Genomic DNA, 144179 nt, shown 5'->3' on the forward strand with positions numbered 1-144179 from the left:
CAGATAAAATCAAGATAAGAAGATAGGAACTTGACCTGCTTGATCAGCACCTCCACAGACAACACTGGTAGCTTTTATTGGACTGGAAAGTCCACACCTTATTGAAGCTAAAAGCGATAGGCCTTAGTGATGAGATAGACAGACCTCCTGCATTGAGCTATCTGCCTGAGCCAAGCTGAGCCTTAGAACTGTTTACTGTAGCTGGATCTACAATGCGCTACACAGTAAGATGCTGGCACAGTGTTCACAGTCTGGTATGAACACTAGGAAGCCATAGCGATATTGGTCAGTTCTTCATAACTTCATTTCCCAAATGTTCATAATTAAACAGTTTTTATTTAAGTAATCAGCATGAAATCCTTAGCTTTGTTTTTGCAACCGGTATTGTGTTTATGGAGCCAAATATTGAAAACTTTGATACTGAATACCTTGTATGTGTTAATTTTGGCAACCTTTAAAGATTCTGTAGATGCCTTGCTATGTTACCACCACCCACTCTTCAACCCCCCTGGCCATCAGTCCCTCCAAACCACTGAGACATGTTTCTCTTTTAATACTTTCTTACAGTATTTCTCATGAAAATCACAGGGAATCGTGTGTGATTTCAGCAGAGTGAAACTTGATCTCAAAGTGTCTGTAGGACCAGAAGTTTTTAAAGAAAACATTTCTTAAATCTTGTGTTCACTGCTGCTTCAGCAGGCCAATTAGACTTGATGGGAATTCTAGAAAGCTGTCGCCAGGCATTGCAGCAGGAATAGCAAACAAGGCCCAAAGCAAATAAACGAATGGGTAAAGTGTGGCCATCCTCAGAACCTCCTTGCTGATGACCTTCTTGTCTTTGCAAAGGGATGGTGGAGGTACTGGATGAAGGGACTCCAGGTTAATTAGGTTTGACATTAGTTAACAGCAGCAATTACTAGAGAGTAATTAATCAGGGAAAGTCTCCAAACAGAAGGAGAATAAATAAACGGGCAGTAACATTCTGATCCATTTACCCTCTGAGATAAGGACATGCCCCAGGTGTCAGGCTGAGGTGGGACTAATCTGTCTTGCTCAGTTTCTCCCTGGAACTTGGGTGACTCTTCACACATCCATCTTCCTTCACATGGAGACAAACAAGCATTCGCTAAACCATTAACAGCGCAGTTCCTATAAAAAGTCAGGATAAAAAAGACTTTAAAATTCCTCTGGCCTCCCCACCCCTTTTCCTCAATCCCCCCTTTTTTTAAAGAGCTCTTCAACAAAGTTTTACTAATGCAATGAAATCACCTTTCTGTTTTCATTAAGCTAGAAAAATTTCCATATTCTAGTAGTAGCGGTTTCTGCATCCACAGCCAGCAGTTTTTCATTGCAGCCAATACGAAAGAGCTTCATCTACCTAATCTGTGAATAGCAAGTTCCCTGTTTTTTCTTTCCATGTGGGCCAACGGGAGTAGGTCATGTGGCATGTCCTGAAAAACTACAGTGAGCACCACCAACTAATTTAGAAATCAACCATGGCTTTACCACCAGCACAGGGCATGATGCAGCAGGCGGTTGCATTGCCACAGGGGCAGCCCACTAGACTGTGACTCAGTTGTAATGCGGTCCCTGCTCCCCCTGCACTGATCAGCAAGAGTCCTGTACCCGGCACAAGTTGTTTCCACTCCCATGTGCCAGCTCAGTTATTCCAGCTGGTACAGCATGGGGATCAGATCCAAAGTTGAGACTGGTCCCACCTACATTGACCAGTATTAGCACTACAGAGGGTGCTCTCCCCGACACAGCCAGCTAATAGATATGAATACTCCTTGCAAGAGAGAATTTCCAAGCCCTTTCTGCCTTAGGTGGGTATGACTGAATTCCAGCCCCACTCTTTTTGAGTTTATAAGGGTGTTTTTGCCCCCAGCATATTTTTGAATGTAAAAGGACTGAATAGAGAAGAATAATGCTCATAAAATATTAAAGGCATAACATTTGGAGTCATATTCCATTCAGTTACTTTATTCAATAAAGCAGATTTTCTCCAGGTAGAATATTGTTAATGATGTTGGGCTTTTTCCATGCAGATGTCTACATCTTCACCATAAAAAAAAAAAAATCCCTGAAATACTGAAACAGAACAAAAATGCTGATATAGAAGTCTAATATTATGGGCTGTACAACTTTGATGTAATTCTGTACAGTGCATATTCTGTTCAATATAGCTGGGTTTAAATAACCTAACCCAATAACCCCCCTAAATAACTACAGAAAATCACAATTAAATAAATACCACTTGATAATTTAGCTTTTACTTAGCTGCCAACATGTTTGTGGGGAAGGAGCAAGTAAAATTTTAATTGCAAAAGTATGGTTGTTTCCAAATAGTTTACTGAAAGAAGGTAAGTTAATAAAACTCTGCAGAAGTTGCTAAAGCCACTATGGAAAAGAAAAAATGAAGAAATGAAGAAAGAACTTAGCTAAAAATAAACATAACAGTCCAAGTTATGAAAATGAAGAGTAATATTTCTAAGTCACTGCACTGTAATTTGCAATTAGTTTTTGAGCATACTTAATTAATTAAATTAAATTAATTAAATTAAATTAAAAATAAGCAATGTAGACTTTTGGAAAATGAGAACATACTGCATAAAATGTCTGAGGGTGAAAATCCAGTCCCACTGGAGCCAAAGGCAAAATTCCCATTGACTGTAGCAGTGCCGGAGTTTCCTCTATACATGCAAACTCCCATTGACCTGGAGTACAGAAGCTAGCCCATAATCCCTTTTATCTTTCATGTTTTTTCTTTTATAATGTTTGTCATCATCAAAAACCTAGATTGTATGGTGAATAGTAACTTAGACAAGGCATATCAAACCAGTATGCAACACATGAAGATTCATTCAACAGATGACTAGTATGCATTGAGTTTATGCAATCTCCTGCCAAGGACTGCAATAGGGCAACTCAAGGTTTACTCATGTTTTGAACAATACAGGATTTAATTTGTATGCTGACACATCTTTATAACCTGGCAGACGCAAAGAAAAGGAGTGCTAATCTGAAGATTGTGCAAGGTATTTGAAGCATTTAATTCATCCTGAAATACTATTTAAATTATTTAGGCGTTGCTATTCACTAAGTCAATGGAAGGAAATGGGGGTTTGAGTTAGATGTTTCAAGTTACCTAAGGTGACTACATCTGCCCTGGACTTTCTCTGTGACCACAGGTCCAGCACTTAACCTTTCTGTGCCTCAATTCCTCATTTGTAATAGCATTCTCTGCCTAAAGGGGAAGTCGGGTTAATGTAAATGCAGCAAAATATGTGAGATTTTCAGAAGCCACAGTAATAAAGACTGTAAAAATACAATAGATGATAGCTCATTATAGATGCAAAAGAGTTCTGTGCATATTGGTGGAGATGTGGAAGAGTGCAATGTAGTGACAGCCCTACTGGTTTGCAGAGCAAATCATTGCATTTATGCAGCGCTTCATTGAGAGAAAAAGGTCTCAAACAACTTCAAAGAGGCTTGGTCACAGCAAGGCATGAACATGGCTGTCCTCTTTTTGGATTTCTGTCAATGTATCAGCAGGATGCTGATGCACAGAGAGACTTTACTGACTTCCATTTCCATGAGCATAGGCATATTTGCTCCACTTCACTGCAAATGTTGACATGCCCTTAGGTTTAAGGAATGAGTGATCAGAGATTTTAGGTGTAAAGCACTGTGAAAGAGAGGGCTTGGAGAATTCTTTGGGGTACTTAAAAATACTGTAAGATGATTTTTTATATTATTTTTAAGTGTACAGTAACAAAAGAAAAATCAACTTTCCTTTTCCTACAGCAGTACAAGTTGACACTAGGCACAAATACAAAGCTTGGTTTGTTGTTATTTAAACTTCTTTAATCCTGACTACTGGTGCTTGTGGAGAAGGGAGGCATAGTTGGAGAGAAGCCATAATTTTTCAAATGTATTAAAAACACCTTTTGAACAATAAATAACTTTAGTGGGCTGACCTCTAAATCAAATGATACTGCAACGTTCTGCAGTATAAAATAAGATTCCTTTTCCCAGCATTTTTGAATGTTGGCTTGTCAAGTATTCTTTTTGACAAGCTTCCGGCTTACAGATCTGTTATTTACTTCTTGTCAAACAAATATGCTTCCAGTAGACTTTACAGGTTGAAAATATTCAAGAGAAACCAGCATATCTTTGCTCAGTGTGAGTAACTTCGGTGCTGTTTGATCACATATAGATAACACTGGAGAAATTGCTGGCATTGTTTCATGTCATCTGATAAAACAAGGCAATAAATTTTACTGCAAGTTGGCAGCAGGAAGAGCTGTTGCAGGTCAGGTCTGAGGTGAGCACTACTTTTGTAAGTACACAGTGAAAATTAGACAAATTGCAGGAGCTATAGTAAGCAGAGAGCATAAAGCCAAGAGGTTTGGACCCAGCTTTTTTTTTTTGCCCTGCAGAACTGGCTTCTAAACTTGCAGTCAAAATGAGATGGCATTTTTCTTGATTTGGCTCCATAACTGGTGCCATCCACATTCAATCCACAACATCTGTCAGTCACCATTACAAAAAACAGCTCAGAAAATCTCAAAAAAGTAAACAAGGTAGCAAGAAAGTAACATACACAAACAAGGAAAAAGGCATCCAATATACAGACACATTAGTTTACCCTATGAAAGAATCTCACTCTGCAGGGATCTCACTTGCTTGAAAAGCTTGGCTGCCTAAATGAGGAGTCTACAAATGAAAAATATTGATATTTTCACAAATGTCACCAGGCTGCAAGTGCTTACTTACTGTTAACCCAGCTGTCTACCCAGCTCTGCTTGCTCCTTCTTTTTTTTTTAGCTATATAAAAGTTCTCCTCAGAAAAAAAAATTGATGTTATTTCCCCTCCGTCCTAATATATCAAGTTTCTAATCTTTTTCCTCAAGGCCTGAGAGGACAGGGTAGCTCAGCTCTTCTCCAGCAAAAAAGTTTGCTGAAGCCTTTGTGTTTCTCTTTAGATACTCCTTTAGCAAACAGTCTCCATCACCAGATCTGTTGCAATTTAGGGTGAGGACCTCGTATGGTTTTTTTTATGAGTTTCAAATTGTATATGAAATCGTCAGTAACAAGCTAAGTGTTGAGTTCAGCGCAACCTACTGTCTCTCAGCTATAGATGAAAACATTGGAGCTGCAAATGTCTTCCATGGGTTACCAGGTTCCACTGCAGTTTACAAAGAAAACACAAACATCATTAAAGCAAAGCATTTTCTTCAAAACTGTTTATTCAAGCTCCCAAGAGTCCTTTTCAAGACATGACAGAGAATCTAAATTTCAAAGACTAAGCATATGAATTCTAACCTAAGCACTCAAGTACTGCAATAGGCCCATTGCTTCTTGTAATAAATACTATTTCACAGAAATTGGAGAGTTTATTTGGCCTTTTAAATAGACATAACACTTACTAAAAGTCAGTCAGAAACTTAAATTTTGTATCAACTTTTGTCTGTGTGACATGAAGCAGTAATGAATCATTAAGTCCAGAATGCTTAAGAGCTAATTCATTATGTTGCAAGTTGTATCTTCATACCTTGCAGTGAAAGACAGCCTTTACAGAGAAAAAGTAACTAAAAAGGAAGTATATCTGTAATTATTACAAACCTTGTCTGCATACATCTTTTCCTAGTACCAGAGAATATGTAACCCCAAGCAAATGTGATGCATCTTGGAGCAGAAGAAAATGGGGCAAATCCATGTCATCCTTTTATTTACCCCTCATAACGTTGGCACTGCACCTTTTGGATCCTCAACATAAACACAACCTTCTCTAAAGTTATAATCTGTATCTTCTGACCTATGATCCAACGTGTCTTATAGGCAGCTGGAGCACTCGTGATAGACACTCTGAAATCTGTTTAATTGCACTACAGCAAATTTCCAGCAGAACAGAAATAACAGTTACAAAAAGGTAAGATTTTATACTACCATAGCAATTTTTTGTGAAAAAGTGACTATTCCAGAAGGTTTAAAACCCACCATGGTCTCCCACGATTGTGTCTAGCATTACGTAGGCTTTGTATCTGGCCACTTTACAGAATGCAAAAAATCAAGATTCTGGAAGCTCAGGCGTACGGTTTATTACACTGGGTATGTCACTACACAAGAACAGTCTTCTGAAAGCTCTTTACACCTACCTTAGATTTTGCATTATGAAAAGAAAGAAAAAAAAAAAAAAGGATAAGTTCTTAATAATTTTTTTTTTCATGCAAAGCTCTCAAAAAAAAAAAAAAGAGAGTAACTTCTTTTTCAATATTATGATTTTAGGTGCATTCTCAGTTCTCTTTAAAGGTGTACAATAATAATCCCCAAAAGTGAAATTCTTGTGAGAATGTTTTGAGTTTTAATCTGTTTATTTTTTGTCAAAATAGCAAAGTTCAATGAAAAATAGGAATATTTTTTCTTTTTTATTTTTTCTAAATTAAAACATTTCAGACCTTATCTCTAGAAAGTTTGTGTTTTGAAAGAGATTCTGTCTCTGTAAAAACATGGTATCTACTTCTGTCTGAACACTTGCAAAGCTAGTCAAGCTCTGACATTCTGGGAAACTAAAAATTGAACTCCAATAAAAAGAGATTCCTTTTAGAAAAATGTCATATAAATCACTGTTATTTCAACCGGATTTAATCTTCACCTTCTTGAGCTAGAAAGCATTTCATCCTGTTTCATAGTACAGGCAAGGCCATTCCTTGAGCCATGACTCAGATGTATTAACATTAGACTAAAACAAGTTTACTATAGCACTTGTAGAAGCAACTCACTTTTCTTTATTCTTCAGTGCTAATTTGAGGTGGCTCTAATTTGAATGTGAAAAAAATAATCATTTCAATAACTACAGAGGGAATTCACATCCATCTGTATTTGTGTTGTCATCTACCAGACCTGCTAACTAGAAGTAAACAAATTTATTAAGAGAAGTGGATTTGTCCACTTTTCCATTCTCAAACTGTGACTCAACCACTTTAAAAAAGGAGAATCAGACTTTTTCTGTGGTTAGTTTTAACGACTGGAGGTTGTTTGTGTAACCCTTGAGAAACTCACACTTTGAGGGTGATCAATCTATTGTTTGGTGACCCTGTGGCGAAGCGTTAGCCCAAGGTCAGTGAGGACCAGGAGGGCTGCCAAAAGCTCAACCATTTTCTGTGAGCTGTGGGAAACATCCAGAGAGGCAGCCCTGCTTCTCAGGAACAGAAACAGTATAGTTTCCATCTCTGCTTCAGTGTTACTTTAATATTAGCAACAGCTAGGAAAAGGGGGTTGCTTCAGTCTTTGGGGTCTTCAATATTCAGTTCAGCTCAGTTTTCATATCTCCAGAAGCAACAGGCCCAAATTCTAAATTACTTTTAGGAACCTGATGAGATAGTAGATTTTTTTCACATACTTTTGAAAAATTTGCTTTTTAAGCTCTGTCTGCTGAAAGGTTTTTCTAGATGACCCAGTGATGCTCTGTATGATACATGTGACACTATTTCTAACTGATATATAAGCTCAAACTGTGCCATTTTAAGATGGTAAAACTGACCTTCTCTAGGTTGGATACAGTTTAACCTGCATAAAAGTACTTGTACTGAAACATTTATTATCAGTATAAGAACTTTTCCATGGTAAAACTGTAGTTGTAGTGATGGATAGTTTTGGTTTTTAAGGATACCACAAAAAAACCTGCTCAAATAGCTCAAAGTCCCTATCTAACTTCACCATTTCTCGAATATCAATAGCATGGATATCATAAGTAATGGTAGTCAGAAACAAGATTTACTTTCTTACTAGAAAGAAAGAAAGAAAGGTCCTTAAAATTAGCTTCCTACGAAATTAAATTCCCTGTGAAATTTTATTCTAGAGCAGTTAAGTGTGTCTTCCAAAGAATAATTTTAAATAGACTTTATAATTCAAAATAAAGTTTAAAATAAGTAGCATTTAAAGAAAATGAAATTATTCATTTGGGAAATAACAAAATTAGTAGATTTGATCTTACCACAAAAGTTCTGTATTTTTCCTTTAAAAACAACTTCACTAAAAACGGTTTCCTTCTGTAAAACAAGTTGATTTTGGTGAATCAGCAATTTTCCAGTGCAAAAACTTTCTGTGGGAAAATTTCCAAAAAGCTCTAGCTGTGAATATTATCAGTATTGAGGTACTTGAACAAAATAGCAAGCAGTAGGTGAGAGTATACGTATAAACCTAAGAAATATACGACTTATTTCTATTGCTTTAACCAGGACTTTGAGGGGAAACAAGTACTTTGCTCATTTTTTTCCAATAGAATATTTGCTTAAATCATGTACATTATGTTCTGTTGTCTAACAATATTTTTTACAGACACCTTTTTTTTTAAGAAAAATTATTGATGCATTTCTGGAATCTGCAGGCTCCTACATGTTTATAAAAGTGTTAGCAAAATATTTGTCCATGTTTCCTGTGTTATGAGGTTGACTCCTCTGTTCTCACAGGCACACACACATGCACAATCATGAGTTCAGTAGCAAACCTCTGACAGCAAGTATATAATGAGCACTCTTTGGAAAACACACCAAGATCTACTTAAGCAAAGTATTATGTGAGGGCTAGTAGGCATCATGATAATGTTGGTCAAAATCAATAGCTCACAACAAAATTAAATTGGTTGAAATGTATTTGCATGACAAACTTTTTTTTAAAGTAGTATCTTAACCCAAACAAAAGAAGCAATGCATCAAATAACATTTTTTTCCAAAAAAAATTGATTGGCCAGCTGCAACAAACACCACTATGTTTCTTTTCAAAGGCCATTGCATGCATTGCACAGAGCAGCTAACAACTTCTGATCACTACCAAACTGGAAGTACCTGAACTTGCTCCCTCCCATACCTCCAGTCCCATGAACTTCCTCGTGTCTTTATTTTCTCCATTTTGTAAATCCTTTAAACATAAAAATAGAAATGAGGAAACAAGCCTAAAGATGTGAGGACAACACTGGGGGAAGGAAGGGGTTTTAACAGGTTTTTGAGCCAGGCACATGTTACCACATGGTTCACATTACAGGCCAGTGTATTAAGAGTAGACCACCACAACACACAGGTGGAAGTGTGAGTCTGGAAGCCATTGAAGTTTGAACACTGAGAATTTTCCCAGTGTATCACAATTACAGAAACATCTGTGCTAAATAACTTTGGGTCTATCTGCTGTGAAAATTTGGTATTCGGCAGCCCTCAACATTTCTAATTTCTTACTTGTTGTGGGGTGGTCTCATGTGACACATTGTGATCACTGGTTTCAGAGCCATGAAACGGTTTCTTTTTCACACCTTCCTTTTATGTGTGCGCTTAGCAATTCAGAACACTTCCTGTTTTCATATATAGCATGGTCTATATTTAAAAGAAAGTGAAAATTAGTTAGAAAAAAAAAAATCTATGCAAGGGAAAGATCTTGTGCTGGATTAAACGTATTTACACCAGCTGAAACTATTAGTTCCAGGGTTAGAAGCAAAAACATAGTTCTCAACCAATCTACCACTGGCTAAGGGAGTGAATGTGAGAACAAAGATAAAAACTAGCAGGTTTTTAAAGATAATATTCCTTAAGTTATAAAATATCATAAAGTGACCTCTGCTTTATAGCTATGAGGAAATTAAAGTGTTTGTAAGTGATGGTTACCACTCCCACCCAGGAATATCACAGCACAGGACTGTGCCAACTAGGGTACTTTCAGGTATACAATAAAAGCACTAACTGGACACCCCAGACTTCAGCAATTTCCACCTGGAATGAGGGAGAAACAAGAAGAAAGTTTCTGTAAGACTCAGTATTCACAGAAGTTATTCCTAGGTGTGTGAAGCATATACAGCTTCCTCACCTCTCCCGTCCAAGGAACAATTCTGTTAAATAGTATAGCCAAGTCCTGTTATTATCGTCATTGAAAAAGGGACATTTAATAAACTGATGAATTCGAGCAATAGGTTACACGTGACTATTGCTTATGGTAGAGAAATTGCTCTGGGATTTGTCTCACCTGACTTTAGCAGTTTAAGAGTTAGGTGCCTGCAGTGATGCATGAAGATCTCTCCAGATCTCATGGAATGAGAAAAGCACCTTCAGAGGACAGTTTATCCTCTATCACTGCCATCACCTAAAAGCTAGGATGCATCACCATCCAAAACGACTGGTATTTATTTCTCCACTGACTACAGAATTAAACTCAGTAACTAGTTTAAACTAGATGCCTAACTTTTGAATGATTAAAATCAGGTGTAAAGTATTTCACTGTCAATAATATTGATGGTTCAGAATTCATAGCAGTTACAGGTTTCTCTGAGGCACTGGTCAGCTTCTCTTCCAAATCTCTTCTTAACTGTGCTAGTCCTTAGCTGATTGGTGATTAGTAAAGCCCACAATCTACTTTTGGGATTAATTCTGCTCTTTTCTTTCTACAGACAAGAAGTACAATTTTGCTTAATGGTAGAAGCATGAAGACAGGAACAGCTCTTCTAAAATAATTGATGCTGAGAATGTATCTGGGGCAAAATCCAACCGTTTGGCTTGCTTGCTTACATTCCTTTCAAAAGGAGGATCTGATTATTTGTGCTGTATTTACAACTATATATTCAGTCAAATTGAACCCAGATGTCAATAAATGCCCAGATGTAGAGTAAAGCAGAAAAAGGTAGCAGAAATGGAAAATTCTACTAGTGGTGGTGAGTAAAATGTATTATGACCTTACATAATGAACTATCAGCCAAAAGAACGCTGAGATTTCATGTGGATCTTGTCTCAAAAGTAGTGTTTGGGATTCAGATAGGTACCAAGTCAAAATTGTTGCAATTTATATCTATTAGTATAAAAAAAAAAACATTAAATCAAGATTTAAGCTAAATTTCTGTTCTTAGTTTAGAGTATGTACAAAATCCCTGCAGTAATTAAACTCTGAAAGAAGATCTAGAACATGACTCACTGACATGCAGCCATCCGTTCTTTTCAGAGATGTTTTTAGTGATGTTGGATACTTCAGGTGCCAAAGCCTTGCTTAGCTTATGAGTTTTGTGAATGCAAAACTTTAGTTTAACCCACACAAATTTCCAAAATGTTTCTCACTCACTGCACAGTTAGATTACCTGTTCACTGAGTGACAGCTCATAGCTACAAACAAGAGATCTACTCCATGTGAACAGAGCCTAGTTTCCAAAAGTTCACATTCTGGTCAAAACACAGCCAATATGTACCAAATCACTTCCTCTCAAAAGAGGTTATTTCCATGGCAAGTTATGTGCCAAATTTCCTGCATGTGACAATGACCACAAGTCCCGTTTTTCCTATCAACATTTTCCCATTTATACCAACAAAGTATTTGGCTCTTTATCCTCCTCCTGAAGATATTTTAATGAAAGCTGTTCATAAAAGTTAGACTTTTTTAGTTTTTCTTTTTATGGGAAAAATAATGGTTTTGTGGGATTGTTTTGAGTTTTGTTTTGTTTTTTTTCTGTAGTTTTGTTATTCTCAAGAATTGCTGGAACATTTTTTACATAGATTTCCACAAGAAAAATCACTTTCAGGCAGAAACTATGAATACAAATGTTGGGAATGGATAGTGATCAATTAAGAAAACTATGGGAGAATTAAAGAGGATAGAATGGAAGAGTTATGCAACTTTAATTATATTTGCCATTGCTCTTTCAGCTATCAGCATCACTAAGGAAAAGTGAATTACGAATCTTTTTTAACATTAATTTGCATGGTTGCTTCACATTATTCTTGTTTGGCTCAATGAAATAAAAGATAAATACATAAGAAACAGTTTGTATTTGAAATATTGGTTATTTCAAACCAGCATATTACTAACCCAAGAATATCCAGCCAATAGGGAAATTAATTTGATATTTAGGGTCATTAGCTTCACAATATCCATTTTGGCTAACAAACAATCTGGAAATGTTCTAAAGGGATTGTTAGGACACATTATACAAAAAGGGACATAATAGCAGATTAAATGAATGGTGGTAGAAAAATGCACAAGAGAATAAATGAAATCTAACTATGTTTTAGGCCTAACTTTTCATTACTTTGTGTCTTACATACTAATTTGTAGGATTAACGTGAAGAAAAAAATCAGCATGAAATGCATATTCTGATATGCAAATTCTGGAAAAAGTATGAGAACAGCAAAATTATTTAAGAAACATGGAAGTAAAAAAAAAAAAAGTTATCAAGAAGAGGGAAAAAAACGAGGTTTTCTTATCCCTCCCCTAAATGGGATTGTGTGGGGTTTTTTCCATAGTTTCAAGGACAACCAGCAGTCTGACTTATGAAGAGTACTGCGAGGTTTTCCCTCACTTTCCTCAGTGTAAGCAAAGAGGCAATGGAACTGCTGTGGGGTAAAAACCCAATCTCACATTGATGAGAAATAACCCAAAGCTGCAGAGAGAATCACTCATGCAGCCTTCATTGCAGAACGAGAGCCTAAAACAATAGTAATCTAAGCTGTTGCTAGGGAAAAAAAAAAAAGAAAAAAAAAGAAAAAAGAAAAAAAAAAGCAGATACTGTGATTGCATCTCCTGAAGTAAGTAACACAGGCCAGGACCCAGTCTCTTGCTGTGGGCCAAAGGACGTGGCATGACTCACACCCTCACCACATCAGGGGCGCTGCAGCCAGATCACTCAGGCAGTTCCCCAAACCTTGCCAGGCATTGTGCAGGAGTCTGCTCGCTGGCCGGGGCCAAAACCATGCCAGGGACCATGCTAACAATTTAACAGCAATTGCATGCAAGTGCCCTGGCCTGTGCCCTGGCCCTGATTCATTCACGAGAGCTGACACCGTCACGGGGAACTGATTTGAGGAGCAGTAGTGGAGAAAGGCTTGTGCAGAGCAAACCAGTGCTGTGGCTGTAAGGGGAACTTTTGTCTGCAAGCTTTTGTTATTCAGCTGAAAGGCCTACTTCCAGGGCAAAGCTGTACATATTTCAATAGAAGATCAAGTCTCACAAAGGGTTGCCCAAGTTCTTACTGTCTAATAAAGAGTCAGCAAATTTATGTTGTAGTAAAAACAATTGGGAGTAAAATTCCTTTAAAAAAAAAATACTCCATTCATCTGACTACAAAGTGAGTTGCAATAAATACAGTATTGAGAAACAGAGCAGCCTAGCAGGGTTTTAAGTAGTCTCTGCATTCTCACTAGTGCTCCCACACATGCACACACACACAGACTGCCACACACTCTTCATCGTGCTGCTAAAAGCAAACAGTGGATATGACGGACAAACATTGTAAGCACAGATGTGTCCATTATAACCAGCATGAACTATGCTCATGAGGAGCGCTGTCACTTCTGAAAATCCAAGTGTCTCCGGCTGCGAAAAAGCAGTGGGGTGTGAGAACAAAAGAAAGAGATGTTGTGATTAAGGCAGGGCTAATGGTTCATTAACAATATCCAAGGCCTGGCTCTCCAGCTTAGAAGTTAAGGATTTATTTCAAAATTACCTTTTGGCTTTTTTGTTGTTGTTGTTGTTGCTGTTCATTTCTTTTCTCTGCCTTTTGAAAAGGATTTGTAGCTTCCTCTCTTGCCCTTTTGTCTGATGGCTCCTAAAATATGAAGCAAATGAAAACACGGATCTAGTGAAAACAATCTTTTTTTCCTTCCTCATCTCTTTTTTCAACTCTCTCTCTGATGTGGGAGTCTAAGGTGAGGACAGAGGGGAGAGGCAGCATTCCTTGCTTCGAGGATGTCCCCACCCTGGCTTTTGGGGTCTAGCTTGGCAATCTGAGGGCAGCCTTCAGAGCAGGTACAGTAGTCACCTGAGCCAAAAGCACCACGGCGACCTTTCCAAAAATTTGTTACATGGTAGAGTTTCAGTCCCCTTTTTGGCACTGGTTGATTTACTATAGAGACATGATGTTAGCTTGTGTCTACACTGCTAAATGAAGAAGGCCAATGAGTGAATTTAGGTGCAGTAGGGGCTGCTGTCAGCTCACACTCCCCAAATGGTGCCCAGGGACAGTTCACAAATTAGCTTGTGCCAAAAAATTTTTCCAGCTGGCACTGAGAATAACATTGCATGAGATTTGGCTCCTTCTGCTCTCTGGCATTGTTCAGCATTGTCCTCAAATACCACCATCGGCCCTCACTCATACCTCGGGCATGCAGCACATACTTTTAGTTTGATGCTGCAAAAGCACTTTGCTGATGGGCTGCAGCATGGCCCTAAAATTGTTTCAGTCTGAACTAGGAAAAAACAAAGAGACACACAATCATAATTACATTGTAAGGCCAAGGGATTGTGCATGATGCCTGGAGGAGCCACAAGGTCAAGTGTGATATGCTGGGAGGTCAGTTAGTCTGCTGCAGAGGGAGCCAGTCCCAGAGAGGCAGTGCACAAGTGGGTGTCTGGGTGAGGCATGGCTCCCTGCTGCAGTAAGCAGTACAGGCAGTTGTTGATACTGGCTCTGCAGCTCCCAGAGCAGTCCCAGAGCATCCACTGGTGCCTCCTAGCAATTCTCAAGGTTTCCTTGATTTGCATGACTCTAAGATGTGCTTTAGTGTGTTGGAAGGGAGGAACCTTCCTGTCCTTCCTCAGCCACTGGCCCAGAAATGCCTTCAGATATTTCCAGGTCTCCTCATTCCTGTCTTCCCAGCCAAAGGCATGTCGCATGTGACTGGCCTGACCCTTAGCTCTTCCTAATTGTGCCTATAGTAGAGAGAGACGTAGACAGGCAAGTACAGAAGTACTGAAGAGCATTTCAGACATGATTTCAGACTTCTCTCAGCAACAGTGAATTTGGTGAGGTCATCTGCAAGCTTCAGTCTCATGTGGAAATCACTACTGTGCCCCCTTGCTGGTACATGAATCTGCTGTAGGTCAGAGGGGAACCAAGCAGTAGATGTTATTACCATGAGGAGTTCACAGCCTTCAGTTAAGCACTCCCATTTTCTGTATGATATCTGGTCTTCAGCAAGAGCTAACAGGTGGAGCAGAGAAATCCTAAACAGCAGCACATTTGACCTGGAAATTGCTTAAGCTGGTTAGAGGGAAGCATAATACACAAGGGCATATCTTAAATCTCGTGTTTTATTGTAATTCATCAGGATGTTCCATTACATCCTCTTCTCTGACTATTGCCACCTATACATTTGCTATCAGAAGTGCAGTGAGGGTGATTCCTTTGAACTACAGCTAGAATTAGAAGAGTGAGATTTACCACAGAGGTTCAGATACCTGCTGGAATGACTTCTGGTGGATTAATCCTTTAGTTTACACATTAACCCCTTACAAAGGTACAGGCTGGTCACTGCCTGGCTGGGAAGCAGCTCTGCTGAAAAGACCCTGGGGTCCTGGTGGGCACAAGCTGGTCGTGATCCAGCAGTGCATCCTGGCAGCACCCTGGGCTGCATGAACAGGAGCACAGCCAAGAGATCAATGAAAGTGACTTTCCCCTTTACTCAGCACTTATTAGACCACATGTAGATATTGTGTCCAGTTTTGGACTCCCCACTACAAGAAAGTTATCAATAAACAAGTGAGTTCATCAAAGAGCAACCAAAATGATTGGAGGACTTACCCTCTAAGAAGTTGGGGGAGCTGACCCTGTTCCGCCTAGAGAAGAGACAGCTTCCAGAGGACCTAATAGCAGCCTGCCAGTGCCTACAAAGAGATTACCAGAAAGATGGAGGCACGTTTTCCATGGTGGCACATGGCACAGGATGCCATACTGACAAATTACATATATTGAAACAGAAGAGGTTCTGACTTAATATAGGGGAAAACCTTTTCACTATTAGGACAGGTAGGTTTTGGAACAGGTTGCCCAGAGAAGTTGTGCAGTCTCCATTCTTGGAGGTTTTCCAGACCTGACTGGATAAAGCCCTGAGCAGCCTGGTCTGACCTCATATCTTACCCTGCTGTGAGGAGGCTGCACCAGAGACTTCCTGAGATACCCTCTGATCTGAATTATCCCATGATCTGGAAGTTGGACGTGTTGAGCCTGTGTCATTGCAGGCTCTCCTCTTAGTGGAGAAAAACAAACACCTCTAAAGAGCTATTCATTTGACCTAACTCAAACGTCAAGCTAGAGCTGAGGTGGCTTGCCTGTGAAAGTTCTTGTTTCAATCCATAAACAGAACCTAGGGTAAGTAATTTAAACTTAGTCGCCTAACATATAAATCACTAAAATTTGGTGGAAAGTATCTCAGTCTGGTACCCTATCCTTTCTTTTGTTGCTGAGATTCAAACTTTCCTCTCTAGTGATAATGTCCTAGGATGCTCCTGGAGGCCAAGGGACATCCACAGGATACCTTGTGCAGAGAGTTGTTGTAAGATATATGGGCAATGTCTGTATTAGCAAATAAAATGGGGAGAAGGTGCTAGCTAAAGCAGTGAACAACAATTGCTTGTGCTCTTGAACTGTTAATACCCTCTCTGTCACGGCTGTAGCTCCTGCCAGATGCCACTCTCAGACACAAATCTTGGCAACGTTTGGGGACTACCTTATTTGGGAGAAGACAGAAAGCCAAGCTGTGTGGTTGCAAGCCATGCTGTCCCAGGTCAGGAACAATCCCTAGCCCTGTAGTAGGCAGTCTTGCTGCCCTAACTGTAGCCAGTGGACAGTCCTGAGCAAAACTGGTAGGAGTGTAATCCTTTCATGATCACCAAACTTCAGTTTATAAAACCTGTTTTATTTTCCTAATAACTAAATGACCTTCCTGTGCTAGCTTCATGACTGGAGATTAATATGCTCTGGGATCACTGCCCAGTCACTTCTGCCAACACAGGAGCCATTCCAGGAGACATGTTCCTCTGACTCCCTGGTTAGTTTTCAGTATATTTCAATTTTCCATTTGTAGATTATAATTTTTTCCAGCCCATGGTGTTCTGGTAACGCACTAGATCTATTGGAAAGTAGAATCAGCAGCACTTTCCCATGCTAATTCATCTGCCACAGTGGCAGTATCTAAATGTCCACTTGAAATCTCTCTGGATAAATAAATCTTCCCCTATTGCAGTGAACTATGCAGAAGTTTGCTCTTTGCATCATCCTGCTTTAGATGTTTAGCATTAAGGCTGATTGTTAGAGAAAAATTCTGTAGTAAAACTGTGCCCTACAGTATTCTGCATCAAAAAACTGATCACAAATGTGAACAACGCATTACTCTGAATCTGATCCTACCCAATCTTTCATGTATTTTCAACTTGAAGTTCCTGTGGGAATGCCTACAAGTTATTTTAAGACGCTCCTCCAGAACAAATTAATTGCAGATACAGGCAGCAAATCTACAGGCACTTCCCAGGCATGACTGGAGGCCACCCTCTCAACTAAGCAGATCCCTTTAAGCTGTGGAGATGATACCACTCAGTTTAAAGCAAGAAAACCACTAAGTGGTGTAATGGATTAGAAAATCTCTAGACTTGCCTGGACATGAGGTAGGTGGCTTTCTCAGCATACTTCCCCACCCCACTTCTATTCCAGATGCCTTTTTACCAAATATATGGGTATACTGCATAACATCAGTGGAGTATCAGACAAGTCTGGAGTGCTAGTGGTATAGAAATCTTGCAAAATCAGGATCTTAGCCAACACCTCAGAGACAATTCATTTTAATAGCAGTGGTGATGCTAATTGTAACTAAACTATTCATGCAAGAAGTTCATAAATCACAATATGTGGACCTTTAAAACTGTTTTGCCAGTGCTAGTACCCAGTTCTTCCAATGTGTAATGTCTTATAAGGATAGCGTTATAAGTACCTCACAGATCCTATGATAAAGTGTAAGCCTGCAGAGTGGGGAGCTATGACTGCTACTGCCTTGCACGTAAACAAAACTGCAGCTGACTCTGAAGCTGCTGGCACTAATGTACCATTTTGAAGTCTGTGAGAACTGCTCTTCTCAGAGCAACATTACTGCAGGTGCACGGCAGAATAAGGCGAGGTACCTGGGACAGGTACAGTACCGCTGGCCTGTACACCAGAAGGGTGTTAGCATCCTAGGCCAGTTTGTCATGATAGGTGCATAGAGATAAATGAAGGAATATATATGGGCTAGAGACTTAAACAGGCTTGACAGAAAGATCAGCTGGGTGAGGGGCATGGGACTGGAGTCCTCGTTTGGGGAACGTAAAGAGGACATGGAGGTCAGAAGCCAGGAGACCAGGAGCTGCTGCTATGCTGCTTCTGAGGGCAATCCTCAAACAAACTCAGTTTGAGAAACCCCTGCTTTATTTCACAGGCTTCCTCCCACCATTGTACGCAGACCAGAGCACCAATCCTGTGTATGCTCAGCTACAAATCTAGGAGAGGTCTTGCTGCAAGCATGAGGACTGACATGAGTGACATTAAACATGTGCATACAGTTTGGGCGCTACTGTGATATACATAATAAATAATAACAAGTATAAAAACAGACCTACCTTTTAGCAGCCATAGCTCATCTATATTTGTAGATCCACAGCCATAAACGTTATAAATATAGTTGAAACCGTCCAATATGTATTGAATGCAGATATTCCAGGATGCCCATAAAACACATTGAAAAATGTGAATTGATTACACAAGCAGCTTTTTAATGAATAAGGTCTATAGATTTTATAGTATTCCTCTCTCTCAAATCTTGTAAAATACATGGAAGTCTTAATTATAGCTGAAGATATCTGAACTATGTTGGCCTTTGATTTTATAATACAATATGTAATTCCTGCTGGCATAATAAACCAATAACTTCAGTATTTGTTATAAATGAGTTTAAATTTATAAGTCTATCAAAATACCTCCTGGTTCCTGTTAATGTTTAGGAAACATTTCAGAAATGTTTCAGGTTCCTGGCTGAAAGAATTGCCTCACTCTTTGCTGAGCTTCCGTTGATCCAACGTCTTGAAGTAATCAACAGTTATATGTACTGTACGAGTAACACACACGCAAATGTTGCATACATAGGTAAGAGAGGTACGGAAGGAATGGAAGGGAAATAGAAGTAGTAGTTTATGTGTAAGTACTTCCTCCAGTAAGATGTTTAGATCTAAGAGGCCCATCCTAAGGCAGTTGTAAATCACATCTTACTTTAGAAGTTATGAAATAGATGGGCTGCCTTTCAAATAGCACCCTCAAATCCCTTCAGGTCCTGGCCAGGGACATTCAGTTTGCTAGTAGACAGCCAGCTGGTGAAATTCATACGGTACCACTGTCACATGCTTGACTTTGCAGCTTTGTGCTCAGACTTCAACTCTTGCTTTTCAGTCACGTTCATATCAGTGCTCATGTAAAATGAGTTTCACTTCTCACCCTGGAGTTAATTAATATCTGGGTCCCAACAAAAGGTGCCGAGTCAGGTGTTGTAGCTGAAGATGGTTAAAAAATGTTCCCTCTCATTCTATGAGTTGGTGCCCCTTAACATGGCTCCTGAAGCTGCAAACAACCAAACCCATAGCAGGAAGGGAGGACAGTAAAAGGAGATGAGACTTGTTTGCTGATATTATCAGGCTAAATATGTAAAATGAAGAAGCATCTGATTCTACTTTTAAAACTCGAATTTAAAGTGTGTACTAGCATCATCTGGTAATGTTTTGTGACAGAAAACCAATAAAATTTTCTTGTCAAAATACTAAATACCACATAAAGGAGTTACAGATGCTGTATTTAGGTAGATTAGCTAAAGCATGGCATAAACTGTAGTTTCTTGAAATTCTATCCCTGAGGCAAAATTAAAATGTTCAATGGTTGGGTTTTTGTTGTTGTTGTTTCTCAACAAAAAGCAGCTTTAAAAATATGATGCATATAAAGTGTTATACTTTCTAAATTATGCTGACTTTTGGCTAGGTACATGTTTTCTATTGAAGTTCACACCATGATCTGAGACATGTTAATTTAGGGTAGGCGTCTACTCAGTCAGCTGTTCAGTAGAAGGTATAGACATACCCATTCAAGTCCTTTCGTTCCCTGGAAGCCAGAGGAACATTTTGGATATTGCCTTTCAGCACTAAAACTGGTCAGCTTATGGTAGCATTTTCTCATTTCAGTTTCTGCAGGTCCAAACCACAACGATCCACAAGGGGATTAAAGTATATATTAATGAGCTTTTTAGCCCCTGTAGGTTTCTCCTTCTAATTTGCCAGAATTTTATGTACCCCTTTTCTGACCTTAGAATCGATATTTTCTTCCATCTGGAATGATTGTTTCATGTTAATATGTTGGTTTGAATATAAAACATAGGAATGTTGGTTAGCACAAAACCTAATGAAGGCTCTGGGGTTTTTAGCTTTTTTGGCTTTATTTATTTTTTTCCTTAAAGAAGCATTACTCATTTGTTCAGGCCAAGAATGTAAGGTTTCAGATGTTACTCATGCAAATTTAATGTAAAACACAAACATTAGGCAGTAAATCCATATTTAGGCACCTAAATAAGCAGCCTGATTCGACGCATTAGCATTCTGGTAAAAGCCTATGTTTTATTTCCTGACCCCTGTCATCTGAATTCAGTCAGACTTATTAAGAACTGAAACCCCATCTTATAAGAGGGACCTGTGTCTACTAACTACTGTAACTACCATTATGACAATTACACTGGAATAAGATCCCAGGGAAAGTTAGACCTGGTCAAACAGAGGACATTTTATTTAGGTCTTTTGTCTTGGACTGCAGCTTCCATCTGAAATAGCCATTGTAAAATGGAACCGTACCTCCCACTGGATGAAAATCCAGCTTGTGCAGTTACCCATGCAACTTCCCTCATAAAGGCTCTGGTAGCTGAGTACATTTTTGAGGGCAGAATTTGGTTGCAATGTTCTCTCATTGAAAATTTCCATTTGTTCGATTTTTTTTCTTTATTCCATGTGTTATACTTACTCTAAAGTAAAAGTGTGTGTTTTCTCTTGAGTTAATGAAAACACAACAATCATTAGGCCCACTGAATTTTTAACTAAGCAGTTCTGCAAGAATGAAAAGGAAAAAAATACACACATGGTAAACACGAAAGTGCTTAAGTAGATACCCATATATGGTAATACGTATGGGTTAAATACTAACATATTTGGCAGAAATGCATGACAAGAATCCCTGTCCAGAGCCAAAGCCTCATAGACAAAGGGCATAATTCACCACAAGCTTCCCTATCTCAGCTGCACGCAAAGCACGTTTCTTTTTTGGATGCATCTGGACCATCATCCATTATGCATTCCATATGACATATATCTCAATAGGGTTTACTTCACCTGCTTTCATGAAATGAACCTTATTCTTCTTGCTCTCATATAATAAGAACGTTTGCTACTGAGTATTAAAATGTGTGCAACATGTGGCAGACATCTGTGGTGTGCTGCCATTGCACTTGACTCACAGAACAAAGTGAGCCATCTCACCTTCCAAAATCAATCCTGACTCTCTTCAAAATACATTTTATTTCAGAAACGCAGGTGCAAAGCAACACACCTCAGCAAACACTGAACACATAAGGAGCTTCAAAGAGGTTTTGTTCCACTGTATTTTGCTTAGACGTGTCATGGAACAGCACATATGTAGGAATCAGTTTCACTTGGTCTGGTCCAGGAGTTTTCAGTCAGTTGGGCTTTGGCTTTTCTTTTGTTTTGTTTTCACTTATTCTTTTTCACCAAAATTTAAAATTATTCTTAAGAGTGCAGGTCACTGTTAGTGGAAGGCAGTTTCATGGTTCCAATACACAGTGCACCACACAAAACCACTCTCTGCCCATCAGCCAAGACCTAATGACTGGATTCTTTAAACTCTGTGGTGATTGTGACATAAAATGCATTACCTTCATTAACAGTAACAGTGGTTTAAATTAATACATCTTACTTCACATTTGCAATATCTTAAGTGCATGCACAAGCTGAAACTTTGGTAGCTTGTGTTCTTTTGGGAAGCAAAGTAAAATAAGTATAATTGAGCTCCTTTCCTTTTGAATGGGTTCCTGAAGCCTTTTAATTATCCTTAACTAATCCACTTTAACAGCTAATTCACACTGCCTCTCCTGAGCATCCTTGTGTCATCAAGTTCTGGCTTGCAGGTATGGCAAGTGGAACATTTTCTGCTGCTTTCAAACTGCACCCACAGAAGATGTACGTGTAAATGTCAAGCCTCTCATGCCTAAACGTCGGCATGTGCTGCCTCTGCTCACATAGCTCTGGAGTAATCATTTACACCTGCACTATATGAGTTCAAATCTCAGGGATTTCACTCTTATTTACTGTCTGGCAATGTCAAGGACTTGAAATTACATTTTCTTTAAGATCATTCTAATATACCAGGTAGTATAAAAACATATTAAAGTAAGGAAGGTCTCTCTCTCTCTCATGCATCACCTACCATAGCAGTGCACACTTACACTTGCTTTGTACTTGCCTAGTCACCGACTTGAAGTGCAAAAACCTGGAAAATTAGACCCATTTTGTGCAGAAGCTGAACATTTGTCTTGTGTTACTTTCTTATGTTGTATTCCATCAGAAATGCTTCCTATGATCAGATATTAATACATAAATCAAAATGTATTCAAAATTAATTCGTCCTGCATGAGAATGAAAAAGATCATTAAAGGAATTCAAAACAGACTGAGGATTTTTAGAATAAGTCTTTTAAAAGGAAAATAAGTATACTCCAACACACAAGGAATTTCTAGAAGCAGGTAATGGGTCATTCATATCTGTTATCTGCGGTGGATAACTTAGACAAGCAGGCTGCTCCAGGATAGCTGCAGCTGTACTACTATCACCTTACTGTAACCCTATGTAACCTCTGTTACTGCAAGAAGAGGTGATGCTCTGACTATTCACAGACAGGAATAGGAGCCACCTGTGTGAGTATTGCCTGCCACAAGGTCTGTTTCAATATGGAAAACTGACGCACATAGACACATATGCAGAAATATACGTACCCTTTGAAAAACTACCGAAGGAATTTCTGGCATTCATCACTATACCTGGCTCTGCAAGGATTACAACTGTGAGCCATGTCATAGGTGTTGCAGGCATGGAACATTTGCAATGTATCAAGAGAGCATAATGCCATTATTACATGAATGCAGTGATTCAAAGCAATTTTGACTGAAAAGGCCTCATTTTAATTTACAGTTAGGGCTCTCCCACCACCTCTGCAGTATAAAAATGCCTTCAAATGGATATAAGTAATCCTAATCAATCCCACTCTAAGACACGTTTATGCTGCTTTAGGGCAAAAATGAAAGTTCAGGCTATCAAGAATTATGTGTGTAAAGCACTTATTGAATTGGATCCATTGTTATCTTTTCTTTGATGGCAACACTTTAGGGCAAAGTACAGAACCATAGCACCATCATATCAAACTCTACATAAAAATAGTGTGTAGAAAAATTATAAATTAATGAAGGATATATACAGCCAGATCCAGACTCTGGCTACAGTAAAGAATTTCTAAAACCACCTTAAAAGCATGGTAGGAATCAGAACAAATAGGGAAAAAAATCACTCAGAAATATTAGTCTAGTCTAAGAAAACATCATACACTTACTTTAAAATAATCTGATGCTTTATGATATCTGATATCACAGTATCGTATTTATAATAATTTGATTGCATGAGGGAACTACTCCCTGAAGGCTTGAGCACGTGACTTCAGGCAACTCTGCATTGTGTTTTCAGGTGAATCCTAAATTATTCCTTTCCCAAAGTGCTGTAAACTTCTGTACACTTTCTGCTTGCCACAGCGTAAGCATGAGAAACCAGTGCTTGGCTATTATTTCCCTGTAAACCTGCACTGCACTTTGCAGTAGCCAGGTAGGCAGGATGGACACATTGTGCTGGTTGGGAGAGCTTGCCTTGGTGGCCGTGAGTTGTGCCGCTTGGCCGCAGGGCTGCAGGCCAGCCCCTACATCGGTATTAGATGTCTGTAGTTGGATGGGCAGCAATTGGGCTGTAGTACACAACAGATGTGATGCGACTTCCCTTGGAGCAAGCTACCTTGCACAGAGGCACACACCTCTCACAGGCAACATCAACAGAGGCATGGGGGAGCTAGTACAGCGCAAATTCAAACCCCAATGTACCACACATTAATCTGCTGCTTTAGGCAAACCCTTATTCCTCCTTGTCTATTGGGATGATGAACTCTTCAAGGTTGAGACTTTTACTGGATGTCCATTCACCACCTAAAGTTATTTGAGCCAGCTGTGTTTGAGAGCCGATGTCCGTAAGCGATGAGTAAGACCGAACTTGTGTTTCCATCCACAGTGAAATCCCTGCTATGGACACCTACTCAGAAGAATGAAACAACAACCCAAACACTGAATTAAGGAAGGAGGATGAGTCAGTGGTCAGGGCAGTGGTCCCTGTTGTTGGCGTGCCTGGGAGTAAGCCTTTGTCCTCCTACAGTCTCTGGGTGTGACACATTGCTTCATCTCCATTCACAGAAATGGAGATAAGAATATTCCCTACCCCCTTCAGGGGTGTGAATGTTAAATCCAATAAAGAGGTCACTATAAATGTGAATATGGGTATCTAAGAGGAGGCATGATGTAGACAGGGAACCTCTATAAGTCCTTGTACCGCCACACACGGCAGAGCCCAGCAAGACATGGCAAGGCTTTGCAGGGAAAATTGTGTGGATATTGGAAGCAGCAGACCCATGTTAGCACATTGCTGCACCTGAACTAATAATACTGGCACCTGAACTAACAGTGCCATGCTGAGGTGATCACATACTGAAGCGGGCAGAGTTAGCTCAGTAACTCTACGTTACACTTTGTAGTGTATTTGTGCCCCAGGCTGTCCTTCCTCAGAAAAGTCATCATAACATGTCCAGATACAAGCTTAAAGCAGGATACTTTTTTATTTGACTAAGCAAGGAAGATGCCATCTGTCTGTGTTGAAGGCACCGCTGTAGACAGTGTTACCCATAGCAGAATAAATGAGGAATGGCTTCCTTGAAGACATAGAGTCAGACTGACAGAGAAATAGGGGAAGTGAGATGTGAATTCAGCAAAAGAGTTCAGTTTCATTCATTTTTTTCCTGTCCCAACTGATGTGTGCAGAGAGTGAATGATCCTTGGCAGCAGACCAGGATGAAGGATATTGAGATCAAAAGAGTACCAGTACACCACTGCACTTCACAGAATAGTGTTTATTTGGCACAGAAACACCTCTGATAAGCATTAAAAATACCTTTTTAATGGATATTTTATTCTCTTGACAGCGGCTATTTAAGATTTGAAAGTGACACAAAAGTAATTTATCCTCGTATGTAAAAATGCACTCTCCAGATAGAGATATAACATTAATTTTACTCATTCATGTAACACTCTGAAAGCTAATCTTAGGTTCCTCCCTCAACACTGTGAAAAGCAAAAATTAATTAACTTGGGTACAAGAAAAGGAGTAAATCTGCACTTGCTTTACTTTAAGATTCTGCTTTCAAAGTAGCAAACCTAGGTCATCTGCAAACAATTGTTTGCAATTACAAATTCTGCTTCATGATGTGTTTAATATGTCATTTGCTCAGTAGCATGTTTGTTCATTAATTTCTATTTAACAGCACACTCTACGGTCCATCATGTTTTTAATTTCTCCGGTCATCCAACATACAGTACATAATGTGGTCATAGTTGGATGAGAATGATTTTATATTTATACACTATCTTTCAAGCAGAAGAATCCCAGAGCAGGTTCACAAACTATCATCTGTGAATAGGTTTATAAACAACGGTTTAGGGCAAATGTAATTATGGATCTGTTATACCTTTGTATACATATTTCCAACTGTTTTTTTTTTTTTTTACTGGACATGTATTGCAGATCTGTCATAATACTGGCCATTTAATCCTTATGTTTCTTGCTAATCAGGAAGTTTCTTCTCCTCTACTTTGAACTTTCTCTTGGTTACTCCTGGTGTTCTTATCATGATTCTGAGGCATGGAAAAATTTAGCAAGAAATTGCAAAATAAGAAAAACTGACAAGTGAAGACTACAAGAGAGAACATTGTGTGCTTTCTTTGCAAGACTTCATTGCACCAAAACCAAATGGAGGCCTGTCTTTGGAAACAGGAGACTCCTTGAAGGAAGTAAATTGCAGTTCAGAGATAAAAAAGACAGAAGGGTATTAGAGTTACATATCTCCCATGGATCAAATTTCAAGAGCTATTTACACAGCACTATGAGTTACCTAAGTCTCATGGAGCAGAATGAGGAGACTCTAAAATGTATTCCCTAGCCTTAAAGACAGTCAGACCCAGATCATAAAACAGTATATTTTTGTGAGCTCCAGAAGGACAGTTCTATCATGTGAAGAAACTTTGCTTAGAAGTGAGATTAGCAACTCCAGCTCAGTGTTAGGTTTGTCTATATATAAAGCAATTGAGATAAGTACATTCCTCATATTTTTGTACAGGCATGTTTAAACATGGGACAGCTTTTTCAGGGAGAAGATCATAGAAAATATGTTCTCCCTGAAGTGAACAGAAAAATATTTCATGGAAAGAATTTCTCTTGGAAAATATTAATGAAAACAAAAATTTTTAATCTAATTTGTCAAAGGAAATCAAGTAGTTAGAAAAAAAAAAAAAGAAATTTTAGGAAAAAATTACCTCTGAAATGCTTTTTGGGGACTCAAAAACCTGCAGTCCTGATGCCACCTGCCTCCCCCTTCCTCAGGTTCCAGGACTGGGCTACATTTTTCATTATAGCCCCTCATTTCCTCTTCTCACTGAGCTGCTGTGTTGCAGTAGCGGAGTCTATGGTCACTGTGTTTTTAAATGATAATGCCTTCATGAGTAATCTAGCTCCTAGAGAAGAATAAAGACTTGAGACTCCTAAGCTCCCAGAAATACCCCAGCAACATTTAACAATATTTTTCTCTGTTTCCTGAGCTACTCTTTAAACAAAAAGCCATCATTTTATAGGAAAAGCCAACACTTTCTCTTACAGGGCTACATTTAGAGACTAATGTCTTGAAAGTATTATTCTGGGATATTTTTGATGAACCATGCAGGTTGGTGAAGTTCATCAGAACTAATCAAGTCTTTCTCTACTTAACTTTGGACCTTGTTCTCTGAGACAGTTAGTCATCCTGCAGCTGGTCAGCTGGAGACAAGTCACATGCCCATCCTTTCCTTTACTAGTTTCACTACTGGTATATAGGCTGGATAGATTAAAGTCCTTGTCCTTGAACTTCATCTGCATTCCTGATAAAACAGGGCCAGGTACAGGAGCAAGTGCTGTCCTGTGATTGTCCCCGCCATTGAATTGCTAGGATGCTCCAAAGCATAGCTTTGGATGCAATGGCTCGCAGTGCCAGAATACAGCTTGGAAACAGCACAAACCAAGCAAAGGTCCCAACCAGCAGCCTAGACACAGCCACCCTCTTTAGGGAACAAGCCAGGTTCGACACATGGACAGGAATCATGCTCTGCCACTTAGCTTCAAGGCCAGACAAGCAACCCTGGCTTATTTTATTTAAGAATATGGATGTAGTCATAGTGGTTAAATGATTGACCCCACACTTCACGTGCTTTTCTGTTCAGATGCTAAGGACACTCTTCAGCAAACACACAGAGAGTATGCTGAATTGACAGCCAAATGACCAACTGTATTTTATGATTTCCCCCAAGTTTTCACATCACAGCTCAGAATAATTGCACTGTGAGTCTAATTGATAGATTTTTAGGTGGCAGTTTTTCTTTCTGCAAGATAGACTACATGTCTCCATGGTACATATCTTGTTGCTGGATCTGAGTCTATTATTAACACATGCTAGAAAGTTTAGGCTCTTTACTTCCTATTTTTAGCTCTGGAGGTTCTCACTTTAATCCACAGTGCATCAGGTAATATCACAGCTGTCACATTAGTATATTAATCTTCAACTGCTGATCTTACATCACTGCTAATTGGTGAGATGGAGTGTCCCTGCTCTCTAATCTTACAAGGATATGATTTCTCGATAAGCAGGTTATGAAATATTCATATGCATATGCATGCTCTAGATAAAATGATCACAAAATGTTATTTAATGACACTGTTACTTGCCTGAAGTTATTTGGCTGTGTAAAATTAGTCACTTGTAAATGATTTCATTGCGTATGAAAGTATCCTTTCTATGCCAAAATGCCCTGAAACAGAATAAAGGCTTATGGGCAGGGTAAGGTTAGATGAGGTTCATTGTGCGTGCATTGAACTTCATAACATACATATAAGGCTCACTGTCTTCCACGCTATTTCAATGAGACTTGGACCATTGCTTCAAGTCAAACTTGTGCTGAAATGTTTTTCTGAGCAAAAATGGACTTATGTACATCCCTCATTGGTCTGCTGAACCAGCAATTCTAACTCTAATTAGTATCAGCATTAAAACCCCCACCAAGACATGACACTGAAATTCAGCAAAGGCTGGATAAAATTGCAGCTTGCATTCTTTAAATATTTATACAGTACATCAAAACAAATGAAACTGGAGATTCCATTTCCAGCATGAGCTGCAACGTTGCTAGAATGGGGTCTACTGTGTCATGCCACTTATTTTCATTTCTTTGATTTTTTTTTTAATGATATTTCTGCTGAATTAGTAATCAGGGACAAGGGACAGAGTCATACTGTTTTAAATCTTCAGTATTCCTAAGAGTAAACAGATATCCAGTGAAGCGAGTTAGAGAGACCTTTAACTCTGTGAATTATTTTGAGAGCATGAAAGTCACTTTCACAGATCAAGTTCATCACAGCACTGAAAAAATGTAAGTATTTGTATTAAAATTTGTATACTTCAAAGAAAAACACCTAAAAAAAATCTGTCCTTTTAATACAAATTCCTCATTTAGTTAATCAGATCTGAGTGTCTCAGGTCTGAGATGCACAGATTCTCATGGAAGTTAATATTATCTCTACAGAAAAAAAAATTACTGTAGAGTTTGATAGCAAGAACTATTTGTTTATTACTTTTTTCTCTGTTTTGGTGCAACATGAATGCAAGAGTAGATCAGCTGTAATATCAATGACGTCCAAGTGACCATGACATTTACCAAATATTTGGTGAAGTATTTAAATAAAATGGAGAATAATAAAGACTACTCCTGCCACTCTGCTCTTTCACAAGCTCCTGAACACTGTGGTTACACAGACCCCTGGAATCCAACCCAAAGCTGTGGTCCGCATGGATGAAGCACTGCACACACACAAGTCTGCTATTGTTATAACTTTTAATATAGATTTTTTTTTTTTTATCACTTACATGACATACATTTTCTTTTACTAAAGATTGAATGGAGTAACCAGAGCAAGGTCTGATCCCAAATGTGAACTAAGACTTAGTATACAAAACAAAAGGCTGGAAGAAGGACACAGAATCATAGAATCGTTTAGGCATAATAACATATAAAAGACTGCAGCAAAGAAAATGGGAAAAATGCACTTCTTTTGAGGCTGAACAAACCAAAAAATGGTATGATGAAACTGAAACATGGAAGAGTCATGTTGGACCTTAGGAAATCGTATTCTAAGGGAAGTAGAATACCTCAGGAAGTTGTAAACTCTCCATCATTGAAGGTCTCTAAAATAGATTAGAACTACTTCTGTCAGAAATGACAGAAATACAGCACTTCAGGCAGGAGAAATGTAGACAATTTCTTGAGTTCCTTCCCAGCTCTGTGATTCTGTAAGCAGTTAATGTGTTGGTGCTTGGAGGGGGAAATGGGGTGCTCTGAGTTTCCCTCTTACAATGGTGTCTGTAAAGTTTGTCTAGTTGCATACTGGAGAAAATGTCATTGTTTTTCATTAAAGAAAGCAGCAATGTTTTGGCCAAGATTTTTTTTTTTCAGTTCCCTGAAAGTGTAGGAGCAGAGCATTGTCATCCAGCATTTTGAATAGTGATGCTTTCTACACAAGAACAACCACAGTACCAAGTCAACCAAATAGCCAGCTAGTTCAGTAAATGGACTCCAGTACTGCTCAGTAGGGAGATGCCCATAGAAGCAAAGGGAGAGCACAGTGAACAGTCATTCTTTATTCACTTTTTCCTTGCTTCACAAGACTTTACAGACCTTTCCCGGTCCATTTAGTTTCTTTCACAGTAGTGCACCGTACTGCTCCACGTTGAAATCCGTTTTGGGCAAGATGAACAGGTGAGAAATGATGGCCCAGCTCTCTCATCCTTTTTGGTAGGAATTGAACACTTTCAATGACAGTAAGACAGTTAACTGTAGTGAGCTAACATCCCTTATTAAATGTTTGAAACCTTTTACACTGAGACCCTGCGGCCCTGGCTCTCATTATTTCCTTGCACGGGGAAGGAAGCCTTAGGTTCTGTCTTAATTCAACAGTTCATCTTCTAAAAGAAAGTCTAGAATTTGGGATATGCAGTGGAGGAGGACTGTTACCTATGTTACAAATCCCATAAATAAGATGCCATATTTCAGGCCTATATTAAAGAAGATTACATTTGTAGTAGCTTATGGCTGTGAAAGCAAATAGTTTCTTGTAATTTTGTTGGTACAGTTACAGTTCACACACAAACTATCCAGACTTACGCTGAGCTGGAAATAAAATTTCAAAATCACCTCCCACATCAACTCTATTTTCCCAACAAGAGTGTCTCGTTTAGATCTGATCTCAGTGAACTGAAACTAAAAGCTCTGAACTCCCTGGGCTGAACTCAACTCCAGTGTAAATCCAGTCAAAATGTGTTTGTGCCATTCCAACAATTCATAAACTTGCACAGAGTTTCTGCGAGCCCTTGTTAGTTTAGCCATTTATAGGCCTGAGTTTCAAAGAATTTCAACATCCAGAAGCCTCCTGCTGCAAACTCAGAGCTAAACCAAATCCACCAGCTGAATCTCATTTGTTTATGTGTTTATTTATGTATGTGTTTCATTGATTTATTTATTGATCCTAGAACAGAAGGGGTATGAAATCCCCTGCCTGCTACTGGGTTTTGTTAAACACCGTCTGCTTGAGCCAGGCTTACTGAAAGAATTGCTAAGGTTCATGTTCTATCTGATGAACGTTCCTCAGTTCATTACAGTGATGGCCAAAGGCCATTTCTTTCTTTTCTCCATTTTCTCCCCCCAGCCTTATAACAGTACATTACAGCGAACTTGTAGTGTCTCCCTCTGCCCATGATCTGTGCATGCTCATGAATTTTTCAGCTCTCAAGTTCCTAAAGAAAATCCTGATTTGGCACAGCCTCAAGTTCTTCTTTTAAACACAAACACTATCTTCCTTGCTTTGGCACTCTCCTTGTTTTTTCTGTCAGCCTTTTCCCCTCCCTTCTTCCTAGCTATGTCTACCTTCCCTCTATCTCTCACTCAATTCCTCAGTGAAGAAAGCTAACACTCTTAGAAAAATCCATGTTTATATGGTGATTGTCTTAGCTTAGAGCAACGCTACTGGGCAACATCATAAATAAAACACTTTTCTGGGGTATTGTTAGATAATTTCTGTCACCTTGCACTTTCCAAAACTTTCACATGCTTCACTCATTTGGAAAGTTGTTTTACTTCATGTCAACACGCCCATCTGTTCTAATTTTTTAGGTTTGTAATAATGATGCTGCTTAAGGCTTTGCCTCGCTTTTGCATTGACTTTAGGGAAACTTTAGAACTTGAGCCTGAAAGCTGCAATCTCCAGCAAGAAGAAAGCACTTTGAAATGACCTAAATCCTTCTGTGGCAACTAGATGCTCAGAAGAAACATCTTATCAACATCAGGAACATCAGCACAGACAGACCAGGAGCTCCTGAATGATACTTTAGGCAGCCCCACTCCTAACTGGGAGCATTCTACAGTATGTGCCAAATCTCCTGGAGGAACTCTGAATATAGCTCTTGCATCTTCAAGGCTCTGGATATAATGAAGATGAACAAAGGATGTAAGTGAACTTTGCCAACTTGTTACACAAAGGTCATGACAGAAGGAGGCTATTTTGTACTTTCCCAGTCTTTCCTATGTGTACACAGCCATGCATAATGACCTCTCACTTATTGAAAAAGAAATATTGAAGTCCTTACACACAGGAATTTTGCCTGGTAAAAATAAAGCTGGGAGAAAATGCTGCTCTGCTGATTTCCATGGTAATTTTGCAATTGATCTCAACAGCATGGGGATTTTCCTCTTTGGTTAAGATAAATGAGGCCTGCAGAAAGTTCTCGGAAGGTAACAGGCATTTTATGGACAAAATAGAACTTGCAGACCATATTTGATCTTTTCAGTTATTTTTCTAACATGCATATCCATTTACTAGATTAAACTGCATTAAAAATAGATCTGCCCATGCATATTAATGTTAATTTTTAAATAGTGTATTTCCATATATTAAATCACAAATATATCCTTCTTGTGTTTTTTTTTCCTTAGGTGTTACATCAACTACTTATGATGGTTTCTTTAGAGTTTTCAGCCTTTCATCTACATTTGTATTTAGTGACTTTCATAGGAGCAACTGATTGCTGCATTCATAGTGATTTATGTGGAAAGGGAAGCATATTCATATTAAGCATATAACGAGAGCCCTGGAATATTAGTTTACATTTTGCTGGCAATCACAGTGGCTTTGGCAATAGATTTCAGATGACCTTCACATTCGCGTCTAAAACATATGTGATAACTAGCCTCAGCCTTCACCCTACCATTGATCTTTTAAAACAGTGAACATAAGATAAAGATCTGTTGCGGTTCTTTTCTCAGCTCTCCATAACATTTGATAAATAGGTCAGGTTTAGCATGTTTATATAAATTGATTCCCCTTCGGGGAATTCTGGGCTGTGATAAACAGTTCTTTCCAATTAGTTTGTTTTTTTTAAAATAGTTGGGGATTATTATTACAGCTAAAAATATTTTAAATATAAGTATCTTCTAAGTCAAGAAAATGTTTTCTGTCTCTTACTGACAGATGAACTGCAAATGCCCACTCCTGTTCCCTTTAAAATCAATATCTCAGTCTCTACTCATGTGGTCTTCTCTTTGATAATACACAGCAAAATGAAGATCTAGTCCTGCAACACAGTGCCCACTACCACCAGTCTTTTTAACCATAAGGAAGGAATGATTGAGGCCAATGAGACTCCTTTGGTTCGTAATCCCTGCACTTAACAAACATCTACAGGATGAAATCTGTTTTGCAATACTTGCTTTAGAAGTCATTCTGTTGGCTTACAGATTTGTACATTCCTAGAGGCCTGCTGTCCTTTTAATTCTCATTAATAATCCATTTTATTTGATTTTGTTGTCAGATCCATTTCTAGAAACAATTTGCATGGTAAGTCAGGTCAACTGGTAAATCAGTTGCCCAGTAGCCTCCCTCAGCAACGAGTAGCACTAGATGCAGCAGCAGCAGATGTAAGAAATTATAAGAAATCATTATGCAGAACAGAGTGGACTTTTAGTTTATGACCATTATTGCTCATCTTGACGATCACATCTTTCTTCAGAATACTTAACAGAATGATGGTGACAAGTCTTGTGCCTTGACTCCCACTTTTTCATATCATTGCAGCTTTAGGGGAGAGACCGAGTGAGCCTAGCTCTGCTGCTTACTTTGTGGTAGGTTAGAACTGACAGCAGATGGAATCCCTGAGGCATGTCGATTTAATTTTAGATTATGCGTGTAATGCACATGTTGCCAATTACAGTGGTGTATGGTGCCTTTCTAGGAAGGAGGTCTCTCTCTCTCTCCCACTGGGTGAACATGCTAAGGATAAATTTTGCAAAAGTTATTAAACCTTGCCTCAGTCATGTCTTAACAGCCTTCATGAGAAGGGGACCACCTTTCAAAGATTATTTCTGACTCTCTAGAAACAAGAGATTCCCCTCCTACTACTCTCTTAGCAGTAATGCATTCAGACTCCCAGGGAACAAAGCAAAAGCTCCAGGTTTCAGAGGGACTTCAGTGCTGATGTGGTTATACAGGTCCACTCGAGCAAGGGACTTCAGATTTTTTTCACTAGAGCCCTATGACCACAGTTCTGAGGAAACAGGGAAACCCCAAAACAGGCTCTCAAACAAGTGTTCAGATGGATACATTTATGGCATCAGCTACCTAGCTCCTCAGTAGAGAAAAATACAGAAAAGCCAGGTAGCTTAGTGTCCGAGTTGATCTAAAAGCACTGTTAGATGCAGGACAGCTTCAGACAGAAAAGCCTTTTCCAGATAATCTGTGGTGTATTTAATTGCTGGGTGATTTGTTCTTTGAGAGGATGGCGTATATATTGCTTGGTTTATGTTCTCTGTTCTAAAAAGACTTTCCTTGTTTTCCTCTATCCAATCACTTCTGGAAGCCTCCACTCCAGAGTACTGCATTGGCCTAGCTCCACAACCCCAACCAGGTCATCACAGATGAGATTTCCAAATGAAATTTCCACCAGGCTTCCTTTTAGCATGAGGCCATAGAAGTCAAGATGATTATCTTTCTGAGGAATATATTCAGGATAGAACACCCATACTTCCCAATTTTAAGCAGATATCACAAGAAGGTGGAAATAATTGCACTCTTAACACTGCTGGTTTTTTAACAGCATATGAGATAAGACATTTTTATTGTATAAACATAAACTTTAATTATTCGTTTTAACTGTATATTCATAAGTTCCAGTTGGTCTCACAGTCAGAAAGCAGTCCCTGACCCACTTCACACACTGGCACAGATGTAGCTTCAGAAGCCTGTTATCTAAAGAGCTAACAGCCTATCAGTCATGAGCAGTTCAGATGTGGCCCTTAAGCCATACATGGTGCCTGTGGTCCTGGCCCATCCAAGACATTGAAGCTAGGCTCTCTAGAGCTCAAACCTATAGTTTGATCTTTGCAGTAGGGAAAAACAATAAAGTTGTATGTGCAACATGTAACTCATACTCCAGTCAGCCTACAGAGATATTGTGGCTACAGAACACCAATGAAAAATAAAGCAGAATGATTCTTATTTGCATATAATATAGATGAACATTTGAAAATATCTATACAAAAAAATGCAAAAACTTATATTGAAAATTCCATCAATATTAAAGTATTTTATCCCTTATTTTCAAACTGGTTTTTGCACCAAAAGCCTGGGTGTGGATATTGACTCAAATTCTGAAACATTCAGACTTGACTGTAAACCCTTCAGCAGGATCATAATTTTTGCTTCTGAATACATGGTTACTTATTTGACCCTTTCAAGCTACTCACTGTTCTGTGTCTAGAAATAAAGAAAAAAAATAAGACATCTGTCTTCTGATTTGCTGACATGAGAGGAGCAACCAAGTACCATCTAGCCACCATATGAATACAATAAGCCAAGCTTCACCACTGCTGCAAAGTCGAACTTTAAACAGTCCAGTTCCTCCTGCCGAAAGACCCCTTTTCACAAGTTCCCAAGTTTCACAAGAAAAAGGGCAAGATGCAAACTATGTTCAAGTCCAACTTGAATCTGACCCAGCTGGAATAAGAGAAGAGAATAAACTGCCACCCACACACAGTCTGCAAGCAGGAAATAAAATTCAATTGTTTTATTTATGTACATTTATTTCTTCATAAGTATCTGCATTGTCTATCAACAGAGAACGGGTGTCTGTGTGTTAGTCTGGGGAAAATAGTGCAATTTATTTCTAACAGAAATATCCTTTTGCTTTTATCATTAATTAATGTCTTCAAGACACAATTTCCATGAATTTTGCTGGCACAAAGGATTCAGACACCAGATTTGAAGGACGGATATGTGAGTATTTGCGGAACCCAGAATTGCAAAAATATTCTTTGGAAGTACTATTCACACTTCGAATCAGGAAAAAGGAATACTGCCAGGCGAACCAGTGATGGCTTGAAAAGCAAATATTGGCTGTCCACAAACAATTTACATAGCAAAGATCATCTGGACAACATAAACACAATAATACTCTCATATAGCAAATATTTGTTCATTAATTTGACTAATTTTGTATTATGCTTTAAACAAACATTCTGAATATATTTTTATTTTCTCAACTTTTGCCAAACTTTGGTTACAGATTGGTGTATCTAAGTTACAGGCATAAACACTAAGCCAAACAGTGTGTGGCTTGATATGTTGTGGGTATAGAAACATCAGTGGTAAGTAAAAACAGTGGCCGGTTAGAATAAAGTGTTTTGATTCATTTTCTAATTCATCTTAGATCATAAGTGCTGTTGATTTTGGTGTCTCTTCAAAACACTGTATCTAGAACACTGCCTTCAAGTGGGCATATGTGTGACTGTTGTCACTGTGAACTGTTTCCATGACAAAGAGATTAAAAATAAAAGAAAACAAGAAAAAGTTCTCAAGTTGAAATATTATGGGGTGGTCTGTACCATAAAGTGGTCAGACAAGTCTTCAGTACAAGCAACTCCCTATTTTAAAGGTAACTCCCATTTTGTGGTAAATTCCCCTTCAGCAAATCACTCCTCACTTCACATCAGCAGAAAAGGTGGAAGAGTTAAATCTCAAATTACTTCCCTCAACTAGTTTGTCAGCATTTTGAGGGATTAATCCTTTCCAAGATCCAAAAAATCATGAAACTATCCCTTAGACAGTTGAGAAAAACTGTAAGCTCTACTATCTAGACCAGGAGTTTCCCACAGGTCACAAAATGATACATGAATACAGACAAGGAGCCACGCATACACCTCTTTATACATGCATATTCAGGCAGGAATTATTGCCCTCAGCAATGCCAATTTCAAGGACGGCACATATTCTCAACAGGACTTAGTAGCTCTTGTTCCTGATGGCAGCAACATAAAAAAATCCCAAAGATGGATACGCACTATTTTGGAAATCAAGAGCCAGACTTAGCATGTCTTAACCACCTTTCAGAGTCCAATAATTTTTTAATTTTTTTTTAATCAAAAGTATAAAGAGATAGGTTATAAATTCAGGATGAGTTGATTTAAAAGTCCTTTGTATGCCTATAGGAAGAAATTCTACAGTATTCTAAATACTGCTCAAATCTCCATATGAAGTGAATAATTTCTCCATAAATATATTTAAGCTAGATTTCTGCATACGCGTTTTTCATTTATGTGATGTATTCTTGTTTATATAAATATGCAAATTGCTCATGCAAAGATATTTCAGTGTTTGAACTTTTTGTAAACTGTTCCCTTTCAATCTGTTATATAAAATTTCTTACCTGTGTTCCAAGAATTTATTCTGCAATGAGTTTTTGGCTCTGAATCAGGAAAGCAGCCTTTGTTAGGACCAAACCTAAGGCATTTATGGCTATATTAAATTAACTGGGTTTAATTGCATGTTTTTCTGCTTTCGTATCTAGATACCAAAAAAACAAAAATGAGGTGTGGGGAGGGAATCTCCCATGGAGATCTTCACCCACCACATGAGAAATAAAATACTATTTATATTAAGTGCTACTATCAGTTTGTGATCCATTGAGATTTTCAGTAACCAGTTTAAACTGACAGTGAATAAGCTTTCCTTCCTCAAAGTAAGAGACAGCACATGGAGAAAACAGCATCTGTGATCTTTCTTTGAATTCTGCAACTAGTTTCATTATTGATGATGTTATTGAAGAGTACTAGCAAATATATCAGTATTGTAATGACAGTGAGATACAAAACTTTCCACATCTCAGTCTGACCACCCAGTCTTTTATCAGCCTAAAATCCAAATGTAGGAACTTAAAATGCAGGTTACATGACTTCTCTTACACACGCTTGAAACTGGGGATAACTGATTTTTGTGAAGCTTTCTTTCTCTATAGTTAGGTTTTCATTACAGCAGTTGTGTTACGTTGACTCATAGGGCTGAATATCTGAATTAGGATTAGAGCCAAATACAGAGTTGCTGTGCCACAGCTCCCTCAGCAGAGCAGCGAATGATGCTGAATGCCTGGACACTTTAATATTAGTGAATCTATGGCATTCATTTATTCATAACAAGACTGTGCTGCTGACCTAGTTTGCTCATTAAATTAATGGAAGTTGGAGAAACAAAAAAGAAAATCCTAGAGGGGTTTCATTTCTGTGCCTACTTGGTTGGATCAGTAATTCCTTTTATTTTCATTTCTTTTCTCCTGGCTGTATAACTGGATGAATTTGTTTTAGATTATTTTCCTATTAACTAAAATTTCCCAGAGGTTCCTGGTATTTGCATTCAGCTATTTCAGTAGCAGATATAACGTTGCACTGAATACACCATCTACTGAAACAATGAAGTCGTAAGGAAATCAGAGACACGTTCCCTACAGATGTTTGACCTAAGGCATACTGGAGTTGCCAAATCCACCTTTGGGTCACACTTTTCTCCATCTGGAGGTCTACAAACATTGGGCCAAATGCAAGGAGTGATTTATAAACTGGGTAGCCCTACTAAAGTCAACTGGCAATCTTGAATTTAAGTGCCAAAATCAATGCTGTAAGCGCTAAGAGCTTGCAGCCGACAAAGACTTCAGCTGGGACTTCCTGGCACTCTGTATCTCTGAAAATCAGGACACCATGAGTCTGGTGCTTACATGTTAAGTTTAGAAGTTTGGCTTTGGAATTCTGACTTTCAAATCTGTATTCACACCTCCAGGTTTTGCCAAATCTCTCTTGATCTTTTGTCTTCCATATTCTCCACAGTGGCAGGAATGGGTCAGAAAACTATGCCAGTGCTGGACAGACTTGTATCCAGCATATCTGCTTCATTGCTTGGCTATGGGATTGCATGCAAACTGGCAAGCCTAGCAGATGGGCTTGTTCTCTTGTTCACGGTTCAGTCCCTTTTGATGTATCTCATTGCTCTCACAGGACTGCCAGCAGTAAAGAGAGCTTTGGCCTTATGATCAACTTTATCCACATTCATTCTACTTTAGCAAGATCACCATCGAAAGGAACCTACCCACTGCATCCCAGGAGAAAAGGATAGTATGTGCCATCCACCTAGGACTGAAAAGTCTGTCTCATTAAAATCACAGGTAACTATATCATAGATGTTTCCCCCAAACTCAGAACACACAAAATCCCCACCTTGTAAGTAATACAAGATCTCAATGAAAAAGGCAAAAAGTCTTAAATTATTACATGCCAGAGGAAAAGAGCAGGAGACTTCATGGATCACAGGGATTCTGAGTAAAAGGCACCAAGCAGTGAGTCCTCCTTGCTGACTATTTTATACTGAGTAAAATCTTTGCAGAAAGTTAGTGTTGTTTCCATAATGTGATAATCAGGCTGATGTCAGTTCAGTGGAAAGGTTGTGTTCAGGGATAATAACAACTGCATCTGCTTTCCCCTTCCATTTTCCCCAACCGATGCAATTGCTTTTATTATGTTTTATACAGTTTATATATTTGATTAGGTACATTGGAAAGTTAAGGAAACTCTGAGCCATTTATTTAAACATTTCCTTTGCAGTGCAGGAAAAAGGGAGTTTGATGAAAACACTGTCACTATGAATGTTCTTCCTTCCCCATTTTGAAAATCTAGTTTTCCTTTTTGCAGCACTTTGAAATAAGCTTATTAATCCACTGAGGGAAATAAACAGCTGGAAGTAAACATTTTCTAACTGCTGGAGAAACACTAACTGTTTCCTAAGCCATATCCAAGTGGTCACCAAATAAATGCATAAGGGAAAACCAGTTCTTGGACTGGATCTATGTCTGTGCTAATGAAGAAATCAACAGTACAGGGCTAGCTGAGTCATTCTTCTTTAAGGATCATCAAATATCCAGCTTCTTAATTATTTATTGGTTGCTAAGACCAGCAGCCAACACTGTACTCAGAGCTGTACAGGGCAGCCTTCACCACACAGTCTAAATCTGACATACCAACAGTATCCAGCAACTCACTGGATGTTCAGTAGACATCCAGCAATGCACTTGATGGGTGGTGAAAGCCAGAGCTGTTTGTGAAGTGCTAGAGAAGTCATTTTCCAAGAGAAGTGCATTTTATGGAAGAAAATGAAAAGGAGTACACAATAGGCACCAAAAGAATTGACTGACACTTTGAAAGAAAGTGGTGGAAAGTGGCACATTCTTGAAGGTCTGTGATTTCTCTTTCTGCCACAGTTGATGTTATTTTTCATGTCCTTTTCAAGAACGCTTACATAAACCAAGTTTCATATGTGTAAAGACATGGTTAGGGAGAAGAACCTGTAAGCCCATAGCCCATATAGTTTTACTCATAATACAAAATTTCCCATCTGAAGTGGAAAAAAATCATCCTGAGTGCAATAAGGAATTACAGTAAAGTTCAGATCAAACAATTCCAAAACAAAAATAAGCGTGTGTAATTAGCTGTTCTGTCACCCTGCTCAGTTAAAATGAAACTCACCCGACATGAAAAAGTCCATCCTTAAAGCCTCGTGACAGTATGGCCAGCCACATTAACCCATGAGCACATCCCAGTGAGACCAGCTGAGTGTCAGACTGGAAGAGTCACCAGTGTGAGGCTGCAGGTGGTCTCTGTACACAGCAGAGAGGAAGATCTGCAGCACAGAGGTGGCTATGCCTGGAGCACTGAAGCGGCCTCAGCAGCCTATGTAAGTTTGGGAAGAAACACAGGGGGTTGTTATTTGTGAGGTTTGAGATGGAAAAGCCTGAAAGAGACTTTTCCTGAGAAGAGAAAGAGTCCCACAGCTCTGTATAGCTGTGTATCGCTGACGTCCTGCTTCATTCTCTGAAGTGCAGTACAGTCCTTCCTCTGGACATGTGTCTGACCAGCCTCACTGGCTACGGCATGTGAGGAAGGACAGCAGGATCATGAACACACTCATCAGTATGTAGTTATTCCCTAAGTGTAACATTTAACACACAGACCCCTCCTACCTAATATAACTTTAGATGAGATCTGCTTTTACCTACTTTAATATTTCCTTATTGGGTAGTTTTCTCCTCTGTTCTCTGAAAATGTACCTGAGACTTTTCTATAGCCTGGTGCTGAACTCCTGGAGAATAAATAGATAAAGAAACAGCCTCAAAAGAATTTACAAGACATATGTAAACTGAAATATCTTCACATACATTTGGAAGAAAGCCATGCTGTGTCTGCACAACTCTTGAATGGAAAAAAAGTTATTAGATTAATCATTCACCCATAACATGTGATTTGAGCAGCCCCAATTCGAAGCCAAAAGGCCAGAAAGAGAAAAGGTGTCATGATGAGAGAAAGGTGGTAAATATGTGGTTGTCTGAAACAAGTGAAGGAAGCAAGAGAATGAAGAAATAAATTAATTCAGAGACTCAGAGAAAGATAGATTTGTGGTGAGTTTCTTTCTGGAAGACACTAACTTGAACTTGATGCAGAAAGGCCAAAGGGTAGCCAAAAAAAGGCCAGACAGAAATAGAGTCAACAGGTCCAGTGACATGACAAATAAAATTACAGTTGCAGCAACATGTAGGCAAACTAAAATGGAGCTGAATAAGAGGGAGAAATCAAATCAAGAAATGAGATGGGCAGGGCAAGAACTCTAGCAGCATTGAGGATGCAAAAAGAAGACAGGAAGAAGGATGAACACATGAAGAAAAAAAAAAAAAAAAGAATATTCCCTGAGAAAAAAAGGATTGAAGAAGAAAAAAAAGATGAAAACTGGTTATCAGGTCTCTGGTACAAGCTGATATACCTGTTGAAAAGCTGGCAACAATTTTTTTTTCTCTCAATTTACCCTAGTATGAAATACAGACAAATAGGGACAGAAGACAAAGTGGTAAAATAAAACTTAGGAAAATTAAATACAGACAAAAAATGATAGTGGGTCTCAGCAATGCGGATTTTGTGGCTGCAGCAAAACCATCAGTAGGTCTAATTCTCTTGTCACAACTTCTGCTGTAAAACTAGAATAGCTCCACTTGATTCAGCCAAGTCAAATTGCTGTAAAAGAGATGAACAAGCCCGTAAACTCAGATTTCATCATTCCACACATATAATGTAAAAATACTGAAAATCAAATGCAAGTTCCATCACCAAAGATCTAGTAAAGACAGAAAGCACGTTAGAAATCAGGAAAAGAGACATGACATTCATCCCTTGGAAAACAGTTGAGGTGCGTCATATGACCAGAGCACACATTCTGCTACTCAAACTTAGCAATACAGTTCTCTAATTGTTCAAGTTGACTTGTTCCTTAGAAGATACAATAAGAATGTAGAAACAATAGACCTTGCAAATAATTTAACTGGGTAGCAGTGACAAGCTCTGTAGACAAACTTTTGATAATCACTGCCACTGATCAAATTGTTGTTTAGTTTTATTTTTCAATAGCTACTGTGTCAGGAACTATAATACTAGTATCAACATTTATATATGTTTGGTGCAATATCAGACTCCAGTAAAGCACAAGTATAAAGTATAGGGGGAGTCAGCACTAGCAGCTAAGGCACAGGTAGAGGAAGGAACATCCCTTTTTAGTGATTTACCATGTTCTCATCAGGTGTAACTGGCAGTGGAATTACAGCCCCAGAAAGCAGTCTAAAGGGAGATGTGAGCTGGAAGTGGCCAAGATCTACGAGCATGACAGGGATTCTGGAACAGCTAGGCCTGATAACAGTCAGATCCAAACAGCTCTGGCACAGCACTGTGCTGAAGCCACTGTTCTGCTTGCAGGCCTCATGCCGGTAGTCCTGCAGGGTGCTGCCCTGTGTCATGTAAACATGTCTGCTGGGCATCCGTGCCACAGTGCTGCACCGGGCGGTAGGGACAAATACAAAGTTTCACCGAAAGCTATGAACATTTTGGGGCAGCTGGGTTGGTTTTTTTTTTTAAGTTCTGCTGGATGCTGAGCACACTTCAGCTGCTTCTTGAGTTTAAATAAGGTAAACTTGACTGTGTAAAACAGGTCAATGACTTAGTTTGTGTCTCCCAGACTCAGAAGTGATTCTTTCTAAGACAAGGAAAGCTTCCTTCTCTGCTGCAGCTCTCTGAGCAGTTAAATATGCATGTGGCCAAACTCAGTCCTTGTAAAACCCAATTGACTTCATTCAAAAAACTCCTATAAAGATGACTGATGTCATTGGAGTCCCACCAGGGATGAATTTGGCCCATGCCATTCCTCCTGTTTAGTCATTGGATAGGAATGTAGAGAAGAAATGCATGCTGGGCTCTAGGACTCCATCTCTCAACAAAACTGCCAGGGCTGAAAAAGAATTACACGTGAATATAAATTTGTCTTGCACACTCCATTAGATCTCCCAGATCAGCCACTGCTTTCAGCTGCCCAGGTATGAATCAGAACTTTTCACTGCTGAGGGCTGAGCAGGAGTTTCTACATGAGTGTGCCAGGCCTCTTGGGAGCAAAAGCAGCAGCATTATCCCCAATTTAGAGATGAAGAAACCAAAACAGGGAGCTGAAGTGATTTGCTTCAGCTCACATGTGGTGACAGAGGTAGAAGAGGTATTGAAACTTAAGTACTTACGGCTCCTCGCCACTTAGGCCATGTATTCCTGTGATATATCTTTTTAATTTCCCTCTCCTTTCCCCATCTCCCTTCTCCCTTGCCCCCAACCCCATCAACATTGTCTGTAGCCACACAACTGGGAAGCTGGGATTAATCCATCCCTAGGGAAACTGGGATTAATATACAACTCATGCGGAACCTTTAAAAACCCAATGATTTGTGGTCCCCTTTTCAGAGGCACATGTAATCCACAGCTGAAAAGTAACTATTTGCTGTTCCAGAGCACATTCTGAGAGAGGCTTTTGCTCTGTTTCATGAATGTACACTGAAGACCCCATCTGACAGGATTTCTTCCTGCATCCAACAAAAAAACAGACCGAGTAGGCTGTGCAGAATCAGACTCTTGCGGAGTAGTAACAGTTTATGGGCAGAAAAAGAATGACTGGAATGCAAAGGGGGAAAAAAACAGAGAGAGAGAGATGTGCCAAGACATCTTTACATTTTCTCCTGTAACTGGAAATGGTTAAAAAAAAATTAAAAAAGACAAAAAAAATCTGTGTTTCCCTTGTAAATCTTGCAGGAAGAGACAACTAGAGGCAGGTGTCCTGGTTTTTACTCTTGCAAACTCCCATTCAGTGATGTTTTTATGATGAAAATGCAAAATGTAAAGCAACTGTGAAAACAGAATCAGCTCTCGATTGGAAAACAGAGGCCTAAGTGACTTTTATTCACTGCATGAATGTCAGATTAAAACACATGCAAAGAGAGAAAAGAAAAAGAAAGAAAGGGGAGGTAATTAATCATTTCAATTATTTGTGATCCTAATTCAAAAGGCACATTTCCCGTCTAATTCCTTTCGTTTATTTTGGGGGTTAGTACGACTTATCTCTTCTGACTGTCATGATTTCATCTCTTCTTTGCTTTCCTTGGAATCACTGAACTGATACTGCCTAGCAAAATTCAAAACACTGGAGGGAACAGGCGAACTGTTCACCAGTGCAGCTGAGAGCATGACCAGAGAGATAGCCTTTGTTTGCATGAGGTCGACAGCGGCCTTCTGGGAAGAGGAAATACACACACGTATACGTGTGGTACAAATGACAGTAAGAGGCTGCGTGTGCATCCTGCGCTCGGTATGCCCACATAGTTTTAACACATCTGTAATTCTGATTATGTCAATTTTGGAGATTTTTTTTTTAATTGCACATAAAAATACATGTCTAAGGAAATTCTTGGCAGGCAGATCACCAGGCTTCAGCCTTACAAATGAAACGCTTCTCATGCCCAGCTGGGAGGAGTGGTTTCTCCACCTTCGCAACTCCGCAGTTATAATGGTTCCCAGGAACCAGTAACTGACACGGTTTCTTACCTCGCCACGGGTGTTTCGGTATCCCAGTGTTAAGGAGATGGTGGAGCGAGCGTGGGAAAGCCTCAGTGGAGTGACCCTCCCTGCATCCCTTCCTCCCTCCCTTTGCATCCAACTCAGATTTCTGCCTCGTAGTCACGACCCCGGAAAAACGACTGGCTCCAAGAGACAGAGCCCTTCACTTTCGCCCTCCACGACAGGACCCCGGGAGCATCCCTGTGCCTTTACTCCGTACCACACAAGAGGGACGGGGATTTTCTCTCTGAACCTCCGTTCAGAAGAAATACACGGGGTGGGGGGATGAGCCACCCAGCCCTTAGGTTGGCAGTTCACGCCGTGTTAGTGCTCGGGGCCGCAGGTCCCTCCTCGGAGAGGCGCGGGACGCCGTGCCCGTGTCGCGGCAGCGGGCCACGCCGGCGGCAGCCGGGGACCGCCCGGCGCGCTGGCGGGGGCGGGTGGCCTTTTCCAAGGAGAGCTCCGCAGGCAGCGACCCGAGCGGGGCGAGGCGGCCGCTCCCGCTGGGCTTGCGCAAGGCGATGCAGCCAAACCCCAGCGGAGGATCGAGGCGGGGGGGGACCTTCGGAGGCAGCTCAAATTGCCCCCGAGAAACGCTGCCGAGAACAGGCAGCCCGATCCGGCTCGGCAAGGCGAGGCCAGCGCAGAAGAGGGATTCTCCTCGCTCCTGCCGGGCTCCGCGCAGAGCCCCGCGCTCGTCCCACGGTGGCGGCTGCAGGCTGTCGAAGCGCAGAGGGTCAGCCCAGGCTTCCTGCAGGCTTGGGTGATTTCACCCCCGCACTCCTTGCTTCTACCGAGCGGTTGGTTTTCTTGTAAGACAAAACCAAAAGCCTTTACGCGGAGTGGAAAGCGAGTGGCGGGTGGGAAGCAAAGCAAAGCAAAAGCAAGCCGGCTTCAAACTCTGCCCGTTCTCACAGCCTCCGGAGCTGGATGCAGGCAGAGGCGTCATCTCGGCACCCCGCGCTTCCCAAGGGCCTTCCGACGCCGAAGGTGGATTCTGCAACGCGTCCAGCAAGTGCGTTTAGATTAGTTACGATGCGCTCGAATCGGTGTCCAATAAAAAAGAGTGTGAGAGAGGTTTCTCCCCCCCTCCCCTTACATTAAATGAATTACAACCGCAATTTTTTCCCTGTCGTTGATAGGATTCCTTGACCAAATAAAGAAATATTTTCTAAAAGCGGAGCGGGGAAGGGGGAAAGGAACCGCTTTGGACCGAGCATCCGCGCCTCGGCAGCGGCAGAGCCGCCGGGGTAGGTCCGAGGTTACTTGGGAGGTGTCGCCGCGCTAATTTGCAGGAGGTTTTTCTTATCGCGGGGGGCACCGGCTTGTGACGGGGAGACAGAGGACTTAGGGTTTGCCGAGGGGACGAGGAAGGACAAGAGGCGCTTCAAAGGCTCAGGCGGATCCCCCAGCTCTGAGCTCTCTCCCCCGTCTCGATCCAAAGCGGTTTCGCAGTGGAATAAACATCTCTGATCTAAGACAGCTGCCGGGAATCAAAGGCCGCCCCAAATCAGCGCTGAACCGGCCGAAGATGTGGCTGAAAAATGCCCGCTGCTGACAAGCGAAGGGAAGGGTGCGCGAAGGCGGCTCTCCCCGCAGCGCCTGCAGGCTGGGAAAGCAGCAAGTTTGCCCATTATTCATCTGATTTGTTTTATAACACTTCTGACACCTAATCTTATCAGCTAATACCCAAGATTTAGTTACCTAAGATGATTTTTTTTTTCCACACTAGCAGCAAAATTATTTCACTCCCTGCAGATCTGTTTACTTTTGTCAGCCTTAAAAGAAAAAAAAAAACAGAAAAAAAAAGAAAAGGAAAAAAAAAAACAGAGAAAATGAGGAGGGGGGAAGCTTACGCGTAAAGGAAAGATCCAGACTTTCCAAGGCTGGTAGAAACAAGCAGTGAGGAAATACCAAGTTAACGAAAAAAAAAAAAAAAAGGGGGGGGGAGAAAAAAAAAAAAGAAAGATTCTGAATATTGACAGAGAGCGTTTGCTAGGGAAGAGACCAGAAACCAAATGAATACATATGTAGTCCATGCACACTTGCCTGTAAAATAACGATTTATTTTAATACTTAAAAAACACACACAATCCAGTGATAAATGTCAATTACCAATAATCAGCATAAAGTGCCAAACAGCCATACAACTTTTTTTTTTTTTTAATAAACAAAACTTATTGGAATGTCTCTTAATTTGAATACACTGTTCAGAAAGCCAGCATTTAAAAAAATACGCTCTCAGGTTGAGATTTGTTCTCTCTCATCAGGACACACGAAGACTTTAAAGTACCACTAAAACCACGTTGTGCATATCGTCAGTTTGACGTATTGCCATCTTTCTTTCCTCTGTTTTTTTTTTTTAAATAAGTCCACAAGTTACAAACCTCCTCACACGCACTAGACCATAAGGCAAAAAAAAAAGGTCTCCATGTCCCATGAACACTGATTTGTCCCAAACACCGGGGACCCACAGGTCTAAGATCTGGATGTGTTTTCTAGCGCATGATAGGACTCCTCACTTGAGAGATTTAGGTCATTTCCAAACATTAATTTTCTTCTCCTTTTAAGAAAACAAACTAGCAAGTGAGATTTGCAAGTTGCCCTTCTCCTTGTCCTAATGGTGCTGTGATGAGAAACCACCGTTTCAGTTCTTAATCGTCTTCCGAAATTCTCTGTATTTCCTGAAGTGTAAAAATAAGAAGCTTTATACAGTCAAAAAAAAGTATAAAATAAGAGGTTGTTTTTTTTTTTAAAAAAGTAATACTTTTGGAAGCTACGATTTGGGGTTTTTTTTTGTTGGGACTGAGGGGGAGGGCTTGTGGGTTTTTGTTTGGTTTTAAAGAGATTCCTGTCCAACACGTGAGCACCACCTTTTGGCATAAAGTTTATCAAAGCCACACAAGTCAGCTAGCACTCTCTGCATTATTCATGTATATTTTAAATGCAAAATAATCTTTTCACCCACGACTTAGGAAGTTAGCTGCTTGGGTGGGGGGGGAGCAGGTTTTGCTCTTTTTAAAATACAAACAAAAACAAAACACAAAGTTCAGTGCTCCCATCCTGAAAGTTTTGTTTCTGCTCTGGTTTTGATGTGAAGTCTGAAGGGGAGGAAAAGTTCATAGAAGTTGGAGATTCAGCACTTAAGTTTGGCAGGTTTCAGTTCCTTTACTTGCGTGTGCAGTGTCTTGTGGACAGCTAGCGTTCTGGACTGGCAAAATCCTTTCCCGCATTCTTGACACTTAAAAGGCTTTTCTTTAGAATGGATATATCTATGGAGAGAAAAACAATCGAGATGTCAGAAAGAATTGGCCTGAACTCAGCAGTGATCTACCTGATGGCGAACACACTGAAGCTTTTTACACCTACTGCTGAGACCGAGAGTGCTGGCGTGCGGCACACGCGCCATCATCCGTATGTGTGTGTGCAAGAAGAGAGGGGGGTGTTGGAGGCTTACAAGGGTGCCCTTCTTAGGGATAAAGAGCTCTGTCTAGCTTCAAGGTCACCAGGCTGTCTGTCTTCATGACACTTCTGAATGATCACAAAGGCAGAAGACACAAGACAATGCAAATGGAGGGTGAAAACGTCTGTGGAAGCTAAGAAGGAAGCTGTGCAAGTCATTTTTGCGGGGTGAGCGAGTATAACAATGCGCCTGTCTTCTGAAGTGAGTTGTCTGGGCTTCTCCACCAGCAGCGAGCAAAGGAAAACCTAGAGGGAACACTGCTGGCTGGCCAGGGACATGACTTTTCTTACAAGCACCTTCATGAGTGTAGGTGGGTAACTGGGAGAGTATGGATACACGAGGAAAAAAGGACAGGAGAAGAAGAATCGTTACCTGTGATCCCTCAGGTGATCCTGTCTTCTGAAGGCCTTGTGGCAAATGTCACACGTGTAGGGCCGTTCGTCGGTGTGGGTTCTTTCATGGATCAAAAGGTTGTAGGACTTGGTGAAGTGCCTGCCACAGAATTTACACACGAACTCCTTCTTGGTTTTGGACGGTAACCTTCCCCGTGTGGGTTTCTTCTCTGGAGAGAGTTTAGTCACCTCAAGCAAAGACCCCAGCCCTGGGGGGGAGCCCTGACTGTCTGCCTGTCCCAGTTTAGAGTGGTCCTCTTGTGTGGCAGCCACGGCTAAGTTGGCAAAGTCGAAGCGGGGTTTGGCTTTGAGGGTCACATTGGTGGCCTCTTGCTTGGGCTGGATGACATGTGGGAAGAGTGGGAAGGTCGGCAGCTGGAACCGTGCATCCACCAGGCTCGACACGCTGGGCACCTTGGAGAAGGAGGAGCGGGGCAGATGCATAGCCGGGTACCCCAAAGTCCACTGGTGCAGATGTACAGCGTGCAGGGCGCTGAAGCCATAGAGGTTGGAGAGGTGGTCAGAGGGCATGGCGGGCAGCCCGTTGAACGCTTGCAGGAAGGAGTAGTTGGTGAGCTGGAGGGAAGGATGGATAGGCACTGGGGCCGGCAGGGTCTTACTTCCCATGGTGGCCGCACAGGAGGAGGATCTTGGGAACAGGGGAGGAAAAGATCTGGAAAATAAAGATGAAGAGGGAAAGAGGGAAAGGTGGATTTATAAGAAGATAAAAGCAGAGGCAATTTCTCCCTTCACCCCTCATTAACACCCTTCTCCAAAGCCACTGGAGGAGCCTGACTTGGACTTGGAGAGGCCTGACCAGCTCTGGGCTGCAAGTGTATCCCCACAGGTCTCCAGAATCTCCCTCTCCCTCTCCCTTGCACACCAAAGTTGTACCCCATCCACAGTCATTTACCCCCCAACAGCATCCCTGTGCCAGGTAGACCTCCAATGACCCTCTGCACAGGGACAGCAAAGAGGTGCCATTTTGGGCCACAAAGCTGAGGTTTCTCCCATGTAATTTAAAATCACTTCCTGGGCATCCTCAGCCTTTAGAAAGTGGTGGGATACTGCCCACTATGTCTGTCCACAAAACCTGCCATTAGCCCTGACCCTTGAGGTGACGTGAGGAGGGGTGCAGGGAGGTCACTGCCCCTGGGTCGCTCACCTCCCGGAGGTCTGGCCTCAGCCAAGCCTCTGCCTCTGGCTGGTGGAGGCAGTTAAGTGCTCAGAATGGCATGTCCTCCCTCATTGAAAAAAAAAGAAAATCCCTGAACTTTTAGGGGGGAAAAACCCAGCCAACAGCCCTCCCTCTTATGTACTGCAAAGAGAAATGGGAAAATGCTGAGTCCAGGTGACAAATCTGAAGTGCCATTTGTTCTTCCCAGGGGGAAGCACCTGGCTTCAAGCCCACGTCCTAATCTAGGCAATCGCTTAATTAGAACCCTTCAAAAGGCAAAAAGGTGAGGGCTGGAGGGACCCTTCCCGTGGGGACATCCAGCCCACCAGCTGCAGGGCCACAGCCCTTCTCTGGGCTGGGTGCCACCACTTTGCTCTGTGTTTCAGGGTCCCGCCAAGCCCTCAGCATCTCCTCTGGGCCAGATCCCTACCTATTCCACCCCACAAGGCAGAGGTAAAATGCTACCAGGTAGCAGCATTGAGGTGCATCTGGCCCTGCCTGCAAATTCAGCCCCGGCTGCTGTCAACCATTTGTCAGGAGATTCCTCCTGAGGGTTGGTGGTGGGAATGCAGTTTCCCCTCTTTGTCGGGATGAGAGAGTACCCACAGCTTTTGGAGGCATCGCATCCCTGCAGCCAGAGGAGCCTCATCCTTACTCCACAGCCCAGAGCTTGCACTTGCTTTCCCCCAAGCGATCTCTAGGATTTGCCCTCAGTGGGGCTGCTTTCCTGCAGGGTCCCTGTAGAGTCCCTGCAGGGTGCCCATGAGATCCCACAGGATCCACACAGGGTGCCCATAAGATCCCCTATCAGGTTCCTGCTGAGTCATCGTAGGATCCCCACAAGATCCCCGCATGTTCCCGCCAGGATCCTCTCAGCACTCAGCCTGGAGGGTCAGCTTATCCCCACGTGAAGAGTGAAGCCCCTTTGGAAAAAAGGAGACAGTGAAGTGCTGCAGAGCAGTAATTGTCCCTCTGGGCTGGAGGGTGGAAAATGGTGGCAGAAGAGGTCTAAAGACCAGGGAAACAAATCTGATTTATATGTGGGCTGTTGCCTGGACCAAGGAGCTGCGGCTGGGAGGGTGTGAGAGGGAGAAGCTTACTCTGAGCAGCTCTATACGCCAGGTCCACCTTTCACACTGCTTTACATAAATCAGCAGCAGGAAGAGAGACTCAAACCTTAGAGGAATTCCATCGCAATGACCCAGAATAAGAGATTGTGACATTTTGCCTTTTTTAACTGGATACATTTTGGATAGTGGCTGATTGAAAAATGCACACATCACATTGTCCTCCTTCTCCTCTTCTTCCCCCCCCCCCCTTTTTTTTTTTAACTATTTAGGGCCGATGAACCAACCAGACTGTTTTGTTGTTCAACTGGGGAAACGCTTTTTATTTTGTTAGTGCTGCCCATACGCTAGGCGTGTCCACTTCGCAGCACAAATGCCTCAACCGATGACCCCGAGAACAAAGTGCGCGGAAAACACTCCCGTCCAGGTACCTGAAACGTCTCTTTCTGTCTGTCACAACGGCTCGGTGTCTGTTTTCCTGACTAGGTAGCCCTAGATCTCTCAAGCATGAAACATGCTATTGCAAACGGAGTTAATTTCTGAGCTTATCCCTTTTTCTTTCTTCATATCCTTAGAAAACATTTAATATGGAATATATAAGCAAAAATCTGCTATGTCAATTTGGGTAAATTCTTGCTCGATAACATTTTAAAAATTCTCTTTTGATTTCCCAAACAAAGAAGGGGGCAGAAAGCAAGAAATACAGTCGGGTCGTAGTAGCATCCATTGCGCCCGTGGTTTTTTGCTAGAGCACTTCTATTATTTAAAAAAAAAAAAAAAAAAAAAAAGAAATAAAACAAGGGAAAAAGAAAAGGAGAAAAAAAAAAAGGAAGAAGAAAAGGGGAGGTGGGAGTAGAGTGTTCACGTTACTACAAGTTTCTTGGCACTTTTCCAGAAATGTAAGCTACACTTTTGCTCTGTGCGACCGGGATAGTCAAAAATATAGATGAAGAGCAGAGTATTTCATAAAGAAGTCCCCTCTCTCTGGGACATCAAAGCGACCGTGTTTCACAGCGCACTAACTCTCCGCTCTCCCGCTTGCCCGCAGAGAGATCAATGTTTCTTTGATTTCGGTGTCACCTCCACCTTTAATTCTGTTTCATGTAAACAGATCGTTATCGGGGCTTCTTTTTTTATTTTATTTTATTTATTTTTTTTTTTACAGAAGAAGACCCCGCGAGTTCTCTGCTTGAATTCCCCCATCACAATAAAGCTGTGCAGGGTTTTCTTTTTTAACACAAACTAGCTCGGTGAGTAATTAAGAACAAACCACTTGTGTTCTGACTGAAACAAAACCCACTCATGCCAAGATAAATTTACCCTGCAAAATAGGATCATAAACTTGAAAGACTACATCTGTCTCCAGCTTTCTTACCCTTTGTCCTGTTTGAAGATAGGGTAATGCTATTGTCCAGTTGCCATTGTTTTAAGACCATTGTAATCTTAACCTTCCAGATTAAATTCTACCTCCCCTATAAGCCAAAAAAAGAAAAAGAAAAATACACCGGCTTTTTGCTGGCAGCATAGCAAGGGGTGAAATTAAACGGATTTTTAAGTAATCCTGTGGCTAGTCGATTTTTTTCCTTTCTACCTTGAATTATCAATTTCCGATGTGTCCTTTGAAAGGGATATTTGTTACATCAAATACCTGACTCATAAATAATGAGGTTTGCTAATTAGTTCCACATGGAAGAATGGAGGAGGTAAATTACCCTGAGAACGTTGCTTATTTTTACAAACATGATAAAGTAGCGGGCATAAAACTCTGCATTCTTACGATAGCCTCAAACTAGAGCAATCAGGTTCATCTGTCAAAAAAAAGTCCTCCTGTTTTGCCTGAATCCTTTAAAGTCTGGTAGCCCTCTCCTTTCGGCTGCATCGCATCGGTGTGCAGCATTTTGCCACCAGGTCGGCTAATTATTTTGTCCCCTTTGAGGGGACGAGATTTTCCCTTCCTATCAGTTTAAGCGAGGAAACAGAGCTTACAATTTATCTGTGTTTGGGAAACTAACTGGAAAGGGAATAAAATTGCCCTTTCGCTCCGCATTATTCGAGCGTGGTGCTCTTGAGGAATAAAGTGCATTGTTCAGCACAGATTTATTCAAAGTATTAATGAAGTGTGCAGAATCTATTAAAGCAGGTTTATTCGGGGCTAATTGAGCGTGAAAGAGTTAATTGCTAACATTAATGAGGACTGGAAGGACTCAGTCAGCATGTGCCTTGGATATCTCCTCTCAATCCTTATAAAATCATCATTCACATTTTATCAGAAATCAGCGTTGACAAGTTTCTCCAGACCACCATTGCGAATGCGGGTGAATGCGGCAGATTTGTGTCTCGCAATAAGAATAATAATAACCGGTCTCCGACTGCACCAGCGATCGCTAGGCTGCCCGGGGCAGCCTTTATCCAAAACAACAAACAGCAACAACAAAATCCGCGGGCCCGGGTCCTGGTGGGGCAGGGGCAGGGGCAGGGGCAGGGAGGGCGGCGGGCGGGAGCGCAGCCCCGCGGCGGGCCCGCAGGGCGGGAGGCGGGCGCGGCTGGGAGCCGGCGGGGCGGCCGCAGGGGCCAGGCTCCTGAGTCCTCTCCCTGCAGAAGGTTGGTTTGGGGGTTTTGGGGAGGGTGTGTGTGTGTGTGTGTGTGTGTGTGTGTTTCATCCCCTCGGGTGTAGAAAGGCCCCCCAGCACAAGATTCATTCTCGCTTTCTCCCTAGAGAAACGCCCGGTGCCTCCCCTGCGCACGAATAAACCGTCCTTCCTCTCTCCCGGCGGCGGGGAGGGTTTCTTCCCTCTGTGCTCCTCGCTTCCCGCGGCCACAGCACGGGTGGGGGGAGGCAAAACCTTTGCGGTGACACCCCCGCGGGGCAGGCAGGGCAGCGAGGCGCATCCCCGGGCCTGGCCGGCCGAGGCGGCCCCGGCCCCGGCCACCCCCAGCCGGGCTCCCGCCGCGGCGCTGCGCAGCGCGGTGCCACCGCTGCAGCGTCCCCGGCTCAGCGCTGGGTTAGGGGCTGGCCCTTTTTCCCAGTTGGCTTCGAACTTACTAAACTGGACCTACTGTGCACCTGTCCGGGACACGGCTCCCACTCCCCTGCCCTGCTCGCGTTTTATCGGACAATTCCCGCAGCGCTACGGGAATCTCCAAAATCCTCGATTTTTATAGTTTCCCTCCCAAAAGCCAACCATAACAACTACACTCTAATCCTCGGCTTTGCGCTGACACTTTATAGGCTCGGCCTCGAGAGAAGCTCAGTCTCTCCCTACGATGAACTTGTTTTGATCCATTCAGACAAATATAAACATCAGATTCATTTCTGTGGTGGCCTTGGGAGAAAACAGAGAAGGCTTCTCGGACCCTAAAACACTAAAACGGGAGTAGGAAAGAAAGAAAAAAAGGAACAAAGCAAGCAAGCAAGAAAGAAGAGAAAATGAAAGAAAAGGAAAGAAAAAGAAAGAACATAGAAGAAAGAAGCTGAACGTTCAAGTCCATAAAGGACATTCAGGCTTCTGGTTTGCAGCTCGTATGTGTCATTTTTAGCTCGGGTTAAAAACACAGCTTCTCCGCAAGGGGGGATAAACAACTTTGAAAGGGGAAGACAAATCTTTAAATAGCATCAAAATATCCGAGCCCCATGCGCAGGCTTCCCCCAGCCCTCCGCCCGCCCCAGGGAGAACAGTCCTCCTCACGTGAACCACGATTTCCCCACTTCTTCTGCAACCATCCAGGGGATGGTGGGAGGAGATGGAGGGAAAGAAAGAAAAGAGGGAGAGAAAGGAGGTGTTTGGATCGATATCCCCAAACCCCGAGGCTTGGCAAAACAAAAACCAAACAAAACGAGCTGTTCTTTTTATTTACCTAATCCCGATCTGTGCTCCACCGCTGGCAGCAGTTAAAAGATCCTGGGCTAAATTGGAGCTGGTAAAATAAAATAATAGAAAAAAAATAATAGGAAAAAAAAAAAAAAAAAAGAGGTTGGGCTAGGTCAGTGTCTCTGCTGGCCCTGGGGGGCACAGCTCTCTCCCCACCCCACCCCGCTGCTCCTCCAGCGGGTACAGGCAGATCCGAGCGAGCAGCGGGGCCAGGTGTCCAGGTGCTGCGGCTGATGGGGACGGAGACGCTCTGCCTCCTCCTGCTCCCGGCGCCGGCTGCGTGTGCCGGAGTGCAAACGCGCCCGGGAGCAGCCGAGCTCAGACTGAACCGATCCCTTCCCTCCAGCCTCCTCCTTATTTCAACCCCCCCCCCCCTCCCAGCTCCCCCCCTCAACCTCCCACCAGACTCCGGGCATGCGCACGCAGGGAGAAAGTTTCTGGCTGGGAAGAACCAACTTTTCAACCCGCTTCTCCTGGAGGCGCAGCAGCCCGGGACTCGCAGCCCGCAAACGTGTGATCTCGCCCCCCCGCCCGGCTCCCGCAGCCTCCCCCGGGGCATCTCCCCGGGGCCTGCTACGGGCGGCCCCCCGCGGCGGAGCAGCCTCCCGGGGGGCGCCGTAGGGGGAGTCCCCTTGCAGCTCCGCGGTGGCGGAGCGCCGTCCCCCCGGTGGGGCTACGCGGCCGCGCTGCCTGCGCCGGTGCGGCGCGCCGCTCCGCACCCCTCCGCTCCCGGCCGGCCGCGCTGCGCCCCCTCCCCGCCGAGCCGCGGGACGGGACTCACCGGGACCTGCCCAGGGAGGGAGGGGGAGAAAGGCAGAAAAAAAAGAAAAGAAAAAAAAAAAAAGTGGGGGGAAGATGGAGGGAGGGATCTGCTCCCTCCGGGAGGATTTTGGGATCGCAAGTTGTTCTCCCTCTCTGAAAAGATCCTCCGAGAGGATCCCAGGAGCCGCTTACCTGTGAGGGGTCCACCCCCGGGTTGGAGCCGCTTCCTCCCCCCGCCCCAGCATCCCTGCCGCTCCCCACTGTCCTCCCCGGCCCCCGGTGCCTTCCTCCTCTCCCTCCTCCCGCGGCCCGGGACGGTCTCTCCCCGCACCCCGGGCGGCGATCCGCGGCTTGCGAAGTCCCGTGGATCCCCCGCGGATCGGGAGCCGCAGAGACCTGCTTAGGTCCGGGGAAAGTCAAAATACCCGGGCGAAGCAGGCAAAGCAAAATAACCCTCGAAAGAAAAAGGTTAAACGTGCTTTCTAATTAATCCTGAGGCCATAATCTCCTCGCTTATTTGTTTTTCTATTCATCCATCCATTCACACTCCTTTAGATCCGTGAAGGGGAAAAATTTGCTTGGGTGTATTACATCGTCCCGAGGAACCAGAGTAATATAATACGCCAGGGAAGACAGATCCGTCAGGATAACACGGTACCGTGCTCAGGGACACGCATGTGCTTTTTTATTGTTCATGTCACTGCCGTTGTTACACTGATTTTTGCCCATCTCTGAAGGAAAAACAAACAAACAAACAAACAAATAAATAAAACATCAACAAAACGGCAACAAGAAAAGCCTGCGTTATCATCCTGCAGAATAAGCGTTCATGAACACGACAGCAGCGCGGCGAAGGAAGCCCTCGCCCTGCCATTTCATCCCCCGAACATCCCTGTTCTGGGGAGAGCCGGGGGTCCAGCACCGCTCACTGCTCTGGGCAGGCGAAGAGATTTTCGTTCTCTCCTTTTGGAAACGAGTGGCATTTTTATGAGGCAGAGGCGAAGAAAAGACGTTCCCCCATCCCTGCTTCTTCAGTTCTCTGTCGTTTCGTGCTGTTATTTTCTTTTTCTCTCTTTCTTTCTTATTGCTTTCCCCCCTCCCCCCAAAAAAATCCCAAACCCAAACCCCAGCACTTTTGTTCCTGTTCTGGGGGTCGAACTGTCGGGGGTGTGATCCTGTGCTCGATGCTGTTAAGTTGATGCCTTCGAATAAGTTTGCATTTTCAAAAATAGTTTTCAAGTCCTGTTGTCAGAACACGAATGTAGGATCCCCAAGTGTCCCTAAACCAAGAAACAGACTGGAGATGTGCTCTTCTAACTGGAGATTTCTCTTTTCCCAGAGGAAGGATCTTGGCATAGCTGGGGGTGGCTGCGTGCATTAATAAAACAAAAATCGCAATTGTCTTTAGAGAAGCAGCAGATTAGTTGAGATGGTAAACACAACAACGGCAATGATACCTGCACGTGCTGCCTTTAAGGAAACAAAAAAAAAATATTGCATTTCCAGTTACAGAAACCATCATTCCGGAATAAATACTTAAACATCGAAATAAAAGGCAGTAAGAGATCTCAGTGTCTAGGGGGAGGGAGACACAGAAAATTATTCCCACGCGAAAATAGTTTATGATCAAAGCGGGTCGTTGGGATATTTTTCCGTCTTAGAGTATTACTGGAAGCTGTAGCTGAAAGCTGCCTGAATAACGTATAGTCTGATATTTACGCATTTGTTATAAAATAAAAATATTTGGACTTGTCAACCCACTGGCGATTGAACTGAAGTTTCAGGTTAACTGTCTTGTTAAGTGCATTTGGTTTAAATATCTGGTGTTTAAGTTATGAAGGGTATGCTGTTCCAAAACCTTTATTCTCGGATGGATTTTTATGATGTCCCTTGCTAATTTGCATTATGTCAACTGGTAACGGTGGGGAATCTAATACCGGGAACGGGATACAAACCCACTATTAGCACTGACACGCAGGGAATACGCTGCGCTTTTCCACAGCGAAGATCTGCTGCCGATTAGGAATGTTACAACTTCAAGAGACTCGTAAAAAGTGAAGGCATCTGCTCCCAAAGCCAGCCACGTTCGTAGGATTTAGACGTGACAGCGAAACCCAATTCGTTTCCAGCGATCTGGGGGTGACTACGGAGATGGGAGCCCCCATCTCTCTTTCCCACCTGTATCCCCTTCCCAAAACCATCCCCGTCCCCATCCTGCCCCACCTGTCTGCAAGCTGGAGGCCCCCTCGGGCTGTGCCCCCCCTTTTTTTCGGGTAGCAGCCTCCCGGCCAGCACCGGCCGGCCACTGCACCGCGGCTGCCTCCCCGCTCCGCTGCGCCGGGGCCGGCACCGAGCGCTGCCGCCCGGCCACGCCGTCGCCGTCCCGCTGCCGGGGGGCGGCTCCGTACCCCACCTGCGGAGCAGACCTGGGGGCACCCGCAGCGCATCCGAGGGCATTTTCCCCTTCCCTCCCGTAGGGAGCCCGCTGCGCTTGTCACCTCGTCTCCAACGAGTTTTGGGTTCAAGGGCTAATCCTGCGCAGCGCAGGTATTGGGGATCGCTCCTCCTCTGGTTTAAGCTCGTGTGAGTGCCGGGCATCCCTGGATGCACCTACACGTCTGCTGGGAGAGGGCTGCACAGCCTGACTGATGTTCCTCTTCCCTCCCTCAGCTGGGGCACCCGGCTTCACCTCCGGGACCCACTTAACCTTTGCAGGATAACGATTCCCGGCCCCATCCCGTAGCCGTGTGCAGGATAACACTCCCTTTTGCTCCCGTGGGACTTTCTCCCCACCAAGGAACGTCTCTTGTCCCTTGAAAAAATCTTTTATTGAGGAGAAACAACCATGCCACTTGCGAAGCATCAGCCGCAGGCGCCTCGCTGGGGTTGCGAGGAGAAGCGGGTCCGGCGGGGCAGGGTGGGGATGTTTGTTTGCTCGGCGGGTTTCAAGGGCTGCATCGCCGCCCGGAGTCCAGCAAACATCTCGCCCCCCGCAAAGCGGCAGTGGGTGGGGGATGGCCGGTCAAAGCTGCCTCCGCTCGGCAGCCCTGCAGTTCCCAAACCTCCCGGGGGAAGGGAGCGGGGAGCAGGGAGGAGCAGCCGGCTGTGCTCGGCGGCGTTCCCAAAGCCTCTCCGCGCCCGGAGCTTCGCTGGGAGGGATGGAGCCAGCCCCGGCGGCAGAGACGCAGGGGAGAGCAGGCACAAGTGCACTGCAGCGTCCCCCCCTTGCCCTCATGCCTCCCGGGGAAGGTGTCCCCCCGAGACAGCCCCCCTGGTTACCAGTGGCACCTGGGGGCTCTCTATGCTTTTTATTTTTTTAATTTTTTTTTTGCTTTGCTTCGCTTTGCCTAGCTTTCCCTCTTCCTGCGGTTTTGGTGTTGACCGCAGTGAAGGATTAGAGTGTGCGGGCACTGACGCCCCCCCCTTATCCCCCCCCGAGATCAGCCGGGCTCAGATGGAAGCGGAGGACCCAGAAAGGGCCCGGGAGGGAACCGAGCTCGTCGGGGCTGAGTCCGAAGCGCGCTGGAGCGCGGACGGGGAGCGGCGGGGCGCGGAGCGCCCGCACCCCTTCTCCGAGACTGGTCCCCCCCTCTCTCCCGGCTCCCAGTTCGCCCCTCAGGTCCCACGTAGCCTTATTATTTTAATAGCTGCTAATGAGAAGAGACGGAAGAATAGCGGCAAACAAGGCGGGTGGAAACTGCTCCCGCGGTGCGAGTAAATGCTCTTCTGATAGCAACTCCCGCCCCCATCCCCCAAACTCAAAATCGGCACAGAGGTGGATATAACGTTGTTCTGCCAACTTTTGCAATTTTTTTTTTTTTAAACTTCTACTTGTAGGTGCTCCCTGAGAAGAAAAGCCAAACTTTGGAGCATCTCCATTTTGTTAGCGAGGGGGAAATCGTTTCCTTGATTTTTAGCGCGGTGCTGAGATGTGACCCAGCGCCTTAATATATTGCTGCCCTTCGCCTGCGAGCTACCGCGGAGGGGGAGCGGTGGGCCGGCGCGGAGGCACGGCCGCCCTCCGCCTGTCCCAGGAGCCGCGGCGCGGCCCCGTCCCCTGCCACACCGTGGGCCGGTCACCCCGCAGAGGCAGACCCCTGCCAGCAGCTTTTGCGGACTGGAAAAGAAAATCCAGAGCACGGAATAAAGCGATAGGGGATTTGTCGTCTTCAAGAATCACAATGGATTTTGCAAGCAACTAATTAAGTGCAAGATCTGCCCCCCCCCCCCTCCCCGCCACACACACACCCCTTGTTTGCAAAGTGGTGTGAAGTCGGTTGTGTAAATGGTTCCACTTTAACTTCCAGCCCCTTTAGATCACTAATAATGCCGTGGTGGTGCTGCTCATGCTGCTGCGGTGAGAGTCAGCATTTCCATTATAATTTCCTATTTTCAGGAGTTTTTACAGTGGTCGTAAAAATTCAATCCAGGCTCAAACTTGGCATCCCAGGGCTCCTCCCAGGAGTCATTTCTTTTTGTTGTATTTGAAAGAGGAAACCATTTATCTGTTTTTACATTACAAGAGAGCAACAAAAGGAAGCGAAAGCGGGGTTTGGAGAGCATTTTTGTATTTTATATTGCTTGCTCTTCCTCAGCTTTACAGTATCTGTCATAGATGTTAAAGGAGTACAGTGCACAATAATTAATAACACATGAAAAACCATCAGGTTATAGAGAAGCCAGAGTCCACAATCAGAACTCGTCATATAAAATACCCTTTATCATTCTAAAACACTTTGCTTTTCTAAACTGATAATTTGCTAGCAATACATCCAAAATGTAATTTGATGCTGGGGGTCACTGATTTAAAATGAACTGATCATTTTGGAAACCTGAGAAAGTTTATGCATGTGCTCATATTTAAGAAGAATTTCCTAAAAGTACAGATGTTTTCACTGCAGATTTGAGGGGTCTATCCTCCAGCCTGCTTTGTGCAAGTATATGTGTAACAGTCAAATAATCTCTGGATTTAGGTGTCCCTAAGTATTCATTTGTATGATGGATTGTAATGGCTATATGGTTCCCTTGAAACCATTACATTCTATCAGTTCAAAACCAGCTTCTTAAAAAAGTTCATTTAATACAAGGGTGGCTGGAATGATTTGTGTACATTGCATTCACTCACATACAATTCCCGTATCTGCTGGAAATTGAGCAAGGATTTAATGACCCCACAGGAACCGAAGGTTTTGGTGACATGAACTCAGAATGGGCCTGAGAGACAGAGACCAGTGTGAATTGGGACACTCAAGTGGAATGCCAGCAAAGCCTGGACATCACATCACTTTGCTGTGGATTATGCCTATGCCACATGTTTTACAGAGAAATCCTTTCTCTACTGCTATAAAATACACATTTCTACTAGCCTGGAAACTTAGTAGGGGTATCCTCCAACTAATCCAGCTCAGGTTTGGCTAGGAAAGAGGATCACAAAGAATGATATCTCACAGAGCTGAAACAACTATTTCTAGGTGGTAAAAAAAGGTATGTATGGAATTAGAGGTACGTACGTATACAAAATGTATGGAATTAGAGGTACATATGTGTGTATATATATATGTACATGTAGAAAAGGAAAGTACCTTTGTATGTACATGTAGACATAGAGAGGGATTAAGACAGTATATGCACGATAGAATTAGGGATACAAATATATTGATTCAAGGAATGTCAGCCACCTTTATCTTCTGAAATTTTTGGAATAGCATGTATTTGATAAGGCTTATATTTACCATAGCTAATGCTTAAAGTAGGACACTGTAACTTTTAGGGAATGAAGGCAACGTTTACTTGCCATGGTCTGTCAAACACAGGACTGGAATCAGGGTTCCACAAGATTTATCTTCCTTTGAGGGATTTCAGCACAGTGACATTGAGCTAGTAACCTCCAGTGGATCCAGCACCTCCCAAAAGCAGAGGAAACTCATTCTCTGACCTCACTTATACCTGTAACTCAGTCCAGATGTGTTACTCTTCCAATTAAACTGTTGCACCTAATTTAGGAGTACTGGCTCCCAGATTCTTCAGAGTGTGGAGGTAAATCCAACCCATGTTGAGATCTGATTCACATTTCAGAGTAACTTCTTTTTTTGATTCACCATATGCTAGCACATACACAGAGCCGATGGTCCCTGTTTTAGGCATTTCAGTTCATTGCCTGAAGGTAAGTGGGATGGGTATAAGTCTTTCCTATTTCTGCATTTTTATCAGGCTTTAGCTTCAGTAGTTGATAAAGCACATACCTGCAGTAGTTGATAGATCATATACCTACATGACAAGAATCTTCTTACAACTGAAAAATGAAACCTTTTCTGTGCAAGGACTGGTTGGAAAAGCTTTTCCTAGCACTTATCAAAGTAACACTTCATGGCAGCAATTCAGCTTTGGGCTTAGCAGGACTGGAGATAGCAATACAAACAGGACTCCAAGTATTATATCCTAATCATTTGGGATCGTGTTCTGGCTTTGTTCACTGCATAGATCCTGGGATAAGTAATGAAACAAGGCTCTAAGTTCAGTCAGTTGCCAGTACTCGTATCTCCTCACCCTGACAGATGGGGCACCGGAGCCCAAAGGCACATTCAATCCACGCGCAGTAGCATGAGGGGAGATAAGACCAGCGTTTGTGCCACAGACCTCCAACCCCCTTCCCAGCGCTGTGAGCACTGAGGCATTTCATCTCCATGTCTTTGATGCACCAACTGCCATTTGTGTTCAGAACAGAAAGCAGAATGAAGAGGCGCTGAAGATTGTGAAGATCCTGTGCAAACCCACTCTGCAGCCTTGGCCAGGCTCCTGGGGCAGCTCCGCTGGGTCAGATCTGTTGACTCACAGTCTACAGCTCAGAAATGTGGGTGGTATTTTAAATATCCTGTGCCTGGGCCTTGGAAAGCCTTCAAGGGAGGTCAAAGCTGGTCTAGTTGTCGATGGGGGTCAAGTTTAAAAACAGGTTTGGGACTTTCACTATTTCAGTGAATATTTGGGACTGCCACTGTTTCAGCTCCTGTGCAGTGGCAGTGGAATCTACTACAGGACTAAAGGTGCCTGCACTGGGGTCACCTTCCCTGCTGCACACAAATGTGTTGTCAATAGCTGGTGACCCCAGCACTGCTTCCCATTCAGTTGGCTGCAGCTCTGCAGCTAATTGACCAGCACTGCTGGCAGACGCAAGGGCCAACCCTCCGCAGGGGACAAGGACATTTTTAATTTAGTGACATCAGTTCCCAGTCCTCTAAATCATATCTACGCCCCCTCTCTTCTATAATATGATTGCCAGAGGCTAGTTGATCTCTGACCATACACACTGCTGACATGATCGTGTGACTTTGAAGCAGTTGTGGGGTTCCAGTTTTCTTCCACAGAAATCTATATGAGTTTTTATGATTGACTTCAGCGACAGTAATATCTAACAACTGCAGTACTGCGTCACTGCGGATTCAATTTCTTGGCTTGTACTCAGTGGAAAGGTGTTATTTTAACACAAAGTATTATTGTTACCAATACAGAACTAGTGTCTGGCTAAAGTACGTAGAAATACTGATCTGGAAAGAATTTTATTATTTGGAACAACTCTAAAATGGGGTTTATTGAGGATAATATATAAGAAATCAGAATTTTAGTTGTATAATCACTCACGATGTCTTTCCTGTTTTTAGCAGCTTCTAAATATATACCAGCACTATAGAAAAAGTGACATTTCTTTTGTTTTTCTTTTTTTTTTTTTTTTTAGCATTATCTTTCGAAAAGGATATCAATTCCCACTGAAACTACACGGAAATAAAGCCAAGGGATCAGCTAAAACTCACAAAAGCAAAGGAAGTTAAGAGTCAAGTCGGAAAGAGAATTTTCTATCATACACAGCTATGCTGAAGTGTTAGAGATAAAGGTCATCTAACCGGGGGGCTTTGTGCCGTCAGGTGATCCTAAATACCAAATATGCTGTAATACCTCGGCCCAAGGGGAAGGTTAAGTACTGACAGAGTTTCAACCCTAACCAAGAACTTCCTGCTATTTGTGGTTTGGGGTCAGACCCTTAAGGTTATTTTGAGATAGGCTTTTGTATGTAAAACTGTAGGAATAATACAGTCAGAGCATTATTGAACAGACGGGACCATAAAAATCTTTTCTTCGAAGTGCAATCCTGAAGAAAACTCGCCACCTGCTGGCCAAAGCCCTCCTTGTGCTGCGCTTTTCTAACCAGCTTTTGCTAAAGTCATTATTTATCAGTTTAGAGCAGCTGAAACCGTCCAGAGTTCTCGCTCTCTCCAGTTAAAGCATTGATTTGGGGAGCTTCTGCCTTAAAGGAAAAAATAATTTTCATCTGAAAATTTCTGTGTGACACTGGTTTGCACTGGCGTTTGAAAATAATATTAATCAAGTATTTCAACATGAATAATAGTCTCCCAAGGCTTAAACATTTTTGTATGGGTGAGTTTTGTTAAACGTTATTTTAAAATGTATATATACTCTTTATTTCCCTTATGATTGTATCAGGAACCTTTGTGGGTTTTTTTGTGATATTTGTGTTACCACAGAGTCTTTTATTTGCTGTTACTACTTTTATTTACCGTTACTAAATAGTAACCGGAGATTTTGACATCTCATTAGAAATAGTTCTCATTCCTGTAATGGGAAAGGGAACACCTCTCAATGCTAAAGCTCACCATCTTATGACTTACCTTTTTTCATGTAGACTTTTTGGTAAGCAACACTAGACTATTCAGTAGAGATAACAGAGTTTTTTTGTCAATTAAATAAGTCTCGTACATAATGCACTACAGTCAGCTAAGCCAGAAGACAGATTCCATTGATTCCAATCTGCTTTGGGTAGACCATTACACAATAACACAAAACACAATGTGTACATTCTTCAGAGCTTATACAGGGTTTACAGTTTCTTGGTGAGGATTGTGAATGCACAAGCCACAGAAAAGAGATTCACAACCAGCAGGTTCTGGACTCAGCAATGGAGAAGGCAATGAAGGCTGGGTTTATCCACACTCAGTGACCAAGTGTCCCATGGAAGGGAGCAGCACTCAATTGGAGGCTAGCATGTGGCAAGGTATAGGAATTCATAGAATCATAGAATCATAGAATCGTTAAGGTTGGAACGTCAGTACAGCCAACAAAGCAGAGAAGGAAAGAAAAACATGGATAGTTGTCGTGGTTTAACCCCAGCCAGCAGCTAAGAACCACACAGCCGCTCGCTCACTCCCCCCTGGTGGGATGGGGGAGAGAATCGGAAGAGTAAAAGTGAAAAAACTCATGGGTTGAGATAAGAACAGTTTAATGGGTAAAGCAAAAGCCACGTGCACAAGCAAAGCAAAGCAAGTAATTCATTCACTACTTCCCATCGGCAGGCAGGTGTTCAGCCATCCTCGGGAAAGCAGGGCTCCATCACATGTAACGGTTACTTGGGAAGACAAACGCCATCATGCCCAATGTCCCCCTCTTCCTTCTTCTTCCCCCAGCTTATATACTGAGCATGACGTCATATGGTATGGAATAGCCCTTTGGCCAGTCTGGGTCAGCTGTCCTAGCTATGCTCCCTCCCAGCTTCTTATGCACGTGGCAGAGCACAAGAAGCTGAAAAGTCCTTGACTAGTGTAAACTCTGCTCAGCAAGAACCAAAACATCAGTGCGTTATCAACATTATTCTTATCCTAAATCCAAAACACAGCGCTCTACCAGCTACTAAGAAGAAAACTAACTCTATCCCAGCTGAAACCAGGACAATAGTTCTCTAAAATGGAAAAGAGCTATAGAGAAACATGAGAGACTACTAAAACCTCTTACTTCCAATTTACATTACATTTGAATTTCAATTCAATACTCTACATCACAAAACTGATAAAGGTACTGAAGTTCAAAAAATTTTGTAGGAAGCAGGAATAGTGAAAGAATTAAAAAAAGGATCTATATATATCATAAAATGTAAGTATAATACTGAGAAGCCAAAATGGAAATATTGGCTAGAAAAGCCAAAAGAATTAAAAGAGGTTCCTGTAAGTTCATTTAGAAAATAATAGGAAAGTAGTCTAATAAAAAGATGAACTCCAAAATAACAAATTCGGCTCAGTTTGTGGTAATAAGGATGATCAGAGAACACCAGCAGAATAAACAAATGCAATTGAAGCAACTAAGGAGAGGATGTCACCAGTGTAATGGTGAATGTGAGCACTAAAGCCATGTTTCTCTACCCAAGAAAGGGGCAAAAGGGGCTATAAGAGGCTTGGGATTAGGTCAACTGCTTCTACCAAGCTCATCTACAGCTTTGCTCAAATCACTTGATCAGTTCTCTGCTCTGGTATATCCGTCTATAAAAGGTACGTGAAAACACTCACCTAACTGCCAGGGATTATGTAAAGAAAAATATTAGGTATCATATTTCACAGAGGGGAAAATAGCTGCTCGCAGTCTGCATTTTCTTTGACTTGGCCTTGTCTCAGCTACCGTTATATTCTGTCCTGGTTTAGGCACAATGCAATTTTTAAGCAATTTGGGGAGCATTTGTCTGAAACTGTCGGTTTGCCAAAATTACTTCCTAAATTGTATGTTTTTTCACAAAACCTTGCTCACATAAAGCAGCAGTAAGCAGCTACACTGCTAGCATCTCTTTTGGGGCAGATTTAGGGCAGGATCACAGATATGGTTTTGTGACTTCAAGCGTAAATGAATGAGGGAAAAGAGCTGAGGAAAAGCAGAGATCTCATGTCAAACCGAGTATAGTAATCTGTCTTTCGAGCAGGTGGCAGTGGTGCCCAGAGAACAGGAACTGCTGGCTATGATTTTAATGTCCTTCCACATTTGATCAAACTCCAGCAGAGCCCTGAATTAAAGTGTATCAGGGTTTGGATGAGAAGATAGGACACAGAAATCAGTTACTGTGGCACCAGCTAGGTTGTCCTATGTAGACCAGTTGCTCTGTAGCAATTACTTACATACATGCTTTAACTTGCTGTGTAGAAAAATCTTAACTGTGATTTCTAACTTCCATGCTTTTACTTGCAGTATACCCATATATGTCATGGAGTACAAGGAGAGCAATATGCTGAAGAGCTACAAAACAGCAGAAACAGCAGCTGCTGTAAGCTCATATCCTGGAGGCAACCTGTCCATATCTTCATCCCATTTTGTTCAAATGCTAGAGAAAGAAATCCAAGAATAAACAGTAACATAGGTGCTAGGACATTTGTGGTTGGTCAAGAGACCTTTAGATAAATTCTGACAGAATAAGATGGTAGGTCTGAGTAAGGGCGTCTCTTATCTCTATCCAAAATTAGGCTAGTGACTATCCCAAATAACTTTCTCTACCTTTTCTGACTCTGATGGAAAACAATTCTGAACTTAACCAGATAAAGACATTACATGTGTCTTAGAGCTAGGAGTACAGCCTCAAAATCGAACCTTTCCTCTTCACTAACAGCTGTTCTCTGGTCAGACATCACGACTTCTTCTGGCTAGTTACTACCCTGTGATCATTACTATCTCCTCCCAAAGAAGAAGGGCAAAGCTGGAATCAGGTAATACTGCTTTTCTCTCCTGTGGATAGTTATCCAAGAGCGAGGTCTATGCTTACATTTCTTGATGTTCCTGGGAAGTTGCAGAGGCTGCCTTTTGAATCATGACTCTTAGCATAATCCTTAGGGAAGTAAAATAACTTAACGGAGACCTATAGTTATGGGAATGAACTAAGGCTAGAAACTGAACTTTTTTCTGAGTCAAGGCAGTTTGGTCCTCTGCTCTCTGGGCATCTGGTTTTGTATTGTCTTCTCATTAATTTCTTATGCATCATTATAAAGCTACTGCGAATTTTTTTTTTTTTTATGTTTGTTTATCCTTATCAGAAAGCCATTTCAGACTCTAACATCCCACATCTTACATCTCACGGGCAGTTTATTATACCCATATGTTCTTGTGCTAATTTAAACTGTTTCTCTTCCTTGGTATTCCTCTCCATTGGCTTTTATATCCTAAGGTAAACAAACCCTGTTCAGAAAGATAGATGCTTCATGTCCAGCTTCCTTTTGATGAACCTTCTCTGCATCTGTTTCATTTTGAATTTGTATATAGGCAAATGATACAGATGAGGTCTTAATGATGGCTTCTACAGCAATTTAAGTGCCAAAGGTACTTGGTACCCAAGACAGGGCATGCAGTGTTTGCATGTACAATCACTCTCATTCATACAAATAGGCTTGATTAAGATACACCATCTGAAATATAGTCCCCTTTGGAGTAAAACTGTGCTATTCACAAACCAGACAGTTGTAGAATTCAGCTATTTTTTCCAATTCAGTTGACCTAAATAATGTTGTTGGTTACAAATATGCTTTCTGAACAGATACATCACATCAGTGCACACCTCAGTACTTGAAGCCTTGTTGTATACAGGCCAGCTGAGTCTCTTTCCTCTTAACAGAGATCTTCTTGAGATGCTCTCATATCTCTCTGCTTGGCTCAAGGGAGAGGGTCTACTGAGGAAAGAGAGTATGGAAAAGGTTATGACCTTCAAAGACGAGATCCTTATTGTGACTGACCATACCCAAGCTCCATTTCTTCCATTGAAATCCAGACAGTCCTCTACACTGCGTTGGGACTGGTCATGTTTCCATCTGGGGGCCATTAGCCTCTTCCAGTAATGTCTACCTTGAACAGTGTAAGGCTAATTCAAACCAAGAGGACAACTGCACCTGCTTCCTCTCAGCCAACAGGGCAGCTGAGCGTCCAGATGTTTGTAGCTGTGGTTGAGTTTAGATATTTTCCATCTACTTCTCACAGGAACTAACAGTATTGCATTCCAGTGACCATACAGTCCTGGCTTCCTGTCTTACAGGACTATAGTATCCTTTTCACCTTTTTTGTCATTGTCAAAGATCTTCCCACTATATTTCTTTTTTCTGCAGCAAAAGATTTTTTTTTGTTTCATAAAGATTGAATCTACTTTTTTGTTCTTATTGCACTGTTTAGACTTTTAAAGCCAGTGTTTAAGTCAACTATTGCTAAATACAGAGGAGGTGCTCAGGAATAATTGACTGAGTTTAACTTTTCAGATCAGATGAAACCTTTATATGTCACACTTCATGACATTTTACTTACAGATTCTGAATTGAAGCTCTTCCTAATCTGGCTTTATTTTAAATTATTTGATGGATGGAATATTAAATTTTTTGTTGGGCAAGGGATTGCTTGCAAGCTGTTTGCAATAGAGACTGCTTTGTGTTTTCACACACTCATTAACTTTCTGATCATATATTATTGTTCTACTTTGACTCAATATGTTGTGTTAGAGGTCTCAGCATAGGCATGTAAGCTGCAGACATTTTATAGCACATTCCCCAGATTTCCATGAAAACATAATTTCACTCTCTAAAACATTCTGACAGAATAACATGACAAAAAATGAGTAAGAGTCTAGCTGAATCCTTCCTTTCAGATATTATTTTTGCATCATTTGTACAGCCTGACTTTGTCAGGATGAAGGTTCGCTTCAAAACAATCATCTTACTGCAATGGCATTTTCCTTCAGTCTCTATGACTTTATAAGGGTAGTCATCATTGAATTGCATTGGACTTACTTAAACTCCACGTGCAATGGACTCTGCAGATACACAGTGAGCTTTTGCCACTCTGATACATGCACAGGGTTTAGTATGGTCCAAAACCCAAGATGATACACAGAAATTAGCCAAAAGATTTTTTTTTTAAGTTTATATTTACTTGTTGTGTTTGTTTTTTTTTTTTAACTTGAGTTACCAAGAGAGTGATCACTGGTAATCACTAGCAATTATAACTGAAATAATTCTGTTTTCTGAGTAGGAAGTGCGAAAAACAACAGGGAAGAGGACCATCTTATTCAGTTTTAAAAATCTGCAGTGTAGAAGTTTGCCTCTGAAGACTGCCTTGGGATCAGTGGGAAGAAGCAGGCAATTGCAGAGTGCTATTCATGTAACCTATTTTAGACCCTATTCCTTTAGCATCTGCTGCACACTAATACACTCCTGCTATATTTGGCACAGAATCACTTTCTCATATTGCTTGTGGCCTTCAGGCCTTCAGGATACAAGGTGGTAAAAAAGATAGCCCTATCCTCCCTCATTCGATCTATGGTTTCTCTGTTGATGCTTCCAACAAGCCTTGCCAAGTAATACCAGTGGGTAGGGTGTAGCCTTTGCAATGCACTATCCTATCTGGTAAGACTTGGCCTGAACCCACCAAATCTGTTGATTTAATGTTAAGTGAAGGTGACGTTATGACTCGATGACTTCTGTTAACCATATTTTTCCAAATAACACATGAACATGCTTGAGCCTTTTAAGTTTTATTAAAGATTAATCACATGAAGGGGTTTTCTTTTTGGCAAGGATCACAACCACCATTCATTCATCATGAAAACAGAACTGATCGGTATCAGGGCAAAACGTGCAGGATTCATTCTTGAAAGGGGTATGTGTTGGGGATGGGAGGACAAATGACTCTGGCTAACCTTCTTTAGCAGCTCTTGTAACCAAGAAGAAAAGATGTCCAAGTCCTATTTCCTTCCTGTGCCATCTGTTCATTGATGCTGCAGTTGCCTTTTAAGCAGGTACAGATTTCCTAGAGGGATGGAGTTAGAAATGCTCTTGATATGAGATATTAATCCCTTTCTCCTATTTTCTGCTGTAGGATTAGGTGTTTCTCACATTCCCAAAGCAGCGGGAACATGAGTTTTCCCACCACCACATCACAGGAGAGGAAACAAGGTGTCAGAGGGAGGGCGAATCTCTTGCTGTGTTCATGGCAGGTGGGAGCAGCCTGAATGGATAGGCTGGTTGTAGCCATGGCTGAAGTCTGGAGCTGAGCCTTGGGCTACACTACTTTCACTAGCTCTGCATTAAGTGTACACATCTCCCAGCATATGAGTCACCATCCTGGTACCGTGCCATTCACTTAGGGGCTATGTTTAGTCCCATTTACGGTCAAAAGATAACATTTCTTACAAGTAGTAGCAAAAAGGACCAAAAGGAGGGATTTCTACAGTTCTCAGGGAATGGTCCTAATACATGGTTTCATGATCAAGCACCATTTGTGGATGCACAGAGATAAACTTGGGTGTTTGTGTGCCTGTGTGACATGTGTGTGTGCATGTGCATGTATACATGTGTGCACAAAAGAATAACACACATTGCCTTCTTTCGTTGGCAGTCTAATATTTTGTGTACTTTCACACAGGGTGGGAGCAGAAGGTTCAAACTTCTTCAGGGTGTGGTAGGTCTGAACCAGTGTTCCAGCTACAAGCAATATGATAAAAGATGTTTGTCTAGTTCCCATCCACTTTTTAAGAAAAGTGGCTGTGAATTGAGCATAAGTATGCTCAGATTATCTCTCCCTTCTGGTCCTAGACATTATGTCTATAGGTCAGCAGTGCTTAGGCTGGACTCAACCCTCACTTGTCCTATTTAGGATACTCTATATGTCTTGGTTACCTACGGAAGCACTCCAAAGTAAAAACATTGATTTTACATGCTTTTGGGAATTAATAGAACTGGAATAATTAAAAAAATTGATTCAAACTGAAATCAATCAAACCCAGAATCTTTAGCTGGGACTTAAGCAGACACAATCAGTCTGAATCTCAGTCTTTACTTGCAGCAGGAACAAGGAGGAAAAGCTTTTCCCTCCTGAATTCTAGGGCTGTTCAGACTTCTGTTAGTTTTGTTCTTTGCTCCACTGCTTTTGCTCTTTGCACTGACACACTCACTATCCCACAATAACTATTTTGTTTCTTACCATTTGCCTTCAATGGGCTATCTTTGGCAGAGGGTTTCTGCTAAGGCAATGAAGAAACCAGGGACATGTTGGGGAAACTGTCTGTGATGGGAGCAGAGTCAAAGGCTGTTAAAGGGGGAGCTTGTGCAGAGATTTCATAGCCAAGTTTTGACAGCAAAAGTGTTTACAAGGTGAATTCTCTCCATCAAGCAGGGGAGTATCTCCCTACACAACTATGCATGTGTTATAGAGAAAGGTTGGTTTGTGTGTTTTAGGCTGTTTGGACAGAAATTAGTATACCCACCAGGGCTGAGGTGTGTGTGGACAAATTGTGATCCTTTTCTCTTGTAGTCTGGTTGGACAGGACGTGGAATAGAGGGTGGCCCGTACACATATATCGTATTATGGCTGAGGAGTGTATAAACACAGCATAGCCAAAATCTGTGATCTAAGAAGATAGGTTCAGTGAAAAGCTCTTCACCCGCCAGCACTAAAGTTTATAGGTTTCTTTTTCTTGGGTCAGTGGCTTTATTAAGGCCTGAAATACTGCAGGGTGAGTATTCTTTAACATACTTCCAGCTGCTGGGGATATGTTTATTTGTAACATACAGTTTTTGCAGTAAGAGGGGAAATTCAAAGAGAAAGTGGGAGGAAAAGAAGTGATGAATAATCCAGAAAAACAGTTAGATGTCTAACTGCCACTTTAGGCACTTAAATCCAGCTGTAACTCCAAGGCGCCTGCTTAGATGAATCCTGGAGACATCCAGGTTTTTGTCAGCAAAATGTGTCTGTGCTTGCATACATACAATGTCAGTAATAGGTGTCTTCTGCACACATACACAGCTCCCAGCCACTCTTTAATAAATATTTTTTGGAGGAGGATTTAGAGCTCAGCTTTTTTAAGTTAATAGACAGGCTACAACCCAAACCAGAACTTTTTATCAAACAAGCTAGAGAGAGAGCCTCAACCCACATTCACCTACAGAGCAAGGGTGCCTCTTCCCTGGAGTAAAATACTTTGATTCAGATTCCTGTTATAAGTCAGGAAGAGGAGGATATATGTGGCTCTCGCACGCCAAATGACTGGTCTAATCTCTGCCCTGCTGATCATAATACCAGTGGGTTATTCCTTGTGAGAAAGGCACAATCTGGGCTAGGCACATAACTTCAGGTGAGTACTCAGTTGTAAAGTCAGAGGCTGACTTAAACTACAGATGGAGTAGGGCAGCAGCCGAAGGCTGGAAACTGATAAAAACCCAGTGTTCATTCTACCTACTTTGTCTATGGCAGAGCCCAACCATCAGGGCTTTTCCTTTCCCTCTGTCTTGTGTCCAACTCCCTTTATCAGAGCAGCCCATTCTTGTCTTTGAAATGACACCTCTCATTTGGAGCAAGCTTCTGAGAAGTCTCAGATTGTTGCTGTGGTATGGAGGGAGGCTATAAGTCCCTGAGAGGATGGAAGGAGAAGTCAACTTCTTCTTAGGCTTTTTGTTTTATTTTATTTTTTTCCCCCACTAGTCCAGGCAATTATACACAGAAGGTAGTGTTTTCTTAGTCACTTACTTATGTATAGGGTCACTGGGTATTTTTTTTCTGAGGTTAAGGGTTCCACAGAAAGGCAAATTACTTATCGTTAAGGTGGTACAGTGCTTGGTATCCAACATTAAGTAGAAGAAACACTGCTTAGGAAATATAAAAAAATAAATAAGTCATAACAAAATCCATCAGTACTGAGACACAGGACCCATGGAGGATCAATGCATTTGCTTTTATGATATATCCTTTATTACCTTAGCTCACCAGCTGAAGAAAACACTTTAAAGCTGTAAGGCATGATGAATCTAAAGCATTGAACTTCTATATACAAGGCATTAAATATAAACATGTACATAAATTGTACATGAATTTGCGACTGAAGGAAGTCCAGATCATATTCAGGTTCCTTTAAAAGCCAGACTGTGATATTTGAAAAATTTCTTCCAAACACTTGTCTGTCTTCTCAGCTGTTCACTAGTGGTATTGTATACTGTGTTTTTGAAGGACATGTCTCATATATTAATTCTTCTCCGAGTAAAATCAAGTTGAATTAAACCTGTTCAGACAGGATGGAAAAATTGGACAAAAGCTTAACTAAGTAATTCCTATACAAGCATCATTCTCAGTGCTGGACCATGGTACTGGTGTTTGCCTTATCTTACTTCTCCAGAGACTTAGATTTCCCTGGTGCTATCTCCTCTTCTGCTAACACAAATAAGGTTCCCTGCCTTCATTTGTTGAAAGAAGCCTTTCTTGGCCTTGAGGCTCTGCCCATTTAGAAAATGACTTTTGTTAAGCAGGGAGGCAGTTATGACTAAACTCACTAGACAAAAGCATATATATAAGCATATATAAAGCTTCTTTCTTGCTTCTCTCACTGTAGGCTCCTCAGTCTCTTTGAAATGGGAGTTTTTCTCAAAATACTCAAACAAGAAGCCACATTCTCTTTTGACGCCTTCTGTGACATTTTTGGCTTTAACCTTTCTGTCTCTTAGTTTTCTCTGCTGTAAAACAAAGGTAATAAAGTTCAGGGTTTTTTCTCCCTAAAATTATTTTGAGGTCTATAGTAATTCACAGAACAATTCTAGTTCCCCCGAGCTACAAATATTTTGGCTAAAGGGGATGTGTGATTTGCAGAGGTGCTTGCCCAACAATTTCTACATCTTGGACTCCTGTGAGGTGTGTCATGTTAAGCACCACAACATGGATACACATTGACATGCAGAACTTTTAAAAATTGCTGCTTTTGCCATTCTTGCTGGGTGTTTGAGAAGAAGATGTATCCAAATCAGTAAAAAGTAGCAATCTTCTCCTGTATAAGAGAGAAATGTGTACTTCCATAATAACTGAAATCTTGCATTCTTCTGATATGGAAGATATTTTTTAATTGATAAATCCTCTGGAAAAAAGTTATCCTTACATATACTAAGTATTACACCCTTCCCTTCATAATGTATAAATTACATGTGCTGCCAGTAATGCTCCAGCAAAGCTCTCATTGATAAGATATCTTTTTAACTGAATACACCCTGTGAGAGAGAAACCTTCATTAATAAGCAACAAGTAAGAAGCACCCGTAGAGGAAATGGTTAAAAGAGGCAGAAGTGCTGTAAGACAGAATCAGAGAACACACATAATCCCAGCTTGATGCAATTACTCTAACATGAATTTAAAATAAAATTAAAGCTAACAGTTTAAACTGATGTTTGAGGGGTTTTAAAAAGATTTAGTTTCCCTTGGAACCACTATGTTATTTGAGCCACTGTAATCTCAGAGTGCAGTGCTCATAACTTCTCTCAAGCACTGTTACTACTAGATTATGCCCACAGGTTAAGTTACAAATGTCTAAAAACCTTAAAATTATTAAACCTAGATTAAAGTGTTCAGAGAATATGGTGTTATTTTAGTCTCCTGCCATATCCTACATTTACTATAAAACTGTTATATTGGCATTCTAATAAAATGTCATAAAGCAAGTATGTAAGGAGGTGTTTTGGGTTTGTTGCAGACCGATGGAAGCCAAGTTAACATGGCAACCAAAATGTGTAACAGAAACACTTAAATGTTTTTCATAAACTGCAAACCTTGTAAGAGCCTAAGAGAACGTTGACTACTGGGCAGTGCATTACTGAAGATTACTGCCATATATTCTCGATGCTTCATCTTAGATCATTTCTACACAACTCAAAATTTAATTATCTGAAGTGAATAACTTACTTTCTTTCAGTCACACTCTTACCCACTAGACTTTGTCCCTTTGACTCCAGCAGCCATATTTAAAGAGGAAGGAACAATTTGTTCCTTGAACCTTGGGAGCAAAGTTATTGTACTCTGACTGATAGTTAGAAAGTTTAGAGGCAGAAGGGACCTACAAGATCCTCTGGGCTGTCTTGTTTTTCTTAAGATTCCCCAGACCTTGAAGAACACCTTATCCTGATGCCTACAGAAGGGATATACAACATTAAGGGAGTCCATAATGTCTGTAATGCCTCATCTGCTGAATATGCTTCTGTTATTTTTCCTATCTGTAATGCACTTGTTCTTTGTTCTGGTACACAGATGTTTCGAAGTTCTTTATTTAACTCAATAAAAAAAAAAGAGTCTTATTATTAGACCTCAATTGTTGTTCACAAAAATAGAAAGATTCAATGATGTCTGGATTATAGCTTAAAATTTTACCTCCTGGCATATTCACGAGGAGGATAGAGACAGCAGGTCATCTCAGCGTTCCCGCTTGAGATACGCGAATCAGCACTCTATTCTTGCTATCGAGGAATAAACAAGTTTACTCAGGCTCAGTTCTGAGAGAAAGAAAATGACTTGATAAAGTTCCTTTCACCTAATGAACTCCAGATGAGTCCTTTAAAAATTCTTAGTGCAGTTACCTGTGATGAGGCTGTTTTTTTTCTCTGTAGCAAAACTTCCACTGAGAGTATGGGTAGCTAAATGAGTATATTCACATATAGTACAGCAATAGAGAGTAGGAAACTACACAGAGGTATGAAGGAAGAGTAGGGGAGGAAGAGACCTTTGTGACAGAGAAATGCTAACACTGTTTGGGGAGGTGTCTTACATTTATTTACCTCAGCTGATTTGAGAGGAAAATTCATTAAGCTACTCTACTTCAAAAGTCTGCGTGATCATTTACAGACCAATCAAAAGTATGTGTAATAAAAAAAAAAAAAGATACATCTGACCAGAGAATCAAACAATACGCTTTGCATTGGTCAGCAAGGTTTGGGCAGTCTGGAGGAAAAAGTGCTAAAAACATGGTGTGAGGGCAGACACCTCAGTGATCCATAACAGAAAATCTTGAGGAATAAGAGGAGGCCTAGTATGTCCAAATTAATAATAATAATAATAATAATAATAATAATAATAATAATAATAATAATAATAACAACGACAACAACAACAACAACAACAACAACAACAACAATAATAATAATAAATTTAAGATAATAGCTAATTAAAATGATTGAAAAACGCAACTCAGAACTGATCACAACTTTCACTGAAGCCGATATGAATTTAATAAAATAGTTTCTGCTGAAAAGGCATTTAGCAAAACATTAAAAAGAGATTTTAAACTTTTTCTTAGTGCATATCCACCTCCCCAAAAAAACAACCCTACTAAACACTTCATTTTGAGACAATATTTAGAATTTGACAAACTTTAATTTTTGATTTAGGGTACAGATCTTTCAAAGACAAAAAGAAAGACACCTTTTGTTTGAATAGGATGGTGAATAATCAGTTATCCACTGTGGCTTGATGGCTTTCATTTCTGACAGGATGAAAAAAACTTTTAAACCAAAACACCTGAAAAGCAATTGTTGACACAATCTCAGTTGCAACTACAGATCTCAGCAGCACAAATGAAACTGAGAAGGTAAATATAAATAAATTACTTCAAACTGCCCATTAATTACTGCCTAATTTGAGTAGACTTGTTCTCACTATGAGTGTACAGCTCCTGCTCCCTTCCTGCTTGTCTGTCTGATAATAGCTGAACTTCATCTGTGGTCAGAAACCTTAAGTGATGCATAGCAAGAAAGGTGCAATTGTTGTGTAAATGCACAGACAAGACTGAAGCTAAGTACCATGCTTTGTTCAGAGCTTTTAGAACATGAATGAATTGAATTCCAATTATTCACAGCACAAAGCAGAAAAAAAATATGAAACCAGCATCTGCAAGCCAATCACATCACCAAAATAGAAGTAGCTGTAACAATACTGCTAGAGGAAACACATTATAAAGGCAAGGGAGGGGCTTCTTCCTGCCAAATCTACCGTATTTGTTTCCAGTCAAGCAGTGGTGAGGATCATTTGGAGTCCCATCTGTGCCTCACATAGCCACATGGAAATGAAACATGAAGTGTGCCATTAGAGCTTATAAGTCTTTAACAGAGAACTCTGCTAACACCAAATGGCCTTTGGGTCATTAATCGTGAAAGTGCATTGCATTTGAATGTCCTGTTTGGCTAGCTCAGAGACATCACTGTTTCTGTTGGTACAGCTGGCAGAACTTGTAAATCTCCTTATTGTCAAAATATCTCCATTTTGTGAACCATGAACCTCTCTGATATAGCTGATAGAAGTCACCATGAGATAAGTGATGATGCTTGAAAGGTCTTTTAGCACAAGACCTCATCATTCCCAAGAGGGAAACAGTTATAAGTCAAAGTAATTCCACGTTTTGATAGCTTAAATGATAGACAGCATAAGTGCCATAGTGGGAAACAGCAATAGTTCATGACATTTTGAACATTACAGTCAGGAGCACTTACAAGGTCTGGTAGTATGGATAGTGGAGGCAGGTGAGAAAAGGACCTTGAATAATGCAAATAAAAGTGTTACTGTCAGAGTTTGCAATCTTTGTTTGATTTTAAAATTTGATTAAAAGTTGATTAAAAGGGGAACAGTTGCTGAATTTTCTATAAAACTCACAAAAAATACTGATCAGTTTGACACAGAACAGGAAAGGAAATTATTCTATCAAGCAGGACAAATTTTAACATATCAGAAGTTTTGCTGCCTCCTCCAGGATGTAGTCAGACTCTTCAATGTTTATGTAATTAAGATAATTTTCCCCCAGTTTCTAGTAGACTAAAATTTCCTATATGAATCAGGTGGAACATGGATTTCCCCATATCCTTCAGACTCCTCATGAGAGCTATTTACTTCAGATAAATAGTTAGGTTCCTAAGGATATGAAATTCCTTAACATGAAAAAACTTTCAAAGAAAGTTTCTTGAAAATGTTTATGGACACAAGTTTTCATTCTGATAAATCATATTTTCCAGCAGAACAAAACTAGCAAGGTGGAAAATTCTCAGTGTGCTCTCATATGGATGCTGTCGTATTATCTTTGATATTAATTAAGATTAAGAGATACTGTCATGAAGGTGGGGTCTTGAAAACAAACTGCAGGAGATTTCAGAAATGAGTTTTCTTTATGCAGAGGTGTGAAACACACAGGTAGTATCTGTTATTCTTAATGAGCCTAATACTAGGTATTGTCTTTGGATCAAAGGGTGCTGATAAAGGTTATTCATTCCACTGTCTGGTTAATTTCCCCAGAAAACTCTATCTTCTCCCCAGAATAACTCTGCTGTTCTTGGACCTGAAGACTGAGACGATATATCAGCCTTCACTCCAGTGTGCAAACAACTTTTGACGTAGTAATACAGCTTCTGTCATATTTTGAACTAACAGAAATGGACTTCAGCAAAATGTGATTATAGAATCATACAGCTCAAAGACACTTCAGGTAGCCATCTAATGCATACCTCTGCCCAAAGCAGAGTCATCTATATCTATGGTACTCTCTAAGATCTCCAGTAATGGAAATTTCATGACCTTCTATGGGTAAGAAACACCAAGACAGTTATTTTTTTGTTTCCACTGACACAAGACTGTAAACATTGTCATATTTGTTGCCTAATGTATGAAAAGACAGATGCATCGCATTCTTTTGTGACCTGCATTTTATTGGAAGGACCAATATAGATCATGTTCCAAGTCTGGAAATTTGGAGGCAAGATTTTATTTGCTGGCTCAGCATCTCCTTTTCAATATGACTTTAGGTAACTCTATCTCTGCAGTGTTTTATTTCCTCAGAAATATAATGAAAGTAGGACCTCCCTGCTCCACCAGGGAGTGTAAGAAGAAGAAACATCTTCAAGGAGATTGACCAGTTGTTGACAAATTTCCAGTAAAGTCCCAAGACCTCTCCTGTAAACTCAATCTTCCCATTGCTCATCAGGCCAGGACAGTGCCAGGAATATCAACCTTTAAGATTCTTTGTTATTTGGGAATCTGGTTCTCTGGTGACACAGGAGGCTGTTTTAAGCCAACGACTTCAAGATTTCCAGGCTACTTCCATACTAGTAAACTAAACTCATGAGGACTTGAACGCAAGCATTTTCCCATGACCGTACACACACCTTAACTGCTGGCATGATCCCTGGCGTGATTCTGGCCCACACTCATGAGCACTCTCCCACACAGTGCCCAGGCACATCATTGTGAGGGATTTCATCAGCCAGAAGCTGCTCTCAACAGGATGTGTCAAACCAGTCAGTTTTGGGAATTCAGACTTACAGATGTGAACTTTACCAGGACACTTAAATGCTGGAGAACAGGCACTGTGCCATTTTATTTACTAGTAGAGATGCAGTCACAGGACTGAAGGCCAGGAATAATCCAACTTGACTCAGACTTAGGGACACCAGGAAATTAACCAAGAAAAATGTCTGGGTTGCTGTAGCATGTTACCTCTTCAGGTAGTTCTTTAGATTCCGTACTATCCTATGTGGCCAGTCAGGAGAGATGGGTGCCTCAGGGAGGAATGCTGAATACACGATGTGAGCTGTAGCTGGGTTAGCAGCTGTTAACATCAGGTTTAACTTAGATTACCAAATCACATTTCTAAGGTTAAGCAATGGAAATAACAACTGCAGTTAGATAAGGGGAAAATCAGAACATAGCAATAGGCTTCAGCAGGAGTGTTTCGAGCCTTGGTTCAGACCCAGACTGGCATGTTAGTTTTGAATTCCTCCATGAACAGAGACATTTCACAATAGATCAACCTATTATAATGTGGATGCAGTGCAGAGGGCCTTCCACACAGAAGTCCTGCCAGCACCCTTATTATACCTGAGTGATACCAACTCAGATTCCTCCCCTCGTATCAGCTTCTAAAGCACTGCTTCATGGGTAAAGAAAGTCAGTCTCTCAGGTAACCAACTCCCAAACCACTTAGGTCTTTATAGCTTAAAACCAACACCTTGAACTCAGCCCAGAAATTTATTGGCAGCCATTGCAGATTTTGGAGACTGGTTTTTTTTATGTCCTCTCTGCATGATGCTCCACTTAATAAACAGGTGGTTGAATTGTGCACTAGATTCAGTTGCCAAATGGCCTCAAGATGTAGCCTTTCACGGAGTGCATTAGAGTAATCTAACCTTGTGGTAAGAAAAATATGGATAACTTGAGCAGGGACCACATGTGACAGGAAAGATTGTGCTCTTCTTGCCAAACACAGCAGGAAGAAAAAAAACCCTCTTGGCTGGCTGTGCCTGCTACCACAACATCGACAAGCTGCCCAAGATCTTCTATGTGCTCCAGGACCTGAACACTCAATGGGAAGCAGGACCTAAGTTCTGAAATAAGGCGCTTGGATTCTCCAGTGTTCTGGAGCAGGAAGCTGGAAATTATGTGACAGATTCATTTAAATTGAATAATGGAAGTTTTCATGACTAGAAGTAAAATGAACAATGTAGCCTGTAATATAGTCCTTGTGTTATTTATTCTGATACTAAATGTAATTTTATGCTGTTCCTACAATTTCCATGTGGAATGTGCTTACTATTTTGAATTCATAAGAGCACAAGTTCATCACTGAAGTGGGAACATGAGATTTGGGAGAATGTGTGTGGGCTGCTGAGGATCAGGAGAATGGTGGTGTGAAGTGTACAGCACTAACAGGCCATTCCTGCTAAATCAGTCAGCAATGAAACAGTTAAAAATGTAGACATCTTGACTGTCATTTGTATTCTTCAGAAAAGTCTAAGTGAGGGGATTATGTCAGAAATCAACATTGCATTGGTACCTTTCTTCAACATTTTCTCCACTGTCTGAAAGCTGAAATCAATACCTTAACACAATAACAAAGATCTGGAGTTGTGGGAGAAATTCAAATTCTCCAGCAAACAATCTTAGCTAAAGAAGCAGGAGATGCCTAAACCCTAGATTATCATAAAGCTGTGAATCTGTTGATTGTCAGTATTAAAGAAGGGTAAAAACCTGAAATCAGTGGAGTCTTCACCTTGCCCAACTCTGACAGTTTCTTGCAAATTCTACTTCATCTTATTCTCATGTATGTGTCAGCTTCTAATAGTAGCTTCCACTGGATTCTGGCCATCTTAATTAAATAAGGATGTAAAAATAAATAGATTTCCACCAAACATAAATTTAAACTGTCTCAAACATTGTGTTATCATTGCAACTTTTTTAGCTTGTGTCAGGTTTGTCAGGTTGTTTCAGTTGTTTTCAGGGATACAAGCAGTTGTTCAAAACCTTATTAAAAAAAGAGCTTCATTCCCAAATCAGAGGGAATATTTGCTAAAGTATCTGCATGATGTAGGAACATACATTTCATTTGCTTATGTGGTTTAAGTATCCTGATGTCTATGCCCTATTGTCTTTACTGCTGTGTTTTGTATAAAAATAAACATACAAAAGATATCCTCTACTCTGTTTTAATCAGAGTACACTGGAAAGGAAAACTATTGTAAAAACAATCATAGAAAGTCCTAATAAGTTACTGATACTGTCAATTAACTGATTTTACCCACAACACAAATGAAGAGTGGCTGATGCAGAGGTCTCTGTTTGCCCAAGAAACTATTTATGAAAGGAACCTGTATAGATGTTACTGCTGCATTTCCTCCACTCTTCCTGAGAAAGCTCCTCCTTTGTAAGAAAGCTATTTTTGGACTGCTGAAGGATTGCCCAACTTCTGTACCCGATCTTGGTGTGGATGGGGGCTGACATTGCCATCAAGGGGGCTAACTGCAGGGTGCTTTGATAAACTCAGTTTATTCTTTTATTGCTTTAAGCATTGTAGTGAAAACAGGATTTGCATGTCATTTTTATTATAATTTGGTTTCCTGTTCAGGCTAAAATAGCTTTTGAAACTGCAGTTTATCCACTCGTGAACTAGAACAACGTCTTGTAAAACTGTGCTGGGTTTACGCTAGTTTCCCTTATTTGAAACATATGCAGAAGCTTATGGTTGTGATCTAGGATTAATACTGCTATAGGCTGGGTTAAATCTAGTTGGAACTGCTGGGTGTGACCGTCACTCTTCATTTAAGATAGTAGAAACAGGCTCATTTATGATGTGATAGCAGTATTCAAACTGAAACAAAGGCACACCCAAGGCCACTAAGGAATTTGAACTATCTTGGAGGAAGGCTTTGCTGGATATTTTTTAGAAGGGTATGTGTGTACATGTATCTGTATGTCAGAGAGAGAGAGAGAGAGAAACAATCAAAGTGCAGGGAAGCTCACATTATGAAGCCTTTCATGGCAAAGCTAGGGTGAAAGATCCTTTTCCATTTCTCTCCTGTCCTACCTGCTTGCTCCCCTCCACACACACCCTCCACTCCTCTGGACTTGATTAGCTACTCACTTTTGCTATAGGAGCTATTTATGTGGCTGTGTGCTCAGGCACATCTGTATACCAGCTTGTTTTAAAGAAAAAGAAAGTATTTCTTTACCCTCTTTCCCCCCACAAAACCAAATAATTTCCCTGATTGAGAGCATTGCCACAGAAACAGTTGCACTGGTACAAAGGGAATTTGCACCAGGGGCAGAGAGGGAGCAGAGGGCTGGATCAGCTGCTGCAGTCAGGAAGCGTTAGTTGAAAACAGACTAAAGGAATCATAACTAGAACTACACCTTTGGGGTAAAGCTGACCTTGATTTGAAAAGACTAAGGAGCTACACTGGGTGATTCAGTCCCTTTAGCTGCCCTGGTAGCCTCTAGAAGCACCTAGAAGAAAGCCCTGCATATTAGTTGTTCCTGGAGACAGCTGAGTCTGGTTTGTTCACACCCTCTATTATATCCTGCTTCCAGTGCACCTGGCTTCCTTCTGCTTTCTCTTCCCACACTGATGTCTTTCACACCCGACACATCAGAAGGCTTCTCTGTTCCCTTTTCTTCCCTGCCTGCACCAGCTTGGAGCTAGAAGCCTTTGCCCTCCCTAAGGACCTATACCTGATGGGTATCCCTCTCTGAATGAGACAATGTAGAAAGGGCCTGGAAACCCTGAGAGATGATCTACAGGTAGCTTTGGAGGACTACTCACTGACTGCTCTTTGCAGTCATGCAGATGGGAGTATGGACTCCTTCCCTGACTTGCCTTTGGTATTCAGAAAAGATAGACTTCATAGAGTCTTACAAGAATTCAGAATTGCATCAAAAATATTGAACTATACAAAAGTACTAGTGGCCTTTCATTCAAGTAACAAGGGGTAACATATACACCTCACAGGTAATTCCAAATATTAGTTCAGCCCTGCTGTTGGTAAGTGCTAGGAGGACCTATGGAGAGTTCCCTTTAGGGACAAGGAGAAAACTTGGTGACAGAAGAGGTCATCTTTGCTCTAAGCTGTGCTGATCACCCTAAACTTGCTATTGGACTATTCATAAGAACCCTGTGTGCTCACTGGCAGGTTTACATTACAGAACAGACTTGTTTCAAATGATTGTCCATTTAGGCATCTGTCACTCTGGGTTTGCATTGTCTGCAAACATTCTGGAGCAAACTGCTATCCCAAATAAGTATGCATAACTATAGCCAACTTTAAAACTGGGCATGCATCCATACCATGGGGCAAATGATTGGGAATTTATCTCAGAAAATAACATTAATAGAGTAGAACTATTAGTTTTAGACATTACAGTGGGAGACGATAAGGTATGATTAGCTACATTGACTCAACAAATATACAATAAATCTTCCTCAAATTACTTGTATTTCAACTAGAAAAAACTTATTATCAAAATTTAATGCTTTCTAGGGACAGAGGAAACACAAGCCACATGTTGTAAGTCATTTCAGTGATCAATTAACTCACAAAAGACTAAAATTTCCACTTTGTTTTGAAGCTGAATTTGATTGTATTTATTTTCAGACACCAGTTCTGATAAGTTGAAGAGCCTTTGCTATTAAGTGTCTGTTCATCCACTCACGTCAGACTTGATTCCTGCCAATAATCTTGTTCACAGATATTGCAGGTAGAGTGGGGTTCCCAAGTCTTAGCTGTAAAATATCTTTTGCCATCCTATAATTTCATATCCATGTTCTTTCTACCTCCACAACATGCTACAGGACTTAAGGTCCAGCTCAGAGCACAGCATCCCATTAGTGGTTCCCATCACCACATCCAGAGATAACGTAACGTCCTCTAGCTTCCTCCAGCTTCCTCTCCTCAGATATATATAAGAACTGTATTAGCCTTTTTGTTTCAGTGCTATATTGGGAATTTGAGCTCAGCTGTTTATCCTTTACAGTTTACAAGCCATTCGCAGAGGTACTTCTTCCCTAGTCTGTAAATATGGTTTGCTTATACTGAAAACCATCTCAGTTGCCTGAAGCTGACCACAGAATCCAAATTATTCAATGTAACTGATTTATTCTCTTTGTTATTAAGCATTCTTTCCTATCTAGCTCATCTCTAAATATTATATATAACAATTATGTGTTTTCCTCCAGCTAATCAATAAAAACATTAAGTAGCAGATGACCATGAATTAAAACTTGCAGGACTCCATCAGAGATGTCTTCACAAGTGATTTCTTGTTCACAATTCCATATGGCTCCTTAACCAGTGTTTCATTTAATGGAGCAATGCTCTGAATCTACAACATATATGTTTCTTGGTCAAAGTGAAAGGAAATGCCAAGTTAGATACCCTACAGAAATCTGTAATATCAACATTATTATCACTGAAATGTTTAATTTCATCAAAGATATGGAAATACAGACATGATATGAAAAAAACAGACAAGATCGGTTTTCATAACTTTTCATTCTGATATTCATTATATTGTTCTTTAATTCCTTATTAAAGAAATTACAAATGACCCATTACATTATTTTGCCAAGGACTAATGCCAAAGCTGACATTCTTATAGTTAACCTTTCACAATGCTACCACAGCTGTAGCCATCTTCTACACCTCTACAATTTTTTCAGTGTTTCAGACAGCTCATGTGCTTGCTCTCTTCCCACTTGCAGAAGCGGGAGTCCTCACCTATTGATTTAGCAACCTCCTGCTTTGCTGTAGAACTGCTAATATTTTCAGCACTGTCCTTTGATAAGAATGTGTCCTCCAGCTCTGTCCTGAGTAAAAAGCAGGAATACCCATTGAACACTTCTTCCTTTGTGTCATTAGTAGCAGTTGGAATAATATTTCCAACTACGTAATGGCATGGACACTCACAGGTTTTCTTTGGTGCTATTACAATTCTCTGCTTTGGCAAAGTGTTCCTCCTTGCATACTTTGGCTTCTTTCATGATTTTTGCCACAGTTCCTTGTCTAATACTATGCTTTGCTGCTGGTTTTCACTCTATTCCTCTTCCTTCTAGTTTAATTTTAATTTTTGTATTTGCCGTAATTTCTCCACCCATTAGATTATTTTACTTTATCACAATTAGCATCTTATAACTCTAGGGTTGTGAATCTGGGATGAGTGAGAGAAAACTTTTTTAAACAATTCCTGATCATCTCTTCTTTTTTGAACGTTGTTTTCTACAGGTGATTTACATTCCTCATTCTTGTCAACTTTGTGAAATTAACTCTCCTGAAACACCAGTCTGTAGCCACATCCTAAATGAAAGAAGTAATGAATATTTACTTCAAGGCAATTATTAGATTTCACCTCTACAGCAGCTTGCTTGGTTTATGCCAAGATAAGAACTAGATAATTCCCTTTTGTTGGCTGCAAGATTTTTTGAATTGTTACATCTTACTTTCAAAAATTCTGAGTGTTTTAAACAGACAATATGAGGTTCCCAGTAAAAGTTTTAAAGTTCTGCAAGATAATTCAGCTTGCTTTTTTTCTGGCATGCAATAGATCATGAACAAACCAATCATTTGGTTTCCTATGCGGATTGTGTACTACACACTGTGATTTTCCTGTAGGGGTATGGATTTAATACCATATAGGATTATTTTCGTATGTGGCATAGAAACAGGTGGGTGGAGTTCACCACCTCATTTTCCCTTTTGCTCACTAATCCTTTTTAAGTACATTATAACCTTTAGGGCTACACTAAGGCTGGGCTTCCTGGACATTTCTTCCTTCTTCTGCCAGAAAGTTTTGTCCAGGCAGACTGGGGCAGGGAGGAGAGGGTTATACTTTTGTCTGGGATTTCCCTATGGCTGGTAGCCCTAACTAGCTGGATATCTCCAACTCAGCTGCTATAGATCCAGAAATACATGTGGGGCTGAATAGCTGCCTGTGCCTTAATTTATAGGAAGCATTCAGTTTAATGGCTTCATAGTCACTCTACAACAGTTCAGTAGGTCCAGTGCTTCTAGGAAGTATCTGTCCTTCCCAAGCAGCCTGTGTGCACATTGCTCTGAAATATCAAAGTAAGAACATTACAAAAGGCAATTTTTGACTGGACCAAAGTATCTTCAGGCCAGTAACCTGCCTCTGATGGTAGGGGAAGTCTAGGGAAAAGAGAATGAACGGAGCAACGAAAAGTGCTCTTTCCCCAGCAAGCCTCCCTAAGTTCCAGCCATTAGAGAATTAGGAACTTCCCAAATTAGAGGTAACATCTTTGTGTTTAATAGCCTTTGTGGTAATTCTCTTCAGTGGATGAGCCTCACCAGTTTTTGAACCCCTGTTGACTTTTGGCATATCTAGCATCCTGTGACAGTGAGTTCCACTGTTGCATTGTGAGTTGTATGAAAAAAAGTGTCATTATTTTTGTCTTGAATCTCCTACTTAACAGTTTAATCTGGTACCTCTATTTGTGAAATACAATTAAAAATAATTCCTCTTCTACAGCACACATCATCTTATACACCTAAATTTCACATAGAATACAATCGTATGTCCTCTCTCAGCTGAGTTTTTTCTAGGTTTGGTTTTTCATCATATAGTTACTGTTCTATATCTCTGATCACTTCTGTTGCTTTTCTTTGTAGTTTCCTTAGTTTTCCTATGGATTTTGGTGGATGCAGGACCAGACCTACATATAATTAAAGATGTGAATTCACTGTGCATTTATTCAGTGGCATACCAAAGATTAATGTTTTATCTTGAATGTCACAAGTTCATGTTAAACAAATTGTAGTTTGATCCCCCTCTCCCTTTAGCTCTTGACTTGATGTTCTCCTGACTCATCCGAAAAGCACACCCTCTCCATTTTCTCCTTTCTTCCCATGCACACAGATCCTGCCATAACCACCTTTGCTTTTTGCTCTAATAACATCAGTACTGAGACAGAGCTAAAAGCATTGGCTGGACCTGGTTGACTCCAGCCAGAGTCATTCACACTAGTTGCTCTTTCTAGAAGCAGGATGCAGAGACACTCAGGCTGGTTCTGGAGAGAAGTAGCACAGATCCAGTAGCGCTTTTGTCTCTGGGCTTTGTGCCACAACTCTTTGTAATGGGATCCCCTTCATTCAGGAGAAACCACTACCCAAGAAGCCTGATTCAGTATAGCTGCTCTGATGTGGCTGTTGCCAAAATACGGCATTAAGCTTTGCATTCAGGTTTTGAAATATTTTGCATTAATTCCCACCCTAGTGATTTTGGCTTACTCATCATCAAGACCACCATAGAGAAATAGTGATTGGCAACTGAAATATGTGCCTGTAAAGCCTTGCATTATTAACCTCATGTGTTCTGGGCAAATTCCAGGTCAGATAATTGCCTTCCATCCACCATAAATCCTCCCCGTGGTTCCATGTGGGTATGTGTTAAGAGACAAAATCAGGCTGCTGATTCAGGTGATTATTTTCTTAACCTTAACCAAATGGATGAACCAGGTTGGGAAAGCAGTCACATAGATTATTCACAACTTCCATTACTTGGTATGAGGTTATACACATCCCATGCAATTCAGATCAAAGGCACTTTAAAAATGGTAAAATTAGACAGGTATTATTCTGGTTACTGCTAACTGACAAAACAGTTCCATTCACTCTGCAAGAGAAACTGTGTTTCCTCCTCCCTTTCACATTTTTTTTCTGCAGAAAAATATCTTGAACTAGCTCTGTTAGTAACAATTTATCCTGTAACATATAGTGGGTTTCCAGTTCTCAGGGATCTGTGCTGACTCCCAATTGGTGCTTAATGCAATTATCATTTATTCTATTTGGATATTAGCATTAAAGAAGTGTGTTTTTTTTCATAACAGCTTTGCGTATGTTCCGCATTAACATTCCAGTGCTGCCCAGTAAAAATAGTTGGCCATCTGCCCACTTCTTAAAGTAAATTTTTGGTTTACTATTTTTTGAATTTGGATTTCTAATTATAGTTAGCTCTTCATAAATAGTTTAGCAGAGCTAGAGAGAGTGTTAATCACTGCATTTCTGAACCTTTCCTCCCTAATAAGTAACTGTAACCTGGCACTGACACACCTCAGCTATCCAAATTCCTCCAAAATCCAATATATTTTTGTAATTTCCCCTTCTTTGTTCTGGAGTGTTAGGTTTTCTCCCTGAACTTTCTAAGAGGAAACATCCCTCTTACCTTTGAACCTGGCAGCAAACCGCCATCCTTTCTCTTCGCTTGCCTCCCACCAAACCAGCTTAGTGTCTTCGGATGGACCTGTGGGCCATCAGCTGGAGAACTGCAGGTACTATGTCATCAGAGAGCTATTCTTTGATGATGTGGTCAGCCTTCCTACGGTTTCTAGTAAGCCAGTCTTGGCAGGTTCATCTTGCCAATGCGCCAGCTCATACAGCTGTAATTATAATTGAATTCACAAAGTTAGATTTAGTCTTCCAAGTCCATATATCAGCCTTAGTTGCTGCAGTTTTCTGCTACTTAAGTGTATTTAATTTACAAACTACTGTGCACGTTATATTTCCAGTGGCTTTTGAGATGTGTGGAAGGGTGTGTGTTCAAATCAGAAGCATAAAAACCTAAGTAACCACACACATAAAAGAGACAAAAAAGTATGAGAGGGAAGACAGTATCAGAGGACATAAATGCTTTATGCTATACTATTTCAAATGAACACACCAGTGCTCACAAGGGCACAGCTAAAACTGGGTGACAGTCCTTGGAAGTGTCAAGCTAGCTACCTCTGTACAATTCCAGCTCATTTTCCAGGATAAATATTAATCTTCCCAGGGGTTACAGCGGAGTGAAAGCACAATAGCATGTGGTGGTGAATCACATCTTGAAGCTTTTCTTTGGGGCACAAATACTTTTCTGTGATCAGCAGGGAACTCTAAAAAACCCCCAGTTGTCCAGAAACTATTTTTTGCCAGTGTAACTCCCTTCAAGATTTACACTGAAATGTCTATTGAACAAGCTTGTTCTTCCTCACTCATAGTCTTCATCAGATTGTGAGGGAGCAAGCCTTGCTGCTGGTCTGTAAGCTTTTCTTGCAAATCAGCTGCATGATTGCGCACCAGTTCCTTTTATGATCACTATTCCTTCAATGTACTGTACCCAAATTTACCATTTATGGGAAATATTTTTTCCAGTATCCAATAATCAGCTAATCAGTATCAGTTAATTTGTATTCATTCTTAAGCTTTTAAAAGCACTACTCAAATTATGCACATATATAGAGATATATTTTAAAATACTTTTTTGAAATTATCCGTTGTCCCTGCCATTTCCTTACAATTTCTCTTTTATCATGATGTGTTCTTCAGAATTCTCCAAAGGAGGGACTTTCCTTTCATAAATGTCTGGAAGGTTTTTATTGTTTTCCAGAGTAACAGAGACAATCAGTCAAAAAACAGGTTTTGAAATAAAATTGTTTGGGAGGGGGGAGGACAGAGAAGAGAAAAAAAGAAGGTATAGGTGAAAGTAGCCAGCAAAAATCTCTCATGTACAGAATTCAGAATATTTTATTTCAGATATTTTGATATGTCCTCTCATTGCAGCTGATGTTCTTTAAATCCCTATCTACTTCTATATATTGCACACTCAGCCTGTATACTATTTCTTATGATGTCATATGCCTGAGGATTCTGGTAAGATGCCTCGTTATAGTTCTTAATGAAAAACGTAGTTTAACAAAGAAGTAACTTTAACTAAAATGTAAGTTTAGGTAAGTCTAACAGAGGAAAAGGGGGTATCAAAGGCAATCACATGAGGATTTTGGAATCCCTCTTTTTTTCCCATTGTTTATGATTTCTTGTTAAAAACATTTTCTGACTACTCCAACTGCTAGTAGTAAGAGTGACAGAAATCTTCAAAACATTTCACAAGGAATCAGGTGAATAGAAAGAAGAGGAGAATATGATTGCAAATTAACAGCAGCTTTTTGTATTTCAGAACTCATAGTAGAAACCAAATGCAACTCCAGAACCAAATTGCTAGTAAACCATTTAAAAGAATGATAAAAATAGTTAATACAAAAAGATTAGAAGTGGCATTGCAGGACCTATGTTACTGCTATCTGGAATACTGACAACACATTTCAGAAATTAGATCCTTTCTTTTAACAAAGGTAACAAACCATGAAGATCTTTACTACTGCCAAGTCTACTCCAGTGAGACAGGATGGCTAGCATGCTCTGTGCGGGCAAACTAAAATGACAAAAGGGGTTTTCTCTCTATTAAAATAGAAGATAAATAAACAGCTATACTGTGTTGCTGGACTCTAAATTAGTAATTTCACAAGGAGTTAGAGTGAGTTTATTTAGAATGACCTACCAGCTTCTGGCATTCTATAAATAAAAAATATTTTAATCTCTATACTAATTAATAGATCAGATATGACCCACAAAGTTCCATTTAAAGTTATCTGTAAGGTAATTTCATGATAATGTAATTGCCTGTCAGAAACTGGTTTAGACAGAAGATTGTAGGCACTAATACAGATAGCTGATACAAATAGGGGAGGAGAAAAAAAACGCATCCTGAGCGTCTTCCCTTTCCTAATTCAGCATCTCAGAATCTTGAAGAAAGCTTTGAAACAGGTTCTAGAGACAATTGCTGAATTATTGTGTCATTACAATGTAAATTTACAAGTCTAATAACTGAAATTCTAATATTCTTCTTTCTAATAGAAGAAAAAAAATAGTGTTAGGTTCAGGAACTGAGGCACACAGAAGGATGGAGCATCTGCTCATACATCTGAGAAGAATAATGTGGAGGCATGAAGCTGCTGGGATTTCCTGTCATCCTTTGCTCTCCCACTCTTAATCTCCTGAACTGTTCTAATTTTGACATAAATCCGATTCTAGCACATTCTTTCGATCAGCCTTAAGGACCGTGACAATACCCAAATTTTAAAACAGTAACCTCAGGCACATTTTCCTCTCATATCACTCCCTGCATATTACACTGCTCCTTGGCACATTCTTCATGCTGCAAATTCATGAGTGCCTATGGAGGAAAGTCCCACAGGGGCTGGGGGTCTCCTTCAGTGTGAACTGCAGCTCCAAAATGTCCTGTTGGCCACCTCAGTCACTGAAAAGAAGCTGTGCTGGGTGTGAGGAGCTCAGTCTAAATATTTTGCTTATGAAGTTCACTCAGAAACCATAGGACATATGTTTGTAACCACTCAGTCTCAACTGCCAGCAAAAGACTATCTTTTCATTCTACAGTCTAGCAGCAGCTTGTGAATATCTCTGTTGACTGATCCATTTTTAATAAATTTTTATTATCATTTTTGTGTACAATATGATTCTCCATCATTATAATTTTTTCCATTCTTTATAATGCTTTAGCTGTGCAGATGTTAGTAAATTTGCAGTTTTAGAGCAAATACAGGCACATTTCAAGTCGTAAAAAGTTTTCATCTTTCCTGATTTAAACTCTCATTCAACTGTGTCAGATACCAAGCTGTTGTTTTGAAGATTTTTCTTTAACGTGCATATGACTTACTCTAGTTTTGTAACAGATGAAGTGCACTTATAAACCTCAATACCTGCGCAACTGTAATGTCTTAGCAATTTCATAATGAAATTCATATGGAATTTAGCAACCCACGCCAGATTTGTGTCAGAATCTTTAACATGTTCCAGTTGCATGAAATACTAATTAAAGGCACTCATTGTTAACTGATATAAATAGTCCCCACTTAGCCCGTTATAGGTATGGGTTGTAAAACAAACAATTATGTGACAGATGATACATGTTAACACAGAGAAATTCTGTAATGACATTTCTGTAACACTGTAACCTCTTCAACCACCATGTGTTCCACATTACAGGCTAAAGGGGGTGCTGATTGCAAAGGTGACGTACTTTCCAGTTTGTGACTTTTCTTCTAAGAATAGAAATGCCTTAGAGCACCTCTGAATGATTTACATTACAAATTTAGTTCAGGCAATGAAATCATTAATGCAAGCTTGATTTTAGCTGCTACATGTGTTTGCTATTCCATGCACTAGTGCCAAACAGTTGAATATGCCTACCTACCAAACAGTACCCTACCTAGAAACTGACTTGGTAATCCAAGTAAATGATTGCTTCCTATTTATCATTTCTTTCATCCAATACCCATTTTCCCATCACTCTGCACTATGAATAAAATGATGCGGACCAAAGAGGAAACTGACTTTGGAATGTATATTTTTTTTTAAAAATATGTCATCAAAACTCCAAGCTAATCATGGTATAGAAGCAATCTCCTGGTGTCTGGATAAGATACACAAATTATTTAATTAGTAAAAAATGGTGTCTGCCTTTCCACTAGCCAACATATTCCTGTAACATTAGAAGCAGGTGGCCTCCTTACTCAAAGTACAAACATGCAGAAGTTGCCTAGTGCATTTGCCCTGCCAAAAAAATATGTATTTTCGCATCTGTGAATGTACGATCCTGTGTTTAACCCTTGCAACTACAGAGTTTCTAAAGCAACAGAAGAAGAATGGCCGAGGTACATGTGTCTTCAGGGGGGCAGCCAATGAAGAAAAGGTGACCAAGATCTATGGACATTACTGTGAGTTATTTCAGCCATGACTTTCAAAAGGGACTACTAAAGATGGGTGCAGGGTAAGTGAGCTTTTTTTAAAAAGCATGACACTCATACTCATGTAAATGCTTGTTTAGGACTCGGAAAACTCCAATTTTGACATCTACTATTAAAAAATTTTGGCCTTTGTGAGCAAGACAAAACTACATGTTAGTAGATACCTGTCTCCAAAATGCTCTCTCAGAGATGTATATTTCACCAGGAGCAAACCCAACTGAGCTATAACAAGTACAAGACAAAACTAAAATTTTACTAGTATTATAATGATTGATTTGCTGCAGAAAGTGAAAAAGTAAAAGCACGAGAGAACAGATGATGCAAAACTTATATGTTAAGGGAAATATCCTTGTCTTACATCACAGCTAGAAATTGGCCTGGATGGAAACCCTTAAGCTCATCAGGCTTGTCCTTGGAGGCACTTTTTATCTAGGTTTGGATCCAAACTTTTTGGCTTATAGCTACTTTCTGATAGAAGTGTGGAAAGTCCTTTGTGACACCTCACCCGCACAGTGGATTGAAGGTTTTCCAAGTCCACTGGGCTGTCCTTTCTGATGGTACAGGCTCCACCCATTCAATTCGAGCAGAGACCAAAAAATAACAAAAATAAGATACATTTAGGCAAAGCCTGTGAAAAAACTGAAATATCAGAAGTTAAAGTTAGTACATAAAGACGTTACTATCCGGAGCTGTTCAAACACTCTGGAAAGATTGTGAATAACGCTAATATCTCCATGGCTAAAAAAAAAAAAAAAAAAAAAAAAAAAAGTAACACTATTAATCCCATTTTAACCCCTGCTTAATCTTGCCAACCTCAAGCAGACCCACCTGAAATTTTACCTAGCAGTCAGTGGTCTTATCCCAGAATGCACATTTGTTTCTGGAACATTTGAAGCCATTTGGATAGGACATTTGGATGATATTATTGTCCAAAAATGGGGATGTTCTCACTCTTTGGACTTTTTCCTAACCTTTTTTTTTGGTTTTTAGAACACAAAAATGATTTACCCTAGAAATGTCAAACTTGATTCAATGCTTGCTTGGCGAAGAGACATGCCTTTGGAGCCTGTTAGAGGGCTTAGGTGGGTAATTGTAAAGTTATTGTTAGTTTTTTCCACACTCATGGCATACAGTACATGGCCAGCTCGTGTTAATAAATACCTGTTGGGTACATGTGTGGTTTATAAAGGCTTGATTCAAAGCCCACAGAAGTCAATGAAAAGACTTCTCTGGCTATGAACGGGCTTGGAGTCAGGCTGTAAATGTAAATGACAGGATGGAAGAGAATCTGTCATGGGAAAACTCACGTCTCCTGCAACCCTTAGAGTCTTCATGGACAGGCAGAGCACGGAGAGAATGGGAAGACACTCATTGTCCGTGGACACTGTGTACTATAGGGGCCAAAGAATACAGAAGGGAAACAGAGTCTTGAGAAAGGGGAAATGCTAGGGTCACAGTGGGGTGAAAAATTTTTTTTGAATGATAACAGCTAATACTGATTAAACATGCTTGGCCTTCTGCACCAATGGCAGGGGGGGAGAAAAAAAATATATAATCTATACAAAATCTTATCCTTGCATGACTAATATATAGGTGTTCAATTGCTTTTGAGCAATATATATGCATTTCCCAGGCTGGACCTATCTCATGTGACTGTGCATGTTGATGTGGGGACTGGCAGATAATTGCAACACCCAGCTGTGGAAGGAAATGAGCTGCAGCAGCAAGTCACCCTCCCATCCAGCTGTATGCCTAGCCCCGCCTCATCCTGCAATAGAGCGCCAGAGCCCTTGGGAGCTCCTGTCATCACCTGCCTGAGAACTATTCCCAGGGCCTCCTTCCTTCAGCTCTCCGAGGCATTCCTATGCATCTCATAGGTCCTGGCAGTATGAAGATTTTGGTAGGCAGCTGGGAGGGTCAGGAAGGTTGCATGCCCACTAGTGAAAGCACACGTTTGCTCCACTTCCAGCAACTAGGCAAATGTCTGCAGAATCAGGCTGTGAAAAATCTCCACAGCAAAGTAATGATCCTTCACATCCTCTCTGTTTTTGTGCAAAGCAGGAACACTTTTGCACAGAGCCTATGTATAAAGTCTAGCTCTTTGTACATCTACCAAAAAGTACCCATCTCTACTCATGCTTACCATGTAAAAATACCTTCCACTACGTTTGACCTGTTTATTTATTTACTTATTCTCTCTTCAATTTTGAATAACTCTTTTAAGGTGGAAAGGCACAATGATTTGCCTGAGCAAGTTTTTGTTTTACTGTGGGTATGTGAAGTCCAGCAGTAGCTGCTTGGTAGTTTGCCACTCAGAGTTGAAAGTTCAACAGCCACCTGTGTCACATCTCTCCCTTTTTTGGATTGAAAGGGTGTTATAGGAAAGGTGTGTTTGCTTTTTCTTTTTTGGTAGGACTAAAAATGGAAGGGAGCATTGTCTGTGAGAAACTTATTTCCTAGTGTAGTGAAGTAGCCAGCTGGCAGCCATATGGCATCAAGCCATCAGGAGGTTGAAGGCCATTGGACAACTGTGTGGGATTTGTTTCTCACTCGATGTGTTTGGTTTTAAAATCATTTATTTCTGGAGTAAGTCATAGATATGGAAAGGGTTTTACCTAGGGGACGGTTGTTTCCCCATCCAGTTGAAACCACAAACAGACAGAAAGCTGGTCGCTGGCCAAAGTGAAAGGCCAAAGGCAAATTGTCCCATATTTATCCTTTACTGGGTCAAAACTCAAAAGCTGGACACTGATGGCAGTTCATAAATATTTCACTGCTCCAATCAACAAATGAGATAGAAGGACATTGCATGTCAAGAAACTTGTTGACTCTTGCAGAGCGGATAGCCAGCTGGCACGAGCACCGTTATTGCCCTGTCACAGAGCTGAAAGGCCAGAGACAAATGGTGCCAGATTTGTTCCTGGTTTAGCTAAAATAACACAGGAATCATGTTTATGTTTTGATCTTGCTGTGGTGTTGCCTGTGATCCTCACTGGCCATGTGATCCTGACTTATTAGTAAGAGGAGATGCTGAACTCTCCAGAGAGAAATTCTGCCTGAAGGTTTACAATTCCTACTTCATTCAAGCTTCCCATTCATCTCATATTTTATCCTCTCTTGTGTTTGCAAGTGCTTTGGGAGTCACCAAGAGATGCTTTTAACATAGTGTATGGGATCTGATCCCATACTCACAGCTCTGGAGATCTGTGGGTCAGGTTCTTTGTAAGTATTGATGGGCAAAAAGCCACTCAGATCAGTGAAAACAAACTCTTGTGTGTTGTTTAGGTAAGGATTGCATCCTGACCAGCAAAGTTGCCATCCTTACCCAGGAGCAGTGGACTAGCCTGCTTGTTCTGAAATAGTCAATGAATGCCTGTGGCACCTCCTTGTACACATCTGGAAGGGTTAACACTTCAAACTTCTGCCCCTTGTTTGGGATGGGTGATAAACGGCCAAGAAAAAATCAGCTATATGCTTTCCATAGAACATGCCAATAGACAACCTTCTGGCTCCTGGTTCTTGGGATGGCTCACTGCCCAGCATCCCTAGTGATCCAGAAACACAATGTTTTCACAATACCTGAAGCAGTACAGTTAAATTTAGATTCTGATCAGCCTGGCAGGCTGCCCACATAAAAGTAAAGGGTTATGAGGATGCCAGCTGGTCCCCTGTCACCAGCTTTGGCTTCTGGAAGGCAGATCTCCTTCCAGAGAGCACGAATCCTCTGAGGAGATGGGTTGAGTAAGGCTGCGGGTTTTCAGTTACCCATGCAAAGGAGCATGGCAAAACAGATTTCCTTGGCTCCACACATGCTTTACAACCCAGTTCCAGGGCAACTCAGACAGTGACAGAAGGAACTTCCAAAGCTCTGTGGTGGTCCATCTTGGTGTAACCTAAGAAGTCATCCTCTTCAGCTCTCTGCCCCCAGCTCTCTGCCTGGAGGTTTCCTCCCCAGCAGCAGTAGTGGCAACAGAACAGTTAGAATGTTTGGTTCCCCAGCAACTGCAGTTGACTGTCTGGTATATCAATTTAAGTCACAGTTGAGTTCAGTTTGTGTTAATGAGCATGATGATCTGTGAACTCTGCTAGCAGAGGAGCCAGCTGCTCTGCTTCTGGGAAAGGAGCAGCCACCGTCAGTGCTGGAGGTGGGCAGGTAGGAGAGGGAATGCCTAAGTTCACCCCAGCCTGGCTTGATGGACAGGATGCAGCTCCCTCAAGTTTCATCAGGGTCCTGCTTGATTCTATTTACTGAGAGCAAATGGAGAGGAAGCTAAAGAAGAGGCGGTGTGGGAGTAAGGATTCCTGCTCTGGCTGGCCAGAAAGGCTGTATGGAAACACAACTGGGAATAAACTTCTTCACTCAAGAGGGTGAAGTAAAGGAGAGAAGAAAAGGATGTTGAGTAGAAAACTGTAATTCCCTTCTATCGCCTCTTGTTCTCTTGTCTGCTCTCAGCACAGGGTATATTATCACCTGGCAGTTTATTTTACCTTAAACTTTTTTTAAATTTTTCTATCAGGACCTTTGAAATGGATGAAATGTTATGTCTCCTTTCAATTCTGACCTGCAAAATCCCTATCTGATCAAGTTTTGTAAGTGTCCTAGCTGAAAGTAAAATAATATCTCCAATCGCTAATATCTTAGTGACCTGGAAAATGTGACTTGATTAAACTCCAGGGCCAAGAAAGAACACATTTATTGAAGATGACTGTTAATGAGTCTACTCCATCTGTAATGTTAGATCAGTTTTTAAACTCAGACTTTCAATGAATACAAGGATTCCAAATACTGATGCATTAATGCAGACTACAGCCCTAAGGTTTCTCTCGTGGGACAATTGGAGCCAGGCCCTTGTCTAAAGAAAGGACAAGAACAGCTACAGAGTGCAACAAAAATGGGACTCAAACTCTTAAGTATGCAGGACAAGTAAATTGAATGATCCACAGGTTGATCTCCCCTCTTCAGAAAAATGTGTATGCTTTAGTTTCTTTGTACTTGATGTTACATTTTTTATCAGAGAAAGGTAGTAAGAGCTTCTTCCTGTGACAGGTACTATGCGTAACTATGATAAATTAGTAAATATAAGGACTTCTTGAGAACAGGAAGCAGTACTACTGGAGGCTAAAGTGTCTGGTAGAGATTCAAGTGTTACCACAGGATTTATATTTATGAGTTGCCACAAATTGTTCTGAACAAAAACACTAGACACAATCCCCTCCGGCTCCCTGAAACTCCATCAGCTTTGGGACTGCACTGAGACATAGACTTGGACTGAAATCCAGGAATAAAAGCTGTGGCTTGGATCTGTATCTATATGTACCCAGGAGAAGGACTGAACCTTGTATATCTGTGAGTGAATGGTGCATGCATTTTACTCATCTATGTCTTCCTCACACTCTGTGCTATCTCTGTCAGCTTCCTCACTCTATCCCCTGGCACGAATGCACAGCACACTCTCATGTCACTTAAATCACCAAGAGCTGATATTACTTTTTTGGTCAAACATATGCTAACTCATTTTTATAAATAGGAACATGAACTGCTGTTTTATAGACTAGAAACCACAGTTGCAGGCAAAAAGACTATATGCTACCTGAACTTTGGTTACTAATCAGTTAAAAATAGATATTTGCTCCTTCTGCATTTACTTAAGTTTTCTCTCTATTAGCTAATGTGTATTGATGGAATCTCATCAGCTTTTTCATGACCATTTTGAGATGTGTGCTTGCCAAAAGTGTTAAACTACAGTCTTGCTCTCCAAACCGATGTACAGCTGAGCTAAAAATGTCATGTGTTGGCTTTAAAACAAAGCAAAAATGAAAATTGAGTTTTGCTGCTGCATTCATTTCAGATCGCAGGCTAACTTCCATAAAGGGTATAGGCCAGATTCTTAGCACATTGAAAACTGCATAGGTCCACCGATTCCCATGAAGCTACGTTGATTTACAGCAGCTGAGAATCTGGCCTAAAAAGCTCGGGGCTATATATCTATCTTATGTTATGTTAAAGTCCCTTGACCTCTTACTTGATTGCCTTGCTCCAGCATCTAATGCTAGTGTAGGTAAATTATACCTCTGCTGGCCACTAAGCTTGCTGTTCTAGCAACATTAATAACCTCAAGGCTTCTAATTTTCTTACCAATGCTTACTAGACCCCCTGTGCAAGCCTCTGGGGCTGCTCTGACAATAATCCCAATATATTTTGTTTTGAATGAAAATAAACTTTATTGCAACTTGCGCTGGAGGCAGACCCACGAGCCTACACTCTAGAATGCCTAGTAGGCAGCTGTGTAATCATTAGCAATCCTATAGGGAACAGTACTAGGATCAGTTCAGAAGGGTTCTTCATCCAGCTGGGACTATAATTTACAATGCCACCATCGCTACAATAACAAGGTAGCAGAGGGAAAATACTCTGGAAGGGGTGGCAGTGAAATTCAGCCATCGCAAGGTGTGGTCTTTGGGGCAAAACCTTTAACTGGCAGAAGGTTCACTAACTGTTCTGGTAACCTCAGACTTTCACCTTTCATTAAATCTAAATCTACAGTCAAAATGAACTTGCAAAGGCATCCACATAGAAAGGGAAATCAAGAAAGATCCTGTCTTTCCGTGCAGAACCAGAGAGATTCTGGTGTCCTGGGCCTCTTTCTCACTGGGTTCCTCTTGCCCTTCTGCCCCACCATTGTGCTCGCTCACCACACTGGACCTGCAGCTCTCCTTGCACAACAAAAGAAGCAGCAGACGCAATAGCAACCTGTCAGGTTTTGTTTCTGCTTGGCATCCAGCTCACCCCACCTTTTCCTTTACCTTATTTTTATATAGTACATCTGTTTTAGATCTGTAAATTTTTATTGTAATCACTAAAGTCAGTTCACAAAGGTCACTACTGGTCACTTTTATCAAAAACTAAGTTATGGATCAATTTTACAACCAAAACCATGATGCTGAAGAGGCACAAATTTTAGTTTGACATCTCACGTGATCACATGGGATTGTAAGCTGTTCCCTGATTGGAAGAGCATAACCCTCAGAGCAGGGTTTTCCCATTTTTGCAAATGTGCTCTGTATCTGCTGCGAGTTCACTGTTGCTCTAACCTCCAACCCCATTTGGGGAGCTAATTAGCTGAAATAAAAATTTTCACTTTTGAAAATTGTGAGTCCTTCAGCCCTCTGTCTTCCTGAAAGTCCCCTGCATGCCTTAATAGGGTACAGTATTTCAAGGGCAAAGACTGTGTGCTTTGAATGAAAGGCTGCTGCTTTTTATCAAATGTTAAATCAGCATAATTTGCTATTCATGTTGTTCGTCTTTTTTTTTTTTTTCTGTTAAAAAACCTCCTTAAGCTTTTTCTGGCAGTTTGTGATCCTCTCTGAACTCTCTTGTGACCCCTAGAACAGTCATGACCTGTAGTGCGAGAAGCATTGCCAACATCCAGGCAAAGCAAAGGCAGGAGGAGTAGGAACACACAGAGATGCAGTCCACGTTTTAAGGCTTGTAGAAAATGTCTTGAAAAAGTCACCCAGCTTTACCACCACCACATATCTTTATGTAGGTGACTAATCTTAGCTGTTTCTAAGTTGGTTTCATGGATTGACAGCACGTGATGGTGCATAGCATTGGTGGGACCTTGAGAACAACCTTCAGAGCATTGCCACCTCTGACAGCAGAAGGCAACACATTCTGCCTCAGTGGTCAGATTGCTAAGAAAATAGGTCTGGTTAACAGCTTTACTATTGTGCCAACTCCTTCCCTCAGTTTCAAAAGCCTAGTTCAGCACTTCAGCAGGTGGTTACAAAAATTTCTGGAGAGGCCCCTGGTTTGCAGAAGGTAAAGAGTATCTGCTCTGATGGTAAAAATGTCACATAGAGTACCACTGGAATCCTTATTCAATAACTGAGAACCTCAAGGAAAATAACGTGCTCCTAGTTCTTTTCTAGTGCCAGAAATGTCTCCCTTCAGAGTGGGAAAGGAGACCATACTAAAAAGAAACCCATCACTAGACAACACATGGTTTCCAGAAGAACATTAGGCAAAGCTGTATCCAAATAATTAATTTTAATTTAGTAAATCAGTTTGTTTTATCATCTGCTTCATCCCTTGTTCATGCTGTTGCATTGAACTGGTTTGCTGGTTTCCTTAGTCTATTAAATGACCTTATGTCTAAGAATGATCTTATGTCTCGGATCTCGTGCATTTGTTTGGTTTCTGAATTGATCACACAAGGTTGGTGATATTCACCTGCCTTCTAAAGCACTGAGATGTCTGAATGCCTGGCAGGGTAATGAGAACATGGGATACATTATTACAAGTCTGTGCGCTGGTCTAGTTCTGCCACTGACTTGTCCCTTGGCTTTGACAAAGCCACTTGACATCTCCAGGTCTCAGTTTACCCAGTTAAAAAATAAAATTCTGCTTTTTTCTTATCAGATTAAAAAAAAAAACAACCAAACACAACAAACCAAACCAACCACCCAACCAAAAAAAACCCAACCCAAATCAAAACAAAACCCCTAAATAATTCTGGGTCAATCGCAAGCTATGCACTTGATGCGAATAGACTAATGAGAATCTACAACTCACTGGTGATGGAGAAGATCAGAATTGATCATGATCATGTCTTCAGCTTTCAAACAAATGAACTGTAGGCCAGACTTACTTTTTATGCTTAACATATTCTTTTTTCACTGGAAACAGAATTGTCTAAACCATCAACAGACCATGGTAAAGGGAATTGGTACACATTGTCTATTACAATGTTTTGTTGCAAATGTCAATGTAATTAAATGTCAAAATGTAAATAAATGTCAACTATTAACTTTCACAAACATTCACAAGTACCAGGGTCACAATGAAGATGGTCCGAAATTCTTCAGGCATATGAACCCAGAGGTTTTCATGTCAATTACAAGGTCTTAAGCAAATTCTTAAAGAACAGGAAAACAGTTGCCATATATATCTTCTCATCATGCTTTTTTGGAAATGCATCATACTCATAGAAAAGGCATGCAAACCTACAAACAGAATTCATGATTAAATCACTCTCATCAGCCTCGAGGGGATCTATGGGGAAATGTGATGTCCCAGCTTGTCGAAGAAGATTTCCAGGCAATGTCATTTCCAGGCAATATCATAACAAAAACTTTGAACACACGAGAAGATCTGACTGAGCTAACACTATGTTGGTCATTACTAACTGATCAGAGAAGATACAAGTAAATCTTGGTTATATTGTTCTGATTACTTCAGCTCTAATTGTGTTTGTGATAAGGATTTAAAAATTGATGCTAAGCTCATTATCATGTTAAAAACAGCACTTTCTAGTCAAGGCAAAGCTTGGAGAAATGCTTTGCCAGCTAATGGAAAAGCAGCTTACAGAGTTTGGATTATGGAATCAATGTGTACTTGGCCCTACAGAGTTTCTTCATTTCTAACATAAGTTTTTCATTAGCCCAGATTTTTTCCTAGTTGAGTCTTATTTGATTTTTATGGCCTGGGGTCTACTCACACATAAAATGGGAAGTGGTATAGTCTTGCTTTTATCTGCTGAAATGTGAGATAAGGTATTGTATGGTGAGTTTGTCTTTAGTGTTGCTTGGATTTTGAAGTTATTTTGCTACAGTTTATGCCTTGACATGTAATTAAAAAACTTCACAAACAACGTGGTTATATACAGTGAACAGGTATCTGAAATGGATCAGTTTATGCATCCATGTATGTGATAGAGAATATAAATAAAGTAACACAAACTAAGCTCTGTGCAGTTGCCTGAACTGCAGACAGATGAAACTTGAAAGAGGACAACTTTTCAATTCCCACTGTTGCCCAGGAACAGGCCACTCATCTGACTGATTCCAGGGCCAATCAAACTTCATGGTTTATGAGATAAACTCTTCAGAACTGATCCAATTTGCATTGTTGAAGCCTTTAGGCAGAACAAACACAGTGCAAAATCACATTTGAAAGAGTAATCCCACACTTATATATTCATGTTTTTAAAGCTCAGTGATTACACGTATTATGACACTGCATGGTTTCTCTCTCTCCACTTCACCTTATCAATCACCCATCTATTTATCAGCCTCTGAGCTTGGTTATATCCTTAACTTTCAAAATGCTAGAATCTTATAATTTTCCAAGATCCCTCCATTGAGAAAACAATCCTGTCTGGACACTCTTTAGCTCCCTTACATGGAAGCTCATGGGATCTCCAGAAACCCCAGTGTTCAGCAGGAAGGGCTCTCATTTGTTAACTTCTATCTACGATCTCTTAGCTAAACCCACTGCTCCTTGTCTCAGACAGATTGTGCCTGTACAAGTACTTTTCTCATTGCCCAATCAGTGTGAATTCAGGCGGTTTGGTTTAAACAGTAGTGGAAAGGAGCAAAAAAGGTCTGTTTGCACCAATCTCAGCTGCAAGTGGTGATCTTTTCTACTGTCTGGCACTTGCCTGTACAGGCACTCATCTTTTATTCCACTGTCTTTGGTCTTACCTTCCATCTTGATGGCAAACATTAATCTTAGGACAACCACAACATTTCAGCCAAGACAGATGCTCATTAACGAGTGGACTGTTGTAAACCACACAGAAAAGAGACAGGAAGGGGCATTCACCCCAGTAGTGACTGGGCTCAGCTGCAGAAGGACAGGTAACCAGGGTCGGACTCTGTAAGTGCTTGTGCTCCACTGTGATTTGCATCTCTCATGACCTCAGCTAATCTGTTTGATTTAACACTGCAGTCCAGCACTCTGACAGGCAATGATCTGAGCTCAGGGCAGTAAAAAAAGTGACAGCTCTTTCCCAGCTAAGAATAGTCACCTGGAACTGGATTAATCTTAACCAATGTCAATGTCTACATCTCAGCTACCCTCTCTTTATAGACAACAAATAGGTGTTTTGAAAGTTATCTTCATCTCAGTGTCACATAGACACCTAAAATAGATCCAATGGATCACACCCCACACCATAGATATCTGAAGTGAAAGAAGATTAATCTCTACTTGCTAATGTAAATACCCTTTTCACATTTTGTTACACCAATAACTTTAGCTATATGATAGTGTATTATGATGCACAGAATAACAATAACTAGGTCTGAGTAACAGATGTATGACAGGACTTCCATGGAGACATCCTATGTTTCTGAAAACACTGGGTGTTTTCCCATTAAATGAGTGAAGCAAAGAGGTGGTAAGGCACAAGACGGATGTCTGAATCCTCTCTGCAAAGTGAGCTATTTATCAGACTAAGAAGAAGAATAATTAAAGCACAGACTGTAACCTATAGCTCTGCAATTCATCTTGCTTAAATCAAGGTATCACCCTAGTTGGTTCAGAGGTCTTTGTTGTTGCCAAACTGTGGGCACCAGCTGAGTAATTCCACAGTGAAGACATAACCTTGACAAGTGAAATTTTTGCTGCTCTAACCACATCCTACTTTTTCCCCTCCCATTTTTTCTTATCATCTGTCTTGAATCATTTCCTTGTGGGGAACTTCAGCTACCAGGGTTAATTGTATTACACATAAGAACTGCCATTGATGCCAACACAAAGGGGAACAAATCCTTTTTTGTTAAAATATAAAAATTGCCAGCTATATTTGAGCAGGACTACATTTGAAATTTATCTTACTCGCTCTATAACAAAAGTCACCTGGTGCACATGTTTATCTTCGACAGAAAGCTAAAACTAACACATTTGGAACCTCAAGCAATAGCTGTAATAAGGAGACAAGGCAGAAAAGCAGGGTAAAGTTAACCCTAATACCAGGATTAATAATAAAACACAGTTGTCACATGCTGTTTACTTGTTTTAACATCTGGAAGGGTTTGAGAGAGTTAAAAAAAAAAGACTTGTTTAATATCTGATTTCCACTCTGCCTCATTTGCACTCATATACTTAGTTTACACAGTTCCTTGTTGGCTCAGTTATGTTTCTGAGAAGCTTGCTTTTTTGAGACCATGCGGGGGCTGTGTCTAGCAAGAACTTCACAAGACATTCTGCATCCTAATTCCCTTGTTCTCCTTCATCACATGGCAAAGGACAATGTCCAGCATGAGTTAATCCAGCATCACAGCTTATTCTCCATAGCTTGCCTCTTGCCAAAGCAGCCCATTCTTAACACAAGACAAGCCTAAAGAAGGAAACAAATGTGTCCTAGCAAGAAGTGAGATGAATTCCTGACTGCAAAATTGGAAACAAAAAATGAAATATGAAAACAGAAACTTAAAATATATCTGACTCCAAAGTTCCTTTTTAGCTGTTCCAGTATCTTGGCTATGATGAGCGCAAAGGTCTGGCAATGTAACGCCGCTCCCTCTCTCTTTCCTTATTTCCCCTTCTTCTTTCTTCAAAGCCTGGCCTCACCCTGGAAAGCTTACTGAGCTTACGTTTTCTCTTTCACTGTAGTTCGAGATACAGTTTGCTCCTTCTCTCTCCCTTGGTTTTATTCTTTGCCTGGTGCATACTGGAATTCAGTGTAAATGTATGAAGTGGGTTCTTCCCCTGCCACTGGGAGTTTTTTCAAGAGCACCTGCCTGCTTTGGTCCTAAGACAGTGCTTTCCTTCTGAATTCATATTTTCTTTCTGTGACAACATTTTGGGGTTAGCCTAATATTTCATAAGTCATTTGTTAAAATTGAAATTGTCCATTGTACATGGTCTCCAGCATTAGAACCATTTATGTCCCTGTCGTGGTTTAACCCCAGTCAGCAACTAAGTACTTGCTTACCCTCCCCGCCTCCTGCCCCAGTGAGATGGGGGAGAGAATCGGGAAAAAAAGTAAAACCTGTGGACTGATATAAAGACAGTTTAATAACACAACAAAGGAAGAGAGGATAATAATAACAATAACAATAACAATAACAATAACAATAACAATAACAATAACAATAACAATAACAATAATAATAATAATAATAATAATAATAATAATAATGATAATAATAATGATGATGATGGTGATGATAAAAGAATATACAAAACAAATGATGCACAATGCAATTGCTCACGACCCACTGACCGATGCCCAGCCTGTCCCCAAGCAGCAATTGCTGCCCCCCAGCCAACTCCCCCCAGTTTATATACTGGGCATGACGTCATATGGTATGGAATAGCCCTTTGGCCAGTCTGGGTCAGCTGTCCTGGCTGTGCCCCCTCCCAGCTTCTTGTGCACCGGGCAGAGCATGGGAAGCTGAAAAGTGCTTGACTAGTGTAAGCATTACTTAGCAACAACTAAAACATCAGTGTGTTACCAACATTATTCTCATACGAAATCCAAAACACGGCACTATACCAGCTACTAGGGAGAAAATTAACGCTATCTCAGCCAAAACCAGGACAGTCCCTTCTTCTCTTCATGCCTTCAAGGAAACATCCTAGCTAAGTCATTCCCCCTCAGTTGTAAAGGATGGAATGAGATGAAGGAAAGAAGGAAGAGGGGGGAAGAAAGGGTAAAGGAGGTGGTGCATTTTTCTTTGATTGTCTCTCCATCAGTTAAATGTTCTCTTTCACACCAGTGTCCCATCAATTTTAAGTAGCTAACACTACTGGAAAGCTGACCATCTGAATTGTCTCATTTGCCCTAGTGTGTTTCTTTATTTGAGTAACGGTTCACTAAACTCTTTGTGCCATAGGAGCTCTTTCTGCTAGAGGTCAGGGCTGTGTTTCCTTGAGATGCAAAAGCTTTCCCTTTCTTGTCATTTCATAGGCAATACTGTTCATTACAGTGAGAGAATGCAGCACGTGACTTGTCATTCATTCTCTCCCCAAACCTTAAGCTAACTCTTGACCTTTTTATTCCTCAGTTCAACCTAAAAGTAATTTAAGTTGATATAACTGGTGTTTTAAGCCTGCTTATGATCTGCTTCTTCATGATGCCTGCAGTGTTGTCATGTTTAAGCTTGTGATATGCTTTGAGACTCTGAAGAGTTAAATTTGGACAGAACATTCCTTAAATCTTACATATGAATGATACATACCAGGAAACACAGTTAATTCCTTGAAACTACTACTAACCATTAACAAAAGGTATGTTTTGTTGAATGACTTCTCCTCACCAGTGCTCTGCAATTGCCTTACAAATCTGACTGCTTGAAAAAAAAAATTTCCTGGAGAAAAACCTCTGTCAGATTGCATATTGTTTGTTCACCATGTATTTTTTTTTTTTTTAATCTGAGGTATAATTTGTTATTATTTTGATAGTGAAGTCTATAACATCCCAAGCTTCTGAACCGCATTCAATGAGAAGGATGATCAGAAACAAATACAATGTTAAATGACATACTGGTTCATCTGGAAAAGCTTTCTAGATTTTCTTTTTTTTTTTTTTTTTAAATGAAGGTCTGAGAACAATAATGAAGAGCCAGAGGCTGCCCAAAGATGTAAAGGAAAAAAGTTAGTCAGTTTAGTGTGGGTTACAGTGCATAGATGGATCACTAGAGCTGTTAACACCAGCGACAGTTCAGTTCACCATCACTGGCAGTTACTAAAATAACAAAGGATACGATCCATTGGAATAAATCGAAATACACTCATAAAATATAATTGACTTGAAATTAGACACAAAATCTATGAGTGCATGTAAATTCTTTTATTCTTATAATCCTGTTTCCCTTGAGCAGGGAATTATTCTCTCTTTAATTGTCATTACCTGTATTTGTACTATTTCTTATCCCTGTGATATTGCAAAACTAAAAACTTCATTCCAAGTGTCATACCTCTCTAGTATGACATAAGTTTACTGGCAGGATGGGAAAGCTAGTACTGATACGCAGCTTTCCTTAGTGTGGTGCAGAAGTTTCCAGACTGCTAAAGTGATACATAACAACAGTAGCTGCCAGGTCTGTCTAGGTGGAGGCATTTAGTAGAGCTGCAGACAGATCCTTCAGCTAAGTACTTGAGTGCAGAAACATCTTGGCTCTCCAACCTCTGCCAGAACCCAGCTATTTTCAAGGTCTGCACTCCTGCCTGAGGATGTGGGAGCAGGGTCAGGAGGCAAAAAACCTTTGGGAAGTAAATGCTTGCTGAAGTGAAGCATGCTTTAGGCAAATCTGCCTTAAGTAGATTAGGAGATGGGTTTGGGTGAGTGCAGTTGGTGGTATGTGGTAGGCAGATGAGGAGATTGATGTGGGGATACAGCTGGGTTCTCAGTGTGTTAAAGCTCTGCCATTTCAACTGATTGCGTGGAAGAAGCAGCTGAGAGAAGAATATGGAAATGTGTCTCCTAGTGTCCACGTAGGCTAGAGCTGGAAGCTTTTGCTCTCTCTTGTGGTGCTTCTTGTCACCAACAGTGGTGTTCCTGGAGCACGGGATTCATCTCACCTAATTTTAACATCTGTATGTCAGAATTATCTGAAAATCCGTCATTTAATTTTATGGAGGGCTGGGTCACTCTTTCCTTCAGTTTCTTTCTGGGTGGGTTCAGAGCTGCAAGTTTTGCTTGTGTTTCAGGTCCAAATAAACTCAAAATCTCAAAATGAAACACAGTCAAAACTGCCAAATTTTATCTGGTTCCTTGTCAAAATCATGTGAGAATGCAAAGCATAAATCAGCCAAGGTTCACTCAAAACTGTGCTTAAGGTTCACTCAGAAAGTCTAATATTTTTATTAAACATGAAGTCACGTGAGTTTTACATAAATTGGAGTAATGTAGAATATGTTCCTCATGGTTCCATAAACCTCATTTTAGCACCTCATTCATCATTTTATCTGACAATTGGTCTCATTTGTGTTGTCCAGACTGAACCCAAAATTCCACTGAACAGGGTCATAATTTCATTAAATCCTAAGAATCAGCTTCAGAGTTGGATCTACTGGGCCAGCTGAACAGAGCAGAATCTGTTTGACTGATTCCAGATCCCTCTAGAAGCACAAGAACCCCATCTCTCTCACACTGGAATATTTAACAAAAGCAAACAGATCAACAGAAAAATCCATGTGTCTTTTTTTTATTACTTCCTCATGCATGTAGTCCCTGTAGTTGTTGTGTCTTAAGAGAGGCATACCCAGAGGCTATATTTATTTATATTTATCATAATTATCTGTTACAATGTAAGACACTTTTTACTGTATGTAATATAAATAAATAAATAAATAAATAAATACATACATACATACATATATACCAAATAGTAATTTCTCTGTCATACACATGATTTTATTGTTGAGCATTTAGGCAGTGACATGCATATCTTCTGATAAGCATCTAGCACACTGCTCCAAAACAGTGTGAACTGGAAAGGAAGCACTGCTTGATAAGCTCATCATTTATATTCTTTCTTGAGTCAATAGTGAGGGACAAGTTGGAGAGTGCAACTCATTTCATCCTAAAATACATGTCTAAAAGACGGGCAATTAATTGTCCTGTGCATGTGTGTGTGTCTGTGTGCATTTCCCTTCCCACTGACTTCACAGGGAGTCATAATGACCAGCACACACTACTTAATTCATTTCAGATGAATGATATTACATAGATGCTTCAGATCTAAACATCACCATTTACAGTTTTCCCTATCAGGAGAACTTATATTGGTACCCAAAGCTGCTTTTTAGCTAGTTCTGGAGCTCCAAGGACAATGCTGGTTAAAAGTCTGTTTTAAGACTTGTATTAGTTACGTCCAACCCATTTATATGTTTTCAGAAATCCACACTGGAATAAAATAACAGAGAGAAAATACTTACGGTTTTGATTAGCTAGTATTGCGGGTGAAATAGTTATTTTCTCTACTGTTATAATTTTTCTGTAATAAGAAGTAGCTCAAATGCAGAAACACTGGAGTCACTGAGAACATTTAATATGATGACTGATTATTTAAAATATGCTGTGAAACACTTTGGGTTTAGAAATACTTATGCCCTGAAGAATATCATGAAGAATGGCTGCATTCCACAGCAAGAACAGTGTTTGGAAAGCTTAGCTCACTCCAGCCTACTCACAATGATGATAAATTGCATGTATCGTACACTGTATGCACAGTTTATATGCAGGTGTTTTTGTTTGATTTGGGTTTTTTTCATCAAAAAACCCCAACAAACCTTCTGCCTGCTTTTTTTCCCCCACTAAGATTATTTAGATCCATTCTTTCACTATTTCAGTGCCTAAAGTACAAGTAAAACAACAGCTACATTACCTTTGCAACAGGGATGAAAATCCTGCAGATTTTCTGATCTGTTCTGTCCCTAAGTACCCTGCTCTGGAATGAAACAGGGAAAACTCCAGAATTAATTTGACCCCAACGTTCATAGTGTTAACTCAGCTAGCTCTGGGCTGCCCTTTGCCTCTTCCACTGAGAGGGAGGAAGGAATGGAAACTGAGTCACCATGTACTCTTGGTAGGTCAGATTGTATCTTCCAAGCTCTTGCATTTACCAGGAACTAAAACAAGGAGGAATTTCTTGCTGACGCCTTTTTCAGTGAAAACTTGTTACATTATCATTAATAAGGTCAAAGACTTCTGCAATATTGACCTTGACAGGAGAAGCTTCAGGGGTTACGGACGTGAGTGAAAAACCATGTACTCCTCCCCCTCCTTTTCCTCCTCCAAAGAACAATTCCTTTATTCAGAGAGAAGCAATGATGGAGAAGAGCATGGCTGGGTCATCTGTGCCACCCCGTCTTCATCCTAAAGCCTGAACATTTGTTTGCTCATCTGTTTAGGCATTGTTTTTCCTACTCATCAGTGTAGGCTTTTCAAGGAATCATTTATCCATAGCAAGTCTGTTGTTAGGTTACATCTAAAGTAGTACAAAAACCAGGACCAGGACGTGAGCCAAGTATGGCAGGATTGTACCATTGTACCTTGATGTATTTTTCAGTCAGACTGTCTGGCACTGAACCACACTCTAGCTGGGGCATGGTCAGGAGTTAACATGGGTTGGATATTTATCTCAGTATGATGGTTTGGAGGCAAAGGAGTAAAGAGAGTTTAAGTATATCAACATAATATATGCATCAAAACTGACAATGGTCTCTGGCCATTTTATTTACTAGTGTAGATATAGTCAAAGTATTTTACACAAAATATCCTTTTCTCATAACAATGCAAGAATCCGTAAGGGTACAAACAGATACAAGGTTTGTATACTTACACACAACCTAATATACTTCTCAGAAACTAAAATGTTTCATCACAAACTTACCAGCATGAGCAAACAAGGCTTCCTCAGAAATATGCTGAAATTCTTAAATCACTGTTTATTTCTTTGTCAGTCAGAAACAAAACTTTAGGGAGCATGGGATGAAATATTTCTGGCCATGTAAAATAAGTGCTGCAAAACTGAAGATGCTGCAAATTATTTCCTAGAACTTTGTTCCATGCTACGCATTTTGTCTGAAATATTTCACCAAAGAGAAACTCCAATTACTCTCACAGCTCAGATAACAGGAAATAATGCAGTAAAAGAGTTTAGTTTTATTCTGTTTTTCATGCCCCAAAATCGCACTGAGCTAACTGCATTTTATCTTAGGAATGTAGTCACAGAGGATTTTTTCATACTCGTGCAACATATCCAAGAGGCTGATCTACTTCATTTTTTGTTCTTTACTCAAACTGAAAGTATGGGAATTGTGCAAAACTATATGCAAAACAGAGAGACTTTGTCAGAAGCAATTCGGTTAGAGATTTGTTTTGTTTTGTTTTGTTTCCTTTTTCCTCCACTAAAGCCATTAGCACTTAATAATACAATGTAATTCACTGATTCCCCTAGGCAAGGAAACATTGTAGGCACAAATATGTTCGGGAGCTGGGGGGGTGGGTGTTAAATGAAGGTCTCCAGCCTCAGAAATGATGCTCTCAACAACCAATTTAAAAGATAAAAGTGAATTTTCTCCTCCACCCTTTAGGAACACAATTAGTACTTCATTTGAAAGGGATTGCTTACTTACCTCTTGAAGATGCTTTGTTGTCTTGAATCTGGCTATTAGACATTTCTGAGCAGCAGAGAGGTAGGGCTTAAGTCACGGTCTCTGTTCCCACCCTCCCACTCCTCAACACTTCTAGATTGGGCAGATTTTTCCTTGATGTTCTGGTTTCTGAAACTCCTACTATCTCTATGCATCACAAGGTGAAGCCCACACAGCAAAACCAGGGTTGTGAGTTCCACTTACCTGCACAGCACTTGGAAATTTCAAAAGCTGTAAGGCACTGTGTTATGGAGTGTAATGCTGTCCTATCCATTGCCTTTTTGTAGGAAAAAAAAAACAAACAAAAGCAACAACAAAAACCACCAAAAAATTCCAACAAAACCAATCTCCACAAATGAGGCTTGTTTTGCCTTCTGCATGTCTGATGTGAAAAAAAAAAGTGAAACACCAAAAAAACTGCTTAGTAAAATAAAATTCTGAAGAATTTAATTCACAAAAACCCAACAGAGTATGCTTTGCTTACTCTAAGGAGTTCAGAAATTCTTTTCGGTACAGCACCTTTTGTGTGATAACAGTTTTCACAGACGCATACCTGTAGCAATGCTGACCTATCCAGTTTGAAGCAAAATTATCTATAATTGCAACACAGCTAAGAACATGGTTATTCACCAAGCAGCTGTCACTGAAAAGGCCTCCATAGACTACATGTAGAATAAGGCACTGCTCAGCATAAGTAAGATTATAACAGCATGGTCCTTTATGAACCCATGTGACAAAAATAATAAAAGTGTTTGAAGTGAACAGGCTCTAATTCTGCTTGCTAGGATCAACAAACCATCTTGACTGTCCCTCTTGCAATTTGTAAATGAACCAGAAGTAACTTATTTGCAACTACAGTCCAATAACTCAAGACTGTCCACTATTTATTCTTTCAGAGCACTTCGTGACATGGGCTATGGTGGGACATGACATATATGATGTTTAAGTCACAGAATACAACTGAAGAACTGAAAACAAATTCAACTCAATTGAGTCTAAAATAGGATGAAGCCTGCAAAATGCTTCTTAGGAAGAGCAGTTTAAATGTTAAACACAAGTGCAGTGTCTCTGTGACTCTGACCTAATAAATATGTATAGAATCATTCTAATTATTTGGAGATTGGTGGGTTTCTCTTTAGGTCACTAATTCTTACACATGCTTCAGCTAGATAAAAAATTATATTTAATAAACCTCAGGAATGATATCATGAAAAAAACACACCACACCAACTAACTGTAGCCAAAAATCCTTCAAGAAATTAGCAAAGTAAAATAACATGTTGTGAATTATACTGGGGTATTTATTTATTTTGTTAGTTTGATTGGTTAATACAAAAACCTCATAGATAAGGTGATTACAACACAGGAATAGCAGCCAAAGTCCTGGCACAAACCACTAAAATCCCCACCTCACTTTCTTCAAGGTCAGCATCACTCCCAAGCCAAATTTCGTAAAAAGGATATACTCCTTGAAATCAGAATAGTGAGAAAGGGATCACTGGAGACCAAGAGTCTGGCAACCAAATTCCAAGAAATTATTTTGAAAAAGTGACTAAACTGGAAGCTGAGAGAGGCCTTCCTGAGCTTTAAAGGGGACCTGTATCATGGACAGTGTATTCATCACTGAAAAGCAGTTTTTCCTGTAAGTCAATAATTTTTTAAAATTCAGAAATTACAAGTGGACCTTCGTCTTTATTTATATAAAAAAAGAAAACCAAGAATAAACAAAAAAAACCCAAACCCACACAACCTCCCCCCCCATTTTTGCTGTTCAGAATTGGATAGTAACTTGTTTGGGATTCACATCACCCAATTTTAACACATCTTGGTTAATTGTAGCTTTGGTGGCACAGCAAAGGCAAAGTGACACAAGGCTTTTCATATAGCTGTGCATGGCATGTCAGAGACTAATGGTTGAAAATTTGGATTAATAGGAATTGCAAATGAAAATCAAACATGAGAAGAGGCTTCTCTACAGAAGCATAATCCCTGTCCTTCTCCTACCTTGGTCACACTCATGCCTAGCCTAGACGCTTAACAGCCCAGGTGTTGTAAGTTTTATGCAAGGTATCCCAGATATCACCGCTTTTGTACAGGGTTTCACAGCCTGTTTTGCCTCAGACCTTCCTTTAGAAGATCAGCCACTGAAAGAATCTCCTTGACATCTCCAAGTGTCTGGAAAACCTGGGTGTAACTAAAGCTGTCTCAGCCTGATAAATGCAACACGCTACATCTACTACAGAAAGCACAACGGTGACCCTAGAGATTCCCCCTCCAGTCCAGTTCAATATCATCAGCTCTACACAGTCCCAAAAAAATGGCACGTATTGCTCCATCCTGGAGAGTCCTGCCAAAGATTAACAAATGATGCACTAACATAACTGTTTGCTACATATGGGTACTGGTTCATTTTATTCCAAAGGTCAATGAACAAGACATGTAGATTAGGCCTTAAAGATGTGGTAGCAAAAGCCAGGTTTTTCTGGCAGGCCGGGGACTTTCTAGTGGAGGCATCACCAGCAAGCACTCAGCAATTCTTCATTCGGGCTTGACTACCTAGAAGAATCACAGAATCATTTAGGTTGGAAAAAACCTTTAAGATCATTGGGTCCAACCACAAATCTAACACTACCAAGTCCACCACTAAACCATGTCCCTAAGTGCCACATCTACATGTCTTTTAAATACCTCCAGGGATGGGGACTTGAGCACTTCCCTGGGCAGCCTGTCCCAGTGCCTGATAAACCTTTCAGTGAAGAAGTTTTTCCTAGTATCCAATCTAAATGTCCCCTGGTGCAACTTGAGGCCACCAGCTTCTGCAGGTCTGCCATTGTACTGAGCTGAGGGATTCAAGGCACCCATAGAGGGCAGGGAGAAATGTCCCAGAACCTACAGGAGGGGCACATCCCTCTGCAACAGCAGCTGGGGGCCAGAAAGGACACTCTGGGGCATTTTGTGTTACTTCAGAAACCTTTCTGTATGAATACAGAATCATAGAATCATAGAATTGTCAAGGTTGGAAAAGACCCTTAAGATCATCGAGTCTAACCGTTAACCTAACACTGCCAAGTCCATCTATACCATGTCCTCAAGTGCCACATCTATCCGTTCTTTAAATACCTCCAGGGATGGAGACGCAACCACTTCCCTGGGCAGCCTGTTCCAATGCTTGACCACCCTTTCGGTGAAGAAGATTTTCCTAATGTCTAACCTAAACCTCCCCTGGCGCAGCTTGAGGCTGTTTCCTCTTGTCCTATCACTCGTTACTAGGGAGAAGAGACCGAACCCCACCTCGCTACAACCTCCTTTCAGATAGTTGTAGAGATCAATAAGGTCTCCCCTCGGCCTCCTCTTCTCCAGACTAAACAACCCCAGTTCCCTCAGCCACTCCTCATAAGACTTGTGCTCAGACCCTTCACCAGCTTCGTTGCCCTCCTCTGGACATGCTCCAGCACCTCAATGTCCTTCTTGTAGTGAGGGGCCCAAAACTGAACACAGTACTCGAGGTGCGGCCTTGCCAATGCCGAGTACAGGGGCATTATCACCTCCCTGGTCCTGCTGGTCACACTATTCCTGAGACAAGCCAGGACGCTACTGACCCTCTTGGCCACCTGAGCACACTGCTGGCTCATGTTCAGGTGGCTGTCAACCAACCAACACCCCCGGGTCCTTTTCTGCCAGGCAGCTCTCCAGCCACTCCTCCCCCAGCCTGTAGCGTTGCATGGGGTTGTTGTGCCCCAAGTGCAGGACCCAGCACTTAGCCTTGTTGAATCTCATGCAGTTGGCCCCGGCCCATTGGTCCAGCCTGTCCAGATCCCTCTGTGAGGCCTTCCTACCCTCCAGCAGATCAACACTTCCACCCAACTTGGTGTCATCTGCCAACTTACTGAGGGTGCACTCGATCCCCTCATCCACATCATCAATGAAGATATTGAACAGGACTGGCCCCAGTACTGAGCTCTGGGGAACACCACTCATGACCGGCCGCCAACTGGACTGGACTCCATTCACCACCACTCTCTGGGCTCGGCTGTCCAGCCAGTTTTTAACCCAGCGCAGAGTGCACTTATCCAAGCCGTGTGCAGCCAGCTTCTCCAGGAGAATGCTGTGGGAGACAGTGTCAAAGGCCTTACTGAAGTCCAAGCAGACAACATCCACAGCCTTCCCCTCATCCACTAAGCAGGTCACCTTGTCATAGAAGGAGACCAGGTTAGTGAAACAGGATCTCCCTTTCATGAACCCGTGCTGGCTGGGCCTGCTCCCTCGGTTGTCCCGCACTTGCTGCATAATGGCACTCAAGATGATCTGCTCCATGACCTTCCCCGGCACCGAGGTCAGGCTGACAGGCCTGTAGTTCCCCAGATCCTCCTTCCGACTCTTCTTGTAGAGGGGTGTCACATTTGCTAACTTCCAGTCATCTGGGACCTCCCTGGTTGACCAGGATTGCTGATAAATAACGCAGAGTGGCTTGGCCAGCTCCTCTGCCAGCTCCCTCAGTATCCTCGGGTGGATCCTGTCTGGGCCCATGGACTTGTGCGCATCCAGGTGGAGGAGCAGGTCAGTGACTGCCACCTCTTCAAAAACTGGGACTTCACTCTGCGTCCTATCTCCATCTCCCAGCTCAGGGGACTGAAAAACCCGATGACTAGCTTGACTATTAAAGACTGAGGCAAAGAAGGCGTTAAGTACGTCTGCCTTCTCCTCATCCTTCGTGGCAAGGTTACCTTCTGCATCCAACAAAGGATGGAGATTCTCCCTTGCCCTCCTTTTGTCACTGATATATTTATAAAAACTTTTTTTGTTGTCTTTAATGGCGGTGGCCAGTTTAAGTTCCAGCTGCACCTTCGCCTTTCTGATCTTCTCCCTGCATATCCTCACAACATCCTTGTAATCCCCCTGAGTCACCTGCCCCTTCTTCCAAGGGTGGTAAGCTCTCCTTTTTTTCCTGAGTTCTAGCCTTGACTTGTTTCTTCTGTGGTCATGATCTAAGTTATTATCTATGTATTTTTAGTTGATCAAATTAAAACTGTGCATGAATCATGACCCTAACTATGAATGTGATGATGAAATGTCAAAACTCCTTTCCCCTTTCAACTCGCCCCCACCCCAAACCAAAAGCCGCTTGTACTTTTTTGGAATGATTAAGAGATTATTGACATCGTGCCACTATAACACACAGAGGACCACATACTATAGTATTAGCTGGATCAATCCATATAGATTACTTTGTTCTAACAGCAAATAGATCGTTTTGTCCTCCTAGACTGCCCTTTACCTAAAATTGTATAGTCTCGTAACTCCCTTTTCAATTAAGAAAACAGGTTGTGTATTTTTCTGTCTGGTCATGAAGATATCTAGCCACATAAATACTCTTTCCTGACTATCATTACTAAACAATTAAAAGGGGAATAATTTGTTGTGTAATTGATTGTCTTCAAGACATATATAAACTGTCTTAGAAACAATAAAAAATGTAAAAAGCTTACAACAATCAAATGGTTGCCACTTTGACAATGAATGAGCATTTATAGCAAATAATACTGGTATTCTAACCAAATAGCAATGTTAACTCTTCCATTCAAAGTATCATAAAAAATGAGAATGAGTGTTTGTGTCCACCTACCTGTGTAATTCTTATGCTGCATGATATAGAAAATTACCCTGGTCATGATTTGACCTTGTCATAATTTGATCTCAAAGGCTGATTATCTCTGTACCCTGCAGCTGGAAGAAAATGTTTTCCAGTTCTTAGAAGTCACTCTGCATACTAGGCAAAGCTGCCCAGTTGCATTTTTTAATTCTAGAAGGGTGGCAGTCAGTGGAGTGATGGAAAGAAATGCTCAGTGACTGAATACTGCTTATATTTTCTCACACAATGTGCTATAAGATTTATATGATGCAGTTTAAAACAGTCTGATTTTCCTTATGCTACAGTTTATTACCTCATTCCTTTATTCACAGAAGGTTAAATTATATCAAAGAATTGATGACAGATTCTCCAGTCATAAACATAACTCTTATCTGAGAACAAATCATGGCAAACTGGAAGAAATGTGAAAGGATTTCATTTAGTGATATACATTAGTTCTCAAATATCTGACTTCAGACTTTGATTTCATCAAACAAAATTATGTTAACCCAGTTCAACCACCTTTTCTTCCTTTTCAGGAAATTGTAAGGATTATTGAAAACTGAAATTTGGTGAAAGGCAATATATGAGAAATACATAGTATTGAAAGATTCAGTAAAATATGTTATATCTTACAAGTCCTGTGCTAGGAACTGGCTTAATGTTCTATTTTTAGATGCTACTTCTCTTCATTTCTTAAAGCTTTTATGCCCGTTCTTACCTCACATGCAGAAGTAGAAAGAAAATTTTCCTCATATAAAAAGGTAAGAACAGATTGCAGACACTCAATAAATTTTGAATATGAACTTCCTGCTAAAATTAGATTCAAATGTAAATTTAAGGGGGTTTATAAACTGGTTTCAGAAGGCAAAGATAAAATGAAAAGCATTATGGACATTAAGTACCATTTTAATTAGTAAGTTGAAATTGACGATCTCAGAGTTGTGTAGTTGAACGCAGTATCAAGGTAAACTTGAGAAAAAACATGGTATGCCAAGGATTTTTTTTTTCTCCTGAATAACATTTAAAATAAAGTATTGCCCACCATTTTTCATATGACTGTGCTTTTTTTTCTATCCAAGCAAGATAGAAAGTGACTGACAGGCTAGAACAAGAAATTCAGGATGTCTCCTTTAGATTCACAGGTGCATAACAACATCCTGCTCTTCACTCTGCTTTAATCAGGCGTTTCCAGAGTAGGTTATGAACCTAACAAAAGTGGGTTTGTGGCCTGTGTCTGAAGCAGATGAAGTCCCAGAAAGAAAAGGAGGGATCAAGTATTTATTCTGTGCCAAAGCACACTTATCCTTCCACTTCTTTCCTTATCTCATTTATGCTGGACCTTGGCAGGCAGAAGGGTGCAGCTTTCTTGTCCATCAGCTTCTCCTCAGAAGACTGTAGACAGCACCCTTTCCCTGAGCTGTGACAGCATACCTACAATGAACCCCATGGCACAGAATTGAATCCTGGCCTTGCTAGAGTTGTGAAATAGTAGAGATGTAAAGACTTTTTGTTCAAAATTATCCCAGTCAGGTACACAGACCTAGATACCTGTTTCCCATTGATTGCAAATCAGCTGCCTAAATGCCACTTTAAATATGGGCTGGAAATACTACAGTGGAAAAATTGTGCTGCCTTTTGCTGTAATTCACTTGGAGACTGCACTGTCTTGTAAAAAACGGTTCCTTCTTCACTGCCTAGCTCAATCTCTGATTAATTTGAGCTCAATAAAAGCAATGACATAGTCTTCTTTGCAAGAAATTTTTCGCAGTCTACAGATAGTTCTTTCATGTGTGTATATAACCATCTATTTCACCTGCAAATCGGTTAGAATTAATGTATGCAACATAATCATGCTCATAATTTGAAATTAATGAAGATCTGCTAAACCAAGTCTATTTACTTCCAGGGACAGACTATTGGAGTAAATTCTTCACTGGTGTCCAGTAGAGAATATGCCAGGAAGAACTTGGCCATAGTCACCATCTAAAGAACATCAAATGAACATGTGCTACTGAAAGTGAGTAATGATCAAAAAATCAGGCCTAAAACTGCTAATGGATATTAAACACTTTGACCCTGGCATTTAACCAAGACGACTAGGAGACAGAATGCCAACTATTAAAATAAAAGCATAACTTTTACATCACATTTATTACACTTTCATATTTTTCTGAGTGCTGTTGCCATCTTTCTGACCTGTCATGATAACTTGTTTCTGGCTCTTCCTCTGTTTCTGTTGATCCAAGGGGCTCATACAATACCCACTAATAGAGGGGGGGAAATCTTTCCATGACTTCAGCGAACTCTGGATCAGATCTTACATTTTCTTAAACTTCTGCATCCTTTGAGACCCCAGTTCTCACATTTTGAGTTAGACAATATTGTCTTCACAAATGGATATTTTTTTACTATGAAAATCAGTCTTTTCTTCTTGTTGACGAAAGTGATGCCAGCCCTATTATTTATATCATGTTTAGCAAACCCACGGGAGTTAAGCAAATCTGGAACCCTCCAGGAGATTGACTGCTTTGATGAGTGTAGCATAAGTCAGCCAGGCTGAGGCCATTCACTCAAATATTTCCATGTGTAAATATTAAGTTACAATATACTGTAATGGAATTAACAGTGCATGCCCCAAGTCAGGTGCAATGAATGAGCTCAGGTTCAGTACCAATAGTTACACACATGCATCACCCTTTGCTTTCAAAGGGACATGGATCATCTCAGATATTTAAACCAAGTTCTCTGTAATTTCACATCCCTGGGACACCATTGTCTTCTTTTGCTGTAGTCTAGCTCTCACCCTGAAGGTAAAATGCTCCCAGCCTGTAATTATTTGCCTCCATCTCTGCCACAGAAGGGATGGGACACATGACCCCACACTATGACCACTTGCAGAAGTGTGTCTGTTACCACTATAATGGTTGACTCTCTTGAGTTTAAAACCAGATATGCTCTCTGTTAATGGTCCTCTCTTCAGTTTGGAAGACTATTACCCAAACATGTGGTTGAATTTTGTAGTTTTGGACTCGAGGACGAGGGGGAAGGTGAGACAAATTATTTAGTGCGTATGAGGCACTTTAGGAAGTTTTGTTTCACGTGGGTCACTTGTTTCTGTGGATTGTCTCCGGACAGGACATGCAGGACTTCTGTGCCATCACTTAATAAACAATAGTGCAGAGAGTCTTTATGTTTTCCATATTACTTACCCGTAGTATAGCGGAGAAAAGATCAGCGAGATTTCTTCCACCTTCCCTAGTGAGTCTCAAATGATTCTTTAATCTGGCCAAAATAGAAAGGGCATTATGCCTTAAATCATAATCTTTTCTGAATCCTCTACTAAAATATCAATGCATTTCCTAATGCAAAATAATTAACCAACCTGCACAGGAGTAATTTCTCCACTTGAAATCCCTTGATTTAATTATTTTTTTTAATGTACACAACAGCACTAGACTTTTGTGTCTAAAAAATTTCCAAATTTTCATTGTGGAAAGAAATATTTTTCACATTGTAAGTATGTAAAACCAGCTTCTGAAACTTCTTTATGTCTAATTCATCTAATTTGATGTTGCACTCCGGTAAGTTACAATCATTATTTTCCCTGTGCTCTTTGGTTCAGTCATCATTCATCAAATCTCAGACTAAAAGGAGTTTTTACAGCTGGGTCATAAACCAAATCAATGGAAATGTTGATGCAGCATTAACTATATCAATCCTAACAGGTGTCTCTATAATAACCCTTGTAAAAGAAACACCTTTATGCAGCTCACCAGCAGGCTCCAAGGAGTGTGCTAATGTAGGGAGCAGGGAATAATGAGTAATTAGAGTTTTCACTAACCAGAAAGATAGGTTCTTTAAATTTCTGTCCATTAAAAGTCACACATGTAAGCATTATGGTAATATAGATCTCAGCTGCACACTTCCAGTAAACTCATGACAAAATATTAAAAACAAACCCAAAAGAGAAACTGCTAATCTTCCAATTACCCTACTCATTATATGCAACCCCATGAGCTCTGCTGCATATTCACATGCAGGTGTCCATGTAAGGTATTTTTAGCAAGGAAAATGGTGTCTTTTGGAATGATCGGTAAGAAAAATATGATGTGGCCTGCTGTATTTATTGTTTAAATCACATTTTAGCAAACATCTTTGCATTTTGTGTTGGAAGCCCAGGCTGAGAATTCCCTGGAGAGCTGACCAAAGAGCCCACTGCAGAGAGCACCCCCCCCCGCCCCCAGAGGTGTCTCAGGACAACACTGAGCTGCCTGTCAATAGGAGCTCTTTTGGGTCCCATTCCTATATACAGAGGCACATTGTTCTAGCAAGCTGGGTGAAAGAAAAAGTACACAAACACTAATTCACTAAGCCCATTCTTGAGGGACATTTTGTGTATTTCTAATGTGAATCTTTAGATAATATGAAAGGCAGAAGCAGAAGCATGCTGTTTCCTAGAGGCTATCCTTATCACCCGGCTTCACAGGTTGACTTGCTGTTGTTGTTTTTTCTCTCTCTGGGCCCAAAATTCTCAAATCCTGGCTAGGCAGTGACCCATCTCAAACACATGTGACATGTATAATGTAAATGTATTACTATACAGCAGCATTTTCTTCAGTTTGTTTTTTAAAGCACAGGTGGGATATGGAGACTTAGACCACCTTACAGATAGGAGAGCCAAAACATGGTCTCCTCTTTTCTCCAGGCATGCTTTAGTTAGTATTCCAACATGAAGAAAGAAGGTTGGTGTCTTTGCTCCTTTTCATCTCTCTTGTTGAAGACATCTACTCTCGGCAGAGCTGGATGTTGCAGGCAAAGAGGTTGACTTTAGAATTCTTCCTCGAACATCTGTTCAGTCCTTTGGTCTGCCTTGTCCTGAATAGCTGCATGCCCATATAGTCCACATACCAGAACATTAAATCACTATACAAGAGTACCAATACTCCCTATACAACCAGCACTGAGACAGCAGCTCCTAATTCTGGAGGCTTTTAGAGACAGTCATAAAGTATTCTTACGCTAGTTTCTTTCTAACTTTTTCATATTGGAGCTTTCTTGTCAATTAAGATCTCTCTCTGATTAGCCCTGCCCAGTGCATCTTAGTCTATGCCACATGACAGACCCCTTGTCACTTCTCTCCTCGGCACTGCGTTTGCCTGCATCCCTGAAGAGCAGTAGCATCCTTCATGTGCTTTAGATGACTATATGTCTGCGTATGCTAGAAGGATGTGTAAAGTTAAAGCCACTTATTTCCCCCTGAGAAAGTTGAAGCATCTCCAGTGGTGATTAGTCAAGCTTTTTATTAACTTTTGTATGACTCACAACAGGCTAAAAATTATGATTAATTCCATTTCTAATGACACAATAATCAGTAGCAAAAAGGACTGTAGCAGTGTGCAGAACACCTGCTCCTTGTCAAAACCCAGGAGCCTTTGTGCAAGAGAACTGAAGGATGCAGGCACATTTCTTTGTTTCTTAAACTGTTTCTGTCTAGTACAAAATACAGCAGTTTATCCAAATCTCCAGAAAGTAATTTTGCCTGTAAAATATTACACAAATGACTTGTGAAACACAGAAAACACTAGTGTACTGTCAACTTGGCAGTATTTTTAAGGAGTCTTCATACCCCTTCAAATGCAACACTTAACAGGACTCGGATGGGGCACAATGGCCCTTCCCTAAGGACCACACACCAAATATCTCCCAAAGCTTCCAAGCAGACAAAAGCACTTGTTTCTTGTTGCAGTTTCCTCTGTTGTGCCTCTCAGTGGCAGTGTCCAGGCCAGGTCAGTGGGACTCAGAAACAACATCGTACTTGTTTACTTCTGTTGAACCTTCATTCATCTTGGGTGGAAAAGAGCAATAAGGAAGGAAGTGCCTACAAAAGGCCACACAGGATAGGAAACATTTTTCCTCTCCCACATTTCACTCCATTGTAAGGGACAGCCAATATTTGCCCCTTATTTTGGAACATTTACAGTTCTGATACCTTTAAAGATATTGTCCCAAGTCCTGCAATGTTTCTGAAGACCATTATGTAGAAGTCCTCCCGTGTAGATTAATGTGATATTGCACAATAGGTTTAGAAGCTGAACTTATGCAAATACTTTAAGCAAAATGAGTCAAGTCTCCCCATCAGAGACTTCTGGAAAGCTGGTGGGATGCATGGGGTTTGCCTGGGAGGGAAAGAAGAGTGAGGGAAGAGACGAGAAGCACAGCACAATAGGTTGCTGGAGAGTCTGTTGGGAGCTATTAAACTAGAGTCAAAAGATGGACTTCCAGAGGGGCAGAAAGGAATACAACTCCTTCTTCTCCATGAAAAACAGAGAAAGAGAGCTCTCTTCCTACTTTGGGTGTACTCCAACACGTCTCCCTCTGGCCTCATTAGCACAGCTAGAGCTCCCTCTTCTGATTCACTCACTCCTCTTCTTTGGGATGTGGACCTTGATATTCACATGAACAATGGCAGGGCATACGCTGTCAGGGCATATGCTGTCCGGTGCCCAGCTGGGGTCTCCACTACTGAACTGGTATGTTCCATATCCTGTCTGTCAGCATCAGACTGTGATTTACAGGGATATAAAATCAAGGGATGCAAAACCTGGAACTGCATATAGGCAGTTTGATTCAATGGGTTTCTCTAGACATGCTCCAAATATTTGTACAACAGGCTAGAACCAAAGGTAGAAGTATCACCTCCAGAGGAAACCTACCATTTGGAGGTAGTCACCCGCCAAGGCTGCCTCAGGGTAACAAGTGTTTGCCATGTGACTCTCTTCTAATCCTTGTGCAACTTGGGGTTTCCTTGAGAACCTCTTGTATCAAAGAGATACAAAGAAATGTGTGTAAAGTTTTTCATTTTTCTGTAATAGTAGCAAGATCCTACACAAATTCCAGAACAGAATAAGTTGGCAGCCTCTCACAGCTAATTTTTTTTTCTTACAGAAAAAAAAAATTAAGTACCACTTGATGTTCATATTTTTTATCATCTTGATATTATAAAACCCAAAGGAAAGACTAGCAATTCCCTTTTTCTGCTGCCAGCATTGATCTGCCTTTGATTTCCACTTTGCTATGCCTAAATGTGCAAGTGCTCTTCAGAGAGGCCAGATAAAAAGATGTGGAGCATGCAGAGTCTGTTCTTCACCATTTCTTTGGAAGGTAAAATCAGAATGGGGAGTTTGACACTTCCTAATGAGCCACTCCATTTTCAAGGCATGTTCCTGTAGAATTAGCTCAGTCTCTTCAAAATAAAAAGGTATACTAAAGGGGAAACATTCTCCACTGTTTAATCCCCTCTAACACAGCATCTGACATCTAGCCAAGTGTCACATGTGTACAGTGCTCAGTATATAGAGAATGTATATGAAGTCAGCAAAACACACAATTGCAGGGTTTCTATTGTGAAGAAAGCAGGCCTGACCTTTTGACAGAGTAAACACTGCTTTCTCACCCAGATACATCAAATTGGCTTATATTTCGTTATGCATTTCACTTGCCTTTTCTTTTTCTTTTTTTTTTTTTTTTAATCACTATTTTTAAATTTTTCCTGATCATCTAAAACCTGGGGGAATAATCCTAATGATCATAATCCTTCCCCTGCAACCCTCCTCCTGCTCCCTCCCTTTCTTTTTTTAGCGTGTTGGCAGCCCTGATCAATGTTGATTCATTGAAGGGAATAGAATCTGCAAACTCTTCGGTAACACTAGACAAGCTGCTACTACAAGCAGCTGCAGTTGCAGTTTGCATCTCACTAGGGATTTTTCAGAAAACCCACCCACAACACACAAGGGGAATTCTCCAAGACAAGCTGCAGGTGCTATGGATATTTTCATTTAATATTCATTCTTGCAATTCAGCACATTTGTAATCCATGTGGTAAACTGTTACTTACATTTCTCCCAACGGACCGCAACCAGATGTCGAAAATAAGAAGTCCGGTGGAGATATAGCTGCTTCTCCTCTTCATTGTGCATTTCAATGGTCTTAAAACAAATCTGCTTTCTTAGGACAAAAAAAATGTGCTTTTATATTTAAAGACACTTTTGTTGACATTAAGTAACAATAAATATATCCAGAAATTACAGGCCCAACGTAGATTATGAAGTGCTTTAATTGGATGAATAATCTTTGCTATATTAGAGAAACTGTACACTTTTTACTCGGTGTCACTTCATACTGTTAACCAAAAGGCCAAAAAAGGATCATGGTGGAATAGTACGTGAATTCATAGACAGTCTTCTGTATAAGTCACAAAGTTTTTCCAGAAGGCTTGATTCTCCCAATGTCAGGAGACAGGAATTCCTGTACATGTCTATTTATTTGTTTTGTTTGTTTGCAAGCATTTCTTTTACACTCTTCACCATAGTGCTTGTGTATTCTGAAAACATGCCAGAGTTGTTAGTAATTTTTTCATACTGAAAAGAACAAATACTAGAGCTTCCTGCAGAATTGCATTTAAATATACACCAGATTGGTTGTGTTTTTTTAAAAAACAAACAAACAAACAAACAAACAAAAACAAAGACAAAAGAAAAACACAGCATTTTTATTTGATGCAGTTTTACAAACAATCCCCCAGACTGTGCATCAATGACGGTAAAGGATCTGCTGTTCTCTTTGTTTTCCTTCGCTCTGCCCATTCCCAGCATCATTGGGTACATTCCAGCAGTACTTGAAATAATATCAAAGCTTTCATTAATAACTCCTCCACAAGAAAATTAGGAGTGTGAGGAAGATCACCTAAAGCCTCAGGTAGAAAGCTATATTTTTATAAATTTTTAAGGTAAAAATGTTATTCTGCAAATGAATGTCCACAACGTCCTGGCTTATGCAAGTATCTCCAAACTCATAAACAGTGACAGGACAGTAACATACAGGTAAGAAAAGAGATGGTTTTTTTCCTTGGATGTCTTGAAATTATGAACAGATTTTGATATTTTTCTCAGCATTGAACCAATTCTTGTTTTTTAAACTGAATATTTTCCTGACCTGAAAGCCCCTAGAAGAAAGCGGAGTTCCATGTGGCTAAAAGATATGTAATTAGGAGATAGAAGGAGATAGATAACTGTTGTCTTAAAAAACTTTCAACAGAAGTTCAATCTCATTGAACAAAGTTATATTCTTTTCCTGATAGTTTTGAGTGAGAAAGAGACCAGCATCTTTACTGAATCTTCCTGAGAAGACAGTTTGAATTAATATAAAAATCTGGTGAATGAGGACACCACTGTGATGCATTTAATTGGTTTATTAGGGTGTCCAAAACTGGTTTCTTTGCATCTGTCTCTCCGAAGTCAGGAATTCCAGCATAAGCTTAGGTCATGATTAGATTAGTGACCTCATCCCAGTCTCATATTGCAGACATTGGCCATGACCTCCAGTTTCAGGGCACACGGGGTGAAATCCTAGCTATGCTGAAGCCAGAGGGGCCCAGACTGGTTTTCTCCTCACATTCTCGAGTCCTTCAGGCTTTGCAGCTGTGCTGCAAAAGGTGACATGGCTGCAAAACCCAAAGGGTGAGTCGACTGTCCTTTCTACAAACTAAAAATGTTCACATAGAAAGGGTTTACTTCTTTTTATTAGGGGAAAAAAGGAGGGGGAAAAAATTAAAGCACTTCTAAAAGATTGCTTGAAAACGTTTGGAAAAAAAGGATGCTTGCCTCAGAGAAGATGGTATGTAAGAACAATGGATCCATTATGCAGTGTACCAAGGAAAATCCTAGAATCAAGCAGCTACCAAAGATACACAAGTCATAACACGAGTAGGTGTATAGCACAGTCTTGAAATCATATCTTGCTAGGGCTACTGTGACTTCATCATGAGAATTACATTGATTCACTTGTTGAGGTGGGAGAAAGATGAAAAAACACAAGGACCTAAAGCACTGCTTTTTCCATGTGCATTACTGTTACTGAAACACCTGTGCTAAATAGCCTCTGTTAAGCTGCTGTAAAAAAATTCAATAGCTCTCCTTATAGCCCAGAATTTCTCATTTCCTACTTGTGGTGAGATGCCGGTTGCACCCTGGGTTGCTGTCTGGAGCGTGTAATGACAGTGGTTCAGGGCCCATTAAAGGTATTCTCTTTTTACAATGCCAACAAGGTAGTGGCAGTAAAAAGAGAGGGGGGAAAAATCAAATGCATAACAATACTGGTGAATGAGAAGCATATGTGCTGACAGAGGAATGCGTTCTGCAGGGAGCTGCAGCGAGTTAGTTAAATCCGGATGGTCTATGGGGTTCAGAGAAGTGACAAGAAATAACGGAGGCAAGTGGAAGGGTGACAGGAGACACCAGCACAAAATAAAGTTCATAAAAAGATGGGTGTATTTGCATGTGGCTATTACAGCAAGAACATTTTTACAATATTTTTAAGAGAAAACAAATGTGAAAAGGTAATGGCAAAACAGTTTCTAGACTTTGGACTCTATGGAGCTATGTAAAGGCGTAAGCATTCAAAAGTCCTTGATTTACATTCCATTTTCAAAAATTATGTATAACAGTTAAGATGTTGTCTATTACTATGTTTCAGTGCCTAAATCTGTTCTGAAAATGGAAATTCAATGTCAGGTCATTTAAACTGTTTGAATCTTTTATTCTGAGACCTTTGCCTTTCATTAAACCAAGCCTGTGATAATTCCACTAATCATGTAAATACTAATTAGAATAGTGGGATGATGTTAATGGAAATAATAAAGGACTGTTTATTCCAGCAATATAAGCCATAGCTGTGAAATACAAAATTAATTGCAGTCATGGAGACTTCAGACAGAAACTGATAATATTTTTTTTTAAAAATCACAGAATGGCCATATATAGACCATACAACTGGTCAAGATGATATCTGAAGAGGTTGCCTTAGATTGTCTCATTTTTGTGGTCATGAAAAATGAAAATTCAGAGCAACACTGGAAACCAAGAAGTAAGAACGCAAGGTATTTTTTGTAGGTACTATATACCTAGACCTTCTGGTTCTAGATACAGATAAATACAATGAGAGGTAGTTCACAGAAATGGTATTTGAAAGAAATCTGAAATCTAGCTAAATATATATCTGGATACTTTGCATTTTGTGTAAGACAATATTAAATGCCAATATTTTAGTTAGCTCGGATAAAATTTTTGTGGAAATCTTATCAGTGCCTTCACAGTTTGCCTCTAGTCCACACTTTAAGCTTTTCCTTACTTGTTTTTTCCCCCCTTGTTTTCTCCTACTGCCTTTACAATGCAACTGCCTCCCAAACCTCATTTTTTCATTCATGAACTCAGATCAAGCCCTTTTCAAAACAAAGCCTTGGGTAACACACACTCAGATTTCTCCAGTTCCTTGTTCCATTTTATCCAAAGGATGTTCATGCCCTCTTGGTAAAATATTGCAGTGATAACATCTGCATGGCAGTCCTCGCTTTCAGTTACCAGTACAACCTTTTGGACTGAAAAGTCTTCAGGCTATGGATCTTTATTTTGGATTTTTTTGAGTTTTTAGCCTTCTTGGTGAAGTTTGTAATTTATTCAGCCTAACAAGTGTACTGTATGTATATTGGAAGAATTGTGGAGTCTTCTGTCATTGTAGAAATTCAGCAGGTAGTCTAAACAAAGCATACATAAAATGCTCCTTTTGATTTTCTGCTGCACTTTTCTCCTTTCTAAGATTCTTCTTCAATGCAAAATATACCTTGAAAGATGACATTTCTGGGCTTATAAGACTAGAATTTGTCATTTATTTTTCTGTATACAATGCCACTGATTTCTCCTGTGACAGCACTTGAAAGCAAAAACTTCATGATCTACATTACCTTCACTCCTGTGGGAGTTTTGAACAGAATAGAGTCCATCAACACTTCTTGAATCTTCATGGGTTTTAGATTTCTCTTGCTTAGTAATGCTAGAAAGTACGTAGTTCCAATTAAACTTAGATGTCAGGCCTTTGTTTGCCCATAATGACGAGGAAATCAGACAAATTCATCACAAATAAAATTTCAATATAGTTTTAGTCTTAGATAAAAAATTATTATTACTCAGTTTAGATCCTATGAAATTTCCAACACGTCTGGGAAAAAAATTAGTTCTTAATTTTCAGATCTCTGTATTGTCCAGAACATGTATGTGTGTCCAAACCTATTCCAGTGAAATACCACACAAATAGAGATTTCAGAAACTGAATGGATCACATCTGAGAGAGCTTGATTTCAAGGGTATTGAGAACTTCACAGCTGAAGCCAAAAGATATGATTCATATCAGATAAAGTATAGACTGCTTCTGCAAATGTAACCCTTAGGGCTACCTAATATTGCTTATGAGGAGATGGGATTCCAAGGAATAAAGTCAGAAGCACCTTGTAACTAGGGAAAAAGATTTTAAAGTACCAAGAGAAAACTGACAGTGGGAAAAGGTTTCACAGCTCTCAAGAAAAAGTCAAAATATACTTCTTGGAACTTGTTAGCATGTATATTTTAACTCCCATTTGGACAGTCTGGGAAAAACTCATTCTCAAAATGCTCAGAGACATTCTTCATAATTGTCTGAAGGTGAGGGTGGCCTAGAAAGTGTTTCAATTATCAAAGAAAATATACCAGCACATTTCCCTTCAGCACACGTGGGCTTCAATTCAACAGAGCACTTGATTTGGTCTATGAGTCGTAAGTGGTTCCTTCACTAAGATCTTATTGGAAGAAAGGAAACCCAAGAAAAGCAGCAAGACTATTTATTCAATGTGTTACCCAGCTCCTCTTAACTGCTGGCTATCTCACAATATTTAGTCAGACTGGGTTTTTTTTTATATGGCTTCACATTTCTAGAGTAATGTTGGAAATGCTCAAGTCCCACTGAGGACAGCAAAATGTATGGGAACTGCCTTTCTTTCTGCAGCTTCTTTTTCCTCTGTGCAAGTAAAGCTTACCATTTGAGACGCAAGGGAATAAAAAGACCTGTTAAACAGTTACTCTCTTTTTGTCTTAGAAGAATAAGGTGGGACAATTCTCTGACTAAACAATGGACCAATTTTCGGGAGACAAAAGGAAGACAGTCTATAGTTAAAAGCAACATTTGTAATTAGAAACAGAAAAATTGAGTGCACTTATGGTAGATATAGCCCCAGGTCCAAATAACATGATTTCACAAGCATTAGTAAAAGGCATGAAATTAACTGACATTCTTAAAAATGAAGGAGATTCTTAAGGATTAGGAAGTGGCAAATACAACTCCATTAGTTTAAAAAGGGTCAAGAGATTAAAGACCAAGAATCTACAGACCAGTGAGTTTTACATCTGTTGAAGGGAAATCTTGGAAACTTTAAACTATGCAGTAGGACGAACACCTGGGAAAGTGGTTTGGTTAAGTGCAAGCAGTGTGGAATCAAGCAGGTTGTGTTTAACTAGCTATAAATGCCAGTAATAAATAGAACTGATGTGCTGGAGTTGCTTGAAGACAACACCCTTGTGATAAGAGAAAGGGAATTTAATGGCTGTTCATAGCAACACTCAGCCATACGCTAGAATGTATAAAATAAAATATGAGGCAGTGGGTCAAAATGCATGCTGGATAGAAATGCCATTTAAGAATATGAAAGAAAGGTTGGGATCTTTTTAAATTAGAAAAGGATTCCAATTGGAATAACTGAGAGGTGAGTTTGAGTCCTCTCTTATGTGTGATATAGATGTAATATACTATCAATCAGAGTAAAGATATTAAAAATAGTATTCAAGTATAATGTGAATTTTGAGAGAGTAAAGTTGGGTTTATTTATGCATTATGCCATTATACCTTTACTGATCTTAAAATATGAACTCATTTCGGTGAGGAATTCCAAATGTATATAGCCATTGAGTCTTGCTTTTATGTCTTCAGTTCATCCATTCTGATTGTCTCCAACTAAATCTCATTTGGAACTAGACACCATAATCTTTGGAATAAAAATAATTCCTGTTTGTGTCTTTATATTGAGTACAATGGGGTTTCAGTAAGGACTGGGACCCTTGAATAGGAAGTCTACAAAGTAGTAATCAACGATCATGCATAGGATTTTTCTGAGCAGCTGGCAGTGTATAAAAGCACTAGAGCTCTCTAGCTTAAAATCTTGCAGTGGCTTTGAGGAAGACTGAAAAGTCAGGCAACCTGGGCTCTGTTCCCAGCTCTGCTACAGATGCCTTGTGCTGGTGAGTACGTTCTTCTACTGCCTCTGTTTTAGTTTTCCCTTCTGTTAAACAGAAATAATAAAAACAGCAGGTTTTATGAGGTTAAAGGTGTTAAAGTTGTGAATTCCTGTGAAATCATAGAATGTGAAGATCTATAGAAGTACAAAATATTCTTCTTCAGAAGGAAATATGTGTGGCATATTAAGCACAGAAGGAGTCCTCATTTACTGTGAATCAGAAGCAGCACTTCATCTACCGTATCAGGTTATAAACCTTTTGACAGGAGCTGGGTATTAATATGTCTCCAGATGCATTTGACCTCTTTCTGCTGTGCCACCATCAAGTTTGTTACTGAAATAGTGATACATTAGCTAGGACTGGGCAAAAGAAAACACACCACAGCTTTAACTCCCAGTGCTGCTTCTCAGACAGGGACATGATATCCTATGGAGGGCCTGTGCCACCAGGTGACACAGAATTAAGCTGTCACTGAAAATTCACATGAGAAACCTTCCTGACTGGGTTATTTAACTAGCTGAGCCTGCTGGCATGCATTGGTTTCCCTGGCAGATTTTAGGAACAGGTCTGTCCCCACAGGAGAACATCTCTAGCTGTTCACCAGCTTGCCTCCAGCATCACTCTCCAGTGTGATGACTGGCACATTGGGAAACAGGACTTGACAGAGTTCATGGGCCCAAATCTCACAACAGAGTGCAAGCCCACATATCCCAGCAGTAAGCAGACGGATACTCTTTTCATATACTGCAGTGAAACAGGATGAGGATTTAAAAGAGCAATTAGACCAATAGGAGAGGAAATCTAGGCCTAAAAGACTGTTTTGAAAAGCAGACTATTCAAACAAATGCTTTATGACTCCTAATGAAGACAGATATTTCTTTTGGTTGCTATACAAAATGCCTCCTGTAGCATCTGTTTTCCATGTTTATCCTTGAAGAAATACAAACTTTAAGTATTTTTTATCATAGATTTTTAATGCAAGTTCTGTCTTCCAAAATGCAGCTGTTTGTGGTGTTGATTTTTTCAATATTTTTCCATATAATCCCTATGTTTTCCCCTTTGTTCAACAATGCAGAGGGGCTAATAGAAGGAGCACAAACTATCCAAATTGGTTACTTGCCCCTAAGTATTAATTTACATTCATCATTGCTGAACTGTGTTTGTTATTTATTGACCTACACAGCTGACATTTTTTGAGGAAATGATGGTTCTTGTGGGTTTTGTTTTCTTTTTAACTATTGTGTGTTTACCTCTATTTCATAAATCAATCTCAGACAAAAATACAATATTTCCTGAAAACAAAACTGTTGTTTCCATCACTGCTCTGTCTACAGAACCAGACATTAATTTCAACAGAGAATTTGTGTGGAACATTAAGAAGGGGAGACCAAAGAAATCTTACACAAAATCCAGACCTGAGGTCAGAGTGATTGTTCAGCTGAAATAAATTAACATAGCTCTGTTGACTTCAGCTTGGTGTACCGATTTTTAAAAACTAAAAATCTGGGCTGTGATATATTGTATGGGGTAAATTAGTTTCCTATACTCTGGTCCAGATCCATTCCACCTTGCTTTAAGTAGCTGAAACATCTTCACTGGGAGCATACTCACATCATCTGCAGTCTGTTCATAGAAAGGTAGCTGCACTAGTAATATGAAAGACAGATGCATTGCCAGAGATCTTAGCTGTAATTATTTTTTCTCAGACATGTCATCCTAGGGTGATTAGGTAGCCATCTTGCATAGCTCATATCTGTGCCCTAAACTGTGGTGAATCTGAGCTTTAGACCTTTCCCCCAAGCTCCCTGAGGACAAGTGGGATTCAGCTTCAGGTTTAGAGACTTCAATTTAGATGTCTAAAGAAAAGGATGCAAGGAATGCTCCTTCACAATGACGTTGGTCAGTCACTGAAAATTACTCTTATGTGAGGAAGACAGGGCAAGTTATTTTTCTCACTACACAGAACAGGTTTGTTTTAGCACGACAAGAGCTGGCTGGTATTCCTATATTCTCCATAGTAAACAAAAATTGAAAATCTAACTCTTAATTAAGAAAACAAGTATTTTTGGCTTGTAAAAGTTCTGTTGTGATATTTCAGGAAAAAAAACCCACCTAGTTTTGTATCCTTCTACTTCTGATGGGAAGTTCAGGTTCCCTGGCTAAACTACATCTAACGAGTACGATGCCTCAGTAAGAGGAGGTAACACATCATCACATCCTGCAGGAAGTACCCCTCTGAGTTGTAACATTACAGGGCTTGGACCTTACTCCTATTAGGATAAACTAAATTCAGAACTGCAGAAAAAAATCCAAGTAAAATATTGTGATTGTCTCAGATAAGTTTTAGAGGAATTTCTGATCAAAATCAAACAGACAAATCTTAAAACACCACTTTTCAACAACAATAAAATATCTAATCCAAAATTTAGACAATAATTTAGATAGACTTTTTTCATCATCTTCTGAATGCAATCTAATAAAAATGCACAAATCATAATTAAGGTGTTTATTTTGGTAGGTAAATACCAGTGAGTCAAAAAGTCCTTGATTCTTCTCACATTTTCCATGTTCATCTGAATGATCAGCTTTCTGAAATAACTATTTCTGCTTTACACCAGCATCAGAGCTGAAGCACTGTAGGCTGAATTTTAGTCATGTGACCACCTGTCTGCATTTCCAGAAAAAAGTCCTACATTTTGTCTAGCTTAGTGAAAGATTTAATTTCTGAAGCACCTTATTTTGGTCTAGGTCAGGCACAGCAAACAGTAACAGCAGAGGATGAGAAAGATGAGCATTGCCTTGAGATAATCTTCTTCTCTCCTTCCGCAGCATGATTTTGAAGATTAAATACTTTTAAAAGATTCTTTAGTTTACAAAGAGAAGACTACACAGCAACAGAACCAATCTAGCAATGGTTTTGCACATTTAAAATACATGGTGTTTCTTCCTCATCTGTTGTAAATCAGCAAAGCTCCAAGTGAAAATCTGACCTGACATTTAAAGCTAGTGACAGGCTGTGCAAAATACCGGGAAGCAAGAATGCCTCAGCTGGTAAACCGCTGGAAGACCTAAGAATTAGCTTCCTCATCTATGTGACAGGGAAGATAACGCCTACTACCCTCTCCAGAATGCAATGCTTTAGAAACAGAGACTAATCAGGACTTTGGGTGGGAAACTTTTCATATTTTTGCATTAAAGCGAGCTGTCAAATAATATCCATGAAGCTGTTTAGCTTCTGGTAGTTCAATATTTCTTAGGAACAGCCAATGGAAAAAGATCAGAGGTTTAAAGGCTAGACTACTAAATTTCCTGAAGAGTTTGCGCCAAATATCCTATGAAATAGTCACACCAAATAAGCACTAGCTTACCAATCTTCATTTTGTTAAATAGCCAAAAAATGAAAATTTGATAAGACACGATGGGTTTTTTTAAGGAAAAAACCTTTAATTTACATTCCAGATGGCAAAATTGGGGAAAATGGGCAATGAAATGTTAGAAAAGGAGTGAGACCAGCCAAAGCCTTGCTTGTTTTTCCAAGCCTGGGTTGGGTAAAAAAAAAGTGTGGCTCAAGTCAGAAATACACCACCAGAATTAATGTTTCTCAGATCTGGCAAGCCAATAAGCAGACATTCAGTGTATAAATAACAGCCAGACATTTTATTATTTTTCCTCCAAATTTTTCAGTTTTCAGGAATCATAAACTGAGATTTGTTTTTGAGGTGCTTGTGAAAATAAAATCTTGATCCTGAGCGTTTCTGAGGGGGCAGTTAAGAGAATTCCAATTATAACTAAGGCCAAAGTTTGCTCTTCCAAACAACGCCCTTAGCCCCACTGAAGGATGTAAATCAGAGGAGAATTAAGAGAATTAGCATTCATGATGCTGAAGAAAAAAATTGTTTGCAGGAAAGGGAACTAACTGGCACACTTAAAGATTGGGGAATCATTAGCTGTCTGAACACAGTCTGTTGTGAGTCGTTCCAGACAGCACTTATTCCATGGTATTTCCATATGGTTACAGGGAAACCAGGACTGCATGACAGCAAGACACTTGACCTAAAACACATGGCAAACTTAGGAGATGGCAAATACAGTTCATCATGGACAAACAGATTTGTTTGCATGGACCAGGAGCATGGTGAGAGAGAACTGCCTTTGTGAGACAGTAAGAGAAATGAAGACTGTACCTTCACTTGCTGCGTGCCACATTTAGGGAGATAAAACAAAACTTTAAAATCCATGTTTCAGCCCATCACTGTAAAGCTTTCATTTGAGACTTTAAGTAAGGCCAAATGAAGCAGGCCTGTGCATTTGGAGAAAAGCATCTCTCTTTGGCAAGCAGCAAGCCAAAGTCTGCTGAAGATAGGCTGGGTATCCAGAAATCTACAAACCCACTCTTAATTCATCCATGAGAACAGGTTATAGTACAACATAGGCACAAAAATTCAGATCATCTGAACAGAACTATCCCCTTGCTAGACATGAAAATTCAGGCTGGTAAATATACGATAGCTCCATTTCTGTTTTGACAGTTCTGTGAGTCCAGCAATAAATTCTGGACTGATTTTTATTTGATCCTCTCATTGTCTCACGATAAATTTGTGCCAGCACTGACTCTCAAAGTATGGATTCTATGCTTCCCTTTCACATCAAGAGACATTAAATTCCACATATATCACACATTTATAGCAGATGTTCCTAAACAGACAAACCAGGTGCTAAACATATTTTATTCTGATGGGTAATTTCTGAAATTATTGCAATCAATGAGCTAATAATACTGGTGGTAATGATGAAGTCAAGTTATTATTACCGATTACATTTAATCATTGACAGCAAGTTAATTGGATCTAATTGGAGAAATCATCATAAATAACATGGAGCAGATGGTAGACATTTGTTTTTCCACTTCCAAATCTATGTAACAGAGTTATAGATAAAGTTTGGATGAACCAATGTAAAAGGGCAGACAGCATGTATATCCCCCCATAAAGCTATAGTTCACATTGGCAGTGGTGCAAGTCTAACATGATCAGACACCTTTGACAAGGTTGGGTAGATAAACACAACTTTTTAGCTGTTAACTATGTCTCTCAGCTTTTTCATACACTGGTCGCAATCCTGTGTGCTCTCTCAGTTGCAGCAATGAGGTTCAAGGGTGATGGAGGTAAAAGGGTGCAAATTAAAAAGGAAGCATGAAAGGGGAAACTGATCTGCTCAAACAGATGTGTTTAAAATATGAACTTCTGCATCTGACCGTATCACTGGAGACTCCCTTTGGGGAGAAATAGGTGCTTCCTGGGTGTGACTGATCTTATCCTAACACAGACTTCTCAGAGAGCCTAGAATAGCAAGCCAAACTGTCTGTTCCTCCCTACCAAGTATAAATGGTGTCAGATGGAGATGTCGACACACAGATGTCTAAGTGAGAGGTTCCCACCCAACTTGTATACAAATTGAGCCAAAGCCTAGGGAAAAGAGTAACAAATTATGCTCCTGTTATGGCAGCATGTCCACACAGGACAAGAAGCAGTGACTGCAGAAACAGGAGCAATGCTCGTGCTAGCTTTAACTATCTGGCACAGGAGCTGTAGGGTTATGATTTCAGCACAGGTTAGCAGCCCAAGTTTGCGCTCACTTTCACTACTAAATCAAACACTTTCAAGACACTGAAACTCAGTCCAATTTAATAGCAGGAATGGTCCCTTGCATGCACAGGCCCTGCACCAATTAACTTTCTCCTGGATGATTCCCAGGCACAGCTTCAGAGTGAGAACAAACTCTCCCCGTTAAATAGCTGGAGTAGGAAAGTTTAGAAATCCAGAAGCAGCCAGACTATCACAGTTGGCATTCAGGCCAGAGAACAGGCCCTGCTGCTGTTCCTTTTGCTAGTTCAGATCTAACAACACTGTCCACAAACTTGTGTGATTTTTTTTTTTCTGACGTTCATGGCATTCATTGGTGGTGTTACCCTTGATTCGGGGGTGGGGGGGGAGTAAAAAAGGGATATGACATCTTCTGATACACCATGTCTTATTATTGAGACATACCAAGAATGCACCCTTTTGTTCCTGCTTAGTTATATCTATGTGTATTTCAGGTTTTCCTCCTGTCTAGTAACTATTTACCTGTTGTCTGATTTAAATGGGAAGTGTCTCACCTACTTTTTTATGCTGCATCTAAACTGCAAGGAAATGAGAAATAGAACACGCAGGGGTGCACTGTGGGATGACAGTGTTATAAATCTAGAAACATTATTCCACTTCTTACGTCAGTGCTTTCAGTCATTTCTACATGTTCTCAAGCTGTTAGGAGAACACTTGACAGCAGCGTAATAAACATCTTCTCTCAGATGCACTTTGTGATCAGTGCACATATCACCTTCTCACTGAAGCCAGTAACTTACACAGATCCTATTGCCTGGCTTTCATCTTGTGCTTCTACAGTGTGGAACCTGTAATCAGCTACTTTAAAGCTGATTTCCTCTTTTCAAAACCTGACACAAGTAAGTGTATCAGAACTACTAAATCACACAGGTTGTGCCCTCATTGCAGCAGGCTGGATTCGTAATCTGTAGACACGGAACAACGGAGAGCATGACATTGGCCCCAGGTTCTGGTTGGTTTCCTGGATTGCTAAACCTTGTAGCAGGTGGTTTTGAGAGAAACTTACTACAGTTGGAGTTTACTCCTAATTCCCTACAGTCAGAGGGTTTATATAATGGTTTAATATTCAACAGCTAAACCACAGTTAGGAAGTGAGGTATTTTGAGGCCTATTGAACATGGCAGATTTTTTTACTGACTCAGTCCAAGGTTATTTGATAAATTAAACCAAAGGTTTAAAATACCATAAAAATGGTATTTCAACCACCCACAAAAATGTATTTTTATATGGTTTAGCTGATATACAATAAAAAAGATTTTTAAATGTTCTTTTTTTAAGCTTTCCTATTTTCCTAGAAATGTTTTTAAATAATTTGCCTCCACGTACAATATTGTTATAAAGTTGTTTCCATTTCTTCAGCGTAAATGTCCATTCAATATCTTGTATTGAATCTTCATCTTCAAGTGCAATCTACATCGTAGTTTACTAATTCATCTGTACCCATACTGTATTTAGCTCTGGTACTACATCATAAAAAATACCATGCCTGAGGAAGTGAATGGAGAATGGCATTACCATCTCATGCCTTCTCTCTGGTTGTTTTCCGCATTTATTTTCTGCTTCCTTTTTTTTTCTTTTTTTGCTTTGTTTTTGTTTGTTTGGTTGTTGTTTGGGTTTTTTAGTGCAATTTATTTTAAAATTGAATACTAACATGAAAATACTGATCTCTAACTTTAACCATGTAAAAGTTAAGCATTTTATGTAAACTAAGAATCTAGGCTGCCTCAGAAGTCAATGGAAAAAGGAGACACTTTGAGAAGGTGATTTATCCCATTTCATTTGGGCTCTGAAAAACTTTCTAGAAATTTCATTGGGAATTCAGCGTATGGACTTATATTTATGCTTGGTATGATGGCTTTTTTTTTTTTTTTTTGTCTTTTTTTGTCTTCTATTACAAACTTCCAAGGTGTGAGGTTACATGACCGTTGGAAACAGAGATTTTTCAACGGTCATTCCAGAAGGAATCTTGGTGCCCAGACTAGAGTACTTAGCTAAAGTTGGGTGATTTACCTAGTTTTAGGTTCTGCAAGCTGATCTTTGAATTTGTAACTCTTTCCCATAACAGAAAGCTAAAGAAAATGCTGAAACTAGCAGCTCTGGAAATATTTCATCCTAGATGAAAGTCATTCACCCACCAGGGAAGCTGACAGAGTCAGGTGACAGGGGGATTCAACTTGCTGATATGCAAGTTAAATATACATTGTTTTCAGTAAAATAAGAACCCACTCAAACTTCTGATGTTCCCTGACTGAATTACTAAACATAATCAAAATGGTTTGGAGAAATTAGTATTTGGAAGACAGTTTTCCTGCCAGAACATAAACCAGAAAACCTCAGCTCCAGCAAGAACATTCTCTCCGCAATCTATATACAATGTTAAATAATCTGACCAAAAATTCACCAGCCTGCAGCAAGTCCACCTAATAGTGACGAAGTGCAGTTGCCTAGGACAGACTGTAAGAATGGGGCTGGCTGGCACACAATGATAATTTTCCTTTTGCTCTCTCAAAGCCTCAAGCAATTGCAGCTCAGAATCCTCGAGCATGTCCATGAAATTTGGTGGGCATTTTTAAGTTAAACGCAAATGTGATGGGCTGCACTCTACTTCAGTACTATTTGAGAACCTGAAGCTAACCAGGATGAACCTGGTCTCTCTTTGTTTCATGTAGGTTGGTGGTCCCCAAGGGGTAATGCTTCTCCACTGAGAAGACACAAACACAAAGCAGCTGATATTTAAAGCCTCCAAAGATAAATTCTGTCATAGCCATGTTCCCTGAGTTGGATTTCGCGTGGGCAATACCAGCAGTCTATGAACAGACAAGAGCTGAAACAAACACAGCAAGAAACACTGCCAAATATCTCAAGTGAAGGTCAGTTACAAAACACAAGGAAACTCTTGCACAGAAAGATGGCCAAGTAGCTGTTGTGTAATAATAAACTTTCATCAGGACATATTTAAAGTAATTAGATAGTCTAGGAAAAAAAAGTGCTTTGTATCTATTTGTCAGTCTTCTCAGACTTCTGAACCCTCTTCTTTATTAATTGCAAAGTGGGAGGACTTGTGTTAAATTTGAGTAGCATTAGCTCAGGTGGAACTTTCAATAGTGTCTCAGCTACACTCTCAGACATTTTTATTTTACCCTTTTTAAGAGGAATAAGAAGCAGAAAGCTTTAATCACCTGCCAATTTATTATTTTCTTAAGAAAAACTAAAGTTGTGTTAATGGGCCACCAGTTAAAGTGCTATTATTAGTCAATATTAAAGAAAGAAATCCAAAGACTGAAAGAGGCTTTGGAAGCAAAAGCAGCTGGGAATCCTAGACTAATAGAAATCAGATACGGAAAAGATCTATTAAGTCATACAATCAATGCCCCAGTTAATACAAAATAATTCCCAACAGCACAGTTTCTAGTGCTCTGTCCAGTCTGGATTTAAATATCATGAGCAATGGAGTTTCTGACACTTCTCCACATTCCTGTCGATCACTCTGCCAGGAATTTTTTCCCCTGATATTCTGCCTATGTTTGCCTTTTCCCACTGTTCAATATATGTTAACGTTCCTAAAGTAATTCCCTTCCTCTTTTTTATTGTCAATTATTTTTACAAGGTTTTCATTAGTTTTAATTAACCAGCCTGCTTTATACTTTCCATTTTAATGTTTTAAGAAGAAAAATTTTAAAATTACAAGAGTTAACCACTTCTGAATTTTGGTCTATTGGACCAAAAACTCAGTCGAGAGTCTAAAATGTCACAGCCAATCTGGAATGGTTTGAAACCACTTAATCTTCAAAGTGCTTGGGAAGTTGTTTTTTAGCTGGACACGTATTTTGCAAGTGAAAGAGGTTTTATATTTTAGTGGAATCAGCCAGGTCACCTTCTTTACTCACTTCTTTCCTTGGCTCTGGCTTTCTCTGATAATTCTGGAGAAACACATTCCTACAGAGCTTAAGGTTTGCTGCTGCTTATTATCATTTTTGCATCAAGATATAATCAATTCTTCAGTGAGTATTCCTGGGAGAAATAGCATTTGCACACCTTTGTTTGAGAAGTCCTTTAGGAAACTACCTTGGCCATTTCTTGCTCCCTTTTGTTCTTTTTCCCCCCATAGGAAATCTGTTGTATATCACTATCATCCATTTCATCTTCACCTTCCTGTAGGTCCTGTTCTGGAGAAAGGTGCCAGTAGGAAGAGCTTTTTACCTGTGAAAAGCTCAGAGAATTTGATGGTCTCAAGGACTCTGTCATACAGATCAAATTGCAGGATCACGTCAAAATTTTTAAAAAGACAAAAGGACATAGGTTAAAACTTACAACCCTAACATAAATTTTGTTGCTCAAAAGTGCTAAGTACATTGTTATACTTGCTATTCAATGAAAAACAGTGGCTGTCTCTTCTAGAGCTGAAGGTGGGCCATGTACCCTTTATACTTTACACTTTTGAACAGGAGAGTCCAAACAGTGACACTGCTTATGCTAGGTCTAAGTCTTAAAAAATGAATTCTTACAAGCCCAGCACCCACATGTGTTGAGGGAAGACTTGGCTCAGCACTTAGTAAGAGAGGACTTTTCAGTTTAACAACAACAAAAAAAGGCATAACAAGATCAAATGACTCAAATATGTGTGGTTGTTTTTAAACTATGAGGATAATTAAACATTAGATGAGGATAGTTACAGGTTGGGACAGTTTATCTAAGGATATGACAGGCTCTTTAAAATGGTAATCAAATTGAGTCAGTTTCTAAAAACATAAATTAATTCTTAAATAGAAAATATTGGCTTGAGGCAAAGGCTACTGGGTGATTACACACTTTAGTTTGTGTTATACTACGTTGTGATAATGGTCATGTCTCAGAATCTAGGTATTGGTTTTACTGTAATGGAGGCTCGTATTTTGTTCTGAATATGCACTAAATAATACAACAAAAGAATAAAAAAGAGATAAAAACCCCCACATTTCCATTTTATTCTTGTAATTAATCCATGATAATTAAAGGCAGACAAGTCTGGTAACTACCTATATACTCTCTAATTTTACCTTGATTTTCTGTCAGAAATTCCTGATTATTTAATCTAATTCCACTTGGTTAGCTTGTGGCAGTTGTACAGCTTGCTCTAATGAGCAGACTTCTTGGCCTGGTGGCAGATTACCGTTTCAAATCATCTGCCAGGTGCAGGACACAGGAAAGCTGGGTTCAAAGCTCCATACGTCTAAGAATACAACAGTATAATATTTCAGCAAAAACCAACACTAGCACTTTCTAGAAGCCCCAAAATAGGAAAAAAAAAAAATCCTCTGATTTAGTACTGTATGTCACTATGTAACAAAATAATTAATTATTTCTTTGTATGTCAGGGTGAGAAAATGTACATTATATTTCAGAAAAAAATGAATTTTGATCACCGCATACAGAATGAATTTAACAGAACTACAGGGCTTCCAAAGTACCCCAGGATCATTTTACAGATTTTTGAAACAGCGTAGTGGCTCCTGACAGACTCTTTAGGTTTAGGAACACTATATTTTTAGTCTAAAAGGTAAGGTAGTATCAGGTTAATATTGTATATTTATTAGAAAAGACTGACTTCCTGATACAGCCTTAAATTATTAGTATTGAAATAATGGCATTAACACAGTTTATTGACCAGGAAAAAGAGTTTTGGTTAAGAAATAAAATAGAGAGTCAGGAAATCCAATTTCATTTCTTGCCTCTGGTACAGATTCTCTGTGCAGCTCTGACTGGTTAAGTATATCTTCATATACTGAAGTATACATTCAGATCGTCTAATTTAGGTGCCGTATAGTATTAAATTGGAAGGGCACGATATTTTTCTTAGGTATTTAAAAATCTCTTTCAGAGGAAGCTACCTCCAATGCCTGAAAAAGGAATTTAGGTATATAATGTTATTGGAGTGAAGGTCAGGAACCTTCTGTTTGGTGATCACCCTACTTACACTAAGTACCTAGAATATGTCTTGTGAACTCCACTTATGGTGGTACTGGACTTACAACATCATTGGAGAGAAATTCAAACTACTAACGGTTCATTACCACTTCTTTCTAAGCTTTCTTTAAGTCGTTCCATTTTAGGGCAGCCTCCATTTTAGGCTGCACTAATTCCTTAGGCACCAACATGAAATATCCAGTTTGTAGTAAAATATACTCTAGAAAGGGAAGAGATGGAGAAGGGTTAGTTTCCAGTAGGCAGCGAAAGAAATTGCTGTGAAAAGGTGTATTGAAACCAATAGCAAAAATATTCAGTTTTAGTAGTACACAGTATAATAGGAGTAAATCATCCTAGTTGATTTGAATGATGCATAAGTTGGACAGAAATTCTAGAACCAAATGCCAAAGCTCTCCAAAAGTATCTCCATAACAGACTCTATAACAGATGCACTGTGAGCATTTCTTAGCAGATGCACTCTACAGACCACTGGCTATTTTTCATTCCCTTTCCACTAGCACAACATTTACCAGTCTGTACCTACTATGTGTCTATAAGAAATCAGTTTAATTCACAGCGTAACAAAATTCTTATGAATTCTGAATGCAGACAGATGACACAGTAGCAAACCTTAGGATTTTTTGTATGTCATTTTCCATGGTTTTAAGTAGACAAGTAGTAAAAAGTAAATGTTAATACTACAGTTACAACTATTATTATTTCATTTACATGTAAATACCTAAACTTCTCAGGCTTGTCTGGTCACTTTTTTCTTCATTTAGTCACAGTAATAAAGAAAATGACTTGTCATCAACACATAAACATTCATGGAAACCTGCAAAACTACTCACCCACATGGGTGATGGTAGACAATAACCTTTAGCTGTCTAAAATGTAGGCATCTTGTCTAAGCTCGTTATCCAGGTTTAACTTACAGTCAGTGTAGAGACAGAGATGTTACCAAAAGAGGACCAATCCTATCGTAAAAAAATTTCCTAAGATAACTGAGTTGACTTTCTCTTTAGAAGTGCTTTTGTTTCCATTGACTACAGAGAAATGCT

General features: G+C 40.4%; 1 protein-coding gene and 1 long non-coding RNA gene across 2 annotated transcripts; both read right to left on the minus strand.

The window, feature by feature from the left end:
* Positions 1–46678: 46678 nt before the first annotated feature.
* Positions 46679–54909, minus strand: OSR1 (odd-skipped related transcription factor 1). The gene is made up of 3 exons (XM_087775626.1): positions 54580–54909; positions 48461–49153; positions 46679–47897 (listed from the first exon to the last, which is right to left on the minus strand). The coding sequence occupies exons 2-3, from the start codon at positions 49105–49107 to the stop codon at positions 47762–47764; spliced, it is 783 nt and encodes a 260-aa protein (XP_087631752.1). The 5' UTR covers positions 49108–49153; positions 54580–54909; the 3' UTR covers positions 46679–47761.
* A 1021-nt stretch (positions 54910–55930) lies between these two features.
* Positions 55931–111788, minus strand: LOC148053477 (uncharacterized). Its single transcript, XR_015708820.1, has 3 exons — positions 111713–111788; positions 88425–88638; positions 55931–56825 (listed from the first exon to the last, which is right to left on the minus strand). It is a non-coding gene; the product is annotated as an uncharacterized LOC148053477 (long non-coding RNA).
* Positions 111789–144179: the final 32391 nt, after the last annotated feature.

Source organism: Nipponia nippon, unplaced genomic scaffold, assembly GCF_047370975.1.
Source record: "Nipponia nippon isolate SJK-2023a ecotype South Korea unplaced genomic scaffold, ASM4737097v1 scaffold_4, whole genome shotgun sequence".
Lineage (NCBI taxonomy): Eukaryota > Metazoa > Chordata > Aves > Pelecaniformes > Threskiornithidae > Nipponia > Nipponia nippon.

Excerpts from the sequence above, each read along its gene's own strand:
- OSR1 (XM_087775626.1), bottom strand. The coding sequence starts at position 49,107 with ATGGGAAGTAAGACCCTGCCGGCCCCAGTGCCTATCCATCCTTCCCTC. Across the intron at positions 47,898-48,460 it reads GATCACCTGAGGGATCACAG|ATATATCCATTCTAAAGAAA; the intron begins GTAACGATTCTT and ends TTCTCTCCATAG.